Source organism: Ranitomeya imitator, chromosome 1 (assembly GCF_032444005.1).
Source record: "Ranitomeya imitator isolate aRanImi1 chromosome 1, aRanImi1.pri, whole genome shotgun sequence".
In the NCBI taxonomy this organism is placed as follows: Eukaryota; Metazoa; Chordata; class Amphibia; order Anura; family Dendrobatidae; genus Ranitomeya; species Ranitomeya imitator.
Window position 1 is genome coordinate 489,473,469 of NC_091282.1, and position 144,179 is coordinate 489,617,647.

The 144,179-nt window shown below is 46.0% G+C and overlaps 1 protein-coding gene across 1 annotated transcript; it reads right to left on the reverse strand.

Moving 5' to 3' along the window:
* Positions 1-52,349: 52,349 nt before the first annotated feature.
* On the reverse strand, positions 52,350-120,772 carry TMEM38B (transmembrane protein 38B). The gene is made up of 6 exons (XM_069765793.1): positions 120,563-120,772; positions 65,548-65,704; positions 60,000-60,184; positions 58,623-58,710; positions 57,553-57,670; positions 52,350-54,849 (listed from the first exon to the last, which is right to left on the reverse strand). The coding sequence occupies exons 1-6, from the start codon at positions 120,669-120,671 to the stop codon at positions 54,619-54,621; spliced, it is 888 nt and encodes a 295-aa protein (XP_069621894.1). The 5' UTR covers positions 120,672-120,772; the 3' UTR covers positions 52,350-54,618.
* Between the last annotated feature and the right edge of the window lie 23,407 nt (positions 120,773-144,179).

Consider the following 144,179-nt stretch of genomic DNA (forward strand, 5'->3'; position numbering starts at 1 on the left):
TGTTGCGGAGGTATGAGGTACCTGTTGTTCCTTCGCTTGAGCCTCCTGCTCCGGTGCTGGTGGAGGGAGAATTGGAGTATGTTGTGGAGAAGATCTTGGATTCTCGTGTTTCCAGACGGAAACTCCAATATTTGGTCAAGTGGAAGGGTTATGGTCAGGAGGATAATTCTTGGGTGGTTGCCTCTGATGTTCATGCTGATGATTTGGTCCGCGCTTTTCATAGGGCTCATCCTGGTCGCCCTGGTGGTTCTCGTGAGGGTTCGGTGACCCCTCCTCAAGGGGGGGTACTGTTGTGAGTTCTGTTTTTGGGCTCCCTCTGGTGGTTACTGATGGTACTGGGTGATTTGTGTTCTGCTGTCTCTGGTGTCCACCTGTTCTATTAGGATTTGGGAGTTTCCTATTTAACCGGGCTTTCTTGTCATTTCCCCGCCGGCTATCAAGGTTATCAGAGTGTTTTGTTACCTCAGCTTCTGGCTTCAGTAATCTTCAGGACAAGCTAAGTTTTGATTTTCTTGTTCCACGTTTTGCTTTATTTTTGTCTTGTCCAGCTTGCATATAATTGTCTCTTTGCTGCTGGTTGCTTTAGTGGGCTGTAATTGCTCCTCATGTTCCATGAGTTGGAACATGAGTTCAAGTAATTACAGGATGGTTTTTTGAAGGGTTTTTTGCTGACCGCGCAGTTTACTTTTGTATCCTCTGCTATCTAGTTTTAGCGGGCCTCATTTTGCTGAATCTGTTTTCATACTGTGTATGTGCCTTCCTCTCATTTCACCGTCATTATATGTGGGGGGCTGCTATTTCTGTGGGGTATTTCTCTGGAGGCAAGAGAGGTCTGTGTTTCTTCTAATAGGGGAAGTTAGATCTTCGGCTGGTGCGAGACGTCTAGGATCAACGTAGGCACGTTCCCCGGCTATTGTTATTTGTGTGTTCAGGTTTAGGGTCGCGGTCAGCTCAGGTTCCATCACCCTAGAGCTCGTTGGTGCTTGTCCTTTTGTGATTCCCTGCCATTGGAATCATGACAGTGGGCTGTGTGATATACTGCGTGGGCTGTGTTATATACTGCATGGCCTGTGTTATATACTACGTGGCCTGTGTTATATACTGCGTGGGCTGTGCTATATACTACGTGGGCTATGCTATATACTACGTGGGCTGTGTTATATACTGCCTGGCTGTTATGTACTATGTGGACAGTGATATATACTATGTGGGCAGTGTTATATACTGCATGGGCTGTGTTATATACTGCCTGGCTGCTATATACTACGTGGGCAGTGATATATACTATGTGGGCTGTGTTATATACTGCGTGGGCTGTGTTATATACGGCGTGGGCTGCGCTATATATTACGTGGCTGTGCTACAGTATATACTACGTGGCTGCTATATACTATGTGGCTGTGTTATATACTACATGGCTATATTATATACTATGTGGCTGTGTTATATACTATATAGTATGGCACTGAGGGGGTATAGAGCTGGAGTAACAGATCTACTCTCTCATTTGCATATATATGCAAACCGATTTCAGATGAATGGACTGAACATGTCAAAATATTGCTGGAATTGTCTTTGAAAGAGCTACATGGGCATATCCATAGATTTGGACCCCTTACTCATTCCCTATGGGACTTGCAAACATGTGCAGCACTTGTGGTTTTGCACTTGCGGTTTTGCACTTGCGGTGAGACAAAAAAACACTGCTAGCAGCATTTTTTTCCCGTTGCTGCAAGTACCGCTTTTACCGGATCACTGCAAAACCGCAAGTGCAGCACATGTCCGCAAGTCCCACAAATGAATGAGACCGAACCCAGTGTTACCGTAAGTGATGCGTTATGTGGCAAAAAAAATGCCGGATCTGCCTCGACTGGTAAAAATTGCTGATGTGAAAGTAGCCTAAGTCACTGCCGACAGTGTCTGCATTAGTCATACTCACCAATGGGGGAGGCAGCACGAAAAGCGCCTAGGGCAGCATAAACTCTAAATACGGCTCTGAATGTTAAATTGTTGTAATGCTGCTAGGTATAGTCTATAGGGTGAGTACAGTTATTAAATTGGCCACTAGATGGGGGCGTTCTAGCATATGTAATATAGTTAGTGAAACCAGTTAGTAAATAGTTAATGTAGGAGGGGTCAGCTGCAGCTAAGAAAGGGAGATCTTTCTCATTTCAGAGAGAAGGGCCCGGGTGGCCAGACAGTCCACATGGGCTTAAATGCCCAGGACAATAACAATGACCATGCAACGTTCACTAAGGCAGCAGCCCAGCCATCCACAGCATCAGGCCTGATCAGCAGTAGGCCAGTACAGCAGCAATATAAACCAAAAGCGGACTTAAATTGACTTAGCCGCAAGAAGAGGACCATAAAATAAGAAGTTATTATTTTATAAATCTTTATTAATGTATAAAATCACCAAAAACAAACAATATCAAAAGAACAGAGTGTTCTAAAGGGAACAATAGGGTCACAACTTCACCAAATATTCCACAATACGTCTGCAACCTTGTTAGACATAAAAATTTATTCAGCCTCCACTTGGGCACGTACTCTGCACCACTCGGTCTGCTGGGAGATTTATCTCCAGAGGTATATACTGCATTCTATATATAGCGATTATATATGATAGCTATTGGTGGCCAACCTCTGCATGTGAATGTATATGAATAGGAATAACTATATGGATTGCCATTGCCCTAGGTGTAAACCTGGGAGGATTAGGATAACATTATGGTTACACATGCAAGCTTTTTGAGGGCTGAATAAATTTATATGTGTTGCCATATCCTGTATATTTTCACAGAGGAGGATAATGATAATGGGTATAATTATTGAAACATTAATAGTTAATGACTCCATTGCTATGCTAGATTATACTGTCTAACAAGGTTGCAGACGTATTGTGGAATATTTGGTGGAGTTGTGACTCTATTGTTCCTTTTAGAACACTGTTCTTTTGATATCGTTTGTTTTTGGTGATTTTATACGTTAATAAAGATTTATAAAATAATAACTTATCTTATGGTCCTCTTCTTGCGACTAAGTCAATTTAAGTCCGCTTTTGGTTTATATCTGTTCTTGAAGAGCCATAGTAATTTACATTTGGACATGTTTTGGTATTTACAGTACAGCAGCAAGCAAGGAGACTAAACACAGAAACAGGGACAGGACGAGGGCGCAGGTAGCTCCACTATGTGGCAGCTTATAGCATGGGCAGATGCCCTCAGATCTTGGGTGAAACGGCTGAGGAAAATCTCACATGCAGGTAGCTTGGACCAGGAGTGCGCTGGGTCATCGCAAAGTACAGTACAGATGGGCAGGTCGCTCACCAAGTGGTCACTGACTTCGGAGGCTGATAATCTGTTGTTTGGGGTGAAACAGACTAAGGAAGGTCTATCCGTATCAGAGCTGAATTGGTAGGATGCTGAGGAACCGTGCGGTTTGGTTCGACCCGGGTATGTGCTGTGTGACAGAAAGGAAAGTGCAGGGAAAGAGGAAGAAATGTACAATGTGAATCCTGTTGTAAATGATATGAAGAATGTGGTAAAGTTGTTTATATGAAAGTTGAAAAGGACTGTGTCTCAATCTGTGCAACATCATCTAAAGGGAACCTACAGCAGAGCAGAGGGGACCCTGACGTGCAGAAAGTGGAGCTACAGGTATGCAAAGTAATGGACATTTTTTTCATGTGAAGGGAGGCCAGGTCACAGGTGCCCCAGTATCCTCAGCCACAACTACAGCCCTGGCCCTGCCTCACAGGGGTATGACAATAATTTTTGGAAATGTGAAGAGCTCAAGATGGGTCTCTATCTGGTGTGTTGCTTGTAGTGGAACAGGTGTCAGAAGCCAATTATACTATTTCTACAGTGGGGAAATTGATGCCACTTTACTGGTCTGTATCAATAATTTTTAGAAATCTAGAGACTCCAAGTTGGGTCTCCTTCTGGTGTGTTGCCTATAGTGTTAGGGGTGTCAGAGGCCTATTATGCTATTTCTACTTTGGGGAAATTGATGCCACTTTTGTGGTGAGTAGCAATAATTTTTGGAAATGTTGAGACTCCAAGTTGGGTCTCCATCTAGTGTGTTGCCTGAAGAGGAAGGGATATCAGAGGTCATTATAGTATTTCTACTCTGGGGCAATTGATGCCACTTTAGTCTTGTGCAACAATAATTTTTTGAAATGTATAGACTCCAAGTTGGGTCTCCAACTGGTGGGTTGCCTGTGGTGGAAGGGGTGTCAGAGGCCCATTATACTATTTCTACTCTGGGGAAATTGATGCCACTTTAGTGGTGTGTGAAAATAATTTTTGCAAATGTGGAGACTCCAAATTGGGCCTCCATCTGGTGGGTTACTTAGGGGAAACTAATGCCACTTTAGTGGTGTGTAGCAATATTTTTTTAAAATGTTTGCACTCTAAGTTTAGCCTCCTTCATGAGTGTTGCCTGTAGCAGTAAGGCTCCCAGATCATCAGGCTTGCAGATACTTTCAGTCAACTACCTGTGCTACTATCCTTAAATTTTTCTAACATTAGCAGTCTACTGAGCTGATATTTGTGCCACCTGAATGTGCCTGTGCAGAACAGCAGTTTGAGCTGTTGCATGAGGTATCAGGGCTTCCAGCACAGCAGGCTTAAACCGGTCCCACACCCACCTGGTCTTAATTGAAATTTCAATTCAAAGTTGTTAATGCTGGCCCAGACTCTGATACCTCATGCATGGCCCATGGCTGACTGCTGCTATGCCAAAAAAAAGTCTTATACCAGTCCCTCAACCACCTCATATTAATTTAAACTTAAAAGCTATAAATGCTGGACCAGACCCTGATACCTCATGCCTGGCATATGGCTAACAGCTGATGGGCCTTTCTGAAATTTCTACTGTGGGTGAATTGCTCAGTCAACTACCTGTGTTATTCTCATTAAAGAGAACCTGTCACCCCCAAAATCGAAGATGAGCTAAGTCCACCAGCATCAGGGGCTTATCTACAGTATTCTGGAATGCTGTAGATAAGCCCCCGATGTATCCTGAAAGATAAGAAAAAGAGGTAAGATTATACTCACCCAGGGACGTTCCCGCTGCGGTCCGGTCCGATGGGCATCACGGACCGGTTTGGGGCCTCCCATCTTCTTACGATGACGTCCTCTTCTTGTATTCACATTGCGGCTCCCACGCAAGTGTACTTTGTCTGCCTTGTTGAGGGCAGAGCAAAGTACTGCAGTGCGCAGCCGCCAGCAAAGGTCAGAGAGGCCCAGCACCTGCACACTGCATGAAGACAAGAAGAGGACGTCATCCTATGAAGATAGGAGGCCCGGATCGTGACGCCCATCGGACTGGACCGCCCACCCAGGTGAGTATAATCTAACCTCTTTTTCTCATATTTCAGGATACATCGGGGGCTTAACTACAGCATTCCAGAATGCTGTAGCTAAGCCCCTGATGCTGGTGGGCTTAGCTCATTTTCGATTTGGTGGTGACAGGTTCCCTTTAAATGTTTATAAGATTTTTGGTCTACCAAGCTGATATTTGTGCCACCTCAGTGAGACTAAGCAAAAAAACAGTTTGAGCTATTGCAAAGCAGGCTTTCACAGGTCCCTCACCCACCTCATCTCAATTAAAACTTCAATTCAAAACTCTAAATGCTGGCACACACCCTGATACCTCATGCATGGCCCATGGTTGACTGCTGCAGTGCCATTATAAAATTTCTACTGTGGGTGAATTGATCATCAGTCAACTACTTGAGTTATTGTCCTTAAATTATTATTGTCCAACCGGTGACATTAAGTTGCAGCTTTAACTCAGATATTTCATATGCGGCTTTAACTCAGACACTAAAGATGCTGGACCTCTCATTTCATCCAGTTACCATGGGTGACCATATGCTGAACAGTTCATCAATGTCCATGGAACACAACAAGCACCAACAGTCTGTTCCACTGGCAGATACTTTTCTGCCGTTATGATAGCCCCCTTCCTGGGTGTTACCTTTCTGGAGCTCATGCTCCACACGCTAACCTCCTGTCAGTTCTCTCTCTTTCAGGGAAGCTGCCAACCTGGGATCACCATCCCAGACAATGCCTTGCTCACTAGGCCACCTGACAGTCCAGATCCTCAGACGGACTGTAGCTCCCCCAGTGCAGTGCCGTTGCAGACTCTGCCTTCACTCCTTCCCATGTGCTCTTCAGGAATCCTACTCCCAGGACTTCCTACACACGTTGTGCTATTCAGGAAAGTCCTACTCCCAGGACTTCCAACACAGGCCAAAGCGTGTGCTGTTCAGGACGTCCGTCCCCACCTGGGACCATCCAAAACACAAGTCTCTCTGTGCGCTCTTCAGGGATCCGATCCTACTCCCAGGATCTCCCAACACACCAGTCTTCAGATCCGCGGCCTCACAGTGCGCTATTCAGGGATCCAGTCCACACACAGGACCTCCCAACACACAAGCTGTCCAGGATCTCTCATTCTCCATTACAGAGAACATTCAGATCCATACACAGGAACCATGTGACCCACACCCTGGTCAAATTATGTAGTTGTAAAAACTCCCATAGATGGAAGGTGTGTGTGGCTAGTTAGACCCACCCAGCTCTCATAACTAGCCCTGTAAGCCTCCCTTCACAACTATACAAACACTTGTAGGACTACAGGTCCCATAACAACAACATTACTTCAGGCTTACAGCGCAGACTCCCTCTGCAACACATATCAGCCATTTACAACACTGCCAGTCACTGTTTCACCATCATTATAACAACAGATACGCCTCCATGCATATCCCGAGGAACACACACAGTGCCCCCTAGCTGTAACAGGGGTCACTGCATCACAGCACTGGCAATTTTGCGCTCACAGGAACTGTGTGTGAGCAATCACCTTCGGAAAGGAAGGGGGCTATTTCTGCCCCCGATTGGTGCCCCGCAACATCATCGCAGGTGCCCGATTGTTGCCATGGTGATCCGACATCATCATGATCTTGGTCACCAGGCGCTATAATAATTTTTGTAATTATTACATAATTTCATCGATGTTGTACAGTGGGGAAAATAAGTATTTGATACACTGCCGATTTAGCAAGTTTTCCCACCTACAAAGAATGGAGAGGTCTGTAATTTTTATCATACACTTCAAATGTGAGAGACAGAATCTAAAAATAAAAGCTAGAAAATCCCATTGTGTGATTTTTAAACAATAAAATTTCATTTTAATGCATTAAATGCGTATTTGATCACCTATTAACCAGCAACAATTCTTGCTCTCACAGACTTGTTAAGGTACCTTCACACTGAACGATATCGCTAGCGATCCGTGACGTTGCAGCGTCCTGGCTAGCGATATCGTTCAGTTTGACACACAGCAGCGATCAGGATCCTGCTGTGATGTCGTTGGTTGCTGCAGAAAGTCCAGCACTTTATTTCATCGCTGGACTCCCTGCAGACATCGCTGAATCGGCGTGTGATGCCGATTCAGCGATGTCTTCACTGGTAACCAGGGTAAACATCGGGTTACTAAGCGCAGGGCCGCGCTTAGTAGCCCGATGTTTACACTGGTTACCAACGTAAAAGTAAAAAAAAAAAAACACTTCATACTTACCTTCCGCTGTCTGTCCCCCGCTGTGCTTCTCTGCACTGTGTAAGCACAGCGGCCGGAAAGCAGAGCACAGCGGTGACATCACCGCTCTGCTTTCCAGCCGCTGTGCTTACACAGTGCAGGAAAGCACAACGCCGGGGGACAAACAGCGGAAGGTAAGTATGTAGTGTTTGTTTTTTTTTACTTTTACGCTGGTAACCAGGGTAAACATTGGGTTACTAAGCGCGGCCCTGCGCTTAGTAACCCAATGTTTACCCTGGTTACCGGCATCGTTAGTCGCTGGAGAGCTGTCTGTGTGACAGCACTCCAGCGACCAAACAGCGATGCTGCAGCGATCCGGATCATTGTCTGTATTGCTGCAGCGTCTGTTGTGAATTCTGTTGTCGAACTCCCTCCTGTGGTCGTGAATGGTACTTCGGCGAGTTCTGTCCATGGACTCCCTCTGGTGGCTGTGAGTGAAGCTGCTGCTTCTGAGGTTCCTTACACAGGTGACGTGGTTTATCCTTTGGTTCGCTGCTCTATTTAACTCCACTCAGATCGTTACTCCAGGCCAGCTGTCAATGTTCCTGTGCTGGTTCAGTCGCTCTTGGATTTTTCTGGAGACCTGTCTCTTCCTGCAAGAAGCTAAGTCCCGTTTGTTATTTTCTGTTCATGGTTGAGTCGGTGCGGGGGTCTTTTTGCACACTCTGCGTGGTCTTTTGTAGTTTTGTGCTGACCGCAAAGATACCTTTCCTATCCTCTGTCTATTTAGTTAGTCTGGCCTCCCCTTTGCTAAAACCTGTTTCATTTCTGTGTTTGTGACTTTCATCTTTACTCACAGTTAATATTTGTGGGGGGCTGCCTTTTCCTTTGGGGAAATTTCTCTGAGGCAAGGTAGGCTTTATTTTCTATCTCTAGGGCTAGCTAGTTCTTAGGCTGTGTCCGAGGCGTCTAGGCCTGTTAGGTACGCCCCACGGCTATTTCTAGTGTGTGTGATAGGATTAGGGATTGCGGTCAGCAAAGTTCCCACTTCCCAGAGCTTGTCCTGTGAGTTTAACCATCAGGTCATTCCGGGTGCTCCTAACCACCAGGTCATAACAGTACAGATAGCCCAAAGTATTAATGCATCTCAATAGAGGGATAAGAGAAGCTCTGAGACCATTTTTTTTTCTTTGCACTGTGTTTTGTCTTTCTTATTCCCTAGACCTTTGGGTGGTTCAGGACACAGGTGTAGTGATGGACAATCAAGGTCTGTCCTCTTGTGTGGATCATCTCACTGCAAGGGTACAAAACATTCAAGATTTTGTGGTTCAGAATCCTATGTTAGAGCCTAGAATTCCTATTCCTGATTTATTTTCTGGAGATAGAGCTAAGTTTCTGAATTTCAATAATAATTGTAAACTGGTACTAGCTTTGAAACCCCGCTCCTCTGGTGACCCCGTTCAACAAGTAAAAATCATTATTTCCTTGTTGCGTGGTGACCCTCAAGACCATTTTCCCTTGCGCCAGGAGATCCTGCATTGCGTGATGTTGATGCGTTTTTTCTGGCGCTTGGATTGCTTTATGATGAACCAAATTCAGTGGATCAGGCAGAGAAAATCTTGCTGGCTTTGTGTCAGGGTCAGGATGAAGCGGAAGTGTACTGTCAGAAGTTTAGAAAGTGGTCTGTGCTTACTCAGTGGAATGAGTGTGCCCTGGCGGCAATTTTCAGAAAGGGTCTTTCTGAAGCCCTTAAGGATGTCATGGTGGGATTTTCCACGCCTGCTGGTCTGAATGAATCTATGTCCTTGGCCATTCAGATCGATCGGCGCTTGCGTGAGCGCAAAGCTGTGCACCATCTGGCGGTATTCTCTGAGCATAGGCCTGAGCCTATGCAGTGTGATAGGACTTTGACCAGAGCTGAGCGGCAAGAACACAGACGTCGGAATGGGCTGTGTTTTTACTGTGGTGAATCCACTCATGCTATCTCCGATTGTCCTAAGCGCACTAAGCGGTTTGCTAGGTCTGCCACCATTGGTACTGTACAGTTTAAATTTCTTTTGTCCGTTACTCTGATTTGCTCTCTGTCGTCCTATTCTGTTATGGTATTTGTGGATTCAGGCGCTGCCCTGAATTTGATGGACTTGGAGTTTGCCAGGCGCTGTGGTTTTTTTCTTGGAGCCCTTGCAGTATCCTATTCCATTGAGAGGAATTGATGCTATGCCTTTGGCCAAGAATAAGCCTCAGTACTGGACTCAATTGACCATGTGCATGGCTCCTGCACATCAGGAGGATATTCGCTTTTTGGTGTTGCATAATCTGCATGATGTGGTCGTTTTGGGGTTGCCATGGCTACAGGTCCATAATCCAGTGTTAGATTGGAAATCTATGTCTGTGTCCGGCTGGGGTTGTCAGGGGGTACATGGTGATGTTCCATTGTTGTCTATTTCGCCTTCCACTCCTTCTGAAGTCCCTGAGTTTTTATCAGATTACCGGGATGTATTTGAAGAGCCCAAATCCGGTGCCCTACCTCCTCATAGGGATTGCGATTGTGCTATTAATTTGATTCCTGGTAGTAGGTTTCCTAAGGGCCGTCTGTTTAATTTATCTGTGCCAGAGCACGCCGCTATGCGGAGTTATATAAAGGAATCCTTGGAGAAGGGTCATATTCGCCCGTCATCGTCACCATTAGGAGCAGGGTTCTTTTTTGTGGCCAAGAAGGATGGCTCTTTGAGACCTTGTATTGATTACCGCCTTCTTAATAAGATCACAGTCAAATTTCAGTATCCTTTGCCGCTGCTGATTTGTTTGCTCGGATTAAGGGGGCTAGTTGGTTCACCAAGATAGATCTTCGAGGGGCGTATAATCTTGTGCGTATTAAACAGGGCGATGAATGGAAAACAGCATTTAATACGCCCGAGGGCCATTTTGAGTACCTGGTTATGCCATTCGGGCTTTCTAATGCTCCATCTGTGTTTCAGTCCTTTATGCATGACATCTTTCGAGAGTACCTGGATAGATTCATGATTGTATATTTGGATGACATTTTGGTCTTTTCGGATGATTGGGAGTCTCATGTGAAGCAGGTCAGAATGGTGTTCCAGGTCCTTCGTGCGAATTCCTTGTTTGTGAAGGGGTCAAAGTGTCTCTTTGGAGTTCAGAAGGTTTCATTTTTGGGTTTCATTTTTTCCCCTTCTACTATCGAGATGGACCCTGTTAAAGTTCAGGCCATTTATGATTGGACTCAGCCGACATCTGTGAAGAGCCTGCAGAAGTTCCTGGGCTTTGCTAATTTTTACCGTCGCTTCATCGCTAATTTTTCTAGTATTGTTAAACCGTTGACTGATTTGACCAAGAAAGGTGCTGATGTGGTCAATTGGTCATCTGCGGCTGTAGAGGCTTTTCAGGAGTTGAAGCATCGTTTTTCTTCTGCCCCTGTGTTATGCCAGCCAGATGTTTCGCTCCCGTTTCAGGTCGAGGTTGATGCTTCTGAGATTGGAGCAGGGGCTGTTTTGTCGCAAAGAAGTTCTGATGGCTCGGTGATGAAACCATGTGCCTTCTTTTCTAGAAAATTCTCGCCTGCTGAGCGCAATTATGATGCTGGCAATCGAGAGTTGTTGGCCATGAAGTGGGCATTCGAGGAGTGGCGACATTGGCTTGAAGGAGCTAAACATCGCGTGGTGGTCTTGATGGATCACAAGAATTTGACTTATCTCGAGTCTGCCAAATGGTTGAATCCTAGACAGGCTCGATGGTCGCTCTTTTTCTCCCGTTTTGATTTTGTGGTTTCATACCTTTCGGGATCTAAGAATGTGAAGGCTGATGCCCTGTCAAGGAGTTTTGTGCCTGACTCTCCGGGTGTTCCGGAACCGACGGGTATTCTTAAAGAGGGGGTAATTTTGTCTGCCATCTCCCCTGATTTGTGGCGCGTGCTGCAGAAGTTTCAGGCTGATAGACCTGACCGTTGTCCAGCAGAGAAACTGTTTGTCCCTGATAGATGGACTAGTAGAGTTATCTCTGAGGTTCATTGTTCGGTGTTGGCTGGTCATCCTGGAATTTTTGGTACCAGAGACTTGGTGGCTAGATCCTTTTGGTGGCCTTCTTTGTCACGGGATGTGCGTTCTTTTGTGCAGTCCTGTGGGACTTGTGCTCGGGCTAAGCCCTGCTGTTCTCGTGCCAGTGGGTTGCTTTTGCCCTTGCCGGTCCCGAAGAGGACCTGGACGCATATTTCCATGGATTTTATTTAAGATTTTCCTGTTTCTCAAAGAATGTCAGTCATTTGGGTGGTTTGTGATCGCTTCTCTAAGATGGTCCATTTGGTACCCTTGTCTAAATTGCCTTCCTCCTCTGATTTGGTGCCATTGTTTTTCCAGCATGTGGTTCGTTTGCATGGCATTCCAGAGAACATCGTCTCGGACAGAGGTTCCCAGTTTGTTTCGAGGTTTTGGCGGTCCTTTTGTGCTAAGATGGGCATTGATTTGTCTTTTTCTTCGGCTTTCCATCCTCAGACTAATGGCCAAACCGAACGAACTAATCAGACTTTGGAAACATATCTGAGATGCTTTGTTTCTGCTGATCAGGATGATTGGGTGTCCTTCTTGCCTTTGGCTGAGCTCGCCCTTAATAATTGGGCCAGCTCGGCTACTTTAGTTTCTCCTTTTTTCTGTAATTCTGGTTTCCATCCTCGTTTCTCTTCAGGGCAGGTTGAGCCTTCGGACTGTCCTGGTGTGGATACGGTGGTGGACAGATTGCAGCAGATTTGGACTCATGTGGTGGACAATTTGACATTTTCCCAGGAGAAGGCTCAACGTTTCGCTAACCGCCGGCGCTGTGTTGGTCCCCGACTTCGTGTTGGGGATTTGGTTTGGTTGTCATCTCGTCATGTTCCTATGAAGGTTTCCTCTCCTAAGTTTAAGCCTCGTTTCATTGGGCCATATAAGATTTCTGAAGTTCTTAATCCTGTGTCATTTCGTTTGGACCTTCCAGCTTCTTTTGCCATCCATAATGTGTTCCACAGGTCGTTGTTGCGGAGATACGTGGCGCCTATGGTTCCCTCCGTTGATCCTCCTGCCCCGGTGTTGGTCGAGGGGGAGTTGGAGTATGTGGTGGAGAAGATTTTGGATTCTCGTGTTTCGAGACGGAAACTCCAGTACCTGGTCAAGTGGAAGGGTTATGGTCAGGAAGATAATTCCTGGGTTTTTGCCTCTGATGTTCATGCTGCTGATCTAGTTCAGGCCTTTCATTTGGCTCATCCTGATCAACCTGGGAGCTCTGGTGAGGGTTCGGTGACCCCTCCTCAAGGGGGGGTACTGTTGTGAATTCTGTTGTCGAACTCCCTCCTGTGGTCGTGAATGGTACTTCGGCGAGTTCTGTCCATGGACTCCCTCTGGTGGCTGTGAGTGAAGCTGCTGCTTCTGAGGTTCCTTACACAGGTGATGTGGTTTATCCTTTGGTTCGCTGCTCTATTTAACTCCACTCAGATCGTTACTCCAGGCCAGCTGTCAATGTTCCTGTGCTGGTTCAGTCGCTCTTGGATTTTTCTGGAGACCTGTCTCTTCCTGCAAGAAGCCAAGTCCCGTTTGTTATTTTCTGTTCATGGTTTTCTAGTCCAGCTTGCTTTCATGATTTTGTCTTGCTAGCTGGAAGCTCTGGGATGCAGGGTGGCGCCTCCGCACCGTGAGTCGGTGCGGGGGTCTTTTTGCACACTCTGCGTGGTCTTTTGTAGTTTTGTGCTGACCGCAAAGATACCTTTCCTATCCTCTGTCTATTTAGTTAGTCTGGCCTCCCCTTTGCTAAAACCTGTTTCATTTCTGTGTTTGTGACTTTCATCTTTACTCACAGCCTTTTCCTTTGGGGAAATTTCTCTGAGGCAAGGTAGGCTTTATTTTCTATCTCTAGGGCTAGCTAGTTCTTAGGCTGTGTCCGAGGTGTCTAGACCTGTTAGGTACGCCCCACGGCTATTTCTAGTGTGTGTGATAGGATTAGGGATTGCGGTCAGCAAAGTTCCCACTTCCCAGAGCTTGTCCTGTGAGTTTAACCATCAGGTCATTCCGAGTGCTCCTAACCACCAGGTCATAACAAGCGTTGCTAAATGTGAAGGTACCTTTAGTTTTTCTTTAAGAAGCCCTCGTGCGCTGCACTCATTACCTGTATTAATTGCACCTGTTTGAACTCATTACCTGTACAAAAGACACCTGTCCATACACTCAATCAATTATCAATTACACTCCAACCTCTCCACAATGGGCAAGACAAAACAGCTGTCTAAGGATGCCAGAGACAAAACTGTAGATTTGTACCAGGATAGGATGGGCTACAGGACAACAGGCAAGCAGTTTGATGAAAAGGCAACATCTTTTTGTGCAATTATTAGAAAATGGAAGAAGCACAGGGCCCTGTTGGTTTGGATTTATTTTTCCCTTAATAATAAAGACCTTCATTTAAAAACTGCATTTTGTGTTTACTTGTGTTACCTTTGTCTAATATTTAAATTTGGTTGGAGATCTGAAACATTTAAAGGTAACGTCACACATAACGATTTCGTTAACGATATCGTTGCAACGTCACGCTTTTTGTGACGTAGCAACGATCCTGCTAACGATATCTTTATGTGTGATGGTGCAGGTGACACAGGGTACTGTCACCCATGTCTACATTTTGGGGGCTCCGCCACTAATCGAAGCTGGGTCACTTACAGCCCAGGCACCTGGAAATCGGGTTGCAGGAAGCAGGTTGCAGTCATTCTCCCAAGGAAGGATAAAAAGAAGCGGACACCGGAAGAGGATTACTGTATTACCCTCTGTGAAGACACGGGGGGTCAGTGGATGTTCTCGTCCACTGACTTAAGACCACATGGACCAGGGATCATCTCACTGAACGCCTGCTTTCGTTTTACTTTATGCATAATACTACTCAGACAATACAGGATGAGGGCAAAACAGCGTGGCAATAATTTATTGAACTACCAACAAACAATAACATATAGAACAGTCCCATCAATTACCGAAGATGGTGCACATAACAGAGTCTCACCCTTCCACTTGCTCTCCGGGATTAGACCAGCTGCAAGTTTGAGGCTTCAAGGGCCAACTACCACAAGCATTGGCACCCCACTTTTGTCAGGCACCCACCCAAAGGAAGAAATGACAAGCTTAGGAAGCTGACAGTCCATTGATGTATGAGGCCAAGTGACCTCATTGTCCCAACCTGGATTCTGCAAATGTCTTTGAGGGTTCAGTGATGTCAATGAAGTAGCTCTGTATTTTTTCAGTTGGAGCAAGTAATGGTAAACTGACTGAACAGAGAACTAGTCTGAACTGGTGCAAAATCAACAACAACTTACATAGCAAATAGATAAATGGCTGCACTCAATTGTACTAAAGCAAGGGAATGTGTAATATATGAAATGTGAATAGCATAATGGCTTGTGAAATCTATGAAAAAACACATGAGATGCTTAGCACAAAATTTGGCCACAAAATGGCCCATCCACCAATGTCATGGTAATCTCATGGATTGGGTGGGTCCCTGACCTGACTGTTTAGTGTGAACACTTACCTCTGGCTAATATCATGGTAAAGCCTTCATTTATAGGAAGGTCAGAACCAAATATGTTCAGATGTAATTAAAATCACAGTATGGTGAAGGGCGGGGTGTTCAACTCAGAAAAAATAGTACACAGCAAGTAATGGTAAACTGACTGAACAGAGAACTAGTCTGAACTGGTGCATAATCAAAAACAACTTACATAGCAAATAGATAAATGGCTACACTCAATTGTACTAAAGCAAGGGAATGTGTAATACATGAAATGTGAATAGCATTATGGCTTGTAAAATCTATGAAAAAACACATGAGATGCTTAGCACAAAATCTGGCCAAAAAATGTGAGCCCGTCCGACCTTTCTATAAATGAAGGCTTTACCATGATATTAGCTAGAGGTAAGTGTTCACACTAAGCAGTCAGGTGAGGGGCCCATCCGATCCATGAGATTGTCTTGACGTTGATGGATGGGCTCACATTTTTTGGTCAAATTTTGTGCTAAGCATCTCATGTGTTTTTTCGTAGATTTCACAAGCCATTATGCTATTCACATTTCATGTATTACACCTTCCCTTGCTTTAGTACAATTGAGTGTAGCCACTTATCTATTTGCTTTCTTCAGTTGGAGCCATGAAGCCATGGCTATTGTAATGTAGAGTCTTCCAAAACACAGGCAGGTCCTCCTTTTTATTGTTCACAACTTCTCATTCATGCATTCCTCTACAGGTTTGGGGGAAGATGGCCAGAGGTCATCCCTCACTGCTTGAGTATTCAAACAACATGCATAGATTGTCCTTCATATTTGCACAGCACCAATGGGTCATCAACAGATTAACAAACATTGTTTAATCATCATGTGCCTTTCTTGCCCAAAGATAGTAGAACAATACTAGAACTGCAATGCCAGGACATACACAGTAGCTAATCAGCAGCCATTCAACAAATGGCAGCCATTGAAAATTAATTCATTTGATAAAAGGAGTCAACATTCATTCTCACATGAACTCTAGCTCATGTCCCTCTGCTTACTGAAATAATACGTCTGGATAATTAAATATAAATGCTGTGTCGTAACACCCTCCTTTATAATTTTTTCCTGGCTTTGCACTTTCTGTAAAGCATTTAGGAGTGTACATGAAGTACACTTTTAAAATATTTGTGTTTCAAACTTTTTCTGGATTCAATTACTCATTCATACAGTTTAAAGCAGTTATTGTTATAATACGGTAGTATCTAAAACTCCAAAAAAAAAGTTCAACAATTTGTTCTGGACTCAATTAGTCATACATAAAGTTTTTAACATGCTGTGTGTAAAATTACAGTGGGTTAAAATTTTTAAAAAAACTCCTGGCCTGTTACAGTTTACAAAATATTTTTGTTCCAAAAATTAATTATTGTGATATATACTGTGGAACCTGCTTTGTGTGAAATTTCATTGGTTTGCAAAAAAAAGCAAAAATTGGCCTTCTACAGGTGTAGAAATGTGTTTCTTCTAAAATTCACTATTGTTACATATACTGTAGAACTTGGTTTGTGTGAAATTTCGTTGGTTTCTAATAAAAACAAAAATTGTCCTGCTAGAAGTGTACAAATTTGGTTCCTCAGTACTCAGTCCCCAGCTGCCACTATTTCTCCCGATGTGGCATCCCGCCTTGTACCAGCACGTATCCAGGAATATTACTCTTGCTATTACCAACGTTGTTACTGGGATTGACCATTTAACGACCAACACACGTACAAGCATTTTTGGCCAGAGATGCTACATTTGCCTGATGGCACAGTGGGAGGACATTCGCAGGCACAGCACATGAGCTACCTATGCCAAGTATTGCTGGCCCTACTTCTATCAGAGATTCCTCCAACTCCTACAACAGTTCCTGCACCACTGCTGCTCATCCTCATTCTCCATTTCCGATATGCTATCTCAGAGCACATGGTCCACATCAACCGATAGTTGGAAGGTCTGCAGCACTGCCTTAGCAAAGCGGCAACAGGCTCTACTGAAGCTAATTTGTCTAGGAGACAAAACGAACACTGCGGCAGAGTTATTGAAAGGAATAACAGACCAGACAGATCGGTGGCTCTCGCCACTGAACCTCCAACAAGGCATGGTCATGTGTGATAATGGCCATAACCCGGTGGCTGCTGTGAAGCTTGGCAAGCTCACACACGTACCATGTTTTGCCCAACTTGGTAGTTCAGCAGTTTCTGAAAACCTACCCAGATTTCCCAAAGCTTCTGGTCAAGGTAAGCCAATTAAGCACCCATTTATGCATGTCAGCTACAGCTGTCAAAGCTCTGGCAGTGCTGCAGGAACATGTGCAATTGCCAGCTCACCGACTGATATGCAACATGGCCACTGTAAGGCTACTTTCACACTAGCGTTGTTTGGCGTACATTGCAATGTGTTGTTTCGGAGAAAAAATGCATCCTGCAAATGTGCCCGCAGGATGCGTTTTTTCTCCATAGACTTGCATTAGCGACACATTGCGACGTATGGCCACACGTCGCATCCATCGTGCGACGGATGCGTTGTGTTTTGGCGGACCCTCGGCACAAAAAAACTTACATGTAACTTTTTTGTGCGTCGAGTCCGCCATTTTCGACCGCGCATGCGCAGCCAAAACTCCGCCCCCTCCTCCCCGGACATTACAATGGGGCAGCGGATGCATTGAAAAACTGCATCCGCTGCCCCCGTTGTTCATTTCTTTCACAACGTGCGTCGGTACGTCGGGCCAACGCTAGTGTGAAAGTAGCCTAAGGCCGCAGTAGCATCGTACCCAAGCAAGTTTCAACACAAAAGTCTATTTTAATGTGTTTCTTCACAGCATTAAAGTCCAATTCATATAAATGCACATAACTTCAGTGTATGTTATCAGTATTCAGTTTACTCCAGTTCACAGCAATACAAATCATATGGCTTTAGATTGCGGTCCCTAAACAGGCTAGACTTGTCCACTTTCCCTGGGCGACCACACGCCATATTACAGTCTCCATATGTCTCCATACATACAGCCACATATGTTGCAGATACTACACATGCCAGCCCTCCTATGACTAGTTCTCGTGGGTGTCCTGCATCGCTGTATCACAGTCTCTTTACTCACACAGTCGTACACAGTCCAGGATATCCTCTGGATAGCAGCTGGGCACCATATCCACCTATTTGCAATCGTTACACATGCTAGTCCTCTTTCGGGCACAGGACATCCACCTCCAGGCACAGGACTCTCCACATCCGACTCCTTCGGGCACAGGACTTGTCCACATCCAAGACCAGCACCATGGACGACTTGCATCTCTGTGTACACTGTGGGTTCCAGGCTATTCAGCTACCCTGGGTGCTGGCTCTGCTAGCCTGTGCCTCCGTGCACTCAGCCAGCTCTCTGCAGGCCTCTACTCTACACACCAGTGCACACCAGACTGACACTGACGTGCACCTCACACACCGGACACATCCATACCACACACACAAACGTGTGGCCTTCAGCCACATGGAAAATCCAGATCGGAAATATGTGACTCCCATGCACACCTATGGCCTTCATCCGTCTGCATGCACATTCTGGGGAGCACAAACAGCACCCTCTAGCTGTAACAGAGTCCACAGCCTCACACCACATACTGGAACTCCACACTGCATATGCTGGCAAAGCTTTGTGAGCAGCAGAGGCATGTTGTGGAATACCAGCTCCAACACAACTATTGCTATTCTGGCCAGCATCCACACATAATAACTGAAGAGTGGGAAAGGATGTCTGACATTTGTGTTCTCCAAAACTTTGAGTACTCCACAAAGAAGGTGAGCAGCAATGACGCCATCATTAGTGCAATGATCTTGCTTCTGTGCCTGCTAAAACAGTCGCTGCTGACAATGAAACATGAAGCTTTGCATGTGGACCAGGTGGAGATGGAGGAAGATATGAGACAGGGATACTACCTAGCTCAGCCTCATGTGCTCAGCGTGGATTGGGTAACAATGAGGACATGGAAGCTGAGGAAGAGGAGGAGGAACAGGACCTGGCTGATAGCAAAAAAGAGGCTAGTACCCACACAAGCTTCATCCCGTCTTTTCTACATGGATAGGCTGAGAAGGGGAATGAGGAGGAGATGAAAAGTAGTCATCATTTTGGAGACAGGGAAGTGTTGGCTGTAGGGCACATATGGCCGACTTTATGTACTGCTGCCTTTCTCATGATCCTCACATTACATTCATCTTGAACAAAAAAGAGCACTGGTTGCTCACCCTGCTAGACCCAAGCTACAAGGAGAACTTTGCATCCCCTCTGACTGAGACGGAGATGTTTTCTAAAATGGTGCTGTACCAGAAGGCCTGTAAGAATCAGGCTGCACTCAGATGTCGTCCGAGTGCAGTCCTGTAACTAATAGTGCTGTGACTAGTGAGACAATGACGGAGACATAAAGGAACGAAGGGGTGGACCCACTGGACCGTGACAACGATCCTCCCACGGGCATGCTGACCAGATGGAACTGCCCCCTATACAGGGAGCGTTAGGGGCAGACCCGTGAGAGACTATCGCCACGGCAGCTGGAGACAGGGTGATGTAGTGGTACAAGAAAGAAGCACAAATCCGGAAGATAACTGAGGACAGGCTGGAGAGTGAAGCAGGGACGGTGCTGTGGAAGCGGACAAGCAAGCAGGACTACGTGGAGATAAACTGGAAGAGGAACTAGGACAGGACCTAGGGAAATAGAGAAAGCAGCACAAGGTCAGGCAAATGAGATGCAGGACAATAGTGCGGCCAAGGTCAGTTGCAAGCACAAATGATCACAAGGCAAGGTTTGGAGGAAGAGGTGGACTAATAAGGCCAGTGCAGTGAGCACTTCCGGGTTGGAGTCCTCCAGGGAAAAGAGAGGAAAAGATAGAGCGGCAGGGAGACTCTCAGAGATGTGCGCGCACAGCGTTGAACCCAGCGTGCGCGCGCTGCCGGCGAGAAGCAGAGTTCGGGCGCGCACGCAGATGAGAGGACGCCGGACGGGAACCCGCGGCAAAGGAGGCGCGCCGAGGCGCCGAAGACAGGTGAGTGCAAGAGGGAGCAGGGAACCGCGGTGGAAGCGAAGATGTAACAGTACCCCCTTCTTTACGCCCCTCTTGTTTTAAGCTAGAAAGAAACCTAGCCAAAATTCGAGGAGCCTGGATGTTCTCCCAAGGCTCCCAGGACCTCACCTCAGGGCCGAAACCCTTCCAATCCACCAAAAACATAGTTCTACCTCTAAGTTTTTTCATAGCGAGAATATCTTTTACCTCAAAGACATCATCAGCTGGGGCAAGCGAAGGAGAATAAGGGGCTGAAGCATGGTACCGATTAAATACCACTGGTTTTAGAAGAGACACATGAAATTAATTGGGAATTCGAAGAGATGAGGGTAACCTAAGCTTATAAGAAACTTCATTAATGCGAGTCAAAACCTCAAAAGGACCAATATAACGGGGACCCAGCTTATGAGAAGGAACTTTAAGGCCATGTGAACACGTACAGTATTTTTCGCATTTTTTTCATGTTTTTTCACTATAAAAACGTGATAAAAACGCTTACATATGCCTCCTATTATTTACGATGTATTCCGCATTTCTTGTGCAAATGGTGCCTTTTTTTCCACGAAAAAATCGCATCGCGGAAAAAAAAGCAACGTGTTCATTAAATTTGCGGAATTGCGGTACTCCGCACACCTAGGAATGCATTGATCTGCTTACTTTCCGCATGGGGCTGTGCACACCATGCGGGAAGTAAGCAGATTATGTGCGGTTGGTACCCAAGGTGGAGGAGAGGAGACTCTCCTCCACGGACTGGGCACCATATAATTGGTTAAAAAAAAGAATTAAAATAAAAAACAGTGATATACTCACCATCGATGTCTTCCTGCCTCTCAGCGGTGCACGCTGCCGCTTCCATTCCTATAGATGCTCTGTGTGAAGGACCTGCGATGTCGTCGCCGTCTTGTGATTGGTCGCGCGACCGCTCACGTGACCGCGACGTCATGGAAGGTCCTGCACACACACAATCTATAGGAACGGACGCCGCTGAGGAGATCGGCTGTCTGCAGGTGAGTATAACCATTTTTTTTATTTTATTTTTAAACATTCTATCTTTTACTATAAATGCTGCATAGGCAGCATCTATAGTAAAAAGTTGGTCACACTTGTCAAACACTATGTTTGACAAGTGTGACCAACCTGTCAGCCAGTTTTCCAAGCGATGCTACAGATCGCTTGGAAAACTTTAGCATTCTGCAAGCTAATTACGCTTGCAAAATGCTAAGAAAACCGGGAAAAAAATGCAAAAAAAATATGCGGATTTCTTGAAGAAAATTTCCGGTTTCCTTCAGGAAATTTCTGAAAGAAATCCTGACGTGTGCACAAACCCTAAGATGGATAAATTTAGAAGATAACCAGACCTTATCACCCGGTTGATATAGAGGAGGATCCAGACGCCTCTTATCTGCATGTCTCTTCATTCTATCCTGTGCTAATTCAAGAGCGGACTTGGTCTCTTGCCAGACCCTGGAGAACTCTGTAGACAGAAGATCAGCCGCCGGTACAGTACAGACAGGAGGAACCGGTAGAGGAAGACCTGGATGCTGACCATAGACGATAAAAAATGGTGATTTGGAAGAAGCTTCGCTGGTATGATTGTTATAAGCAAATTCTGCCCACAGTAGTAGATCTGACCAGTAGCTCTGATGAGCATTGGAGAAATAACGAAGATAAGTCACCAAAATCTGATTCGTGCGCTCCACTTGACCATTAGGGTTGAGCGAAATGGATCGGTCATTTTCATAAGTCGCCGACTTTTGGCAAAGTCGGGTTTCATGAAACCCGACCCGATCCCTGTGTGGGGTCGGCCACGCGGTTGGCGACCTTCGCGCCAAAGTCGCGTTTCATATGACGCGTTCAGCGCCATTTTTCAGCCAATGAACGTGGACGCAGAGTGTGGGCAGCATGATGACATAGGTCCTGGACCCCACCATCTTAGAGAAGGGTATGACAGTGATTGGCTTACTTTCTGCGACGTCACAGGGGCTATAAAGGGGCGTGCACGCCGACCGCCATCTTACTGCTGCTGATCTGAGCATAGAGAGAGGTTGCTGCAGCTTTGTCAGAAGCAGGGATACGTTAGGCAGGGTACATTCACCCCCAAACCGCTTGTGCTGTAGCGATTTCCACTGTCCAACACCACCTTTTCTTTGCAGGGAAAGTGGAGGCTAGATTTTTCTTCATCAGCTCTGTAGCTTATTGGGCTTCCCTAGAAGGCTCCCTGATAGCTGCATTGCTGTTTGTACGTCGCTGTGCAAATCAACTGCTTTTTTCAAAGCACAAATCCTGTTACTCCTTCCTTTCTGCACAACTATTTTGTTTGTTTGTCCACACTATTGTGTGCAGCAGTCCTTTTTATTGCTGCCTGCCATACTTTTCTGAGATTATTGTGGGAAGATAGTAATTGCAGTACAGTCCCTTTTTAAAAAAAAATATATCTTCAAGCCACTTTCTGACCCTGAAGCTGTGTAGTGTAAAACAGTGGGCCTGTATTTTTCTGCACTGTCCCACACCTAAGAAGGGAGATTTATATTGTCAATCAGTGCATCTTTGCCAGTCCAGTCTGCGTTATCTGTCAGTCATTTTCTGCCACAGAAACTATACTGTAATACAGTGGGCCAGATTTATTCACTAGTCTCCCATAAAAAAAAATAAGGGGAGATTAACATTGCCTAATCTGTGCATCTGTGCCAGTCCTGTCTGTGGCATCTGTCTGTCATTTTCTGCCACAGAAAATATACTGTTCAACAGTGGGCCAGATTTATTCACTAGTCTCCCAGAATAAATAAAAAAAGGAGAGATTAATATTGGCACATCTGCATCTGTGCCAGTCCTGTCTGTGGCATCTGTCTGTCTTTTTCTGCCACAGAAAATATACTGTTCAACAGTGGGCCAGATTTATTCACTAGTCTCCCATAAAAAAAATAAAGGGAGATTAATATTGACTAATCTGTGCATCTGTGCCAGTCCTGTCTGTGGCATCTGTCTATCATTTTCTGCCACAGAAAATATACTGTTCAACAGTGGCCCAGATTTATTCACTAGCCTCCCAGAATAAATAAAAAAGGGAGAGATTAATATTGGCACATCTACATCTGTGCCAGTCCTGTCTGTGGCATCTGTCTGTCTTTTTCTGCCACAGAAAATATACTGTTCAACAGAGGGCCAGATTTATTCACTAGTCTCCCATAAAAAAAAAATAAGGGGAGATTAATATTACCTAATCTGTGCATCTATGCCAGTCCTGTCTGTGGCATCTGTCTCTTTTTCTGCCACAGAAAATATACTGTTCAACAGTAGGCCAGATTTATTCACTAGTCTCCCATAAAAAAATAAGGGGAGATTAATATTGCCTAATCTGAGCATCTGTGCCAGTCCTGTCTGTGGCATCTGTCTGTCATTTTCTGCCACAGAAAATATACTGTTCAACAGTGGGCCAGATTTATTCACTAGTCTCTCATAAAAAATAAGGGGAGATTAAAATTGGCAAATCTGCATCTGTGCAAGTCCTGTCTGTGATATCTGTCTGTCATTTTGTGCCACAGAAAATACACAGTTCAACAGTGCGCCAGATTTATTCACTAGTCTCCCAGAATAAATAAAAAAGGGGGAGATTAATATTGGCACATCTGCATCTGTGCCAGTCCTGTCTGTGGCATCTGTCTTTTTCTGCCACAGAAAATATACTGCTCAACAGTGGGCCAGATTTATTCACTAGTCTCCCATAAAAAAAAATAAGGGGAGATTAATATTGCCTAATATGTGCATCTGTGCCAGTCCTGTCTGTGGCATCTGTCTGTCATTTTCTGCCACAGAAAATATACTGTTCAACAGTGGGCCAGATTTATTCACTAGTCTCCCATATAAAAAAAAGGGGGAGATTGTTATACCCAGTGTGTGCATCTGCGTCAGTCCTGTTAGTGGCATATCTGTCAGCCACTGTCTGCCACTGAAGCTGTGTACTGTTATACAGTGGGCCTGATTTTCCCTGCAGTCTCACAAACCTATAAAGGGAGATTTAAATTCACCACAAGTTTGCATACACCTTCTAACTGGTTTTACAGTACCAAATACCGTTTGTCTGGTGACATTTTTCAAAGAATGAGGAAGTCTGGTGGAAGAGTCGTGGCCGTAGGCGGTCATTGCCAGCTGGTAATGATGGTAGTGGTGGTGGAGCATCAGGTGGTCGTGGGAAAAGCAATATAGCACCTAAGTCTAGAGTTGTTGAGCCAGCGTCATCGTCTGGCTACACAAGGCCTCAAACGCTCCCTTTTCTGGGAGTAGGAAAACCGCTTTTAAAGCCAGAGCAGCTGGAACAAGTTTTGGCTTTCCTTGCTGACTCTGCCTCTAGCTCTTTCGCCTCCTCTTCGGAAAGTGCAAAATGTAAAAGCAGCGCATTGTCAGTGGATGTTCCCGGTCAGGGACAAGTCGCTTCTTTGTGTTTTTCATCCAGAACAACAGAGAAGGATGCGTCAGGAAATTGTTAACAGGCCATGCCCATTACAAGATGAATCGGACATGGAGTGCACAGATGCACAGCCACAGCCAGATTATTATGCTGTTCCTTTGACTCAGATCACAACATTGCCCTCGCAGTGTACTGAGCCAGAATCTGACCCTGATGAGACTATGGTGCCCCGTCCCGAACGCTATAGCACCGGCTTACACGGTGACACAGAGGAAGGTGCACAGGACATAGAAGAGGAAGTCATAGATGACCCAGTTGTTGACCCCGATTGGCAACCCTTGGGGGAACAGGGTGCAGCCGGTAGTAGCTCTGAAGTGGAGGAGGAGGAGCTGCAGCAGGCATCAACATCGCAACAGGTTCCATCTGGCAGGCCCGTATCTAGCCAAAAACGTGTGGCAAAACCAAAAACAGTTGTAGGACAGCGTGGCCATCCGGTTAAAGTAGCTCAGTGTGCAATGCCTGAAAAGCTATCTGATAGTAGGAAGAATGCAGTCTGGCATTTTTTTTTAACCAAGATCCAAATGATCAGTGCAAAGTCATCTGTAAGAAATGCTCAAGGACCTTCAGCAAAGGTCAGAATGTTAAAAATCTAAAAACAAGTTGCATGTGTAGACATTTTACCACCATGCACTTGCAAGCCTGGACTACCAAATGTCCCTTAACGTTGTTGCACCCTCTCACAATAAAGCTAGTCAGCAACGCTACATCCCTTCCCTCACTGTAATCCCACCGTTTACCACACCACTTGCAGTAAATGTGGAGGTTTCGTCGCAAGGCCAAAGCAGTCAGGGAATCACCAGGTTCGTGGTATGAAACACTGTATGTAGGGCAACAGCAAGAATACCATCACCAACTCTCTCTCAGTCTGCCATGTCCACCGGCACCCCCGCTATTTCCACCATATGCAGCTCTCCAGTCCAGCTCACCCTACAAGAGACTCTTGTTAGGAAAAGGAAGTACTCATCCTTGCATCCGCGTACACAGGGTTTGAACGCCCAAATTGCTAGACTAATCTCGTTAGAGATGATGCCCTACCGGTTAGTTGAAAGCAAAGCTTTCAAAGCCCTGATGGACTATGCTGTACCACGCTACGAGCTACCCAGTCGACTCTTCTTTTCGAGAAAAGCCATCCCAGCCCTCCACCAGCATGTAAAAGACCGCATTGTCCATGCACTCAGGCAATCTATGAGTAGAAAAGTGCAACTGACAACAGATGCATGGACCAGTAGGCATTGCTAGGGGCGTTACGTCTCCATCACGGCACACTGGGTTAATGTGGTGGATGCAGGGTCCACAAGGGACAGCAATATTGGGACAGTTCTGCCTAGCCCACGGTCTATGAAACAGTTGGCTGTAGGCGATCGCCCCCCCTCTCCCTCCTCATCCACCAGCAGAAGCGAGAGCTCGTCCACAGACCGCAGTCGCATGACCACTCCATCCGCAGCTGCCACTGTTGCACATGAGGTGTCCCATTATGGAACAGCTAGTGTCAAGCGTCAGCAGGCTCTATTGGCAATGAAGTGTTTGGGCGACAACAGACACACCGCGGGAGTTCTGTCCGAGTTCTTGCAGCAAGAAACTCAGTCATGGCTGGGCACTGTACATCTTGAGGCAGGCAAGGTAGTGAGTGATAACGGAAGGAATTTTATGGCTGCCATAGCCCTTTCACAACTGAAACACATTCCTTGCCTGGCTCACACCTTAAACCTGGTGGTGCAGTGCTTCCTGAAAAGTTATCCGGGGTTACCCGACCTGCTCCTCAATGTGCGCAGACTTTGCTTGCACATCCGCCGTTCGCCCGTACACTCCAGCCATATGCAGAACTATCAGCGATCTTTGAACCTTCCCCAGCATCGCCTAATCATCGACGTTGCAGCAAGGCGGAATTCCACACTGCACATGCTTCAGAGACTGTGCGAACAGAGGTGTGCTGTTATGTTTTTATGGGAGGATACACATACACGGGCAGGCAGTTGGATGGCAGACATGGAGTTGTCAGGTGCGCAGTGGTCAAAGCTACAAGACCTGTGTCAAGTCCTTTAGTGTTTTGAGGAATGCACACGCCTTATTAGTGCAGACAACGCCATAATAAGCATGAGCATCCCCCTAATGCATCTGCTGATGCAAAGTTTGACGCACATAAAGGAGCAGGCATCTGCAGCCGAGGACGAGGGAAGCCTTGATGAAAGTCAGCCATTGTCTGGTCAGGGAAGTCTACTGGACGAGGTGGCGGGCGAGGAGGAGGATGAGGAGGATGATGAGGATTAGTATTTTTTGGATGAGGAAGCTTCTCAGGGGGCAATAGAAACTGCTGGCGTTGCAAGGCCAGGTTCAGGGTTTTTGAGAGAGACAAGTGACGTTGATTTGCCCGAAAGTGCTCCTCAACCCAGCACAAGCAGTGAGTTGACAACTGGAACATTGGCCCACATGGCGGATTATGCCTTGCGTATCCTCAAAAGGGACGCACGCATTATAAAAATGATGACCGATGACGATTACTGGTTGGGCTGCCTCCTAGATCCACGCTATAAAGGGAAATTGTAAAATATCATGCCACATGAGAACCTTGAACAAATCTTGGCAACCAAACAAGCAACTCTTGTAGACCGTTTGATTCAGGCATTCCCAGCACACAGCGCCGGTGATGGTTCTCACACGAGCTGCAGGGGGCAACAGGGCAGAGGTGTTAGAGGTGCACAAATCAGAAGTGGCGTTGGACAGAGGGGTTTTCTGACCAGGCTGTGGAGTGATTTCACAATGACCGCAGACAGGACAGGTACTGCAGCATCAATTCAAAGTGACAGGAGACAACATTTGTCCAGTATGGTTACAAACTATTTTTCCTCCCTTATCGATGTTCTCCCTCAACTGTCATTCCCATTTGATTACTTGGCATCCAAAATAGACACCTGGCCTGAATTGGCCGAATATGCATTGCAGGAGCTTGCTTGCCCAGCAGCTAGTGTGCTATCAGAAAGAGTATTCAGTGCTGCTGGTTCAATACTGAACGAAAAAAAGGACTCGTCTGGCTACCCAAAATGTAGATGATCTAACCTTCATTAAAATGAAACACTCATGGATTTCTAATTATTTTACCCCACCTTGCCCGGCTGACACCTAGCTTTCCTGTAAAAAGGCCTTGCTTTTGGACAGGTCTTACTCACTGTTCCAATCTCATATTTTGCAGCTGCATACGACATGTTTACACCTCCCTAAATGGGCTGACTCCCCCCACGGGGCCATGGTCGCCACTTGGCGTAAGCACCTGTGAGAGTGCCGTTTGTCTGAAGAGGTAGGTGTGCCCACTTTTGGGCGACGGCACTGGCACTGGGTCCCTCATAGTACAATGAAGTGTCTCTGGCGGTGGTGGCGCGCACCCAACGTCAGACACACCGTTGTAACATGAGGGGCCCTGGGCCAGTACCGCCGAACACGAGAGAGTGTCCCCCCCAGCTCAAACAGTGCTTTACTGCTTTCAAAATTATCTCTCACTGCTCCACCACTGTTTAGTCTATGCAGTGAAATCCTTCAATGCCTGGCACGGACAATACCAAATTGTTGATATGTATGATGCTAGTTGAAATATTCAGGGGCCCTGTCCTACATTTACACCAGTAAATACTTTGCGCCAAATAACAATGTCTGAAAGTCAAAAGAGAAGCCCACCCCTCTACCTAAGTATGCCACCTGTTTTTTGTTTTTTTTTGCTTGAGAGGCATTAACATCTATTTATTATTTTGGAGTACTAACTGTGTCAGACACTACTTCCAATTGTCCTCCGCTGACTACACCAATGCTGCCTGTGTACCCCTGCAACATAATCGAACCTGCATTGAGCCTTGTTTTTTATTTTAGGCCTACTAAGTCTGTCTGCGGTCCATCCTTCAAATTGTCCTCCGCTGACCACACCAATGCTGCCTGTGCACCCCTGCAACATAATCGAACCTGCATTGAGCCTAATTTTTGTTTTTAGACCTACTAAGTCTGTCTGCGGTCCATCCTTCAAATTGTCCTCCGCTGACCACAACAATGCTGCCTGTTCACCCTTGCAGCATAATTGAACCTGCATTGAGCCTACTTTTTTATTTTAGGCCTACTAAGTCTGTCTGCGGTCTATCCTTCAACTTGTCCTCCGCTGACTACACCAATGCTGCCTGTGTACCCCTGCAACATAATCGAACCTGCATTGAGCCTATTTTTTATTTTAGGCATACTAAGTCTGTCTGCGGTCCATCCTTCAAATTGTCCTCCGCTGACAACAACAATGCTGCCCGTATACCCATGTAACCTTTTTTAAACCTGCAGCGAGCAAACTTGGTGGTGTAAGGTCTACTAGCAGTGTCTGTCTGCGCCACACAAGACAGCTGTCCTCCTCTTAAAAAAGTGAGCTGCAATTGTCAGATTTTCAGCCTGTCGGAATTTTAAAAGTGCATTGGGGCCACAAGTTTGGTTGGGGTCTACAAACTGTGTCTGCCGCTCCAAGGTGTTCTCCAGGTTGCCTTTCCTTAGCTTTAATTTTGAGGCTCTCGTTAAGTAGTTGGTAATATAACACTGCATTAGGCCTACAAGTTGGGTTTGGGTTCTAGAAACGGTGTCTGCCGCTCCAAGGTGCTCTCCAGGTTGCCTTTCCTTAGCTTCAATTTTGAGGCGCTCGTTAAGTAGTTGGTAATATAACACTGCATTAAGCCTACAAGTTGGGTTTGGGTTCTAGAAACGGTGTCTGCCGCTCCAAGGTGTTCTCCAGGTTGCCTTTCCTTAGCTTCAATTTTGAGGCTCTCGTTAAGTAGTTGGTAATATAACACTGCATTAGGCCTACAAGTTGGGTTTGGGTTCTAGAAACGGTGTCTGCCGCTCCAAGGTGTTCTCCAGGTTGCCTTTCCTTACTTTCCTTAGCTTCAATTTTGAGGCTCTCGTTAAGTAGTTGGTAATATAATGGATCGCCCCCAGACGCAGGGCCGTGGGGTACTCGGTACCGGGCCTCTCTGTCTTGGTCCTGGGGTTGTCACGGTGGCTAGACCCGGTCCGTGACTCTGCTAAGGGGCGTCCAATGAAAGGTGATGAAAGTTTGTCAAGTGTTCGTGGTGCCACCTGTGGTATTCGGTCAGGGTGACCGATGCTGCTTTGGGGGTCCACTGGGGTGATGTTATGGCAGCTAGATGGAATACCTTCCCACAGGTGAAGTGTTTCCCCATGGCTTCCCAGTAGTGTAGATGGTGATGATGTGAGGCGCAGTTAATAACAAGGACGCAAAGGGTGCAGTCTCTTTACCTTTACTGAAGACTTCGGGATCCGCAATCCAGAGCACTGCTAACAAGGCTGGCTGAGACCGGCCGGTCCGAAGGCACATCCAGAGTTCCCTTTGCAGGTGGAAATCAGTGCCTACCCACTAGCGCCTGTGTGTTGTAGTCCTACTCTGCTGAGCACCATGGGATAGTCCTCACAACTGTCGTATTTGTTCTTTTTCTCTCCGTCCCCCAGATGATATGGCTAGGATGCACCCGTATGACAGGTAGGCCTGGAGTTATTCTGGGACCCTAGAGACGCCCCTCTCCCACGATTGCCTCCTATGTCTGCTTAGGTGATTTAGGTGAGACAGCCAACCTATAATTAACTGTCCTGACGCTGTTTGAAGTAATGCTTGAAGTCTGTTACTTCCTCGGCGTTCTGGCCACCGGCTACGCGCCTCAGTAGGATGTTGCCGATCTCGGGGCACGACTCCTACTGGTTCTATCGCCTTTTTGCTGTGATCTCATTTCTCACTTCTCCACAATATACTTCGCTCTGTGTCCTTCCTTAAGATGCCGCCGCAAGGTAGTGCGGGCGCGGCTCCGTAACGATCTGTCCTTTTCGCTAGGTCCCTGCCAGGATCCCACCCCTGACAGGTCCTCCCTGGAACTCTCCCAGGCTGCTTTCTGACTAACTTCCTATCCAACCCCCAGTTTTACCCAAGTGTGAGGAGTGGCCTAATACATAGAACCCTTTGTGTTGTGAATTCTGTGGCTGAGTTCACTTCTGTGGTCACAAGTGGTATTGCAGTCTCTGGGCTTCCTCCCTCAGGTGTTTTGGTGAGCTCGTTGGCTGCCTTGCTATTTAGCTCCACCTGAGTCTGTCTTCCTTGCTCCTTGTCAATGTTCCAGTGTTGGATCTGAGCTACTGCATCTTTCCTTGGGCCTGCTGCTCTGCTAGATAAGTGCTTCTAGTTTGTTTTCTGTTTTTTTCTGTCCAGCTTGCTATTGTCTTTTGCTGGAAGCTCTGAGAAGCAGAGGGGTGCACCGCCGTGCTGTTAGTTCGGCACGGTGGGTCTTTTTGCCCCTTTGCGTGGTTTTCGTTTTAGGGTTTTTTGTAGACTGCATAGTTCTCTTTGCTATCCTCGCTCTGTCTAGAATATCGGGCCTCACTTTGCTGAATCTATTTCATTCCTACGTTTGTCTTTTCATCTTGCTAACAGTCATTATATGTGGGGGGCTGCCTATTCCTTTGGGGTATTTCTCTGAGGTAAGTCAGGCTTGTATTTCTATCTTCAGGCTAGTCAGCTCCTCAGGCAGTGCCGAGTTGCATAGGTAGTTGTTAGGCGCAATCCACTGCTGCTTATAGTTGTGTGAGGATAGATCAGGTACTGCAGTCTACAGAGATTCCACGTCTCAGAGCTCGTCCTATTGTTTTTGGTTATTGCCAGATCTCTGTATGTGCGCTGATTACTGCACGCTGTGTTGCCTGATTGCCAGCCATAACAGTACAAGGAGCCACACCAATGATTCCCAATAGAGGGAAAAAAGAAATCCTGACATCATTTTTTTTTCTTAGCTCTGTCTTCAGTCTTTTTTTTCCCCTAGACATTAGAGTGCTTCAGGACACAGCTGTGGACATGGATATTCAGGCTCTGTGCTCCTCAATGGATAATCTCGTTGTAAATGTACAAAAGATTCAAGATACTATTGATCAGAAATCGATGCTAGAACCAAGAATTCCGATTCCTGATTTGTTTTTTGGTGACAGAACTAAGTTCCTGAGCTTCAGAAATAATTGTAAGCTATTTTTGGCCTTGAAACCTCATTCTTCTGGTAATCCTATTCAACAGGTTTTGATTATTATTTCTTTTTTGCGCGGCGACCCACAGGACTGGGCGTTTTCTCTTGCACCAGGAGATTCTGCATTGAGTAATGTTGATGCATTTTTCCTGGCGCTCGGATTGCTTTACGATGAGCCTAATTCAGTGGATCAGGCTGAGAAAAATCTGCTGGCTTTATGCCAGGGTCAGGATGATGTAGAAGTATATTGTCAGAAATTTAGGAAATGGTCAGTACTCACTCTGTGGAATGAATCTGCACTAGCGGCTTTGTTCAGAAAGGGTCTCTCTGAAGCTCTTAAGGATGTAATGGTGGGATTTCCTATGCCTGCTGGTTTGAATGAGTCTATGTCCTTGGCCATTCAGATCGGTCGTCGCTTGCGCGAGCGTAAATCTGTGCACCATCTGGCGGTACTGCCTGAGAGTAAACCTGAGCCTATGCAGTGCGACAGGACTATGACTAAAGTAGAACGGCGAGAACACAGACGTCTGAACAGACTGTGTTTCTATTGTGGTGATTCTACTCATGCTATTTCTAATTGTCCTAAACGCACTAGGCGGTTCGATAGCTCTGCCGTTATTGGTACTGTACAGTCCAAATTCCTTTTGTCCATTACCTTAATGTGCTCTTTGTCATCGTATTCTGTCATGGCGTTTGTGGATTCAGGCGCTGCCCTGAATCTGATGGATTTGGATTATGCTAAACGTTGTGGATTTTTCTTGGAGCCTTTGCGGTGTCCTATTCCGTTGAGAGGAATTGATGCTACACCTTTGGCCAAGAATAAGCCTCAGTACTGGGCCCAGCTGACCATGTGCATGGCTCCTGCACATCAGGAAGTTATTCGCTTTCTGGTACTGCATAATTTGCATGATGTGGTCGTGTTGGGGTTGCCATGGCTACAAACCCATAATCCAGTATTGGATTGGAACTCTATGTCGGTAACCAGCTGGGGTTGTCAGGGAGTACATGGTGATGTTCCATTTTTGTCTATTTCGTCATCCATTCCTTCTGACATCCCAGAGTTCTTGTCGGACTTTCAGGATGTATTTGAAGAGTCCAAGTCTGATGCCCTACCTCCGCATAGGAATTGTGATTGTGCTATCGATTTGATTCCTGGTAGTAAATTCCCTAAGGGTCGTTTATTTAATTTGTCCGTACCTGAACACACCGCTATGCGCAGTTATGTGAAGGAGTCCCTGGAGAAGGGACATATTCGCCCATCGTCGTCACCATTGGGAGCAGGGTTCTTTTTTGTAGCCAAGAAGGATGGTTCGCTAAGACCGTGTATTGATTACCGCCTTCTTAATAAGATCACTGTTAAGTTTCAGTATCCCTTGCCATTGATTTCTGACTTGTTTGCTCGGATTAAGGGGGCTAGTTGGTTTACTAAGATTGATCTTCGTGGTGCGTATAATCTGGTGAGAATCAGGCAGGGAGATGAATGGAAAACGGCATTTAATACGCCCGAGGGTCATTTTGAGTATCTGGTGATGCCGTTCGGACTTGCCAATGCTCCATCTGTTTTTCAGTCTTTTATGCATGACATTTTCCGTGAGTATCTGGATAAATTCTTGATTGTTTACTTGGATGACATTTTGATCTTCTCAGATGATTGGGAGTCTCATGTGAAGCAAGTCAGAATGGTTTTCCAGGTACTGCGTGCTAATTCCTTGTTCGTGAAGGGATCAAAGTGTCTCTTCGGTGTGCAGAAAGTTTCATTTTTGGGGTTCATCTTTTCCCCTTCTACTATCGAGATGGATCCGGTTAAGGTTCAGGCCATCCAGGATTGGACTCAGCCGACATCTCTAAAAAGTCTGCAGAAATTCCTGGGCTTTGCTAATTTTTATCGTCGCTTCATCTGTAATTTTTCTAGCATTGCCAGACCATTGACCGATTTGACCAAGAAGGGTGCTGATTTGGTTAATTGGTCTTCTGCTGCCGTGGAAGCTTTTCAGGAGTTGAAGCGTCGTTTTTGCTGTGCCCCTGTGTTGTGTCAACCTGATGTTTCTCTTCCGTTCCAGGTCGAGGTTGATGCTTCTGAGATTGGTGCAGGGGCGGTTTTGTCACAGAGAGGTTCTGGTTGCTCAGTGTTCAAACCATGTGCTTTCTTTTCCAGGAAATTTTCTGCTGCTGAGCGTAATTATGATGTGGGCAACCGAGAGTTGCTGGCCATGAAGTGGGCATTCGAGGAGTGGCGTCATTGGCTTGAGGGTGCTAAGCATCGCGTGGTGGTATTGACTGATCATAAGAACTTGACTTATCTCGAGTCTGCCAAGCGCTTGAATCCTAGACAGGCCCGTTGGTCGTTATTTTTTGCTCGTTTTGATTTTGTGATTTCATACCTTCCGGGCTCTAAAAATGTGAAGGCGGATGCTCTGTCTAGGAGTTTTGTGCCCGACTCTCCGGGGTTATCTGAGCCGGCGAGTATCCTCAAGGAAGGAGTCATTGTGTCTGCCATCTCCCCTGATTTGCGGAGAGTGTTGCAGAAATTTCAGGCTAATAAACCTGATCGTTGTCCGGCCGAGAAACTGTTCGTCCCTGATAGGTGGACTAGTAAAGTTATCTCTGAACTTCATTGTTCGGTGCTGGCCGGTCATCCAGGAATCTTTGGTACCAGGGAGTTGGTTGCTAGATCCTTCTGGTGGCCATCTCTGTCACGGGATGTGCGTGCTTTTGTGCAGTCCTGTGGGATTTGTGCTAGGGCTAAGCCCTGCTGTTCACGTGCCAGTGGGTTGCTTTTGCCCTTGCCGGTCCCGAAGAGGCCTTGGACACATATTTCGATGGATTTCATTTCTGACCTTCCCGTTTCTCAAAAAATGTCGGTCATTTGGGTGGTCTGTGATCGCTTTTCTAAAATGGTCCATCTGGTGCCCTTGGTTAAATTGCCTTCCTCCTCTGATTTGGTGCCTTTGTTCTTCCAGCATGTGGTTCGTTTACATGGCATTCCTGAGAATATTGTTTCTGACAGAGGTTCCCAGTTTGTCTCGAGGTTCTGGCGAGCCTTTTGTGGTAGGATGGGCATTGACCTATCTTTCTCCTCGGCCTTCCATCCTCAGACTAATGGCCAGACCGAACGAACCAATCAGACCTTGGAAACATATCTGAGATGTTTTGTTTCCGCTGACCAGGATGATTGGGTGTCATTTTTGCCGTTGGCTGAGTTCGCCCTTAATAATCGGGCCAGCTCGGCTACCTTGGTCTCTCCATTTTTCTGCAATTCTGGGTTCCATCCTCGTTTCTCTTCAGGACAGGTTGAGTCTTCGGACTGTCCTGGTGTGGATTCTGTGGTGGACAGGTTGCAGCAGATCTGGACTCAGGTAGTGGACAATTTGACCTTGTCCCAGGAGAAGGCTCAGCTTTTCGCTAATCGCAGACGCCGTGTGGGACCCCGACTTCGTGTTGGGGATTTGGTTTGGTTATCTTCTCGTCATATTCCTATGAAGGTTTCCTCTCCTAAATTTAAACCTCGTTTTATTGGTCCGTATAGGATTTCTGAGATTCTCAATCCGGTGTCTTTTCGTCTGACCCTCCCAGACTCCTTTTCCATACATAATGTATTCCATAGGTCGTTGTTGAGGAGATACGTGGCACCTATGGTTCCATCTGTGGAGCCTCCTGCCCCTGTTTTGGTGGAGGGGGAATTGGAGTATATTGTGGAGAAGATTTTGGATTCTCGTGTCTCTAGACGGAAACTCCAGTATCTGGTCAAATGGAAGGGTTATGCTCAGGAAGATAATTCCTGGGTTTTTGCCTCTGATGTCCATGCCCCAGATCTTGTTCGTGCCTTTCATGTGGCTCATCCTGGTCGGCCTGGGGGTTCTGGTGAGGGTTCGGTGACCCCTCCTCAAGGGGGGGGTACTGTTGTGAATTCTGTGGCTGAGTTCACTTCTGTGGTCACAAGTGGTATTGCAGTCTCTGGGCTTCCTCCCTCAGGTGTTTTGGTGAGCTCGTTGGCTGCCTTGCTATTTAGCTCCACCTGAGTCTGTCTTCCTTGCTCCTTGTCAATGTTCCAGTGTTGGATCTGAGCTACTGCATCTTTCCTTGGGCCTGCTGCTCTGCTAGATAAGTGCTTCTAGTTTGTTTTCTGTTTTTTTCTGTCCAGCTTGCTATTGTCTTTTGCTGGAAGCTCTGAGAAGCAGAGGGGTGCACCGCCGTGCTGTTAGTTCGGCACGGTGGGTCTTTTTGCCCCTTTGCGTGGTTTTCGTTTTAGGGTTTTTTGTAGACTGCATAGTTCTCTTTGCTATCCTCGCTCTGTCTAGAATATCGGGCCTCACTTTGCTGAATCTATTTCATTCCTACGTTTGTCTTTTCATCTTGCTAACAGTCATTATATGTGGGGGGCTGCCTATTCCTTTGGGGTATTTCTCTGAGGTAAGTCAGGCTTGTATTTCTATCTTCAGGCTAGTCAGCTCCTCAGGCAGTGCCGAGTTGCATAGGTAGTTGTTAGGCGCAATCCACTGCTGCTTATAGTTGTGTGAGGATAGATCAGGTACTGCAGTCTACAGAGATTCCACGTCTCAGAGCTCGTCCTATTGTTTTTGGTTATTGCCAGATCTCTGTATGTGCGCTGATTACTGCACGCTGTGTTGCCTGATTGCCAGCCATAACACCTTTGCTCCCCCTGGTGGCCAGAGTGTGAAGTGTAGTGTGTGACTGTGATACCTGGTCAGGTGAACTCCTTTAGTGCAATCAGATGTAACATCACTCCCCTTAGCGGCAGAGCGACATTACTGCATCTGACCAGGACTCTGGGGCGCTGCACTCCCCCCCCGGTTAAATCCAGTACTCCCGGACTGGGAAAAGAAGAACAGCAATACATGTTAGTAAAAGACATACAAAATTTTGAAATGCTATGAACAAGTAAATATAACAATGCTTCCCTTTGTGGGAGGTGAGGACACTTGAACGTTACAACCAGAAACATGTTTAAATATTTTAAATAACATTCTAATTTACTGACTATAAACAACTTCCATTACCCAGCCGGGTATTCTAGTAAGTGCAAATTTTTGAACAGTAATTTAACTTTTCTTTTAAGGGCGTATCGGCTGAACCCACTAAAGGCTTACTATAAAACGCTATGGTACAAATTTAACTTTTTCTTTATTTCTTTGACTTCACATATGCAGGACCGCCTAGCTACTCGTCTGGGCCTTCTGCATCTCTTCCTCTAGGTTCACAGTATGAGATCTATCAACCATCTCTCTATGGTTTTCAGGAGGACTCACTAACCCCTACGGGTTCACTTGATTGAAATTCGGCTGTCAACTCTTTCCTGTCGTCAATCTCTAATAGCATCATTAAACAGTTTCTATCACTTTCCAAATAACTACACACTATTCTCATGTAGAACATTATCACTTTTTAACTTTCTTAAGGCAACATTATACTTAAGTGCAACACGTGAACATTCCCTTTAAGAGGGAAAATCAGTCTTTTCTGAGGTAGTACAAATGATCAACAAGTCTGTCATAAACTTTAAGACCATAGAAACTTTCACGTCGTTATCAGGCACAGTTTCTTCGCAAAGTCTTCTTTCTTTGTAAAACCAGTAGAGAGCACCTTTAGGAAGATGCAAACTATTTACAGGAACAGTTTGTGAATCATTCACCATCCATGATTTGGTAGTCTCTTGAAACAATGATGAAACGTAAAACAATAGGGATCCCGGGTAAACAAAGGGATCCCTTTAAGGGTTAACCCTGAACGGGTTTAAGCAGCAAAAAAAAACAGGAAACAAACAGTTAACTATTTACATTTTTCAGGTTTCCGAGGTTTATTGGAGTTCTGGGGGTAGCACAGGTGGAGGTAGCCCAGCTGGACACTGGCGGCTACCAGGTGCTACATAGGGGGCTCCCTCACTCCAGATGGGGGTCTGATGGCTTTGCATATATCTTTTTTCATCAATGCGCAGCGTGGCACAGTCGGTGGCCACGATAATGTCAGTCACTAGAATGGGGTCAGTAGCTGTGGCAGGAGCAGTCGCTGGAGTGGGGTCGGTCACCGGGGCAGGGTTGTTCCTCATACCTGCTTCAGATGTGGTCCCTCCGGTGCTGATCTGCTCCGTCTCCGCTGGGGTCTGGAACGCAGGTTGCAGGGCCTTGTGCTGCGGCGTTGTCATCTCTGTTTGCAGCATCTCGCTTTTCAGAGGGGCCTTGCTTTCTGGCTTCGGAGCGCTGGAACTTCTTTCTTGCTCCGGACCAGACGAGGCTGCCGAGACGTCTGGTGAGGCTCCCGATGGAGGTCTTCTCTCACCCGGCCTCAGTGCTCAGCCGTGTCCGCAGGAGTTGGTCGCGGAGCTCTTCCACGCCGGCCTGCAGGAAGTCAGGGCCAACAGGTGATGCCTGGCCGCGGTGTCTCTCCAGGTGGCTGGGGGAGTTCTCTGATCCGACCCCACGCTCTGGTCCTGGGCGGCTGGCCATGGCATCTTCCACGTGGCTGCTGTCCTCTTTGTCCTTTTCCCGCTCTCTTCTTCTAGGGCGGTTTCGTTTTCTTTGTCTCCGCCCACCATTGAGGATCAGGAGGCGGATTTTTGCTGCTGACGGACACGTCCTCAAGGTATAGAGATATTTACACTGGGCGGTCATTGTTCTTCGCACTTCTCGGTTCGTTCACATCCACAACTCCACGCCCTTCTTCTTCTCCTGCACTCGTGGCGCTGTAATGGGATTGCGGAATTTTCTCTTTTTATACATCCTAAAATCTTGTTTGCTTTTGCGGCTGCTGATTGACATTGAGTATTGCTGCTCAGCTTACTTGTAACCAGAAAACCCAAGTCCTTCTCTTGATCTGTAGTCCTGAGTATACTCCCATTTAATGTATATGCAGCAATAGGATTACTCCGTCCTAGGTGCATTACTTTACATTTTTCTACATTATATCTCATTTGATAAGTGTTTGCCCATTCAGTCATCTTATTCATATCCTTTTGCAATATTGTAATGTCAAGGTCAGATTTTAATATCCTACATAGTTTGCTGTCATCAGCAAAGACTGACACATTACTCTCAATCCCATCCACAAGGTCATTAATAAAAAGGTTAAAAATAATCGGTCCTACCACAGATCCCTGTGGTACCCCACTGCTGATTATATCCCATTTGTAGAACGTACCATTTATTAACTAGGTTGTGCCAGATCAGGACTGGGCTTCCTGGCACTTTTTCCACTACCCCTACTAGTAACATTTACCCAGCTGCTTAATTCTCTTTCATGATCTTCCCCACCTCCAACATCCTCCGTATCACTGGCGCCAGCCAGCACAAGCCCAGTAAGCTCTAAACTCCTCTCCATGTTTGCAATGCTCCTGAGTGTTGTCAGCTACACATTTAAATGCATTACCTGGGCTTCCAAACATGTAACTCGCTTGCATTGAGGACAGACATATTCACCCTCATATGGCTGTTCAAGGAATGCACGCATCTCACAAGACACACACACCTGGTGGCATTGTCCATGGAGCACATAATCAATGGGGATAACCATACAGATAAAAGCAGAACAATAAACAAATGGAACTAGTAAGGAAACACCAAACTATGTTCCTGTATTTAACTATGAAATTGTGTTTGACTATGGACTTACCTGCAGCCTCAGACTTAAGAGCCCTCATGCTGCTCAGCTACTATCTCTTAGAGTGTCTGGAACTTGTAGTACACTCAGCAACACATCACAGGTGTTGTACCTTTTACTGTAGAAGTGGATGCGTCGGAGGTGGGGGTTGGGGGTGTGGTGTCCCAGGGTCTATCCCCTGGCCGATGGCTTCCATATGCTGCGTTTTCCAAAAAATAATCCTCGGCTGAGAAAATATGACGTGGTTATTAGGGAGCTTTTGGCATATAAGTTGGCGTTTGAGGAATGGCGACACTATTTGGGGGGGACAATCCATCTATCACTGTTGGCATGGACCACAAGAACCTATCATATCTTTACAATGCTAAACATCTTAACTAGAGATGAGCAAATATTTCAATCTTTGGTTCGGATTACAATTGCCGAATTTGCAATATTCACCTATTTGTCGAATATTCGCCAAACATAACCAAACGCCATTCAGGTCAATGAGAGGCAAAAACAAACGCATGCACAACACTTTAAAACAGCACAAATGCTGCCAAAACACATTAAATGAGGGACAGACACCAGGAAAGTGGCCTCAATTCACCCACAGTACAAATTTTAGCATGGAACTGCAGCAATCACACCAGGCATGAGGTATCGAGGTCTGGGAGAGCATTTACAGCTTTTGTAAGACGAGGTGGGTGTGGGATCAGTGTAGGCCCCCTTTGCTGGGAGCCATGACAACACATGCAACACCTCTACCAGCTTTCATGCTGAGCCACACTCAGGTAGCACAAATATCAATTTTGTAGACTACCATTGTCAGAAAAATTTCAGGACAGTAACAAGAGTAGTTGAGTCCAAGGAAGTGGAGGCCCGACAGTGTCGGAGGCTTACTGCAACGGGCAACATGTATGAAGGAGACCCAACCAGGAGTGTTCACATTTCCAAAAATTAGTGGCACACACCACCAAAGTGGAATCAATTTCACCACAGTAGAAATAGTATAATAGGGACCAACAGTTCTTCCACTACACCCAATACAGCAGATGTGCATCCAACCAGGACTGTTCACGTTTAAACAAATTCAGGCCTTACACCATAGAGGTGAGTAGAAATTGTAGGACAAATTATGGTGCCATTTTAACCCACTTGTGTGAAAATGTAAAATCTGGGGCTTAAACTCAATTTTGTTGGTAAATATGTAATTATTTTTTCTTCACTGCCCAATGGTATAAAATTATGTGACACACCTGGTGTCAATATGATCACTGCACCACTAGATGAATTCATTGAGAGGTGTCGCTTGTAAAATGGGATCAATTATGAGGGTTTCTGCTGTTCTGGCAAATCAGAAACAGGGAGTGGAGTTTAACCCCTTTACCACCAAGGGTGGTTTGCACGTTAATGACAGGGCCAATTTTTACAATTCTGACCACTGTCCCTTTATGAGGTTATAACTCCGAAAATGCTTCAACGGATCTTGGTGATTCTGACACTGTTTTCTCGTGACATATTGTACTTCATGTTAGTGGTACAATTTCTTCGATATAACTTGCATTTGTGTAAAAAACGGAAATTTCGCGAAAATTTTGGAAATTTTGTAATTTTCAAACTTTGAATTTTTAAGCCCTTAAAACAGAGAAATATGTCACGCAAAATAGTTAGGAAATAACATTTCCCACATGTCTACTTTATATCCGCACAATTTTGGAAGCAAAGGCAATGTCCCAACCGGACTCAGCATACCCAGTGGCCAAAGGCGGGAACAGCTACCTTCAGCCAGGCTGCTGTACACTGCTACTAAGGCGAAGCTGACCCGGCATTGGGGGCTATGACTAACCAAGGGGTGGAAGAGATGGAGGAAGTGCTGCGTGAAGTAGACCCCGTGCAGGCAGCCTGGGCAGATAATCGACAACAGCATCGACAGGTCGTGTGGGTTAATGGGAAACGTATGCAGGGACTAAGAGATTCCGGGGCAACTTTGACCCGTGTGAAGCCTAATCTCGTCCGGGACCGAGAAGACTGATCGGACAGTGGCAGTCCGTGTAGCAGGGGGAGCTATACATCGATTGCCCACTGCCAGGACTCATCTGAACTGGGGAGTCGGGGATGGCCTTGTTGAGGTCGGCTTGATGGAGGATTTGCCTGCAGACGTCTTGCTGGGAAATGACTTTGGGCCCATGTTGTCTGCCTTCTCGGTTGCCCCTCTGGCTGAGACATATCCTGTGACCACCCAGAGACAAGCTCGAGCTGCGGAGGCGGAATGACACTCAGAGGAGGCACAGGTAAGACATCCCAGCCCTACAATAAGAATACAGATAATAAATGGGAAATGTTTAAGCACATCCTAAATAGGCAGTGTAAGCGGTTTATACCTTGTGGGAAAAAAAGGACTAGAAATAAGAAAAACCCAATGTGGCTAAACAAAGAAGTAAGACAGGCAATTAACAGTAAAAAGAAAGCATTTGCACTACTAAAGCAGGATGGCACCATTGAAGCTCTAAAAAACTATAGGGAAAAAAATACTTTATCTAAAAAACTAATTAAAGATGCCAAAAAGGAAACAGAGAAGCACATTGCTAAGGAGAGTAAAACTAATCCCAAACTGTTCTTCAACTATATCAATAGTAAAAGAATAAAAACTGAAAATGTAGGCCCCTTAAAAAATAGTGAGGAAAGAATGGTTGTAGATGACGAGGAAAAAGCTAACATATTAAACACCTTCTTCTCCACGGTATTCACGGTGGAAAATGAAATGCTAGGTGAAGTCCCAAGAAACAATGAAAACCCTATAGTAAGGGTCACCAATCTAACCCAAGAAGAGGTGCGAAACCGGCTAAATAAGATTAAAATAGATAAATCTCCGGGTCCGGATGGCATACACCCACGAGTACTAAGAGAACTAAGTAATGTAATAGATAAACCATTATTTCTTATTTTTAGGGACTCTATAGCGACAGGGTCTGTTCCGCAGGACTGGCGCATAGCAAATGTGGTGCCAATATTCAAAAAGGGCTCTAAAAGTGAACCTGGAAATTATAGGCCAGTAAGTCTAACCTCTATTGTTGGTAAAATATTTGAAGGGTTTCTGAGGGATGTTATTCTGGATTATCTCAATGAGAATAACTGTTTAACTCCATATCAGCATGGGTTTATGAGAAATCGCTCCTGTCAAACCAATCTAATCAGTTTTTATGAAGAGGTAAGCTATAGGCTGGACCACGGTGAGTCATTGGACGTGGTATATCTCGATTTTTCCAAAGCGTTTGATACCGTGCCGCACAAGAGGTTGGTACACAAAATGAGAATGCTTGGTCTGGGGGAAAATGTGTGTAAATGGGTTAGTAACTGGCTTAGTGATAGAAAGCAGAGGGTGGTTATAAATGGTATAGTCTCTAACTGGGTCGCTGTGACCAGTGGGGTACCGCAGGGGTCAGTATTGGGACCTGTTCTCTTCAACATATTCATTAATGATCTGGTAGAAGGTTTACACAGTAAAATATCGATATTTGCAGATGATACAAAACTATGTAAAGCAGTTAATACAAGAGAAGATAGTATTCTGCTACAGATGGATCTGGATAAGTTGGAAACTTGGGCTGAAAGGTCGCAGATGAGGTTTAACAATGATAAATGTAAGGTTATACACATGGGAAAAGGGAATCAATATCACCATTACACACTGAACGGGAAACCACTGGGTAAATCTGACAGGGAGAAGGACTTGGGGATCCTAGTTAATGATAAACTTACCTGGAGCAGCCAGTGCCAGGCAGCAGCTGCCAAGGCAAACAGGATCATGGGGTGCATTAAAAGAAGTCTGGATACACATGATGAGAGCATTATACTGCCTCTGTACAAATCCCTAGTTAGACCGCACATGGAGTACTGTGTCCAGTTTTGGGCACCGATGCTCAGGAAGGATATAATGGAACTAGAGAGAGTACAAAGGAGGGCAACAAAATTAATAAAGGGGATGGGAGAACTACAATACCCAGATAGATTAGCGAAATTAGGATTATTTAGTCTAGAAAAAAGACGACTGAGGGGCGATCTAATAACCATGTATAAGTATATAAGGGGACAATACAAATAGCTCGCTGAGGATCTGTTTATACCAAGGAAGGTGACGGGCACAAGGGGGCATTCTTTGCGTCTGGAGGAGAGAAGGTTTTTCCACCTCATAGAAGAGGATTCTTTACTGTTAGGGCAGTGAGAATCTGGAATTGCTTGCCTGAGGAGGTGGTGATGGCGAACTCAGTCGAGGGGTTCAAGAGAGGCCTGGATGTCTTCCTGGAGCAGAACAATATTGTATCATACAATTATTAGGTTCTGTAGAAGGACGTAGATCTGGGTATTTATTATGATGGAATATAGGCTGAACTGGATGGACAAATGTCTTTTTTCGGCCTTACTAACTATGTTACTATGTTACACGTATCCCCATAGCCAGACACATTTCTTGGGCCACCCGAGATGAATTTAAGATGGAGTTACTTGAGAATCCTTCATTGGAGGGATATCGTGGGAAGGCACGGGAGGGGAGAGGGGTACTGGAAGGGGAACAGTTTGTATGGAAGCAGGGACTCCTCTACCGGATCACAGAGCAGCACCACACAGGGACGAGCCCCACTATAAAACGAGAGCTGGTAGTTCCCAAGAAGTATAGGCAGGAGTTACTGCGAATCTCTCATGACATACCCTTGGCCGGGCACTTCGGCGTCAGTCGCACAAGGCATTGTCTGACACAAAACTTCTTTTGGCCGGGGGTAACCTATGATGTTCTTCAGTACTGCCAGACCTGTGACAGTTGCCAGCGCATTGGCAAGAGGGGAGATCGATGCAAGGCCAAATTACGCCCCCTCCCCATTGTGGAGGAACTATTTAGCCGAGTAGCGGTCGATCTGATAGGGCCGTTAGCCAAACCCAGGCCCTCAGGGAAAAGGTATAGACAATGGTAGATTATGCCACACGGTATCTAGAGGCGGTTGCATTACCTAACATACTGGCAGAGACGGTGGCGGCCGCCCTGCTCCAGGTTTTCTCACGGGTTGGATTTCCTCGGGAGATTAACTCGGACCAGGGTACCCAGTTTACAGCAGAGGTGACCAACCAACTGTGGAAGCTGTGCGGCGTAAAGTCCATTCGAAGCGCCCCGTACCACCCGCAAACCAATGGGTTGTGTGAATGCTTTAACGGGACGTTAAAACAACTCATTGGGACTTTTTCCAGGACCTACAGGGACTGGGAGAAATTCTTGTCACACCTCCTGTTTGCCTATCGGGAGGTGCCCCAAGAATCCACGGGGTTCTCCCCTTTCGAGCTGGTAAACGGGAGACGGGTAAGAGGACCCCTAGACTTAGTGCTAGAACACTGGGAAGGGGAGGGCCTCATAGAAGGGGTACCTATTGTACCCTATGTGCTGGAATTTCGGGACCGCCTACAGGAGCTGACCCAGGCTGTATGTGAGACCATGCAGGTGACCCAGGGGCGCCGCACGTATGGTACGATCGGAGGGCCAGAGAGCGCACCTTGGAAATACGACAGAAGGTCCTGGTGTTAGAGCCCACTAGGCAGAACAAGTTCCAAGCTGCATAGCAGGGGCCCTATCAGGTAGTGGAGAAAATAGCCGACACAACCTATAATGTTGCCGATTGTGACGACCCCAGGCTTATCCACATGTTCCATGTGAATATGCTGAAGCCCTACCGGGAGCGCCCTGAAGAGGTAGGATTTAGCCGTGCACCTGAAGCAGAGGATTTAGCCGGGCTTCCCTTGCCGGATGTCTTAGGGGAAAGGACTCAGTCTAAAACATGGGACCAGGTACACTTGGGTGAAGACCTAGGCCCCCGGGAGAGACAGCAGGCGGAGGAGTTGTTGAGGCAGAGACAGAGGATGTTTTCAGGGAGACCAGGGTACACTCGCCTGGCACAACACAAGGTTGAGACCCAGGATCAGACCCCCTGCGACATAACCCCTTCCGCGTACCTCAGTCTGTACGAGAGGGGATGCGACAAGTGTTACAAGAGATGTTGCGTTTAGGGGTCATTGAAGAGTCAGATAGTCCCTGGGCATCCCCCGTAGTGTTAGTGCTCAAAAAGGATGGGACTACACGGTTTTGTGTAGACCATCGTAAGCTCAATGAGAAAACAGTGACGGATGCATATCCCATGCCGCGTGTGGATGAGATGTTAGACTGGCTAGCGGGGGCAAAGTATTTGACCACCATCGATCTATGCAAAGGCTACTGGCAGATCCCCCTTAGTCCTGACGCTATTCCCAAGTCGGCATTTGTCACCCCGTTCGGCTTATTCCAGTTTCGAGTTATGCCATTCGGGATGAAGAATGCCCTGGCGACCTTCCGGAGGCTGGTTGGCCGGCTTCTGGATGGCCTCCAGGGCTATGCTTGTGCCTACCTGGATGACATCGCCATCTACAGTGCGACATGGGAAGAACATCTAAATCACCTAGAGACAGTATTGGACAGGATCCACAAGGCCGGAATCACCCTGAACCCAAACAAGTGTCACGTGGGCAAAGCAGAGGTTCAGTATTTAGGGCATTGGGTGGGAAGTGGGAAATTGCGACCAGAACCAGCCAAGATTGAGGCCATAGCCAAATGACCCACCCCACGCACTAAAACCCAGGTCATGGCTTTTGTAGGGACAGCGGGGAATTACAGGAAATTCATTCCCAATTACCGCGCATAGCCAAGCCCCTCACTGATCTGACCCGAAAGAACCAACTACACCAGGTAACCTGGACCCCAGAGTGTGAGGAAGCCTTCCGCCAACTAAAGGACACCCTCACCAATACCCCTGTATTGGCCGCACCTGATCCAACTAAACATTTCCTTGTTCACACAGATGCTTCTATGTTTGGATTGGGGGCAGTACTGAGCCAAGTCAGGCCAGACGGCCAAGAACACTCGGTAGCTTACCCGAGTCGGAAACTACTGCCCCGTGAAGTAAGCTATGCGGCCATCGAGAAGGAGTGCCTGATGGTAGTATGGGCACTCAAAAAGTTGCAACCATATTTGTATGGACGACAGTTTTCCCTCCTAATGGACCATAATCCCCTAGTCTGGCTTAATCGGGTCTCCGGAGACAACACCAGATTGCTGCGGTGGAGTTTAGCCCTACAACCTCTGGACTTCACCATCCACTAAAGACCCGGCATACAAAACGGTAACGCCGATGGACTAAGTCGACAAACAGAACTTGTACCAACCCCATAAACTTCGGTCATCCCCCAAACCGATCCGTTCAGCATCAGACTGTGTATGCCGATCGCGTCGCTGAAAAGGGGAGCCGTGTTACGGAACCACTCAGCACCCAGAATATGTTGTGCAGTTATATGTATGTATAATAGGTTCCATGTGAGATGCATGTCCCTAATGCATCAGCCCACAGGCTGCGCCCCTGGGCAGAGGGAACACGATATTCCCCTTTTGTCCGCCCCCCACCTTTGTAATTCCCACAGTAAATATCGTCAGGTTCCGGCCACCTGCGGCTATTGTAATGTATGTCTGGCCTGCCGCTTTTCTATTGGCCTGCCCTCTGTATCTGTGTGATATATTCTGTGTCCTGTGAGTAATGTGTTGTCAGACTGGAAATACGTGGAGAAGCAGTGATCTTTTATATGTGCCCATGTAACCAAGCAATTCCAGCCAGCGTCCTTCATTCAGACTCCAGCCAAAGCAGAGTGGACCTCCTGAAAAACGGGGTGGTACTGAAAGAGGTACTCCAGCTTGGTAGACCCTGTTACAGACTTTTCCAAGCTAAATTGGGCTGGAATTGAGATCGGACACCATGTCGCGTTTGGCGAGCCCCTTATGTGCCTAAACAGTGGAAACCCCCACAAGTGACCCCATTTTGGAAACTGGACCCCCTAAGGAACTTATCGAGGTGTGTGGTGAGAATTTTGAACCCCCAAGTGCTTCACTAAAGTTTATAATGCCCAGGCGTGAAAATAAAAAATCCTATTTTTTCCCACAAAAATGATATTTTAGTCTCCAATTTTTAATTTTCCCAAGGGTAGCAGCACAAATTGGACATCAAAAGTTGTTGCCAAAATTGTCCTGATTACGCTGGTACCGCATATGTGGGAAAAAACTGTTTAGGCACACGTTTGGGCTCGAAAGGGAAGTAGTGACGTTTTGGAATGCAGACTTTGATGGAATGGTCTGCAGTCGTCACGTTCTGTTTGCAGAGCCCCTGATGTGCCTACACAGTAAAAAAAAAAAAAACACAAGTGACATCATTTTGGAACCTAGACCCCAAAGGAACTTATCTAGATGTGCCCTCTTTTTGGAACTAATGTACTGTTTCCTGTAAAGTAAATTAGTAGTGCATGGAGGTAGGTACAATTTGAAGCATTCCTTCATACACAGACCAGGTTTGTCAGGGCAGGTGTTGCATTGATAAATGGGGTCCTTGCGTATTCCCTTTTGTAACACACTCGGTACCTTTTTTGCGGCTTACCTTACCAAGATTGCCTTGTGCAGGCATGTACTATGGAGGACAGAGAATGAACTTCAATCCAATATTGCAGCCAGCATGCAGCCAGCGGGTAAGGAAAGGGTGAATCAAAAACCCCAAAACCCCGCCTCCATGGCTGAAGATTGTTCCCTCCAAATCCAGGTGACAGTGTCCCTTTAACTACTACCTCCTGGAAATGAAGGTACGACATATCAGTGTGGCGTGCACATCGTGACAGCAGTAAAGCGTTGAGCATTGCCATTTGTACAATGTGCACAGCCAGCTTTTTCTACCACATCTTGGCCTTTCTCAAAGCACTGTACGGTTGGAGGAGTTGATCAGAGAGATTAACGCCCCCATGCTTTTGTTGTACCCCAGTACACAGTCCGGTTTGCTGACCTGTGTAGAGGTACCCCGTACAGTGCTGAGGGCACTGCCATCACCATGTATGGTGGTCAAGAGAAGGACATCCCTCGTCATTGTACTTGACCATCAGCAGGTGGTCGCTACATTGGGCTCTGCTCTCACCTTTTCTGAGCATCTGCCCAAGTAGCGTCTTCGGGAGGCCTGATTTTTGTGGACAGTACCGCAGGCTGCGGTGCGTCACGCAGAGAGGGATTTGTAGAGTGGGACGCTGGTATAAAAGTTATCGGTGTAGAGGTGATAACCTTTATCCAGCAGTGGATGCACCAAATCCCACACAATCTTCCCACTCACTCCCAGGACAGGACGACACTCAGGGGGTTCAATCTTGGTGTCCTTCCCTTCGTACACTCTAAACCTGTGGATGTACCCTGAGGTACTCTCACACAGCTTGTAGAGTTTGATTCCATACCTGGCCCTCTTGCTGGGCAGGTACTGGCAGAATCCGAGCCTTCCCTCAAAATGGACTAAGGACTCATCCACGCAGATTTCCCTTTTGGGCACGTACATTTCAGAAAACTTTTTGTTGAAGTGTTCAATGACCGGCCAAACTTTGTACAGACGGTCAAAGTTGGGGTCATCTCGTGCGGGACACTGTGCATTATCGGAATAATGCAGGAACTTGTGGATGGCCTCAAAACGCTTCCAAACCATTACCATTCGGAACACTGGAGTGTTATATAAAATATCTACACTCCAATATTGCCAAATTTCTGGCTTCTTCACGATCCCCATGTGGAGGACCAGGCCCCAAAACTGCATAATTTCAACTGCATCTACAGGAGACCAGTTGGAAAATGATGAACCAGGGTTTTGCTCCAAAAATTGTTGAGCATACAAATTAGTTTGCTCCATCATAAGGTTAATAAAATCCTCAGAGAAAAAGACTTTGAAAAAGTCTGTTTCTGTGAGGCCGGCGGTGTCAAACTTGATTCCCGATTCTGCCACAAAATCAAGAATCATTGGCTTGTATTTTTCAGGGGGCAAGGTCCATATGGGGTCTGCAGTGGGGAGCGCTGGTTCAGGAATGGAGGGCGCTGCCTCATCTTCTGTCCTGGGGCGTCTGAGTGCCGGTTCCGCAGGACTCGAGGAGGAATCAGAAAAGTAAAGTGGGATCCTCTCCCTTGCTATCAGTGTTGAAGGCAAGGAAAGAATGTCTCCTCCAATGAATAGCGCTGTTGAGACGAGCGGGACATTTGTGTGTGAATATGGTGCTTGGGTATACTTTATTGATAACTGTATGTCTATGTGTGGGGGGATAGTGATTGGTGCTAGCTATTATCTGACAAGAACACGCTAAAAAGAAAAAAAAGCAAATGGGGAGAAAAAAAAATACCTGTGAAAAGAAAAGTCTAAAACAGCAGGTCCTAGCTCTGATGTGAACTGCGCCACTTATCAAAATTCGGCAGCTGCTGGATGTGTGCACGGAGATGGCAAAAATAAGTGTCTAAAACAGCAGTCCCAGCTCTGATAAGTGAACTGTTTCACTTCAAAGTTTGGCGGCTTCTTGATGTGCGCTCAGGGGTCAGGCAAGGGGGGGGGGCTGAAAAAAAAAAAAAAAAAAAAAGGGAAAACAGCAGGCACAAGCTCTGATAAGTGAACTATCACTTATCAAAGTTTGGCAGCTGCGGGATATGTCAAAATGTACAGTCGTAGTCAGGTGGCGCAAAGGGGGGTGAAAAAAAGGAAAACGGCAGGCACAAACTGATAAGTGAACTACATCACTTAAATGTGCGCACAGAGGCGGCGCAAATGGGGGTGGATGTGGGGGTTGATGAAGTGGCATTGGGCAGGGATCAAGGATAAAACTTACGCTTTAGTTGTCTTCTTTCTTTAGCAGGGATTGTGGTGCTACAGGCTGCAGTGGCACCACCATACCCAGCACAGCAGGGAGATCCAGAAGTATGACCGCTCTGTAGGAATCCCCAGCTACAGTGAGGACCCCTGCAGAGCAGACATACACAGGTCAGGCAGGTGACAGACAGGTCACAGAGCGGTCATACTGCTGCTGTGACATGTCACATGTCATTGGTGTGATCGACCATAACATCAATCCCGCCAGAGCTTTCCTGGTCACCCTGGCAAATGCTGGTGACCTGCCTAGGATCGGAGCTGTTAGCTCCAATCCCAGGCAGGACACAGAGCGGTCACAGCGACGATGACATCGATCACGCCAATCAGCTCCTGCAGTCCCTGCTGGGCCTGTCCCAAGTTCTATCCTAGAATCGGTGCTATTAGAGCACTGATCCAGGCAGGTTCCATTGGCACGATCGATGCAATAGCGCCAATCCGGGGGGTTTTCGCCAATGCCTGGCACTGCCAGGCACCGGACCTAGGATCGAGTACATCGGTACTCGATCCTAGCCTGTGACCTCATTGTTTCAGCCACTCCAATTGGCTGAAACAATGAGAATGGCTGTGATTGGCTGTTCAGAATTGAACAGCCAATCACAGCGATTTGGAGGCCGGGTGGTCAGTGACAGTGCCCTGGATACTGACACCATCTTCCCTAAGGTAAGATGGCGTCGGAATTTTAATGCTTTCACCGCGACTTAAGTCGCGGTATCGCATTAAAGGGCATGATGTACTATCTCGTCCAGGGTCAGATAGGCCCAGGTCTCCTCGACGGGATAGTACGTCTAAGGTCAGAGAGGGGTTAAAAAAAAAAAAGTTCACATGTTGGGTTTCTGTTCTGGCACCTCAGGGGCTCTGCCAATGTGACATGGCACCCTCAATCCATTCCAGCAACATTTGAACTCCAGATATGGCGCATCGTCCCTTCTGAGCTTTGCCTCAAAAGCAGTATTCCCACACATGTGGTTGCATCTGCGTACTCAGAAGAAATTGCAAAACAAATTGTATGGTGCAATTTCTTCTGTTACCCTTTTTTTTTTTGTGGCGAAAATGTGATTTATTTTTTTTTTTAATTTCCACGGCTCAGTGTTACAAACTTCTGTTAAGCACCTGGGAGGTTCAAGGTGCTCACCACACATATAGATAAGTTCTTTGAGGGGCCTAAGTTTCCAAAATGAGGTCATTTGTGGGGGGTTTCCATTGTTTAGGCACATCAGGGTCTCTCTAAATGGGACATGTCCGCTAATGTTTCCAGGAAACTTTACATTCAAGAAGATGCCCCTTTCCTTTCGAGCTCTGCTGTGCGCCCAAGCAATGGTTCTCCCCCCACATATGGGGTATTGGCATGCTCAGGAGAAATTGTACAACAAGTTTTCTGGTCCATTTTTTCCCAAAATTCCATTAACTCCTGTGAAGCACATGAAGAGTTAATAAGTTTCTGGAATGTGGTTTTGAGCACCTTGAGGGGTGCAGTTTAGAACGGTGTTACTTTTGGGTATCTCCTAACATATAGATCCCTCAAAGTCACTTCAAATATGAGGTGGTCCTTAAAAAAAAAATGGATCTGCAAATTTTGTTGTAAAAATGAGAAATCGCTGGTCAACTTTTAACCCTTAACTTCTAAAAAAAAAAATTTTGTTGACATGTGGGAAATATTATTTATTAACTATTTTGTGTGCCATCTCTCTCTCTGATTTAAGGGTGTAAAAATATTTGAAAATTGCTAAAATTTTCCAAATTTTTGCCAAATTTCTATTTTTGTCACAAATAAACGCAAGTTATATCGAAGAAATTACACCAGGATGGTGAAGTACAATATGTCATGAAAAAAAAAAAAAAAAAAAAATCACCTGGATCTGTTGAAGTGTACCAGAATCATTACCTCATAAATTGACAGTGGTCAGAATTGTAAAAATTGGCCCGGTCATTAACGTGCAAACCACCTTGCAGGGTGGTTTAAGGCTAAAGGGGTTAAGTTCTGGTTTTCCTATACTATCAGGTACTTAATACGCATTTCTAGCAATTAAAATGCATATTAAGTATTTAGGAATAAACAATCCAGAAAATCACAATGTAATGTCTCTTTCAGTTAAAGAGTACCCATGATAAAAAAAAAAATATAGACCTTTCCATTCTTTGTAGGTAGGAAAACTTGCAAAACTTTTCCTGTTAACCTAGTTGACTCCTACCCCAGTATAAAAAACAGATCTCTAATATGACCTAAGAAAAATACATTATAGAAATGACAATGAACAAAGTGTGCAAAGACTTTAAGGTAAGAACATTTTTTTAAATCATACCAAGAAACAAAAACAGCATTACATACTTCACACAAATGGCTTCAGAATGCTTTTAGGAATCAAGTAGTGATGAAGTAGAATTTATTTTAACTTAGGTTATTTTTTTGACAAATACAGTGAAAACATTAGAAATGTCACAGTAGGAAAATTTAACAGTGCAAACAGCAAACCGCTTACAACATGGTGAGAACACCACAATATATTCACACAGTAGAAAACCAAATTCAGAATATTCAAAAGGTGTTATGAAAATCAATTGTTCAAATAACAGTACAGATAAATATCTATAAAATGTATTATAAATTATTTGAGAAAAATATTTAAATAATTTATATTTCTGAAAATTGTTATCCTTATTACAGCAAATAAATTATTGCTTGTGAAAGTGACTAATTACTATACCACCCCACACTACATCAAATAATTGAAGCTGTGAAACTGAGCGGTATTTATGCGTATACTTATACGTAGCAGATTTGTTGTGAACATTTCTGTAACGGTCACAATTATGCAAATGAAGTTTGCAGAAATGCATTTGCAGCAAAAAAAAAAAAAAAGGACTGATTTGGGGATAAATTTTGCAAATAAATTTGGTGCAGGTAAATAATCCCCCAGGATACACAAAGCAAAGACTGCCAACATAAGAATCACTTATGGAGGCTGTTTTATAGTGTTCCTAATGTAGCACTGGTCTTGGAGGTAGAGTACAAACAAGTGGTTATCCTGCATGTTCAGTGCGTGACCACCGAAGACCGTGAATGGCAGCAGCCATCACATTACCCATGTACAACTTGATGGAAGCAGGAAAAAAAAAAACCCAGATTGGTGGCCCAGAAACATTGGGGGATTAAAAAGATTTAAACTTATTTCCTGTTTTTTTGGCTAATTTCTTATAAATTACAAAACATATCTTCAATTCTAGTTAAACTCATATGTTCATGCTGCTACTGTTCTTCCAGACAGATACAGGAACGCAAACAGAATAGTGGAGCCTGCAGTATTATTCTTTAAAAACACTGCAACTCCTATAAGACTCAATGAAATTTGGTTATAAATGAGTCGATACTTTTTTTTTAAACAGAAGATGTGATTCTAGTGTGCACATAACGAAGCATGCAGGATAGTTTTGGGCTACAGTTCTTTATTGGTTAAGGTATTGGTAAATGCTTAATGTTCTCAGGAGAAATGCGACTATACCAAGAACGGTAAAGGCCCCCGTACACATTACATAGCTGTCCAAAGCTAGCCAAATGACAGTTTACCTGACAGTCATCGCTTTACTCTCTCAATGCAAAAGAATGCTAGCGTTCCCTATGAAAACCACTTTTGGACTCCAGTGGCAAAGGCTGATCTTCAAAAAGAGCAAAAGGATCACAATTGGAATCTGTTGAACAGACTTCTACCTCCCTTTCCATCTGTCGGGGAAGATTCGGAAGGTCTTAATAAAAATTAGACTGTTGGCCTTTCCCCGCCGTGATTAGCAGCTTCAGAAGATTTTGATCTGATGTGCATAGTGGCCTTTAAAAGGACCTCTCACCAGTCTGAGCACGTTAAACTGGCCACATCATGGCATAGTGGCTGCAGAGTGAAGGAATACATTTTTTTGTCTCCTTATTGATCTCATGTAGCTCTTGTGCAAAGATACAGCACAGACAAGTTATGTATCATGAGAAACATTTTCAGATTTCTTTCCATACTGCCGTGAGCCTTCAGCCTCCCTCCACATTGGCTGCTGTGACATGAGACCTGGAAGTATTTGTAATGATACATAACTCAGCTGTGCTGTATTTCCACACAGTAGCTGCAAAGATCAGTGAGGTGAATAGGGCATGTTCTTTTTTTTCCCGTGTTATTGCCTGTTTGCTGGGTCACCCAGATGAAAAAATCTCTGGTAATACAGTTGAACTATAGCAAAATAACCTAAATTTGACAAGCTAATATCTCCACAATACAGAGGAGAAATTAAAAAAAAAAAAAAAAAAAGTTTTACTCAACTCTGCAGCCACTATCGCAGTATGTGGTCAGTCTAACATGCTCAGAGTGCAGAGTGCTCTAACTAATTTAGTAGTCCATGGCTGCCGGACCAGAACACTGCAAACCTATTGCCACTCTTTACATGCCTGAAACCACTTTGGATTAGCAGGTCATGGTGACATCATGAATGAGTCACTCTGCAACATAATTATGTAGCGGCAACCTGCTAATGAGAAGAGTCAGGGAATGTTGCAAATCCACAAACCTCTGGTCCGGTGGCCACAGGCAATCAACGTGGCTGCTGGACCAGGTTCACAGTGAATCTTTTTGCTCAACGCTAGTTTATTCACTTTTTTTAGGATTTCTCTTCCTTGTAGAGTCACTGGATTCTGAGCTGCTTGCTCCAGTTTCTTCTTTGGAAATATTCTCTTTCACCCTGGGTTCATCTTTGTCACTTGTAACTTTTTCCTTTGATACTTTAGAGGCTTGTTGCAAACCAAACAACAAGCGTCCAATTAACTCTTCTGCTGGTTGGAATGGAGAGGCAGATGACCTGGTCAGCATCATTCTGACCTAGAAAACAAACAAAAAAAAACATGTCATCTAGACCACATAGGAGATTCTGAATTAAGACATTTAATGCATTTTAGTTAAAAAAAAAAAAAAAAAAAAAAAAATTAGCACACTTAAATTTTGACTTAAAAAGGAACTTTTCCACCAAAAATGCATTGCCTACCGTAGATAAAACACCTTTAGTTAGATGGATAATCTTACACTTCTCAAAACAAAACAAAGGGGACACTAAAATAACACATTCTAGATATCACTGAAATATTCTAGTTGCAAATCTTTATTCATTACATAGTGGAATGAGTTGAGTATAATAAACCAAAAAATGATCAATGCAAGTCAAAATGAATATCCTATGGAGGTCTGGATTTAGAATGAGAATTACAGGCTGATCCAACTTCAGTGGAAATGCCTCAAGATGGTGGATGGAACGAGACCTGATGCTTTAGATCAGGGGTCCCCAACTCCAGTCCTCAAGGCCCACCAACAAGTCATGTTTTCAGGATTTCCTTTGCATTGCACAGGTGATGCAATTCTTACCTGGGCAACACTAAGGAAATCCTGAAAACATGACATGTTGGTGGGCCTTGAGGACTGAGTTGGGGACCCCTGCTTTAGATGTCCACTACTGGATTTAGGTCTGGGGAATGGGCAGGTCAGTCCATAGCATCAATGCCTTCATCATGTAGGAACTGCTGACACTTCAGCCACATGAGGCCTAGCATTGCCATGCTTCAAAAGGAACCCAGGGCCCACTGCAACTGCATATGGTCTCACAATGGGTCTAAGGATCTCATCCTGGTACCTAATGGCAGTCAGGGTATCTCTGGCTAGCACATGGAGCTGTGTGGCCCTCCAAAGAAATGCCACCCCACACCATTTTTGACCCACTGCCAAACCAGTCATGCTGAAGACTGTTGCAGGCAGCAGATCGCTCTCCACGGCATCTCCAGACTCTGTCATTTCTGTCACATGTGCTCAATGTGAACCTGCTTTCTTCTGTGAAGAGCACAGGGCACCAGTGGCTAATTTGCCAATCCTGGTGTTCTGTGGCAAATGCCAAGCGTCCTCCACGGTGTTGGGCTGTGAGCACAACCCCCCATCTGTGGACGTCGGGCACTCAGACCATCCTCATGGAGTTGGTTTCTAACCGTTTGTGCAGACATGCACATTTGTGGCCTGCTGGAGGTCATTTTGCAGGGCTCTGGCAGTGCTCCTCCTTGCACAAAGACTGAGGTAGCGGTCCTGCTGCTGGGTTGTTGCCCTCCTTCGGCCCCCTCCACGTCTCCTGGTGTACTGGCCCGTCTCCTGGTAGCACCTCCAGCCTCCGGACACTACTCTGACAGACACAGCAAGCCTTCTTGCCACAGCCCGCATTGATGTGCCATCCTGGATGAGCTGCACTACCTGAGCCACTTGTGTGGGTTGTAGAGTCCGTCTCATGCTACCACGAGTGTGAAAGCACAAACAACATTCAAAAGTGACCAAATCATCAGCCAGAAAGCATTGGCACTGAGATGTGGTCCGTGGTCCCCACCTGCAGAACCACTCTTATTGAGTGTGTCTTGATAATTGCCAATAATTTCCAATTGTTGTCTATTCCATTTGCACAACATGTGATATTGATTGTCCATCAGTGATGCATCCAAAGTGCAGTTTGATTTCACAGAAGTTTGATTTACTTGGAGTTACATTCTGTTTAAGTGTTCCCTTTATTTTTTGAGCAGTGTATATATAGACTGTATATATCTTTTCAAGAATATTTGAGGCCAATCGATCCATTATATGTCCATTTTGCAAGCCGGCGAGAAAATCGACAAACAGATGTCACTCAGATACCTTGATGAGAAAAAAAAAATTTTTTTCGCATCCTCGCATTGCACAGGGATGACATACGGATCACTGTTTGGGAACATTTCTGCGAATCTCGGCAGTGAAAAATGGACATTTTTTTTTTTTTTTTTAATACGTTGTGAGACTACAGCCTAACTCTTACATACCCTCCAGTCCTGGCTTAGAAACTGGCGAATACTCGCAGCGGACAGTGCGTCCACTGGGGGAAGGGAGGGATACATAAGTCACTGACTGCAGACTTATCGATTTGGACCGGCCATAGACTAATGATGTCAGCAGAGCAAACATGCGCTCTGTCATGCATCATTTTCAGGCATACATGCCTAATGGAGGAGGACACTCAAACGTAGTAGACTGCATCTGAATATCCTGAAAAATATGCATGACACTGCACGAACGCTCTGCTGGCACCATTATAGTCTATGGCCCCGTCGACACATTGGTCCAAATCCCATTTTGCGGGTGGTTCGGAAGCAAGCCCCAACGGGACCCACAAATGTGGAGACAAGCGCAATGTGAAAGATCCCTAAACCTTTTAAAATCACCAAAGTGAGTGGTAACTAAAATGGCGATCATCCTTTTAACAGGTTTTCTGACTTCGGAGTACCCGATTGAAATCGCATATGGACAAGGATTTAGAAACAACTCCAGGTCTGTTTTCACAATCCGTTGTGGTTATAGCACATTAGGTGTTGCGCCAGCAACAGTCAGTGCCATAATGCCAAAAAGGAGACCATTTTTCATACTGATGTATGCCGATACATTATGAACACATGAATAATGGCAAAACCCTCATGATGGCATTTGTTTTCGGAGGAGAGGGTGTAAATGGAAACATAGGTTTAATCTTACCTTTATAGTAATAAGAAACATAGTATAGATGAACAGGAGGTGGTGTCTTTCGATGGGCAGCAGCTCAACATGCTGCAGTGTGAATAAAACCGATCCCAATAGACTGATTTTTACAGGGCTAAAATTAAAGAAAAACAAACGTGAATTAACTTCTAAACTTAGGAACATGGCACCAAAACTGTATCTACATTTTATATTTAGAGTTGCTGAAAAAATAAAGGAGTTCTGTCATTAAATTATTAATTACCTGCTGCACAATTAAGCAACAGGGGAGGAGGGGGGACAAAACGAGCAAAACTCCTTACTGTCAGAGCCTCAAAGTAACAACACTATAGTTTATACTGCAGTGAGCCTTCTGCCCAGGCCCCTTCATGACTAATACATTTTCATTTTTTTGTGCTAATTTTTTCCCTTTGTCCATCAGTAAATAAAGCTGTGAGACGAGTTCAAATTTTGAATTACACCACTTCAAAATTTAATTAATTAATTTGTTTAGAGACTACCTGTAGGGGGTCAGGTAAGGATCGCCTACGTAGAGCAGGGACACCATATCGTATCCCCACGGTGCCAACCCACGCTTTCAGGAAGGGATATTTAAAGTTAAGACAACTTCTATTACCTTAGATTTTTTTATTAATTGATATACGGGTATGCTTATATCAACCTGACAATGTACATTTTTGATGACACAGATTTTTTTCCCCATTTTTCTATTTATGAGTTTTTAATAAATACAAATAAAAGGGTTTTTTTTTAAGGTTTTTTTCTTTCGTTGGTTTTCACATTAAAAATAAAAACGGACTGTGTATATAAGACAATATTAATGCAAAGCGATGCAAGGCTTGCTAAAATAAACCTAACACTAAGGGAGAACCATCCCTTAATTCAGTGTACAGACCAAAACAACGCAAAAGATTTATGTGGCAAGGAAATGGGAGTGCTCGATTCCAATGATGTTAATGAGCAAAATTAAGTCTTGTGAATCAAAACATTTAGGCTAAGTTCCGACAATGAGGTGTGTGTGTGTGTGTGTTATATATATTTTCAGGAGAGTGGAACCAGTCACGTACTATGACATCTTTAGAAGCTCGTTGCTTTCGGGTTTCCAGACTCCTCTCACAAGTTGTTCAAAGTTGGAGATCAGGCCGCCTCCAGCCGCTGCAAACAAAACCGATCAATTAGCTGCCTCCGAATACACATCATGGGATAGAGCTACATTTTTTTTTTTTTTTTTAAAGTATGCAAACTGTCACAAAAAAAAAAAAAAAAAAAAAGGGGGAGGGGAGGGGAGGGAATCACAGATACATCACCAAACAAGTAATTATTATTATAGCGCCATTCATTCCATGGCACTTTACATTTAATCCAGTATACTGGTGTATGTGAAATGTAGGGTGGTACATTGACGCTGCGGCCCTTTAACAGATCTTAGGTCCTGTGCAGTGAATTACAAAAGTTAGGAGCCATCCCGATTGGGTACACCTAGTCATGGTGGGCTGGCTTCTACGCTTTTCTGATCAAAATGGTGATAACCAAGTACCCCATGTTATTTACAACATGTACAATTACTATTTACTTACAGGGTATTTGCTCATTTTGCTTTTATAATATGTTCTACACAGATACATCGTTGCTTTAAAGGGAACCTGGTAAAGGATTTTGAGTAACTAAACTGATGTGATGCTGTAGGATTTGTAAAGAGCATATCATATGTCCTCATCCATTTCTGACTGAGGTAAGAAAAAACAAAAAACATAAGTTCTACATCAGTGGCATTATATCTGAAGAGCTTGCCAAGAGTCAATATGGCAGTGTTGGAGCCATACAGAGTCATGGCGTCTTGGCATGTCCATCGGTACTTGACTCACCTCCCTCATTCTTAATAGCTGCTGATGTCAAACATGCGGGTGCCCTTACCACATTCTACCCCTGGTGCTGGAGATGTGGAAGATACATTGGTAAATTAATCCACATATTCCTCACACACTGTGCACTGCGAGGAGTTGTCAGTGTCTGCCCCAGGAATGGCAGTCAAGTATGTGATCTGCTCGCATGATGAAAGAACCTGTGTAGTGGGCATGGCCTCGCTGAATACAAGTAAATTGAGAGAAGTCACGTCCACTACATGGATTCTGCCCAGGAGTATGAATATCGCATACCTGACTGCCATTCCTGGGGCAGAAAACGGCAAATCCACGCAGCGCACGATGCGTGCGCTGGGCGGATTCACAAGTCGGCAGTGACACAGAGTGACTGAAGTTTTTTCATTTTAGAAAGGACAACCCCTTTAATGCAAGGACTTTACCGTGTAATAATGGTGCAAGTGGTTAGGTCATGTAGGACGTTTTATTGCAGTTGAATAGCCACAGGTTACAATTTTCTATTCTAATCTGTTAACATGTTCTTTGGTTTGACAAAGCACATCCAATACTTTGCTCACATAATACCTTTCGCCCAGCCATTGACAACCATGACTAGCAAAGCATCTTTAAAGCGACCGTGGGCTTGTGAGACTCCAGCCAAAATCTTCCAAGTTCTGGTCACTTCTTTCATTGCTGCAGCAATAACACGTAGAGGTAGAAAACAAAAGCATCTATAGAACAGATCTAACGGAAAGTAGTAGACCATGTACCTGAGCGGTAGAGAAAAGAAATATACATCATAAAATATCAAGAACCAAACATGTTCTGTAAGAAACTGATAGGAATTTTATTATTTTAAAGCAGTTGTACATTTTTGGGATTTTTTTCTGACTTATCAAGAACAAATGCAACCAAGATTAATTTTGTAATAAGGCTTAATTCAAAAATGTGCATCTGTGTTGCACAGACTATAGCCATCTGCAGAAAAAGCAAATTACGGTAACAAATTACGGTAACTGCGAACACCACCAAGCCCAATCTGATGGTCCATTGGGAGCGCTCCTAACTTGCAGTTTGTTTTTTATAAGCTCTTTTCAGCAGATTTGTGAATACAGACCACATCCAAGTATAAACTCTGCAAGATTTTTAATGAAAGTGAAGACTGACAACTCCTCAAACTCTGCAGATAGAAAGGCCCTGTCATGTCTAAGGTTCTGATCACATCTATGGCAGAAGGACCAGGTTGAAATCTGATATAGCTGTGCTATGTCATTTGTAACTGAAACTCGTGTCATGATTTCCAAAACTTGCAGACCAAGCTATTTGTCCCTACACAGAATGAGGCACATACCAAGTACATGGCCTTATTTAATAAATCACACACAAAAAAAAGTTTGAATTTTGAAGATTACTCAAATGTTTTTCATACTTCAGTAAGGAGCTGCAGTGCTCACACTACACCTTTAACACAGGCGCATTATCTGTACAGATGGATGAGCCTGCAGTCCATCACATTCACTTTAAAGCTGCAGTACCAAGCATAGACACTTACACATGAGCCACCATGTTTGTGGGAACAATGAAGGGGATTACTGCACTCTTCATTGCGCTCATCCTAAGGATAGGCCTTCAAAAAATGCATCTAAATGTATGTATTCCTTTTAAATGTTTGTAAAACTCAAGTAACAGATAATACAGTAGCACTATGCATGCACGCAACACTTACAGCAGCATGCTGTAAGTCAGGGGTGAGGAATCTTTTTCTTCCAAGGGCCATTTGCATATTTATACCATCCTTCGGGGGCCGTACAAACTCCGTCCACAAAGTACATCCTGACTCTGGTACTGGTGTCAGGACGTAATCTTTCATTGCATGCCCTTCAGTGTTCAGTAGTGAACACTGCATGTGTGTGCTAACAGAGCAAGAAGAAATTAAAGAGCTGGTAGCAATCAAAATACAGCTCCCTGCCCAAGACTGGGCAGGCTCGGGGGCTTATCTGCAGCATTCTGTAATGCTGTAGATAAGCCCCCAATGTTACCTGAAAAAGGAGAAAAAGACGTTATATTATACTCACCCAGGGGCGGTCCCGCTGCTGGTCAGGTCAGATTAGCGTCTCTGGTCCGCTGCGGCGCCTCCCATCTTCATTACAAGACGTCCTCTTCTGATCTTCAGCCACGGCTCCGGCGCAGGCGTATTTTGCTCTGCCCTCTTGAGGGCAGAGTATAGTACTGCAGTGCGCAGGCACCGGAAAGGTCAGAGGCCCGGCGCCTGCGCACTGCAGCACTTTGTCTGCCCTCAACAGGGCAGAGCAAAGTACGCCTGCGCCGGAGCCATGGCTGAAGATCAGAAGAGCACGTCTTGTAATGAAGATGGGAGGCGCCGCAGCGGACCAGAGACGCCCATCCGACCTGACCAGCAGCGGGACCGCCCCTGGGTGAGTATAACATAACGTCTTTTTCAGGTAACATTGAGGGCTTATCTACAGCATTACAGAATGCTGCAGATAAGCCCCTGATGCCGGTGGGCTTACCTCACCTGCGATTTTCGGGGTGACAGGTTCCCTTTAACACAAGTGTATGTGAGCGGTATTGATATCAATAGATGAAAGTAGCTACAGGTATTACCTTATCACAAGATTCAAAGAAGCTTTATTGGCAGGACCAAATACACATCAGTTTTGCCAAAGCAAGTGTATAGAGGCAATAGGGATAGGGACTGAGGGGATGTTGGGTAGGAGCTGTGGGGGTAGGTGGATGGGGCAGATCCAGGTTGGGGGCTATAGTCCATGGCATATCACCATTAAACCAAATGATAGCAAAGTGAGTTAGTTTCTAATGAGAAACTATTCTGAGTTTCAAATGAAAAAAATCCAAGCAGGCATAGGAAGAGGATATGGATGGAGCAGGTTTACAGCTCAGAAGAGGAACATGTGAATTTGAATTCTTCAGGTTAATGCATTCCCTTTGTAACCATGTGACTAAGTAAATGTCCTCCTTAGTCTTGTACAGAATTATACATATCTGAAAAGCAAGTTTTTATTCTGCTTACAAACAGTAGTTGTAGTTTCATACAGGATCCATATTCCCATCCTGGAAAAGATTACCTTGACTCAGACAACCCAGCATGGTGATCTCTACACAAAATACCGTATATACTCGAGTATAGGCCGAGATTTTCAGCCCATTTTTTGGGGTTGAAAGTCCCCCTCTCAGCTTGTACTCGAGTCATACCCAGGGGTCGGCAGGGGAGCAGGGGCTGTCTTAATTATACTCACCTGCTCCGGGCGCGATCCCTGGTTCCCCGACGCCGCAGCTTTTTTCTGTACTGAGCTGACACATGGTGCCGCTCATTACAGTAATGATTATGCGGCTCCACCTCCCATAGGGGTGGAGCCGCATATTCATTACTGTAATGAGCGGTAACGGTGACTGCTCAATACAGGAAGAAGCTGCGGCGCCGGGGAACCAGGGACTGCACGGCGCCAGGAGCAGGTGAGTATAACAGGGAGGGGAGCGGTGCGCAATATTCACCTGCTCCCTGTTCCGGCGCCGCTCTGTCTTCAGCATCTTCTGCAGTGACGCTCAGGTCAGAGGGCGCGATGATGTGGTTAGTGCGCGCCCTCTGCCTGAACGTCAGTGCAGAAAATGCTGAAGATGGAGCGGCGCTGGAACGAAGTCAGGTGAATATTGAAAGTGCCGGGGGCCTGAGCGACGAGTATGTGATTTTTTTATTTTTTTATCGCAGCAACAGCAAATGGGGCAAGTGTCTGTATGGAGCCATAATCAATGTTTGTGCAGCACAATATGGGGCAAATATGTTTATGGAGCATCTTATGGGGCCATAATCAACATTTGTGCAGCATTATATTGGGCAAATGTGTCTATGGAGCATCTTATGGGGCCATTATTAACCTCTATGCAGGATTATATGGGGCATATTTTAATATGGAGCATCTTATGGAGCCCATCAAACTTTATGCAGCATTATGTGCGGCTCCTGATTCAATATGGATATTCAAACACACTAAACCTACTGATGTCTCAATTAATTTAACTTTTATTGGTATCTATTTTTACTTTTGACATTTACCGGTAGCTGCTGCATTTCCCACCCTAGGCTTATACTCGAGTCATTACGTTTTCCCAGTTTTTTGTGGCAAAATTAGGGGGGGCGGGGCGGCTTATACTCGAGTATATACGGGAAGTGGAATTTGACACCTATTTTGATATCAGTCAATGACCATCCTCTTAAAGGCCACATTCATACGTTTAGGGTATGTTCACACGTTCCTGATTTCCATCCTTTTTTTTTCAGGACTGAAACCGCAGCTCTTGGCAGAAAACGCAGGTCCTTTTTTTGGTGCTTTTTTGATGCGTTTTTTGATGCGTTTTTTGATCCCTTTTTTTAATGCAGTTTTCTATGCAGAGTCTGTGTGTTTTCTAGGAAGTTTTTTAGGGTTAAAATGGCTGAAAAAACCCTACCCCTACCCTAACCTTAGTGGAAAAAAAAAAATTCTTAATTTTTTTATTGTCCCTACCTATGGGGGTGACAAATGGGGGGGGGCATCGGGGCAGCCACACTCCGCCCACGCACTTCCGCCCCCTCCCCGCACTTCCTGCTGCAGCGGTTCTGCACTACAAACCGCAATAAAACCCGCAGATATATTTTTGATCTGCGGGTTTTACTGCGGGTTTGACCTCACAATGGAGGTCTATGGGTGCAGAACCGCTGCGGCTCCGAAAAAAGAAGTGACATGGTACTTCTTTTTTACCGCGGCTATTCAGCGCGGCTTTTTTTCCCGATTCCCGCATCATGTGCACAGTGGTTCCTGTTTTCCATAGGGTACAGTGTACTGTACCCTGCATGGAAAACAGCTGCGGAACCGCAGCGGCAAAAACGCTGCGGTTCCGCAGTAAAAAACGCACTGTGTGAACATGGCCTTAGTATTTTACATCAGTATTTGTAAGCCAAAACCAGGAGTGGGTGATAAATACAGAAGTGGTGACGTGTTTTATTATACTTGTTCGATTGATTTTGGCTCAAAAATACTGACCAAATACTGAAAGTGTGAACGTGGCCAAAAAACCTTTCACCTCGGAAAACATCTTGTTCCTGCAGATAGAGAGTAGCAACATAATACTGTCCGGCCTCCTGTGTGGCTACAGGAGAGAAAATTAACTTACTTCCTCTTGGGAGCCTCTGGCTTTCATTCATTGGGTCGGTGCCTGGAGTGGTTATAGTCAGTTTGCCCCTGGATTTGGACAGCTCACTCTATACAGATACATTGCAGAGGCGGCTGTCACAGTGCCAGGGTGCACTTACAGCAACTCACACATGGCCCCACGAGTGAAAGCCAGTGGCTCCCGAGGAAAACTTAATTTTCTACTGGTAGCCACACCATCTCTTATATGGCCAGGAAGCATCGTAATGCTTCACGCTGTAGATTAACCCAGTATCTGCAGATAAATAGAAGTTTTGAAGATGACCAGTTCGCTTAAAACAAGAACCTTCTGTAACAATTCATCAAGATGGTAAAACACAAGTCTTTACTTTTGCAACATCTGTATAGTTAGATAAGATTTCACCAGACAAATCCGGTACCAACTCATTGGTTTTGAATAATTTCTAAGCTTTTTTCTGGGATAAGCTTTTGGCATTGAAAACCTTGTTCTGCTTTTCTAGTATAAAATTACTATCTTAATGACATGTTATTTTACAGGAAAAAAAATAAAGAAAAGTGGAAGTTAACATGAGCAGCATCTTGACTCTGCTGCTAATCATCTACCATATTTCCAACTTGTTTAAAATTTAAGCAACGTTACATTTCTGCAATCAAAAGTAGAACATTGGTGAAGGGGTTGGTTATTAAACTATTTCCTAATGTGATCCGAAGGGGGTGCCCTGTCCCAGTTATGCTGCCATTTTTGTACAATGTTGCACCACGAGAGTAATGTGTGAACGAAGTTTTACAAGTGGAAGTGTCATTGCTTGCTTTCTTATGCACTTTTCACATAAAATTTTTGTTTTTACATTTTCATTTTTGCTAACATAGCACTTAAATACATAAAACGATAAAAGACAAAAAGGGGGGGGGGGGTTATCCCACTTCATAATGAATGTAGCAGCACTTACCAAACAACAGAGGCATAAATAATGTTAGTGCTATTTGAAAAGATTGCAACAGGGGGCTCCGCTAGTAATATGGAAGACAATATGCCACCTCCAAAGCAGCACAGCATGGCGCTGAACCAGGAAGCAAAAGGACTCCGAGATGCCACATCAAGAGCTCCTACAACAAGAAAACACCAATCCTGTGTGTGTTAATATTAGTGGTGCACATTTATCATAAAATAATTATATTGAACAGTTAATGAGAAGTTCTCCAGTTGCGATTTTTTTTTTTTTTTTACATTTCAGGCCACAAACTATCCATAAATGCTCAACTTCATTTCATTTCTTGCAACATTAACCAGAACTCCGTAAACAAACAGATTGCGCAATAAAATATTTTAGATGCACAAACTGTGGGATTAAAGTACACACCAATTATTAAAAAAATAAATAAATAAAAATAAATCAAAACAAAGATATCATGGATGTAACCATGTAAGTTAACATACTCCCCTCCTGTCATTTTCTCCAGTGTGCAGCACCGTTCCACTCCCCTACTCAGTGATCTCACCCCTCTGCAGACTTTCCAGGTTAGGCTGTGTGCCCATGTTGCGTTTTTTATGCATTTCTGCCATGCTTTTTTTGCCGTAGCAGAAATGCTAAAAAACGCGTAAAAACCACATTCCCATGCAATCCTATGGGATTCTGCAGTTGCTGTGCCCATGCTGCGGATTTTCCCGCTGCGGAATCGCATAGCGGTAAAATCCGCAGCATGTTCATTATTTCTGCAGAATCTCGGCGATTCCGCAGCCATAGGATTGCATTGAAATGCTCACTTTACGCATGTGGCTATGCTCTCCTCCTGGCCCTTGGGTACCATATCCCTGTAATTAAAATAAAAATTAGGGATATACTTACCTTCTGATGGCCTCTGGAGTCCTCCCGACTCTCAGCGGTGCACGTGGCGGCTTCCGTTCCCAGGCATGCATTGCGCAAATCACCTGAGATGACATCGCGGTCACGTGACCGTGACGTCAAAAAGGTACTTCGCACACAGGATCCCTGGGAATGGAACGTACCGGGAGCCCCGCTGAGGAGATCGGGGGCTGTCGGAAGGTGAGAATAACCATATTTTTGTAGGCGCTTTTTCTTACTGTAATTCCCGGCTCTAAGCCACGAAGTCTATTTACACCACACCTTGCAATCCTTCCTTTACACTCCTGACCACTAGGTATCACTCAAAGACCATTGAGGCAAAAAAAAAAAAAAAGTGTATCACCGATACTACAATCCATATGGCTCACTATGTAGCAGTTATCAATTGTATTGCTATAAATTATGCTTGAAATATTATGCATGTACATTATTAAATTTCGAGTCATCTATGATTGTAATAGTGAGTGTTCAGTGATAATTGATTTGTTTATTTGCGGTGTATTGTGGAGTTCAAGAAATGTGATGTAACTGAATCTAATTGAACAATGAAATTTATTCATACGTCTCTAAAAGGTACCGTATATACACTCGAGTATAAGCCAATCCCCCCCCAATTTTGCAACAAAAAACTGGGAAAACTTATTGACTCGAGTATAAGCCTAGGGTGGGAAATGCAGCAGCTACCGGTAAATGTCAAAAGTAAAAATAGATACCAATAAAAGTAAAATTAATTGAGACATCAGTAGGTTAAGTGTTTTTGAATATCCATATTGAATCAGGAGCCCCATATAATGCTCCACATTGTTCATTATGGCCCCATAAGATGCTCCATACAAAATAGGCCCCATAAGATGCTCCATACAAAATAGGCCCCATATAATTCTCCATGCAGTTCTTTATGGCCCCATAAGATGCCCCATATAATTCTCCATGCAGTTCTTTATGGCCCCATAGATGCCCCATATAATGCCCCATGCAATTATGGCCCCATAGATACCCCATATAATGCCCCATGCAGTTATAGCCCCACAGATGCTCCATGCAGTTATGTCCCCATAGATGCTCCATATAATGCTCCATGCAGTTCTTTATGGCCCCATAGATGCCCCATATAATGCTCCATTCAGTTCTTTATGGCCCCATACACGCTTCATATAGCATTGTGCCACATGTAATGCTGCTGCTGCACTAAAAAAAAAAAAAAAAAAATGACACTCACCTCTCGTCGCTGCCCGCTGCTCCAGCAGAGGGCGGCGCGCACACTAATAAATATGTCATCGCGCCTCTATGACGTGAACAGTTACTGCAGAGGACGTGGAAGACGAGGCGGCGGTGGAGCGCGGAAAGGTGAATATGACATACTCATCTGCTCCCAGCGCTCCTGGTGCGGTTCCTGCATGTCCAACGTCTCCGGGAGAGGCAGCTTCTTCCTGTAGTGAGCAAACTCGGCTTTGGGGAAATGGCCGCCGCGATCTCTTCTGCGCACGCGCGGCATCCCGCGGCCATTTTCCTGAAGCCCCGTGCAGCAGAGCACTCCATCTGCGCACGCGCGGCCCCAGGAAGATGGCCGCCCCCACCGATGACAGGGGGTGATAGCGCAGATCGCGCGCTGCTTGTTCACGTGCCCACAGTGGATTAGTCACTTCAACATGCGCACACCACTACGCCACCAACGTAAAGCTGAGGAAGAAACAGCGCTGTGACCACGCCCACCCGACCTGACCAGCCTGATTGACAGGCGAAAACGGCGACTTTGGTAATGTATTTTGCAGCATAGGTGGGGAATCAGGGTACACTACATACACTATTGTAACGCACAGCGCAGGCCCTATTTAACAGTATTTATATCTCAATCTGAAAAAACGGTGTGACAAGTTCCCTTTAATGGAACCAACAAATGTAATGCTCCAGATTCTCAACTAGCTCAAAAGGAAGGTCAGGCGTATAGGTTCTCTAATTCAACACAAGAAAAAAAAAGAAAAAAAAAAAAAAGAGCAAAAAAGTCCCAAATAAAATCAAGATCATAATTTATTCAAATATACATGTAGACAACACAAAGTAGCCACAGGAAAAAAATTCATAAACAAAGTAGAATAGATGATATCACAAGTGCAACACCCAGAAACCGCATGTATCAAAGTGCATGGGAGGGCAGAAAAAACACCACATCAGAAAGTGCTGGTACAGTAAGATCACACTAGATAAATTTATCCCTGGTAGGAAATATTAGGGTATGTGTCCACGTTCAGGATGCATCAGGATTTGGTCAGGATTTTATGCAGATAAAATCTGCACCTGAAGTCACAGGCAGGTCACCTGCGTTGTCCTTGCGTTGTTTATGCACTGCAAGAACATGCTGCATTCTTAAAAGATGCGCCGCAAGTCCGTTTCCGCAGGTATGCTGCATGCGTCTTAATGCATAGTGGAGACGGGATTTCATGAAATCCCCTCCATTGTGCTGTAACATCTGGACGCTGCGTTTTTGACGCTGTGGCTCAACGCAGCATCCAAAACGCATCGTTTCCTGAACGTGGAAACGTGGACTGCTCAAAAAAGTAGATAAATGCAGCTTCTAAAACAGTACATGCAAAAAACAATATAAAAATGTAAATGCTGCAAATAAAGTTGGAAGGCAGAATAACAACCCGACCAGTAATGGTATGTGTCCACGTTCAGGATTGCATCAGGATTTGGTCAGGATTTTACGCAGGTAAAATCTGCACCTGAGGTCACTGGCAGGTCACCTGCGTTTTTCATGCGGATGTGTGTGTTTTTGTAAGCTCAATAAAGATATAACAAAAAAAAAAAGAAAAAAAAAAAAGGGTGATGTCATTTCTTGTCCAACCTCTTCATTTACATACTCCATTGAAGAATAATGTTTACATACACAGACAGATAGATCGATAAATAGATGATAGATATGGGATAGAAATAGGGATTTTTGTGTTACTCACCGTAAAATCCTTTTCTCCGAGACGCTCATTGGAGGACTGTGGGGTGTATGCTTCTGCCGCCAGGAGGCTGACACTAAGTAGACATAAAAAAAGTTAGCTCCTCCTCCGTCGTATACACCCTGACACTGGCTACCAGAGAATCCAGTTTGGTGCAAAAGCAGTAGGAGAAGCAAAAATAATATTATCAGCATAAATACAGAAAACTTAAGTCTAGAAAAAAACCTCACTCTGATAATATCAGATACAAAAAGACAGTAGCCACCAGGGAGGGAGCTGTGTCCCCCAATGAGCGTTTCGGAGAAAAGGATTTTACGGTGAGTAACACAAAAATCCCTATTTCTCCTTCGCCTCATTGGGGGACACAGGACTGTGGGATGTCCTAAAGCAGTCCCTGGGTGGGAAATTAACTCACCAATAATAATTATCCAGACCACTGTTGTCTATAAGAGCGTTACCGCCGCTTGAAGAATCCTTCTACTCAGACTTGCATCTGCAGAGATCTGGGAGAGGACGTTATAATGTTTGGCAAAGGTATGCAAACTAGACCAGGTTGCAGCTTTGCAAACCTGTTCTGCTGAGGCCTGATGCCGAATCGCCCAGGAAGCCCCCACTGCTCTAGTGGAGTGAGCTTTGATTCCAGCCGGAACCATCATGCCCTTGGTGCAATAGGCCTCCAGAATGGCCGCACGTATCCACCTGGCCAGGGTAGATTTTGAGGCCGCGCATCCCTTCCTGCGACCCCCTGGGAGGACAAACAGAGCATCCGTCTGACGGAAAGGAGCCGTACGGGAAACGTATCTCCTCAGCGCTCTCACCAGGTCCAACTTATGGAGAGCTTTTTTTTTTTCCTCCTTTTTCTTTTACACGGTGCGTAGGCGCCAGGCAAAAAGAAGGAAGAACTATATCCTCATTAAAATGGAACGAGGAAACAACCTTCGGCAAAAAGGAAGGTACTGGTCCGAGTACTACCTTGTCCTGAAGAAAACGTAGAAAGGGAGTACGACTGGACAGGGCTGGCAGTTCTGATACCCGCCTTATGGAAGTTAAGGCCACTAAAAATACGACTTTCCAAGAAAGGAAAGTCAAGGAAATATCCTCAAGAGGCTCTAAGGGAGCCTCCTGCAAGGCCCTTAAGACTAAATTAAGGTCCCAAGCTTCCAAAGGAGTCTTATAAGTAGGGACCTAATGAGCGACTCCCTGAAAAAAAAAAAGGGTCAGACCTGACAGGTAGTAGCAATCCTACGCTAAAAAAAAAAAAAAAAAAAAAAAAAAAAAAAGACATAAGGCTGAAATTTGCCTTTTAAGAGTACTTGGAGCAAGCCCTGAATCCAGTCCTGCTTGGAGAAAGGCTAGAATATTAGGGACGGAAAAACGCACAGGAGGCAGCCCGCGCCCTCTACACCAAGAAAGAAAGACTTTCCAAGTGTAAAGATAAATTCTGGCCGAAACGGTTTTACATGCATTAATCATGATATCTGATACCTCTTGGGAGAACCCTGCTTGAGTTAAAAACCCAAGATTCAACGGCCAGGCCGTCAAACGTAGGACCCCTGAGTTCTGGTGGTAAAAACGGCCCTTGAGATAGAAGATCTGGACAATTGGGGAGCCGCCACGGAACTCTGGCGAAAAGCTGTACTAGGTCCGCATACCAGGTTCGCCGTGGCCAACCCGGAACGATCAGAATAGCCGGCGCTCCTTCTGACTTGATCTTCTTGGATTACCCTCGGGAGCAGCACCAGAGGAGGGACAGATAAGAGAGATTAAACTGGTTCCAAGTCAGTACTGGCGCATCCACGGCGATCGCCTGTGGATCTCGGTACCGGGAGACAAGTCTGGGTACCTTGGCATTCCACTTGGACGCCATTTGATCCACATCCAGAGTCCCCCATAGATGGCATATTTGCTGAAATACTTCGGGATGGAGAGACCATTCCCCTGACGCCAGACCCGGACGGCTGAGGAAATCTGCTGCCCAGTTCTCTTCACCTGGGATGTGGACTGCAGGAATCACCGACTGATTCCTCTCAGCCCAGAACAGAATTTCTTTTACCTCCTGTATGGCTGCCTTGCTGCGGGTGCCCCTCTGAAGATTTATGTAGGCCACGGCTGTGGCGTTGTCCGATTGAATTCGGACAGGGCGCCCGCCAGAAGATAGCAAAAATAATGTAAAGCTAGTCGAACCGCCCGAATCTCTAAGAGATAGATGGGGAGATCTGATTCCTGAGGAGACCAACGCCCCTGAGCTGTGTGGAGAAAACAACACTGCTCCCCAACAGAGGAGACTGGCGTCTGTTGTGACTTACCAGCCAATAGGTTGGGGGAAAGAGCTTTCCCCCCCCCCCCAGTAGGGACGAGCTGTTTAATCACCATGAAAGAGCCTGCCTAACCTGGGGAGACAACAGAAATCTGCGGTTTGAGAGATAGTTGATTCTACTGGTAAGATTGCATGCTGGAGAGGTCGAAGGTGAAGCTGTGCAAGTGGTACTGGTTCTATAGCTGCAACCATCCTTCCTAACACCCTCATGCAGGATCGGATCGTATGAGGGTACGGTTGCTGGAGATTCCTCGCCTCCCACTGAAGGGCTAGGACCTTGTCCTGGGAAAGGATCGACAGGACTTGAGAGGAGTCGAAAATCATGCCTAGAAATGAAAACCTCCGAGATGGTTCTAGGGATGACTTCCTTAAATTTACTAGCCAACCCAGACGAGAAAGGGAGTCAAGAACAAGCTGGCCTTTTACTTGCAAGCCTGAAAGGACGGTCCTTTAAATCAGAGGATCGTCTAGATAAGGCAAGACTACTATCCCTCGAGAGTGCAGAATGGACACCACAGTGAACATGACCTTCGTGAACACCCTGGGAGCGGAGGCCAGTCCGAAGGGTAAAGCCGTGAACTGGAAGTGTAGGATGTTTAGGGCGAACCGGAGAAATCTTTGATGAGAAGGAAAAAAAAAAAAAAAAAAAATGAGAATATGTAGGCAGACATCCTGAATGTCTATTGAGGCCAAGAACTCTCCCTTTTCCATTGAGGCAATAACTGACCAGAGAGATTTCATCCGAAAGTGACGAACGCGGACAAACCCGATTAAGCGTTTCAGATCCAGAATGGGTCCTACTATTCCGTCCTTTTTGGGTACTACGAAAAGATTGGAATAAAATCCTTGAAACCTTTCTTCACTTGGAACAGGAGAAATAACCCCGCAGAGACGAAGGGACCCTATGGAATTATACAGGTCTTGTCAGTAGGACTCGGACCTGGGAAGAACCGGGGAGAAGGCTGACAGACTAGCTCTATCTTGTAACCTGAAGATACGAGCTCTCTCACCCACTGGCCGTGGATAACTTAAAACCAGACCTGGTGAAACAAAAGTAGACGTCCGCCTTCTCTGTTGGAGGCACTCCGAGGAGGTCTCCAGTCACTTGGCCGAAAACCCTTGAGTCCTAGATCCTCTGGATATAGTAGACTGGGAAAGCATCTTTCCCCCCTGATGGGCCGTATAGGAGACTCGATTGTCTCGATCCTGATTGGGTCGACCCTGCTCCGCAGAGCCCGATGCTGGAGCCCATCTAGTATTACGAAAGGATCTGAAGCGGGCCTGGAATTGGCGACGAAAAAGCTGTCTAATCCTCTGCTGAGGAGAAAGCTAGCTCTTCCCTCCTGTGGAGTCAGAGATAAGCTGATCCAGCTTTTTTCCGAATAAGCCACCCCCCTGGTAGGGTAGGGTTGAAAGACTTTTTAGAAGTAGAATCGGCCCATGTTCTTAACCAGAGCGCCCTTCTAATGGCAATTGCGTTAGCCGCAGCAGATGAAGGTACAGTCTGCAGCATCAAAGGATGCATTGATCAGATAGCTACCCGCAAGAGCTATCTGAGAAGACATTTCTGACAACTCTGCTGGCAAATCTCTTTCTTGAAGAGCCTTTGTTAAAGACTCTGACCAAGACATATAGCCTTAGTAACCCAAGTTGCTGCAAAAGAGGGAAAAAATGCTGAACTTGAAGCCTCAAAAAAATGGAACTAGTAAAGCTCTCTATAAGACGATCCTTAATGCACGAGCCATTAGGGAGAGATAGCAAAGTGCTAGAGGCTAAACGAGACACCGGGGGATCTACTGAGGGATTTTCTGCCCATTTACTACATAACTCAGTAGCAAAGGGATACCTATCCTTCAAGGTGTTTTTTTTTTGCCCCGAAAAAAGCTTGTCCGGGAGCTCCCGATTCCGAATCATGTCCTCAAACTCGGGGAGAGAGGAAAAAACTCTATGGGACCGTTTGGCCCGCTTAAATGAGACCTTGTGATCAGAGGGTAAGGTGAGTTCGTCTTCTAACCCCAGAGACTGAATTGACAGTCTCAATCAGGCTATCAACAGACTCCTGAAACCCAGGAGCCTCAAAGTTAAAGGGAAACTTCTGACTCCGTCTGTCTCAACTTCTCTGCCTCTACTGAGGAAGGCGAGCGAGATACGGACCTCCAGGATGCCGAAGCCCCTGACGGCCCGGGCGATGCTGTGCGAACTCGCTTTCCACGCGTCTGTCTAGTATGAGCGCGGCCCAGCAGGCCGAAGGCTTTTGAGACCCTGAGGCCTTCTCAGAGATAGATGGGCTGCAGGCCCTGACCGCCGGGGTCTGAACGGACTTGATTGCTTCAGTTAGGGCGAAAAGGACGTGACCCATTCCGGTGGAACTGCCCCAGCCTTTGCATGACAGGCAGGAGCTGGAGAGATTGTTGGGGAATTCGCAGAGGGGGGGGGGGGGAGCTCCTGAGTGCGTTCAGAGTCGCAGACCTCACAGAGACGATTGCTCTGGGCATACGGGAGGGCAGCACGGCAAGCTACACAAACGGTATATAGGACCGTGTGAGACTTGACCTATCTAGACATAGTGATTCTGTAAAAGCTATACCCAGGGCTTTAGACCGGGAAAACAACAGTGCTTCTGCTGTAGGCTGGAGGGGGAAGCACTTACCCCAGCCCTGTGTTGCAGTGTGGAACCGAACACAAAATGTGCCGCCTTTATCCCCAGCTGTCTTCAGGGGGCGGAAACGCCATGATTGCAGCATTGGAGCGGCCTGTAGTAGGCCGAAGCCGGGACCTCGATTTTCCCCAGCATGGAGAGGAGAGGGCGGACCGGAAGTAAACGCGCCGGAGGGGGCGGAGCCTCACAGCACGATCTGTTCTGGGTGGAAGCCGGGCCAGAATGACCCGGAAGAGCACCCGGGATGTCAGGCCGGAGCCTGGAGCCCCTGAAAGGCCGCGGCGCCGGCCGCACTGTACCGCTGCGGCGCCGACTAGCGCCGGACAAGCCGCAGAGCTGAAGGGAGACTGCAGAGCCGCTCATTACCTGGCACCGATCGGCGCAGGGACGCCCGGAGCTGCCTAGGAGGTAAAAAAAAGCTTGCATCAGGAGCCCCTTTCCTATCCGTCCCCTATTTTTGCAAGCTGAACCCTCTGAGAAAAGAGGGCTAGCGGGGGAGGGCAGAGAATATGACTGTGTGTTAACCCTAGCTCCATTTTCCACCTTTGGGAAAAGGAGAGGGACCGTCCACCACCCCTCTAACACCGCAGCAGAACCTAGGTGTAGAAATCAGGGGGGAATCACACAGACATCAGAGGGCACCTGTACAGCCTATGGTCTTAAATACCTTAGGGTGGTCAGGGTCAAGTCCGGTGTGCAATCCCACGTCGCGGGAAAGGATACGTGGAGGTACTCGCACGTGCTTGCCCGTTGCTGGTTTGGGGAGATCGGACCCTCAAAAGGATCCGTCGCCCCTCTCAATCCATATGAAGTTGAAAGAAATAAGGGTCCGAGGATCCGGGACCCAGAGGTGTGCCTCCTTCAGACACTAAGCAAGAACTGGATTCTCTGGTAGCCAGTGTCAGGGTGTATACGACGGAGGAGGAGCTAACTTTTTTCATGTCTACTTAGTGCAGAAGCATACACCCCACAGTCCTGTGTCCCCCAATGAGGCGAAGGAGAAAGATAATAGATCTATCGTATCTATTATCTATCATTAACCCCTTAATGACCGCCAATACGTCTTTTAACTGACCTGAGATATAAGAGAATAGCCTCCCCATACAGGTGACAATCCAGCAGCTGTCAGCTGTACACAATAGCTGACAACTTGCTGTATCAGCCACGATCAGTATTTGCACCTTCTAAATCTGTTTAACCCCTTAGATGCTGCTGTCAATAGTGACTACATCATTATAAATGTTTAACAGAGTGTGAGGGCTTCTTCTTTATCCCAATTGGTGCCCTCAGATCATGATTTTGTTGTCCTGATGTTTGCGATGGCAATTCATGACCAAATAGCGGCCTTAGGGTCTTACGGCTGTAGTAATCTGTTTAGAAGTTAGCAACATTTAGGTGGTAAAAATACACATTTTCATTTCTGTCATGCCACTTTGCATTAATTCCTGCAAAGCACCTGAAGGGTTAATAAACTACCTGACAGCAGTTTTCAATATGTTTAGGGGTGCTGTTTTTAAAATGGTATCACGTTTGGGGGTTTCCCAATATATGGGACCCCTAAAGTCACTTCAAGCATGGATAAGTCCCTAAAAAAATAAATGTGGTAAATTTCTTTGAAAAAATGAAAAATTGCTGCTACAATTTTAAACCTCCTAAAATGCTAACAAGATAAAATAACATTTTACAAATGGTGCTGATGTAAAGCAGACATGTGGGAAATGTTATTTATTAATGGTTTGCTGTTGTATGACTATCTGGATTAATGGAATAATCATTCAAATTTAGAAAATTGCTAATTTTTTAACATTTTTCTCAAATTTTTTATATTTTTTATAAATAAATACAAAAAATGTTGAACTAAATTTACCATTATCATAAAGTATAATGTGTCACGAAAAAACAATCTCAAAATCACTGGGATTTGTTGAAGCGTTGCAGAGTTATTACCACATAAAGTGACACTGGTCAGATTTCAAAAATTTGGCTCGGTCACTAAGGGGTTAAATGTATATATATATATATATATATATATATATATATATATATATATATATATATATATATATATCTATATCTATATCTATATCTATATCTATATATATATCTATATCTATATATCTATATATATATATCTATATATATATATCTATATATATATATCTATATCTATCTATCTATCTATCTATCTATCTATCTATCTATCTATCTATCTATCTATCTATCTATCTATAATTGCCTAAGGGTTTTTCCGTCTGTCTGTCTTTCTGTCTGTCTGTCTTGGAAATCCCGCCTCTCTGATTGGTCGAGGCCACCAGGCCTCGACCAATCAGCGACGAGCACAGCGACGATGATGTCATAATGGTTGCCATGGCGACGACGATGTCATGAAGGTTGCCTCGACCAATTAGCGACGGGCACAGTCTGCCGAGAATTCTGGAATCATCATTGTCCATATACTACGGGGATATGCATATTCTAGAATACCCGATGCGTTAGAATCGGGCCACAATCTAGTCTATATATATAATTGCCTAAGGGTTTTTCCGTCTGTCTGTCTGTCTGTCTGTCTGTCCTGGAAATCCCGGCTCTCTGATTGGTCGAGGCCACCAGGCCTCGACCAATCAGAGACCGGCACAGCATCGACGTAGAAATCCCGCGTCTCTGATTGGTCGAGGCCGCCAGGCCTCGACCAATCAGCAACGGTCACAGCGACGATGATGTCATAAAGGATGTAGACATAACGCGTCTCTGATTGGTCGAGGCCTGGCGGCCTCGACCAATCAGCAACGGGCACAGCGACGATGATGTCATAAAGGACGTAGACATCTCACGTTACTGATTCAGCGATGGGCACAGTATCGACGTAGATGTCATATTGGTTGCCATGGCGACGATGTCATAAAGGTTGCCTCGACCAATCAGCGATGGGCACAGTCTGCCGCGAATTCTGGAATCATCATTGTCCATATACTACGGGGACATGCATATTCTAGAATACCCGATGCGTTAGAATCGGGCCACAATCTAGTATATATCTATATCTATATGTCTAAGGGTTTTTCTGTCTGTCTGTCTGTCTTGGAAATCCCGGCTCTCTGATTGGTCGAGGCCGCCAGGCCTCGACCAATCAGCAACGGGCACAGCGACGATGATGTCATAAAGGACGTAGACATCTCACGTTTCTGATTCAGCGACGGGCACAGTATAGACGTAGATGTCTCAATGGTTGCCATGGCGACGATGATGTCGTAAAGGTTGCCTCGACCAATCAGCGACGGGCACAGTGTGCTGCGAATTCTGGAATCATCATTGTCCATATACTACGGGGACATGCATATTCTAGAATACCCGATGCGTTAGAATCGGGCCACAATCTAGTATATATCTATATCTATATGTCTAAGGGTCTGTCTGTCTGTCTGTCTTGGAAATCCCGGCTCTCTGATTGGTCGAGGCCGCCAGGCCTCGACCAATCAGAGACCGGCACAGCATCGACGTAGAAATCCCGCGTCTCTGATTGGTCGAGGCCGCCAGGCCTCGACCAATCAGCAACGGGCACAGCGACGATGATGTCATAAAGGACGTAGACATCCCGCGTCTCTGATTGGTCGAGGCCGCCAGGCCTCGACCAATCAGCAACGGGCACAGCGACTTTGATGTCATAATGGTAATTTATTAGATAAATACCAAGCCCGATGTTATATTTATAGATTACTATATCTATGTATCTATAGATATATCTATCTATAGATAGATTATCCATCTAGATCATCACCTAAGGGGTACTTCCGTCTGTTTGTCTGTCTGTCACGGAAATCCTGAGTCGCTGATTGGTCGCAGCCAGCAGTCTGGCCACGAATTGGCCCCTCCCTCCTCCCAGACCAACTTTTTTACTATTGATGCTGGCTACACAGCATCAATAGTAAAGAGATAGAATGGTAAAAGTAATAAAAAAAAAAAAAAATCATACTATTCTGACCTTCCGTCGCCTCCACAGCTGTCCCGCTCCTCCAGATGCTCTCGGCTTCTTCCGTTCCCAGAGATGCATTGCGAAATTGCACAGATGACTTAGCGGTCTCTGGCAAAGACCGCTAAGTCATCTGGGTAATTTCGCAATGCATCTCTGGGAACAAAAGCTGCCGGCCGCATCGCGAGGAGCGGGACAGCTTCAGTGAACGATGGAAGGGGAGTATATAACTATTTTTTATTTTAATTCTTTTTGTGGGCTGTGCTATACACTACGTGGGCTGTGCTATATAATACGCAGCTGGCTGCGACCTATCAACGATATTGGCGTGGAATTTAACCCCCTCTCACAGTGCGAAATACATACATATTCTAGAATACACAATGCGTTAAAATCGGGCCACCATCTAGTAGATATGTAATAGCAAGGCCGATGTTTATGAATGAACATTTAATTTAAAAAAAAAAAAAAAAAACACACGGCGTGGGCTCCCGCGTAATTTTCTGCGCCAGAGGGGGAAAGCCAATAGCCAATATTTGTAGCCTGGGAAGGGGGTAATACCCATGGCCCCTCTCTAGGCTATGAATATCAGCCCGCAGCTGTCTGCGTAGCCTTTACTGGCTATAAAGTTAAGGGCACTAAGCCCCTCTCTTCCCACTCCCGTGTTGCGGTGGGATATGGGGTAATAAGAGGTTAATGTCACCTTGCTATTGTAAGGTGACATTAGGCCGGGTTAATAATGGAGAGGCATCAATAAGACGCCTATCCATTATTAATCCTAGAGTAGTGAAAGAGTTTTAAAAAAAAATACAGAGCCAGAAAAAAGTATTTTATTATTCTTAATTTAACCATACTAACCATACTCGATCACCTGCAAAAAATGAAAAATAATAAACCGTATACTACCTGTCCGCCGTAGTCCAATTAATAACGAGTTTCCCACGACGATCTGCTCTACAGAACAGCGACATCGGGTGATGTCACTGTTCTATAGGACCCTCAGTTACACACTGACAGGAGACAATGGCTCCTGCAGTGCATCACTGAGGTTACCTCAGTTCAGGGTCTCACTTTATGGAATTGCTGTGTGGGAACTTTCTCACACAGCAGTGCCACAAGTGAGACTAGGGACTTTTTTTACAGTGGCGGAGGAATACAGTGCGGAAAGATACCTTCCATCATTATATTCCTGGAGCCCCTGGAGAGCGGTCGCATCAGCTGATGCTCCTGCTCTCCACGGGAGATCGTTGTGGGACACTCGTTTTAATTGGATTTCTGCGGATCAGGGAGTAGTGAGTATGTACTCTATGTTTAATGTACTGTATGTATGTGTTGCATGTCACATGTTGCTGCATGTCGCATGTTGTATGGTGTATGTGCTGTTATGATCTGGTGGCCTTGGAGCAGCATGAGACGTACTCTGGAGAAGGTGGTCCCTGTACTGACCGCAAACCCTGAACCTAGCAGCGCAACTAAAAGCAGCAGGTACCTAACACTCCCTAGACCCCTCGGCATAGCCTAAGATCTAACTACCCCTAAAGACAGAAACAGGAAACCTATCTTGCCTCAGAGAAAATCCCCAAAGGATAGATAGCCTCCCACAAATATTGACTGTGAGAGGAGAGGGAAATAACATACGCAGATATGAAATCAGATTTTAGCATAGGAGGCCATACTAGCTAAAAAGAAAGGATAGAACAGAGTACTATGCGGTCAGTATAAAAACACTAGAAAATATCCACCGCAGAAAATACGGATCACCACATCTGACTAAAGACATGGGGGGTATATCTGCATCTCCAGAGAAACAGCTAGGCTGCAAAAAATCCTTCACAGACCAAGCTGGACAAGACAAAAACATGAAAATGCACAGAACTATAAGGTCCATTGCAGGTGGACAGCAAAAACAAAGCCAGGACTTATCTTTGTAGAAAAGCACAGCAAACTGGAAAGACCAGCAGGGAAGTGAATCCTTCAAGAACAATGGACAACTGGCAATGACTAAAGGATCTTGCAAAGCTATATACCCCAGTCAGTCCTGCAATTAGTAGATACACATGTCCACTCCTACAATCCAGGCACAACTGCATTACCCTCTACAACCACCGGAGGGAGCCCAAAAGCTGAATTCACAACAATGTGCACTCAGTGTAGACGAGTCCAGCTCTGCTACATCTGGATGCCTGACATCTAGATGTAGCAGAGTCGGTAGATGATCGCCAGAGATAACTCTCCAGCGATCACCTACACTACAGCGTTCTCGCAAACAGCTGATCAGCTGTTTGTGAGAACCAGACTAGTGACCGGAGATAAGTCCCGGTCACGTGCACGGCAGTTCTTGCGATAACATTAGTTATCGCGAGAACTGCAGTGGACGAGGGACTTCCGGCGGTGGGACAGGTGAGCCGGCATGTAAATTAGGAGACATGTGTAGTAAGCTGCATTTACGCAGTTTCTACGCATGTAACTAATCATTAGATGCGATTTTATCGCATCTAATGATAGTCTAGTCTATGGTAAATTTACGGCACGGTGACGGAGCGTCGCCTCTTTGTAAACAGACATGCTGCGTTCTGAAAAGACGTGCCGCATGTCTGTTTCCGCAGGTCTGCCCCATGCGTCTTTTAATGCATAGTGGAAACGGGATTTCATGAAATCCCCTCCACTACGTTGTAACATCTGGGCGCTGCGTGTTTGACGCTGCGGCTCTACGTAACATACCCTTACTGTGAAAAACAGCAAAGAATTAAGTATGTATCACTTTAAAAGCTATTCACATATCTGAGGGTGTCAAATAGTGCCCTTAAAAGTTTAGCAGCAATTTCTCATTTTTTCAACACATACACAAAATCTGTTTCATAAACATACCATTTTAAAAATCCACTCAAATACGTCAAAAATTTGGGTCAGATTTTTTTTTCCCAGATGCAACACAGGAATCAATGCAAAGTGTAATGAAAAAAAAAATTAAATTTTACCTCTTAAATCTTGCTTTATCCCCAATGTTTTCACTTTTTCAAGAGACAACGCCAAAAAAGTGGACCTCACAATGTGTAATCCACTTTCTAACGACAGTGACGATGCCCCACATCTAGTCAAAAAGTTGTTTGGACAAACGGCAGAGCTCAGTACTGAATTAGCATAATATGAATTTTTGTACACAAATTTGTCTCTATTTGGAATAGATTGTCATTTTCAGAGCCTGTGCGGCTGAACAGCAACAGAAAACCCCCATTAATGTATTTTTTGTAATACTATACCCTGTAACGTATTTAATCAAGGGAGGTTGTGAGTAGTTTAATACCACCATTTTGAATAAAGTTGATTCAACACAAGTTTGAAAATTTACATTTTTTTTTTTTCCCAATGCCTCTATTTTTTTTTTTGCACGGTCTAATACAAGACCACTCAAATTTTATTTTTCAGTTTTCAAAACAAAAGGACACCAAATCTGGTACCAATGTGAGTACTGCACACACGGCCTATAATAGATGGCACACAATATGGTGTTTAGGGTAAAATTTAAGGAATTCTAGGATCAATTCAAAGCTTCTAGAGACATTGAGCTACCATACAAGAAAATCCTTCCAGGAATCATTACTCACAGAGGGAGACATGCCCCTAAAAGCACATTTGCCGATAATAAAACTTGGTCTTGCGTACAGAACAGTTGTCGCGCAATTGCGTATATTGTAGCAGGAAGAATAAACTGTTCTGGAATGAAGAGCAAAATGTGGAGGAAAATGCAGCCAACTATGTGCAAACCAGGGATTCAAGCTTCAGGAGGCTAATTTGCATATTCCAGGTGCCTTCTGGGAGAAGCGAAGTCTCCCTAAGCTAGAAGATCGTTGGGTACAGCCGGGACCAGCTGCTTCGAAAGCATCACCAAACCAGGGATTCAAGCTTCAGGAGGCTAATTTGCATATTCCAGGTGCCTTCTGGGAGAAGCGAAGTCTCCCTAAGCTAGAAGATCGTTGGGTACAGCCGGGACCAGCTGCTTCGAAAGCATCACCAAACCAGGGATTCAAGCTTCAGGAGGCTAATTTGCATATTCCAGGTGCCTTCTGGGAGAAGCGAAGTCTCCCTAAGCTAGAAGATCGTTGGGTACAGCCGGGACCAGCTGCTTCGAAAGCATCACCAAACCAGGGATTCAAGCTTCAGGAGGCTAATTTGCATATTCCAGGTGCCTTCTGGGAGAAGCGAAGTCTCCCTAAGCTAGAAGATCGTTGGGTACAGCCGGGACCAGCTGCTTCGAAAGCATTTTTTGCCTGTAGGACATTATTGCAAGAGAGCTTGGCTGAGTAGATTACACAAGAAGGAAAACACACAGCAAGTCAGCAGGATCTAGGAGCAACATGGCAGATGTGACAACCTACATGGTGAGCTGCAGCATGTGCTACATGTTCACAGATCGACCAGAAGAAGAATCCAATTTCACCTGTCAGAAGTGTAGACTAGTGGCCCTTTTAGAAGAAAAGGTGCGGGGTCTGGAAGAAAGAATAGCAACTTTGAAACTCATCAAAGAGAATGAAGACTTTCTAGACAGAACAGAAGCATCTCTACTGGTCACAGAAGGTGCAAAAAGTGTCAGAGAACCTCCAAAAGCAGATGAGTGGAAGCATGTGACCAAAAGAAGCAAGAAGACCATGGAGAAATCACCAACCACACAACTGAAGAACCGATATCAAATCTTTGTAGAGGATGAAGATGGCACACCTAAGAATGAAGCAATACCAGCAAGCAAAAAAGAAAAGGGCACACAGCAACAAGTGACAGCAAAAAGTACAGCCAAGAAGCAACGAAGAGTGGTGGTGGTGGGAGACTCACTACTGAGAGGCACAGAAGCAGCCATCTGCAGACCGGACATAACTGCAAGAGAAGTATGCTGCCTTCCAGGTGCGATGATCAAGGATGTGACCGATAGGATACCAAAGCTCTTCAGCTCCAAGGACGTCCACCCATTTCTTCTGATACATGTTGGCACCAATGACACGGCAAGGAAGGACCTACCGACAATCTGCAAGGACTTTGAAGAGTTGGGGAAGAAAGTAAAGGAACTGGATGCACAGGTAGTTTTTTCTTCTATCCTTCCAGTAGATGGGCATGGCACCAGGAGATGGAACAGGATCCTTGATGCAAACAACTGGCTAAGACGATGGTGCAGACAACAAGGATTTGGATTCCTGGACCACGGTGTGAATTACTGGTATGATGGACTCCTCGCCAGAGACGGACTACACCTCAACAAACCTGGGAAACACACATTCGCCAGAAGACTCGCTACACTCATCAGGAGGGCGTTAAACTAGAAGAAGAGGGGACGGGAAGAAAAACATTAGACTCGAACAAAGACGACCCAGGAAAACATACTCAGAAGGGAGGTAAGAACATTTCTAAAACAATCCACAGTGAGGAGATTGGAACAAAACAAAATCCTCTAAACTGCATGCTCGCAAACGCCAGAAGCCTGACAAACAAGATGGAAGAACTAGAAGCAGAAATATCTACAGGTAACTTTGACATAGTGGGAATAACCGAGACATGGTTAGATGAAAGCTATGACTGGGCAGTTAACTTACAGGGTTACAGTCTGTTTAGAAAGGATCGTAAAAATCGGAGAGGAGGAGGGGTTTGTCTCTATGTAAAGTCTTGTCTAAAGTCCACTTTAAGGGAGGATATTAGCGAAGGGAATGAGGATGTCGAGTCCATATGGGTTGAAATTCATGGAGGGAAAAATGGTAACAAAATTCTCATTGGGGTCTGTTACAAACCCCCAAATATAACAGAAAGCATGGAAAGTCTACTTCTAAAGCAGATAGATGAAGCTGCAACCCATAATGAGGTCCTGGTTATGGGGGACTTTAACTACCCGGATATTAACTGGGAAACAGAAACCTGTGAAACCCATAAAGGCAACAGGTTTCTGCTAATAACCAAGAAAAATTATCTTTCACAATTGGTGCAGAATCCAACCAGAGGAGCAGCACTTTTAGATCTAATACTATCTAATAGACCTGACAGAATAACAAATCTGCAGGTGGTTGGGCATTTAGGAAATAGCGACCACAATATTGTGCAGTTTCACCTGTCTTTCACTAGGGGGACTTGTCAGGGAGTCACAAAAACATTAAACTTTAGGAAGGCAAAGTTTGAACAGCTTAGAGATGCCCTTAATCTGGTAGACTGGGACAATATCCTCAGAAATGAGAATACAGATAATAAATGGGAAATGTTTAAGAACATCCTAAATAGGCAGTGTAAGCGGTTTATACCTTGTGGGAATAAAAGGACTAGAAATAGGAAAAACCCAATGTGGCTAAACAAAGAAGTAAGACAGGCAATTAACAGTAAAAAGAAAGCATTTGCACTACTAAAGCAGGATGGCACCATTGAAGCTCTAAAAAACTATAGGGAGAAAAATAGTTTTTTAGATAAAGTAATTAAAGCTGCCAAAAAGGAAACAGAGAAGCACATTGCTAAGGAGAGTAAAACTAATCCCAAACTGTTCTTCAACTATATCAATAGTAAAAGAATAAAAACTGAAAATGTAGGCCCCTTAAAAAATAGTGAGGAAAGAATGGTTGTAGATAACGAGGAAAAAGCTAACATATTAAACACCTTCTTCTCCACGGTATTCACGGTGGAAAATGAAATGCTAGGTGAAATCCCAAGAAACAATGAAAACCCTATATTAAGAGTCACCAATCTAACCCAAGAAGAGGTGCGAAACCGGCTAAATAAGATTAAAATAGATAAATCTCCGGGTCCGGATGGCATACACCCACGAGTACTAAGAGAACTAAGTAATGTAATAGATAAACCATTATTTCTTATTTTTAGTGACTCTATAGCGACAGGGTCTGTTCCGCAGGACTGGCGCATAGCAAATGTGGTGCCAATATTCAAAAAGGGCTCAAAAAGTGAACCTGGAAATTATAGGCCAGTAAGTCTAACCTCTATTGTTGGTAAAATATTTGAAGGGTTTCTGAGGGATGTTATTCTGGATTATCTCAATGAGAATAACTGTTTAACTCCATATCAGCATGGGTTTATGAGAAATCGCTCCTGTCAAACCAATCTAATCAGTTTTTATGAAGAGGTAAGCTATAGACTGGACCACGGTGAGTCATTGGACGTGGTATATCTCGATTTTTCCAAAGCGTTTGATACCGTGCCGCACAAGAGGTTGGTACACAAAATGAGAATGCTTGGTCTGGGGGAAAATGTGTGTAAATGGGTTAGTAACTGGCTTAGTGATAGAAAGCAGAGGGTGGTTATAAATGGTATAGTCTCTAACTGGGTCGCTGTGACCAGTGGGGTACCGCAGGGGTCAGTATTGGGACCTGTTCTCTTCAACATATTCATTAATGATCTGGTAGAAGGTTTACACAGTAAAATATCGATATTTGCAGATGATACAAAACTATGTAAAGCAGTTAATACAAGAGAAGATAGTACTCTGCTACAGATGGATCTGGATAAGTTGGAAACTTGGGCTGAAAGGTGGCAGATGAGGTTTAACAATGATAAATGTAAGGTTATACACATGGGAAGAGGGAATCAATATCACCATTACACACTGAACGGGAAACCACTGGGTAAATCTGACAGGGAGAAGGACTTGGGGATCCTAGTTAATGATAAACTTACCTGGAGCAGCCAGTGCCAGGCAGCAGCTGCCAAGGCAAACAGGATCATGGGGTGCATTAAAAGAGGTCTGGATACACATGATGAGAGCATTATACTGCCTCTGTACAAATCCCTAGTTAGACCGCACATGGAGTACTGTGTCCAGTTTTGGGCACCGGTGCTCAGGAAGGATATAATGGAACTAGAGAGAGTACAAAGGAGGGCAACAAAATTAATAAAGGGGATGGGAGAACTACAATACCCAGATAGATTAGCGAAATTAGGATTATTTAGTCTAGAAAAAAGACGACTGAGGGGCGATCTAATAACCATGTATAAGTATATAAGGGGACAATACAAATATCTCGCTGAGGATCTGTTTATACCAAGGAAGGTGACGGGCACAAGGGGGCATTCTTTGCGTCTGGAGGAGAGAAGGTTTTTCCACCAACATAGAAGAGGATTCTTTACTGTTAGGGCAGTGAGAATCTGGAATTGCTTGCCTGAGGAGGTGGTGATGGCGAACTCAGTCGAGGGGTTCAAGAGAGGCCTGGATGTCTTCCTGGAGCAGAACAATATTGTATCATACAATTATTAGGTTCTGTAGAAGGACGTAGATCTGGGGATTTATTATGATGGAATATAGGCTGAACTGGATGGACAAATGTCTTTTTTCGGCCTTACTAACTATGTTACTATGTTACTATGTGGCAAAGCTGAGTTTGTTCCAAAGATGAAAGAACGCCAGCAGAGCTAGAATGACAGACTGGTAGTACAACGGCTGATTAGCTCCATCAATCTCGTTAGGTACCGTCACACTAAGCGACGCTGCAGCGATACCGACAACGATCCGGATCGCTGCAGCGTCGCTGTTTGATCGCTGGAGAGCTGTCAGACAGACAGAGCTCTCCAGCGACCCCGAGGTCCCCAGTAACCAGGGTAAACATCAGGTTACTAAGTGCAGGGCCGCGCTTAGTAACCCGATGTTTACCCTGGTTACCATCGTTAAAGTAAAAAAAAACAACCACTACATACTTACCTAACGCTGTCTGTCCCCGGCGCTGGGCTTCTCTGCTCTGGCTGTGAGCGCCGGGCAGCCGGAAAGCAGAGCGGTGACGTCACCGCTCTGCTTTCCGGCCGCTGTGCTCACAGCCAGAGCAGAGAAGCACAGCGCCGGGGACAGACAGCGTTAGGTAAGTATGTAGCGTTTGTTTTTTTTTTTACTTTAACGATGGTAACCAGGGTAAACATCGGGTTTCTAAGCGCGGCCCTGCGCTTAGTAACCCGATGTTTACCCTGGTTACCAGCGAAGACATCGCTGAATCGGTGTCACACACGCCGATTCAGCGATGTCTGCGGGGAGTCCAGCGACGAAACAAAGTTCTGGACTTTCTTCCCCGACCAGCGATGGCACAGCAGGGGCCTGATCGCTGCTGCCTGTCACACTGGACGATATCGCTAGCCAGGCCGCTGCAACGTCACGGATCGCTAGCGATATCGTCTAGTGTGACGGTACCTTTAAGGTACCTTCACACATAACGATTTCGTTAACGATATCGTTGCTTTTTGTGACGTAGCAACGATATCGTTAACTAAATCGTTATGCATGACAGCGACCAACGATCAGGCCCCTGCTGGGAGATCGTTGGCCGCTGGGAATGATCAGGACCTTTTTTTGGTCGCTGATCACCATCTGTCATCGCTGAATCGGCGTGTGTGTGACGCCGATCCAGCGATGTGTTCACTGGTAACCAGGGTAAACATCGGGTTACTAAGCGCAGAGCCGCACTTAGTAACCCGATGTTTACCCTGGTTACCATTGTAAAAGTTAAAAAAACCAAACAGTACATACTTACATTCCGGTGTCTGTCCCTCGGCGTCAGCGCAGGCCGGCCGTAAAGCAGAGCACAGCAGTGATGTCACCGCTGTGCTCTGCTTTACGGCCGGCCGGCGCTGACAGTGCAGGGAAGCTGACGCCAGGGGACAGACACCGGAATGTAAGTATGTACTGTTTTTTTTTTTTAACTTTTACAATGGTAACCAGGGTAAACATCGGGTTACTAAGTGCGGCCCTGCGCTTAGTAACCCAATGTTTACCCTGGTTACCCGGGGACTTCGGCATCGTTTGTCACTGGAGAGCCATCTGTGTGACAGCTCTCCAGCGACCACACAACGACCTAACAGCGACGCTGCAGCGATCGGCATCGTTGTGTATATCACTGCAGCGTCGCTAAATGTGACGGTACCTTAACCCCTTAGCGACTGCCGATACGCCTTTTAACGGCGGCCGCTAAGGGTACTTAAACCACAGTGCCGTTAATTAACGGAGCTGTGGAAAAAGTGAGTAGCGCCCCCCAGAGGCGGATTTTCTCCGGGGTCTCGGCTGCCGGGGGTAGCCGAGACCCCAGAGAACATGATTCGGGGAGTTTTTTTACCGACCCCGCATTTGCGATCGCCGGTAATTAACCGTTTACCGGCGATCGCAAAAAAAAAAAAAAAAAAACGTGATCTCTTTAATTTCTCTGTCCTCCGATGTGATCGCACATCAGAGGACAGAGAAAGGGGGTCCCAGATAGCTCCCCGATACTCACCTATCTCCCCTGGTGCTCCTCGTGGCTCCCGGTGGGCGCCGCCATCTCAAAATGGCGGGCGCATGTGCAGTGCGCCCGCCGGCCGGCCCCCGGGAGAACCTTTGGAGGTCTCGGCTGCCGGGGGTAGCCGAGACCCCAAAGAGCATGATCGGGGTCGGTTTCACCGACCCCTGTTTTGCGATCGCCGGTAATTAACTGTTTACCGGCGACCGCAAAAAAAAAAAAAAAAAGTCAAAGTGTAATTCTCTGTCCTCTGATGTGATCGCACATCAGAGGACAGAGAAATAGGGGGATTCGGGGACCCTGCCATACTCACCTGTGTCCCTGGGTCCTCCTGCTGCTCCTCCTGGCCGTCGGCAAAAGAAAATGGCGGGCGCATGCGCAGTGCGCCCGCCATCTGTCTCCATCTGCCGGCCGGCAGGAGAACAGCAGTTGGGGCTAAAATTAGGGCTAGGGTTGGGGCTAAATTCAGGGTTAGGGTTCTTTCACACTTACGTCGGTACGGGGCCGTCGCAATGCGTCGGCCCGACATACCGACGCACGTTGTGAAAATTGTGCACAACGTGGGCAGCGGATGTAGTTTTTCAACGCATCCGCTGCCCAATCTATGTCCTGGGGAGGAGGGGGCGGAGTTACGGCCACGCATGTGCGACATACAAAGAAACGTTACATTGAACGTTTTTTGTGCCGACGGTCCGCCAAAACAACTGATCCAGTGCACGACGGACGCGACGTGTGGCCATCCGTCACGATCCGTCGGCAATACAAGTCTATGGGCAAAAAACGCATCCTGCGGGCACATTTGGAGGATCCGTTTTTTGTCCAAAACGACGGCTTGCGACGGATGCCAAACGACGCAAGTGTGAAAGTAGCTTTAGGGTTAGGGTTGGGGCTAAAGTTAGGGTTAGGGTTTGGATTAGAGTTATTAGGGTTAGGGTTGGCATTAGGGTTACGCTTGGGATTAGGGTTAGGTTTGAGGTTAGGGTTGAGATTAGGATTAGGGTTGTGTTGGATTTAGGGTTTTTATTAGGGTTATGGTTAGGGTTGACATTAGGGTTGTTTTGGGGTAAGGGTTGTGATTATCGTTAGGGTTAGTGATTAGGATTATGGATTGGGTTGGGATTAGGGTTAGGGGTGTGTTGGGGTTAGGGTTGGAGCTAGAATTAGGGGGTTTCCACTGTTTAGTTACATCAGGGGGTCTCCAAAACACGACAGCTAATTTTGCGCTCAAAAAGTCAAATGGTGCTCCCTCCCTTCTGAGCTCTGCCGTGCGCCCAAACAGTGGGTTACCCCCACATATGGGGCATCAGCATACTCGGGATAAATTGGACAACAACTTTTGGGGTCCAATTTCTCCTGTTACCCTTGCGAAAATAAAAACTTGGGGGCTAAAAAAAATCTTTTTTGTGGAAAAAAAAAATATTTTTTATTTTCACGACTCTGCATTCTAAACTTTTGTGAAGCACTTGGGCATTCAAAGTTCTCAACACACATCTAGATAAGTTCCATGGGGGGTCTAGTTTCCAAAATGGGGTCACTTGTGGGGGGTTTCCACTGTTTGGGCACATCAGGGGCTATCCTAACGCGACATGGCGTCTGATCTCAATTCCAGACAATTCTACATTGAAAAAGTAAAACGGCACTCTTTCTCTTCCAAGCTCTGCGGTGGGCCCAAACAGTGGTTTACCCCCACATATTGGGTATCGACGTACTCAGGAGAAATTGCACTACAACTTTTGTGGTCTAATTTCTCCTGTTACCCTTGTAAAAATAAAAATTGGGGGGCAAAAAATCATTTTTGTAGAAAAAAAATGTGATTTTTTATTTTCACGGCTCTACGTTATAAAGTTCCTTAAGGGGTCTAGTTTACAAAATGGTGTCACTTGTGGGGGGTTTCCACTGTTTAGGCACATCAGGGGCTCTCTAAACGTGACATGGTGTCCGATCTCAATTCCAGCCAATTTTGCATTGAAAAAGTCAAACGGCGCTCCTTCACTTCCAAGTTCTGCGGTGCGCCCAAACAGTGGTTTACCCCCACATATGGGGTATTGGCGTATTCAGGAGAAATTGCATAACAAAATTTATGGTTACATTTCTGTTTTTATACTTGTGAAAATAAAAAAAAATGGTTCTGAATTAAGATGTTTGCAAAAAAAAGTTAAATGTTCATTTTTTCCTTCCACATTGTTTCAGTTCCTGTGAAGCACGTAAAGGGTTAATAAACTTCTTGAATGTGGTTTTGAGAACCTTGAGGGGTGTAGTTTTTAGAATGGTGTCACACTTGGTTATTTTCTATCATATAGACCCCTCAAAATGACTTCAAATGTGATGTGGTCCCTATAAAAAAAAAAAAAAAAAAAAAAAAAAGTGTTGTATAAATGAAATTGCTGGTCAACTTTTAACCCTTATAACTCCCTAACAAAAAAAAAAATTTGTTTCCAAAATTGTGCTGATGTAAAGTAGACATGTGGGAAATGTTATTTATTAACTATTTTTTGTGACATATCTCTTTTATTTAAGGGCATAAAAATACAAAGTTTGAAAATTGCAAAATTTTAAAAATTTGCCATATTTCCATTTTTTTCATAAGTAATCGCAAGTAATATCGAAGAAATGTTACCACTAACATGAAGTACAATATGTCACGAAAAAACAATCTCAGAATCAGTGGGATCCGTTGAAACGTTCCAGAGTTATAACCTCAAAGTGACAGTGGTCAGAATTGCAAAAATTGGCTTTGGTCATTAAGTACCAAATTGGCTCTGTCACTAAGGGGTTAAATGAGGGACGAAGGCGCCGATAGACGTGGCACGCCATAGCAGGCTCCCGCCCACCAAGGTAGGAACTGATATATGCACAAAACAACCAATCCCCCTGCAGAATACTGAAAGTATTGTCCGGTAAAGTATGGTTTGACAAAATACAAGATTTCTTCTGAAACCAAAAATGGTGTAGAGTTTCCAAAGCCTTGCAGCATTCTGACAACTCCATCACATCCAGCCCACAGATCTACTTCTGTCAGGCTACAGTGTAAGAGGAATTCTTTTCACAAGGAAGCTATTTAAGCAGACCATATGGAAATATTTCATTTTGCAAAGTTACATGTTAAACCCTAGTATTGAAACGAAACATGACACGCTCTCCTACATATTGCTCAAGAGATGACTAAGCACCGGCCCAAAAATATCTGTAGTATGATGGGTTATTTCAAGCCTTAGAATGTCATCTCATTTACATTGGGACTCAAAGTGCATTTCAGAAATATATCATGTTAGAAGAACTAAGCACACTGTAGAAGGAAAGTGGAGCATGCACATCCTATCTGGTAGTTTACCCTCTTGGCCAACTGGACTTGTTCAGAAATCCACTAACACGAGTAGCTTGGTTACTTCAACTGAACAATAGGAAAGTTTTTGCTTTGATGAATTTTAAATTCTATAATTTAAGGGTTTTCCCACAATCAAATCTAGCTTACCGTCACCTATATGTCCAATAAATATTAGCAAATACAAACAATTAGAAAAACTCTATGGCTATTCAATTATTCCCAAAAAGTGTGGTCTCTTTGTTCCTATGCAGATTAATAGTGAAACAGCTCTCACTCATTCCGACAGGCAAACAAGTGCAAAGTAAAATATATATTGCATTTGCTCAGTAACTCATTGGCTTATGAGAATTGTAGCTTCAAAGGGCGACACCCCAGCAAGCGTAAAGGCCCCTTCACATTAAGCGACGCTGCAGCGATACCGATAACGATTCGGATCGCTGCAGCGTCGCTGTTTGGTCGCTGGAGAGCTGTCACACAGACCGCTCTCCAGCGACCAACGATGCTGGTAACCAGGGTAAACATCGGGTAACTAAGCGCAGGGCCGCGCTTAGTAACCCGATGTTTACCCTGGATACCATGCTAAAAGTAAAAAAAAAAAAACACTAGATACTTACCTACCACTGTCTGTCCTCCAGCGCTGCGCTCTGCTTCTCTGCTCTCCTCCTGTATTGTCTGTGAGCCGGAAAGCAGAGCGGTGACGTCACCGCTCTGCTTTCCGGCTCACAGCCAGTGCAGGAGGAGAGCAGAGCACAGCGCTGGAGGACAGACGGCTGTAGGTAAGTATCTAGTGTTTGTTTTTTTTACTTTTAGCATGGTAACCAGGGTAAACATCGGGTTACTAAGCGCGGCCCTGCGCTTAGTTACCCGATGTTTACCCTGGTTACCAGTGAAGACATCGCTGGATCGGTGTCACACACGCCGATCCAGCGATGTCTCCAGGGAGTCCAGCGACGAAATAAAGTTCTGGACTTTGTTCAGCGACCAACGATCTCCCAGCAGGGGCCTGATCGTTGGTCGCTGTCACACAGAACGATTTCATTAACGATATCGTTGCTACGTCACAAATAGCAACGATATCGTTAACAATATCGTTATGTGTGAAGGTACCTTAACAATGAGCATTCTCTGTCATATCAGTGTGCCCAGGGAAGCAGTTATGGCACTCCTGGAATAGTCCAAGCACTCTAACCATGATTGACTGAAGTCTACTAACCACAGGCAGGAAGCTGACAGAAAAAGACATCATGTATGTACACATACTCTGTAGTGTCAAAATTTAGGTGGACAGTCTAATCTACAGTTTTATAAAGGTTATCACGGTTCTGCTCTCAAGCGCTTACAATCTATAAGGACATTGAAGGTGCTCTGGTACTTAATGTCCTTTATAAATATCCATCTCTACAGCCGGTGTAATTAACTTTATTATACAATGCCTTAAGGCCCCTTCACATTAAGCGACGCTGCAGCGATACCGACAACGATCCGGATCGCTGCAGCGTCGCTGTTTGGTCGCTGGAGAGCTGTCACACAGACCGCTCTCCAGCGACCAACGATGCCGGTAACCAGGGTAAACATCGGGTAACTAAGCGCAGGGCCGCGCTTAGTAACCCGATGTTTACCCTGGATACCATGCTAAAAGTTAAAAAAACAAACACTAGATACTTACCTACCGCTGTCTGTCCTCCAGCGCTGCGCTCTGCTTCTCTGCTGTCCTCCTGTACTGGCTGTGAGCCGGAAAGCAGAGCGGTGACGTCACCGCTCTGCTTTCCGGCTCACAGACAGTACAGGAGGAGTGCAGAGCACAGCGCTGGAGGACAGACAGCGGTAGGTAAGTATGTACTGTTTTTTTTTTTAACTTTTAGCATGGTATCCAGGGTAAACATCGGGTTACTAAGCGCGGCCCTGCGCTTAGTTACCCGATGTTTACCCTGGTTACCAGTGAAGACATCGCTGGATCGGTGTCACACACGCCGATCCAGCGAGGTCAGCGGGAGATCCAGCGACGAAATAAAGTTCTGGACTTTATTCAGCGACCAACGATCTCCCAGCAGGGGCCTGATCGTTGGTCGCTGTCATACAGAACGATTTCATTAACGATATCGTTGCTACGTCACAAATAGCAACGATATCGTTAACAATATCGTTATGTGTGAAGGTACCTTTACACTTCTCCCTAACTAATCTCTAAATGTGGTTTGTTTGTTAGTTTGTTTTTTATTTCACTTGCTGTGATATTTCATTTGGAGTCTCAGACAGGAAGTCGGAGGCTGGGCCTATGCTGACTCCACTGCAGCATCTATCACCCCTCCTAGACAGTGAGTCATCAGGAGGTGGCCCTAATGTACTTATATCGCCGCACTTTGAAGATGTCCCGGATCAATAGTGATAGATGATGTGGGAGAGTAAAGTACAACGCCTGCACTCTGCTTCTATATCTGCAGCATCTTCTGTGTACAAGATGTTGTCAGGGGGAAGGAGATAGAAGCAATGTCAGTTAAACAGTGCCACCCCACAGCTTCTATCACCACCCTTAAGGGAGTCATCAGGGGGAATCACTGGTGACACTCACTGCCTCTACCACCGCCCCTAAATGACGACTTGTTTCAGTTTGAAGCAGTGGAGTTCGAAGCAGAGTGCTGGCACTGCATTCACCGCTCTCCCTCAGCTTCTATCACCATGACCATCTTCCAAGGGCGGCGATGCAATGACCTGTAGCAACTGCAGCACTGAGCCCTGGACGACCTCTTTTGCCACCCTGGTGGACACTCCTCTCAAACAAAATTTCACAGAAAAAAAAAAAAATAATAATAATAATGGGGGACAGGAAGCACAAGAGGTGAAAAACCCCTCCCACCTCCCATTAACCAGTGACTTACAACTGACACCATAGCAACGGTTACCTTTAGGTTCTCAGAAATGTATCCAAGAATGTTGGGAGGGAATTAGTGCCGTCGTGGAAGGCTCCTAGAAACAGAATTACCGGCAGGTCTAATTCTATTTTTTCTAGTTGCCTTCCAGAACAGCCCAGGAGGAATGCCAACCAATTCTGCAGTACAGGGAGGGGGTTGGGAGAGACAACGGTTTGGAGCACTTTCCGGCTGAAGACTAGATCCCGATTGGTAAAAGATGTGTAGAGAAGACCATGTTGCGGCCCTGCAAATCTGCTCAGTAGATACGCCAGCCCAGGAGACAGAAGTAGATCTGGTGGAATGAGCTTTTAGGCCTGCAGGTACCATCACATCCTGAGCTAAGTATGCTTCAGTTATGGCCTTTATCCAGTTGGCGACTGTATTCTTCGCTACTTTTTTGCCCTTGTTTTGGCCAGAAAAATGAACGAAGAGATTTTGGTCAATTCTGAAAAGATTTGGATTGCTCTAAATAGTGTAGGACTATGCGTCGGACATCCAAAGTATGGAATTTTTCTTCCTCCGGATTTGCTGGGTTCTGGCAAAAAGACGGGAGGACTATGTCCTGTTATGGGTGAAAATCTGATACCACCTTTGGAAGAAAAAAAAAAAATATATGGATCAGGGCGAAACAATGGAATCATTAGGGTGACACCACGAGGAGAACCTTTTCATGGTTTTTCCACCATAAATATATAGAAATAATGGCCCCTTCCCTGTTCGTTTACTGGAACCATAGAGATTGCTCGAGGCAACCAGCTCCCGTAAACATGACATCAAAATTTTAAGTCTCCCGGGACGACGGGGAGGTGACTCTTAAGATCCGGGGGGGGGGGGGGAGGGGAGAGAGCACTTTGATTTCTATTAAACGACCTTCCTGAATAACATTCATGATCCAGGAGCTGTGGGAAACACTACCAACTGAGAACAAATTTCGAAGGACCCCCATCAGATCGGAGTCATTGTTTTTCTTGCTGTGGCTGCTGGGGGATAAGAATATTCTTAGGTTTCCCCTTGGTATAGTTCCATCTACCACTTTTCCCCTTACCTTTGGACTGGGAGGGCTGAAAAAAAAGCTTCCTGGGGAGGTCTCTGTTCAGGAAGTGCCTTTTTCCTATACGTGGCTTTTTCCAGGATATCATCTAAAGATGGCCCGAACACAGTCTCCTTTAAAAGCGGATGGAGCACAATTTTATTTTAGAAGTTACATCTCCACTCCACATTTTGAGCCAGAGCGCTCTTCTGGCTGAATTAGTCTGGACCAGGGACCTAGCGGCGACACGGATTGACTCCATGGAGGAGTCAGCAAGGAAACCAGTCGCCCTTTGGAGAATAGGCAAAGAGTCCAACACATCTCTCGGAGCTCCATGGGAGATGTGATTCTCTAACTCTTCCATCCAGCGAAAGAGATCTGGCTACACAGGTAGATGCTATATTAAACCTGAGAGCCGAAGTGGAGGTTTCCCAGGATTTTTTAAGCAGACTTTCAATTTTCCTATCCAGGGGATCTTTTAATTGGGAGGAGTCTTCAAAAGGTAGGGCGCATTTTTCCCCCACTCTCGCCACCTGAACATCTACTTTTGGAATACCCCATTTTATTAAATCCTCGTCCAGGGGGAACCTGTGTTTAAAATCTGAGGGGGTGGTCAACCGTTTCTCTGGAAGTCCCCATTCCCGATTAATCATATCAATGATCCTTTTATGCACGGGAAACCCAATTTTTTTTTCTGTATGCATACCAAATAACTCATCCTGTATGGTCTGAGGGACAGGTTCCTCTTTTAACCCCATTGTATTCCGCACTGCGGATACCAACTCTTCTATATGTTCAGAAGAAAAAAGATATTTCCTGATTTCAGGAGTCTTATGGGGTAGAGAATCTTCCCATTTAGCAGAGGACGACCCATAAGAGACATCCGATTCTGAGTCCAAATATTCCTGGAATTTCCTTTTCTTGGGAAGCGATGGACCCGGTGAAGGTGGTGGAGGGGGAAGGGGTGAGTGAAGCGTATGAGGTTTGGACCTCCTGCTTAACCAACGAACGTATCTTCTCAATTAGTGAGGAATGTTCAGCTCTGACCACCTTGTCCATACAGGATTGGCATAATTTTTTCTCCCACTTTAAGGGTAGCTTCTCGTTACATATGGCACATTTGCATCTATTGGCGGTTTTATGGGTAGACTTGTCTACCTGCAAATAAAGGGGGGAGAAGTTTGAGAAGGTATTCTAAAGACCCAAACCGTAGATGGGACCCATCCCTGCCACCCTTACTGGGGCTTGGGGAGCGCCGGGCTCTGCAGCTGCAGGGCAAGACGTAATCTCCATGCTGGAACAGCTTTACCTGAGAGACGTCTTCAGGCAGGTTTATATAGATAATAAATGCTGCCCCAGCCCTAGGCAATTAGCCTTCCCCTCCCCAGTCCCAGGCAGGCGTGCCTCGCCCACCGTTCGGAGGTCTCGGAATCCTGGAAGTGAGCGCGCTCCAATGCAGGAGCGCTAGACCCGGAAGTGAAGCGCCGCAGCACCACGTGACTTCCGGTCATCGAACAGCGTGCCAGGAAGGGGGAGACGCCAGCGAACTCAGGGAGGCCTCCAGGAGGGAATCGCTGGTCCGCTTTACCCCTGTAAAGGGGACGCAGGTGGACCAGGAGAGCGGTCCCAGAGTCCGAAGGAGACGGGAGCAGAACGGAGAAGGAAGCCCAGGGCCCGACAACAAAATTTTACAGGTACTACTGCCAAAGCCAGCCATGCAGTGTACCAGGAACCTCTCCATGCCCCAGGGGGGACAGGAAAGACACTGGTTAATGGGAGGTGGGAGGTGTTTTTAACCTCTTGTGCTTCCTGTCCCCCGTTAGGGTATGGAGACAACCTCCTGGGCTTTCGTGGAAGGCAACTAGAGAAAGTTATACCTTGATATCTGTGAACTGATGTTTTAGTCCAGAAAAATCCACGTTTTTGTTATATGTAAATGACCTCTATTGAGAGGATGTTGCCTGTAAGATAACTGCCTCCAAAGCTCTTTACATGAAGGGGGAGTTACCAGTGTGAAACCTGTAACCAACAGAATAGTAGAAATGAAATTTGTATTCTTGGAAACACTTTAGCAGCTCCTGAGCTCTGCTGTATTTCAACAATATTGCAACCCCGTCTGCCTGTGGGCTTGAAGCTGAAACACAGAGGAACCTGCAGATGTGTCAGGTATAGTCACACACAGCTCTGAAGTGATATTAGGAGAGCAGCCATTACACATCACACTGATAACTCCCCCTTCATGCAACATAAGCTCTGGAGGCAGAGTTATCTCCCAGGCAGCATCCTCCCCAGAGCCTGGAAGAGGTAATTTACAGTTAGGTCCATATATATTTGGACAGAGACAACATTTTTCTAATTTTGGTCATAGTCATTACCACAATGAATTTTAAACAAAACAATTCAGATGCAGTTTAAGTTCAGACTTTCAGCTTTCATTTGAAGGTATCCACATTAAAATTGGATGAAGGGTTAAGGAGTTTCAGCTCCCTAACTTGTGCCACCCTGTTTTTGAAGGGACCAAAAGTAATTGGACAGATTCAATAATTTTAAAATAAAATGTTCATTTTTAGTACTTGGTTGAAAACCCTTTGTTGGCAATGACTACCTGAAGTCTTGAACTCATGGACATCACCAGACGCTGTGTTTCCTCCTTTTTGATGCTCTGCCAGGCCTTCACTGTGGTGGTTTTCAGTTGCTGTTTGTTTATGTGCCTTTCTGTCTGAAGTTTAGTCTTTAACAAGTGAAATGCACGCTCAATTGGGTTGAGATCAGGTGACTGACTTGGCCATTCAAGAATATTCCACTTCTTTGCTTTAATAAACTCCTGGGTTGCTTTGGCTTTATGTTTTGGGTTATTGTCCATCTGTAGTATGAAACGACGACCAATCAGTTTGGCTGTATTTGGCTGGATCTGGGCACACAGTATGGCTCTGAATACCTCAGAATTCATTCGGCTGCTTCTGTCCTGTGTCACATCATCAATAAACACTAGTGACCCAGTGCCACTGGCAGCCATGCATGCCCAAGCCATCACACTGCCTCCGCCGTGTTTTACAGATGATGTGATATGCTTTGGATCATGAGCTGTACCACATCTTCGCCATACTTTTCTCTTTCCATCATTCTGGTAGAGCTTGATCTTGGTTTCATCTGTCCAAAGAATGTTCTTCCAGAACGGTGCTGGCTTTTTTAGATGTTTTTAGCAAAGTCCAGTTTAGCCTTTTTTATTCTTGATGCTTATTAGGGGCTTACACCGTGCAGTGAACCCTCTGTATTTACTTTCATGCAGTCTTCTCTCTATGGTAGATTTGGATATTGATACGCCGACCTCCTGGAGAGTGTTGTTCACTTGGTTGGCTGTTGTGAAGGGGTTTCTCTTCACCATGGAGATTATTCTGCGATCATCCACCACTGTTGTCTTCCGTGGGCGCCCAGGTCTTTTTGCATTAATGAGTTCACCAGTGCTTTCTTTCTCAGGATGTACCAAACTGTAGATTTTGCCACTCCTAATATTGTAGCAATTTCTCGGATGAGTTTTTTCTGTTCTCGCAGCTTAAGGATGGCTTGTTTCACCTGCATGGAGAGCTCCTTTGACCGCATGTTTACTTCACAGCAAAACCTTCCAAATGCAAGCACCACAACTCAAATCAACTCCAGGCCTTTTATCTGCTTAATTGAGAATGACATAACGAAGGGATTGCCCACACCTGTCCATGAAATAGGCTTGGAGTCAATTGTCCAATTACTTTAGGTCCCTTTAAAAACAGGGTGGCACATGTTAAGGAGCTGAAAATCCTAAACCCTTCATCCAATTTTAATGTGGATACCCTCAAATGAAAGCTGAAAGTCTGAACTTCAACTGCATCTGAATTGTTTTGTTTAAAATTAATTGTGGTAATGTCTACAACCAAAATTAGAAAAATGTTGTCTCTGTCCAAATATATATGGACCTAACTGTATATAAAGTGATTAAAGACTATTTAACAACATGGCATGATATGAGGAATACAGGTAGGTTTTTTTTTTTTTTTTCCCCCAGCAGTCTATAACCTATATACCACAATAATAGTTTAGATGGGTCACATGTGATGACAATTTCCTTTTACCCCTTGACCAGAGGTATTTTTGGTTTTGCATTTTCATTTTTTGTTACCCATCTTCCCACAGCCATAACTTTTTTTATTTTTCCGCAATATGGCCATGTTTTTTGTGGGACGAGCTGTACTTTTGAACAACACCATTGGTTTTAAACATTGAGTACTAGAAAACAGGAAAAAAAGTGTGGTGAAATTGCAAAAAAAAAATTGCTAGGTTCACCAAATGCTAAAACTGACCTGGCATTATGAGTCTCCAGGTCATTACGAGTTCATAGACACCAAACATGTCTAGGTTCTTTTTTAAGTAGTTAAAAAAAAAAAAGTAGTGCTATTTTCCGATACCTGTAGCATCTCCATTTTTCGTGATCTGGGGCCAGTGAGGGCTTATTTTTTGCGTGCCGGGCTGACTTTAATGATACCATTTTGGTGCAGATACAATCTTTTGATCGCAAGTTATTGCATTTTTAATGAAATTTCACGGTGACCATAAAAAATAAAAAAAGTAATTTTGGCATTTTGACTTTTTTCGTGCTACGCTGTTTAGCGATCAGGTTAATCCTTGATAGACCGGGTGATTCTGAACGCGGTGATTCCAAATGTGTGTATACTTGATTTTCTTTTTTTATTGTTTTAGTTTGAATGAGCCAAAGGGGGTTGATCTGAATTTGAAAGGGGGTTAAAGAAAGCGTTTTTTTTGTCCAGAACCACAACTGTTCTAGAAATACCAGAAGGGTACCCTCTTTTTTTCTAATCTTGAATAACCGGTTTAGGCTTATCATGAGAATGAGGTTATTGTAATTCACTGACAAGTTCACGTCTAACTTTATAAATGTTACTGTCTGAAACACAAACAATAATGCTGTTGTGTATACATAGAAAGCATACTAGTGTGTGCTGGGTAAATATATGATACATCAGGTCTGATCCTAGTGACATGCACCTAAATATCTATTTATTATTATTCATCTGAAGTATATTACATAGCTTCAATATTCTGCAAAGGCTGATTAATAAAAACAAATTACAGATTAAGGCCGGCGTCACACTACCGTGTTTTACGGACGTAAGAGAGGTGCTGAAAATACGGTTTGCATACGGTACCATGCTTCTCTATTCCCCAGCTCCTATCAGCCGTATTTTACTGATCCGTATTATACGGTGTTCTACAGCCGTAGAAAATCACAGCATGCTGCATTTGTCACCGTATTGCGCAAAAAAATACGCCAATGAAAGTCTATGGGGGGCCAGAAAAATACGGATTACACACCGACCAGCGGTGTTCTATAGAAAAGCCGGCAATTCAGTGCGGTGTACGATAGAGATAGAGATATATAGACAGTATATATGTTTTTACGATTTTTTGAGAGCATGGATCCATTGTATGTCCGTATGTCGGTTTTGCAAGCCTGCGAGAAAATCTCGCAGTACGGATGCCATACGGATTACATACGGAGGATGCCATGCGCAAAATACGCTGACACACCCTGCCTACGGATGACATACGGATCACTATTTTGGGGACTTTTCTGCGTATTACGGCCCTAAATAACAGACCGTATTTTCATACGCTGAGTGTGACGCAGGCCTTAGGGTATGTTCACACGTTCCTGATTTCCATCCTTTTTTTTTCAGGACTGTTTTTTAAAAAACTGCAGCTCTTGGCAGAAAACGCAGGTCCTTTTTTTGGTCCTTTTTTTGTACTTTTTTGATGCGTTTTTTGATCCTTTTTTTTATGCAGTTTTCTATGCAGAGTCTGTGTGTTTTCTAGGAAGTTTTTTTAGGGTTAAAATGGCTGAAAATACCCTAACCCTATTCTAACCTTAGTGGAAAAAAAAAAAAAATTCTTAATTTTTTTTTATTGTCCCTACCTATGGGGGTGACAAAGGGGGGGGGGGGGTGTCATTTACTATTTTTTTTTATTTTGATCACTGAGATATAACCTATCTCAGTGATCAAAATGCACTTTGGAACGAATCTGCCGGCCGGCAGATTCGGCGGGCGCACTGCGCATGCGCCCGCTATTTTGCAAGATGGCGGCGCCCAGGGAGAAGACGGCCGGACGGACACCGGGACGCCGGGTAAGTATAAGGGGAAGAGATTAGGGCACGGGGGGGGCATCGGAGCACTGGGGGGGGCATCGGAGCACGGGGCGGTGGGATTGGAGCACGGGGGGGGGCGGGATCGGAGCACGGGGGGGGGGGCAGCCACACTCCGCCCACGCACTTCCGCCCGCTTCCCCGCACTTCCTGCTGCAGCGGTTCTGCACCACAAACCGCAGTAAAACCCGCAGATATTTTTTTCATCTGCGGGTTTTACTGCGGGTTTGACCTCACAATGGAGGTCAATGGGTGCAGAACCGCTGCGGCTCCGAAAAAAGAAGTGACATGGTACTTCTTTTTTCCCGCAGCTATTCAGCGCGGCTTTTTTTTTTTATTTTCCGCATTGTGGGCACAGCAGTTCCTGTTTTCCATAGGGTACAATGTAATGTACCCTGCATGGAAAACAGCTGCGGACCCGCAGCGGGAAAATCGCGGCAATTCCGCATGAAAAAAAGGATCGTGTGAACATGGCCTTAGAGACAGCATTTTGCCGTCAGCAAAAATACCCATTGTCAAAAAGGCACCAAAAGCTCATCGTGGAACCGTAGCCCAACTCTCATAGAAGATAGGAGTTCTATAAAATTGAGAGTAAATACGATGAAACAAGAAAAGAAAACAGTGCGGCACTCACCCTTATTTTTGAAGCTGTGAAATTGTGCTCTTTATTGGAGAAAAATGTATAAAACGTCCATTAGGACATCAGGTCAGCGGGAGGGTGCGGAGGTGGAGTGTTGACACACTTTAAAAGGCTAGCCCAGAATGGCAACTCAGGCCCTTTCACGTTAATGGAGCGGTCCTGTAGTACCATACAGGGCCGCCATCAGGGCATTACAGCCGTGACTGGCATATGGGGCCCGGTGGGCAGAGGAGGCCCGCATCGGGCCCCGGCCCCAGCGGCAGGCTTCAGACAGTACAATGAACCTGCGTCTGAGACGCAGGTTCAGTGTCCTCTGTTGCTTGCGGGCCCGCAAGGCAACAGTTAAAGCTGCCAACAAATCGCAGGCTGGCAGCGACGTCAGCGCGCACGGACGTCATTCGCCGGCGACTCCACGCTGAAATGCCTGCGATGGATGTCGGCGCTGGAGCCCGGCCAGGTAAGAACGTTTTTTTTTTTTTTTTTACTGAATGCGGCAAGCCCGGGGCATGATAAAGATGAGAGGGCAGGATGGAGAGACAAATGGGGTCAGGATGGAGGGAAAGATGGGTCGTCAGGATGGAGGGAAAGATGGGTCGTCAGGATGGAGGGAAAGATGGGTCGTCAGGATGGAGGGAAAGATGGGTCAGGATCATATGGGGGCAGAATGTGAGAACATATTGCTGGAGCCAGGAATGAGATACATGGGCCAGGATGGGGGATATTATTACCATAGGGGCTAATTAAGGGATGTTATTACTAAAGTGATGTATTTATTTTATTTTTTGAGAATACTGTTTTAAATGGGGGGCCGTCCTGTTACTGTGTAGAATGATACTATGTCGCCTTTTTTTCTTCATCTGGTGTAGTGTAGAAGTTGTGGAAAAAATTAAGCAATGTGTTCTGCAAGAGGAGCTCTAGATAACTGTTATTTCCTGCAGAGACAAGTCCTGGCTGGAAGACGTGATGGCGGTCTGTGCTGGATGAAGATGGAAAGCGAGGCTGAAGGACTTCATCTAGAGACGTCACTGGTGAGTCAGTATGTTACCTGTACACGGACACTGCATACTAAGTACAGATCTCCTGTGTATAAAGGCTCATAAGGTGATATTAGTATTGTGGGGTTTTTTTTTGTTTGTTTTTTTTATTAATGATCAGTATTGCAGTATTCAGTCACTATGTGGTGGTAATATGTGGTCTGGTCATGGTGTGGTGGTATTTGTCCCTTGTAGATGCTATTATTCGGTCACTGTGGTGGTAATATGGTGTCTGGTTATGGTGTGGTGGTATTTGTCCCTTGTATGTGATATTATTGGTCATTTTAAAAATTGAAAAATAAATAAAAATATACCTAAATTGTATTTCAAATTTATCAAATTTTTAATAGGGTACAGTAGCGTAGGGCCCGGCCAAAAGAGTCTACCGTGTCGTGGTGGCAGATTAGAAAAATCTTTTGGCCAAAACAAAAGCTGCTGGTATATGTGTGATCTGGTGATGGGAACTGTTAATGTGTGATAGGTGAGAAGTGGAGTTTTTCCAAGAGAGAGCGGTGGGGCTGTGGACAGTTCGAGGGGTGGAGGCGGGGCTGGGGTGGAGCCTGGGCGGAGTCTCAAGGGGGCCCCAAAAATTTCGCCAGTATGGGGCCCTGAAATTCCTAGTGGCAGCCCTGATACCATATACAGGTGTGGTGAAGTATAAAATATAAGAAATCTGCAATACTTTAGGGGAGTGCTTTGATGCACACGGAATCTATTGACATGTCTGTTTCTGTAAATACTTCAATAAATGAACCCCCCTGACGAAGGCAAAAGAGCCGAAACGCGCGTTGGGGAGGACATCATCCAGGAGCTTGGGACCCATACACTGATCGTGAGTGAACATTTATATTGGTATCCAATCCTTCCTCCTTCACTATTGTCCTCACCACAGCATTATTATTTTTTGTCACTTTGTGATCAGGTATCACACCTAAATGTTTTTTACATATTTATTAATGGTGGTTCTGTGAGACACTGGTTATTTCACATCGCTTATATATGTTTTTGCTGGGTGATTATATTTTTGGGGGGATTTTATATTCCCTTTATTTATGCTGTTTTATAATTGATTGTTTACCTAGTGTGACATGATGGTCTGATATCTTACTGTGCACTCACATTACTGAGTATCAGGGGCTGACTGGCAAATTTTGGCCTGGGGGGCAAGCACACAGCAGTGGCCCATGAGGAGCGGCTCATCCTTAAAGGGGTTGTCGGATATAATGCTACATGTCTACAGTCACTATGTGTGAATCCTCATATCGTGCGCACTGTGCGTTATGAGGATTCTCTGGTGCCGGCAACAGGTGGTCTTGTAACCACAATCATGCAATATATATATTCCCAGCCACATTTCGACTAGACGGTTTTGGGCCTTGTTCAATACAGTTGCATTCGCCATGCAAGTCTTGTCGGCATGTGACCGCATGTATGCCAATCACAAACTTGCAGCCAGACACATGCCAAATAACCACAGCTCTGCGAGCAATGTGAGATGCACAAGTCTACAGTCACATAGAATGACACAGAGTAAATGCACCAATGACACATATACACACAGCCCCACTGTATAATGACACATACGCACAGCCATAATGTATGACACGCACGGCACCACTGTAAAATGACACACACAGACACACACACAGCCCCACTATATAATGACATACACGCACGCAGCTCACACACACGCATGCAGCTCACACACACGCAGCTCTGACACAAATGCATCACACACGCAGCCATCACACACACACGCAACTCTGACACAAATGCATCACACACATGCAGCCATCACACACACAGGCAGCCAGGGGTGGATTAAGGGTAGCCAGGGCCCCGGGCTGTTCAGACACTGTGGGCCCCCTCGGTCATGTGACGGGGGTCATGTGACGGGGGTCACGATATACCTGAACCAGATTATTCCAGAAAAAGGGCCGGGCCCTACTCTACTGTAACCTATTAAATTTTTGTTAAAATATGCAATACAATTTAGGAATATTTTGACCAATATCACATACAAGGAACAAATACCACTGCACCATGACCAGACCACAAATTACAACCACAGTGATCGAATAATATCACATACAAGGAACAAATACCACCGCACCATGTCAAGACCACATATTACCACCACTTGGTGACCAAATAGCACACACAAGGGACAAATACCACAACACCATTTCCAGACCACATATTACCACCACATAGTGACTGAATAGTACAATACTGATCAGTAATAAAAAAAACAAAAAAACATAATACTATCACCATAAGTGCCAGTATTCACAGGAGATCTGTACTTAGTATGCAGTGTCTGTGTAGAGGTAATACAGAGATCATTGGTGACATTGTACACAGGACCTCTGTATATAATTTATAGGTAATACAGTGATCACTGGTGGTATTATACACAGGAGCTCTGTATATAATGTATAGGTAATACAGTGATCACTGGTGACATTATACACAGGAGCTCTGTATATAATGTATAGGTAATACAGTGATCACTGGTGACATTATACACAGGAGCTCTGTATATAATGTGTAGGTTATACAGTGATCACTGGTGACATTGTACACAGGACCTCTGTATATAGTATACAGTGTATAGTGTCAGTGTATAGGTAACACTGACTCACCAGTGATGTCTCTAGGTGAACTCCTTCATCTTTCATCCAGCACAGACTGCCATCATTTCTTCCAGCCAGGACTCGTTTCTGCAAGAAATAACAGTTATCTCGAGCTCCGCTTGCAGAACACATTACTTAATTTTTCACAACTTCTACACAACACCACATGAAGAAAAAAAGGCGACATAGTGTCACTCTGCACAGTAACAGGCCTGCCTCCCCCCCCATTTAAAACAGTATACTAAAAAAAATAAAATAAATACATCACTGCAGTAATAATATCCCTTAATTAGCCCCTATGGTAATAATCCCCATCCTGGCCCCGTATATCTAATTCCTGGCTCCAGCCATATGTTCTCGCATCCTGCCCTCATGAGTATCCATTCTACTCCATATGATCTCCCCATCCTGCCCCATAATCCAATCCTGCCCCATGTCTTTCATTCTGCCCCGTGTCTCCAATCATGCCCCGTATCTACATTCTGCCCATGCCTCCAGTCCTGCCCCCAGTGTGTCCAGCAATCTGCCCCAGTGTGTCCAGCATATTACCCCCAGTGTGTCCAGCATATTACCCCCAGTGTGTCCAGCATATTAACCCCAGTGTGTCCAGCATATTGCCCCAGTGTCCAGCATATTACCCCCAGTGTGTCCAGCATTGCCCCCACTGTGTCCAGCAATCTGCCCCAGTGTGTCCAGCAATCTGCCCCAGTATGTCCAGCAATCTGCCCCAGTGTGTCCAGCAATCTGCCACAGTGTGTCCAGCAATCAGCCCCAGTGTGTCCAGCATATTACCCCCAGTGTGTCCAGCAATCAGCCCCAGTGTGTCCAGCAATCAGCCCCAGTGTGTCCAGCAATCTGCCCCAGTGTGTCCAGCATATTGCCCAAGTGTGTCCAGCAATCTGCCCCAGTGTGTCCAGCAATCTGCCCCAGCGTGTCCAGCATACTACCCCCAGTGTGTCCAGCAATCTGCCCCAGCGTGTCCAGCATATTACCCCCAGTGTGTCCAGCAATCTGCCCCAGCGTGTCCAGCATATTACCCCCAGTGTGTCCAGCAATCTGCCCCAGTATGTCCATAATATTGCCCCAGTGTCCAGCAATCTGCCCCAGTGTCCAGCAATCTGCCCCAGTGTGTCCAGCAATCTGCCCCAGTATGTCCAGCAATCTGCCCCAGTGTGTCCAGCATATTACCCCCAGTGTGTCCACCAATCTGCCCCAGTATGTCCAGCAATCTGCCCCAGTGTCCAGAAATCTGCCCCAGTGTCCAGCAATCTGCCCCAGTGTCCAGCATTGCCCCCAGTGTGTCCAGCATATTACCCCCAGTGTGTCCAGCAATCTGCTCCAGTGTGTCCAGCATATTGCCCCAGTGTGTCCAGCAATCTGCCCCAGTGTGTCCAGCAATCTGCTCCAGTGTGTCCAGCATATTACCCCCAGTGTGTCCAGCAATCTGCCCCAGTATGTCCATCATATTGCCCCAGTGTCCAGCAATCTGCCCCAGTGTCCAGCAATCTGCCCCAGTGTCCAGCATTGCCCCCAGTGTGTCCAGCAATCTGCCCCAGTATGTCTAGCAATCTGCCCCAGTGTGTCCAGCATATTACCCCCGTGTGTCCAGCAATCTGCTCCAGTGTGTCCAGCATTGCCCCAGTGTGTCCAGCAATCAACAAACTGAGTTCTCACCTTACCAGCGCTCCAGGCGGCGAGCTCCCTCCAGCAGCGCGCATTCGCCGGCGACTCACAATGACGTCAGACGCCAGCGACGTGTGCGCTGCGCGTGCGCCTGCGGCCGACTTCAGCTGCCAGCCTCCAATTGGCTGGCGGCTGTTGTTGTTAACTATTGACGTGCGGGCACGCGCCCGCACGTCAATAGGAAACCGCCACAGCGCCGGTAGGGGCCCGGTGAGCAGATGAGACGGGGCCCGATGCGGGCCCCCTCTCTCTGCCAACCGGGCCCATATATGATACGCCAGTCAGGGCACAGGCAGTAATGCCCTGATGGTGGCGGGCAATCTGTGCGGTAGCCCAGGCCCCCCCCCCCCCCCCCCCACACCACTTGGCCCTGGGCTACCGCCTATATTGACCCTCTTATAATCCGCCCCTGTTCACGCAGACATCACACACATGCATGCAGCCATCACACACATGCATGCAGCCATCACACACACATGCATGCATGCAACCATCACACACACATGCATGCAGCCATCACACACATGCAGCCATCACACACATGCAGCCATCACACACATGCATGCAGCCATCACACACATGCATGCAGCCATCACACACATGCATGCAGCCATCACATACACAACACACCAGATACCAGGCTCATACACACATCACACACTCTCCTCTGTGGTGCAGGGGCGGCTGATGTCCATGTGCAGCTCTTCAGTTTCTCCTGCTCACAGCTCTGCACTGTCCGGCACCTCCCCCGTCTCTCCTTCTCTGCCGGGATAACAGATAAGAGCAGGAGAAGCTGGAGCTCCGTGCACACACAGGCCGGTATGCTGAGTCTGACCTTTCATCTTGATTGCTGCTGGCTCTCTCCCTCAGAGTGGCAGCGCCGCACAGGAGCCTGCTCCTCACATACCCCTGCAGCCTACATGTCGGCTGCTGGCGGGATGACGCCACCGCGCACTACAGGTGGCGCTATGTCTCACTGCTACTGCTAGTCCTCCAGCGGCCCTGTGCAGCTGCTTAGGCACCGGCCCGGGGGGCATATGCATTCCTGCCACCTGGGCCAGTCCGCGCCTGCTGAGTATTATCCCTCAATATTTTTCCACAATTTTTATTTAATTATACTTACCTCCTGGATATACGTCCCTGTTTTCTTATGAATACAATATTTTCATACCATGTAGACTAAGGCACTGTGACCCACAAACTATATCTTCACTGACTTTCTTTTCCCTAAAAATTGTTGTTTATTAGAAATTTTATATTAAATACAAATTATTTTATACTGGACTTATGTCGGTTTTGTGGTTCCTCTTCGTTTTTAGTTCTGTAAATACTTGTAGATATGAAAAAATTGATTTGGAGAATATTGTATAGCTATGTACTGTGCCTCAATCCTTCTGGACAGTTAGGATATTCAAATTAGCAATGTGGCGTTACCAGCTGGTGGTGTGTACACACTGACCAATTGGTGCTGCTAGTGTCACACGGTACAGAGACAAACGACAACACAAGGCCAATTCTCTAGCGACGGTCAGACAAATAACAGAGAAAAATCAAGAATAATATATATATGTATTTCTCTACATATTAGTCATCTGTTTGTCAGATTTTTTTTTTTTTATCCGTGTGTTATTTACTTTTCATACATTAGGGGTGATGAACCTCCGGCCAGTGATGAACATTTTTCCGGCCCCCGACCAGATTCCAGGGGACTCGGGCCGGCAGTACGCACGCAGCGCTCACTACAGTACATTGCGTGAAATGGAACGTTACATCGGTCACGACATACTCGGTGGGCGGAGTGAGCACACAACAAGGTCCCGTCCCACAGAAGCAGCAGTGCCTCCAGGGATGTACATGACCTGTCCAATGAAAAGCATTTACGAGTAGCAACATCATCCATCGCAACTAAGGCTTCTTTCACACTAGCGTTTTCTGCAATCCGTCACAATGCGTCGTTTTGCAGAAAAAAAGGCATCCTGCAAAAGTGCTTGCAGGATGCGTTTTTTCCCCATAGACTTGCATTGACGACGCATTTGCGACGGATTGCCACACGTCGCATCCGTCGAGCGACGGATGCGTCGTGCTTTTGTGGACCGTCGGGAGAAAAAAACGCTACATGTAACGTTTTTTTCTCCTGACGGACCGCTTTTTCCGACCGCGCATGCGCGGCCGGAACTCCGCCCCCACCTCCCCGCACCTTACAATGGGGCAGCGGATGCGCCGGAAAAATGCATCCGCTGCCTCCATTGTGCAATGCAGCAAACGCTAGCTTTGGAATCTCTCCCCGACGCATTGCGACGGGGAGATTCCGACGCTAGTGTGAAAGTAGCCTTACCTCACACGTTGCACCAAAGAGAAGCAGCTTCCGCCATCATAAGATGCCCCATCCCTGATATACATAATCAAATACAGTCATCTAGGTTAATAATTGCAATGTATCCATAAAGATCAGTGTGTTGTCCAATTTTCACTCAGACAGCACACGTCCGTCTTATTACACTCGTCTGACAGAGCTCTAAGAGAAATAACAGGAACAATGCGATTCAGCACTCTAAGAAAATATCATAGGTGCAATAAGGACTTAATAAAACAGCCATGTCAGGAATGGAGCCAAACGCACTTCAAATTAATGTTTGTCAGGAATCTAGGCTGGCAGAACACATTCTAAAAATCACTCGGTGTGACTGCAGACTTATGAAACCCCCCAGCACACACTGTACACTGCGGGGACTCGCTGGTTTCAGAGCCGGGACCAATGGCATGTATGCTTTATGCAGACTCCAGCGCAGAACGCAAGTAGTGGGCCCGAATCAGCAGCGGATATTGTACATTGTCCCAAACTTTGCACCGCTCATCGTTTTATTTGGTTCAAGTAGCAGGTGCTGTCCTAGTTTACCCTTTGGTCTCTGGATACCAGATACTTTCTCAGTCACGTAGAGCACTGGCCGGATCCTCCTCTCCAGAAGCCGCATCTTCCTTAAGGCCAGTCTCACACGTCCAGATAATTCCGGTACCGGAGAAAACGGTGCTCCCACGAACACTGACATATCTCTGTGTTTTGCACACGGACACACGGTCCGTGAAAACACGCTGACATCTGCAGAGACACATTCATTTTAATGTGTCTACGTGAGGAAACTGTCACCACACGTACCTGAGCCACTGACGTGTGAAACCAGCCTAATGGAGAGTTTGCTGAAATTCTACATAGCCAATCTCATCCCCGCTCAGTATCGGATGCTATAACAGCCCTTGTTCCTCTTCTTCCTTTGGAGCTTGATCAAAGCTTTTACGATGCGTCTGTCTGTAGCATACTTATAGATGATCTGAGCCGGCTCGTCGGCACACTTGTTCCCGCTAGTGAGGAGTGTGGCACCCCTAGGGGTATTTGCCACAAAAATAGTTACTGACAGTAAGTACAAATACTAAAATAGCAAGACTGCACTACCACCTCCGGCCAGAAGGGGGAGCTCCAGAGACTCCCCTTGATCCATTCTGGTCTGAGAGAAGAAATGGCAGTTGGGCCAAGGAGCTGATAGTGAGAGGTCATACAGTTGAATCTCTAACAGCCCTGTGACTGTTACCAGGCCTAAATCACCGGCCTGAGGAGAAGAGGGATAGAGAAAAAGGACATTGTGAGAACCGGGTAGCATTAATCACTACCCAGAACAGGCGCAAAGACGGATACCGGATCCATGGCTGTATTCATTATATATAATACAGCAACCGGAAAAACGTGAGGTGATATCAGCTTCACTAGGGTCGGATGCAGCAACAGACACAGAGTTCAGCGGTACTCCCAGAGGGGGTAAACCGATAAAAGGACTCGGGTTGCCCGTCGAACCAGGACCCGGAGGGGACAGATTGGGCCGGCAGCCAGTTCACATACAGCAGCAGGGCCACACAGAAATTGCGCACAATAAGAGGCGAAGACCCCGGCAGGGTTAAAGTAACTCAGAGTTCCCATACAGACTCCGGTGACAGGACTGGTTGTAAATCCTTTTATGTTAAAGTAAACTGGTTAAACGTTTCAGTGCCTCAGTCTTTCATTTGGACAATAGCCATCTATCCAGGATCAGGATCGTCACCGCTGGGAGAACCTGCTGCTGATCAAGTAAGTGCCTGTCCCCTCATGATACCCCTTACACTGTGCATTGCCTGAGGCCACAGCACCGGGTCAAGCCACCCGTGACATCCCCCTCAAGAGACAGACTCCATTGGTCCGGTGCTGGGTATCCCGGTCTCCTGGGCGTCACAATTGGCGTCACGAACAGGATCTAGCCAGCCCGTATACCGGGTATTGTGTGCCGTGATTGGAGCCCAAAACTGAAAACTGGGATGAAAAATCTTGAAAATTGACTTTATTAAAGAAAAATCCATTCCCCATTGAAAACTATTGAAAGTGACTTTTCCCCATTGGTTATAATGGAGTAAAGATGGCCGCCATCCCCTGAGGTAATCACTTCATAACCGTTAGGCACGAGACTGTTAATTGAGCTACGCCATCACCTGAGCCCCAGTCTAACTGAAAAACTTCAGAATCCGCCATTACAGAGCGCGGTGGGTGGGAGCAGCAGGGGGCGTGTCATTGTGGGCGGCACCAAGCTGAGCGCTCTGACATCAGAGCAAGGGGAAAATCGATCCTGCTGCACAGCGGAACGAATCTACACTATCCCGACGGAAGCGGAGGACCGGAAGGGTCCGGATTAACTAAGGGGGCACAGTATGTCGCAGCACGGAGACGCCGCAGCACTCGGCAACGCTAATGCAGCTGAAAGACAGAGTGTCAATAGAGAGTCCGGCAGCGCAGCGGTGCAAGGAGTGGCGCCCATCATGCCGGTGCTGATGCCATATACCCCGGGTGGCCCATGGCTTCCAATGTATGACGGTGAGCCTAATACCCTTGACGATTTCAGAGAAAAGATGCTGGCCCATTTTGACATGTTCCCTGTGGGTGAAGTTCAGCGTGTTAGTCTCCTGATGATGCAGTTAAGTGGCCATGCTAAGCGAGAAGTCACAGCATGGGCAGCTGATCTAAAAGGCACTGTTGAACGCATATTTGCTGGATTAAAAGCTACATTTGAAACCACTGCCAGCAGCAAAGCTAAAGTACGATTCTTTAATTGCAAACAAAAAGGTAATGAGGGCGTGAGAGACTTTGCCTTAAACCTGCAGGAAGCCCTTAAATCACTTACACTGGCTGAACCCATTTTTAACACCGGAGCGGATAAACTGCTAAGAGATCAATTTATTGAGGGACTCTACACCCCTTCTCACCGGGGGCATGTGAGCATGCTTGTTTTTAAGAACCCTGAATTGACATTTGCCCAATTAAAGGAGAGCGCTATACGTCTCCAGCTGGCAGAGGCACCTCGGGATCAGGATCCTGCGCAACCCATAGCAGAGGCACCTCAACAACAGGGAGTGCCAGTGACATCAGCTATGTCTGGGGCCATTGCTAAGCCCCTGGGGCCCAGTACTAATGAGGCTCTTCAACAAAAGCTTGACTCTTTAACTGATGTTGTTGCTTCAATGGCTAAAACCATGCAGGAGATGAGAGGACACAAGATGGAGTTGGCAAACTGTAGAGAGGATGTTCCATGGATGAGACCCCGGAGATACCCGACATAGAGAGGACGACCCCGCGACCGCTACCAACCGGATGGACAGCCCATTTGCCGCCGTTGCCAGCAGCCGGGCCACTTTGCACGAGATTGTGATTTAAACGGGAATCCCCTGGGAATGCGGGCCGCTTCGCAGGAATGAACTTTCAAGGCCCAACACCCTGGCACGACAGGTACATCGGAGGACGACCCATTATCCCTATCGTGCTGGACGGAATTCCCCTCAACGCTTTGCTGGACACAGGTTCCCAGATTTCATCTATACCGTATATCCTTTATAAGAGGTACTGGGCTGATGCAGATATTGATAAAGGGCCCTCTGATGTTGAACTAGATATATGGGCCAGTAATGGTAAGTTGGTACCGAAACTAGGATTCAGGGAGATGACCATAAAGATTGGTAAAGTAGAACTGAAGAAACAGGGTGTAATTGTTGTTGATGTTGACCGGCGGAACTGTGAACCAACTGTATTGATAGGAGTGAATGTGTTAGAGAACTGCTTTTCCGAAGTCATTTCTGTCTTACAGCAAATTGCTGAAACTGCCCAATCCTGCCAGCAGAGAGTTCTCCGGAGGGAAATAAAAGTATTGATGTTAAGGCAACAGGTAGAAGTTGCAGGTGGAGAAATCGGCAGTGTGAGGGTAAGTGATCCAACGTCTATTGTAATCCCACCAAAAACAGAAATGCTGGTATGGTGTAGAGCAGCCATTGGTACTAAGGGACGAGATTATCAAGCCTTAATAGAACCAGTGTACACCGACAGCAGGCCCACTATACTCACAGCACGAGGGATAGTCGAGGTACACCGGGGACGAGTGCCGGTACGACTTTTGAACTGTGGAGAGGAAGAGGTCACTTTGCCAAGGTATGCTACAATGGCAAAGCTATATACTGTTGACAACAATGCCATCACAACCATTGAGCCCTTAGAACCAACCTGTCAGGTGGAAGGCAATGGCTCAGATGGAGAAATGGAGGATTGGTGCCAACAGCTACACGTGGGCATAAATTCAACACCTACCCATCAAAAACAAGGGGTGTATAGGCTAGTGACGGAATATGAACAAGTCTTCAGTAAACACCCATTGGACTTCGGACGGATAGAAGGGGTAGAACACACAATCCCCACAGGTGACCATCCCCCAATAAAAGAAAGATATAGACCCATACCGCCCGCTCACTATCAATGTGCAAAAGATATGCTGAGGGAAATGAAACAGGCCGGGGTAATAAGAGACAGCTGTAGCCCCTGGGCGGCCCCTCTAGTGATTGTCAAAAAAAAGGACGGAACCATGAGAATGTGCGTAGACTACCGGAAGATTAATAACATCACCCATAAAGACGCCTACCCCTTGCCTAGGATAGAAGAGTCCTTAACTGCTTTGAAATCTGCTAATTATTTTTCCACCTTAGACTTAACAAGCGGGTATTGGCAAGTCCCTGTGGCTGAGAGAGATAAGGAAAAGACGGCATTCACCACACCAATGGGTCTATGTGAATTTAATCGCATGCCGTTCGGACTCTGCAACGCATCCGGTACCTTCCAGCGGCTGATGGAATGCTGCCTCGGACACAAGAACTTCGAGACCGTCCTCCTGTACCTAGATGATGTGATCGTCTACTCAAAGACTTACGAACAACACTTAATAGACCTGGCAGAAGTGTTCGAAGCCTTATCCAGGTATGGCATGAAAGTCAAGCCATCCAAATGTCACCTTCTCAAGCCAAAGGTACAGTACCTGGGACACATCGTGAGTTCGGAGGGAGTAGCACCAGATCCCGAGAAAATAAGCGCCATAAGGGATTGGCCAAGACCTACCAGCGCAAAAGAAGTGAGACAATTCCTGGGATTGGTGGGTTACTATCGCAGATTTATAAAAGGATTTACCAAGTTGGCAGCACCCTTGCAAGACACCTTGGTAGGGCAGACGAAGAAACCTTCAAACCGAAACCCTCCTTTTCAGTGGAACGACGAAAGGGAAGACTCCTTTGAACAACTAAAGAAGGCACTAACCGGAGAAGAGGTTCTGGCATACCCAGATTACCATAAACCTTTCATCCTCTACACCGATGCCAGTAATGTGGGACTAGGAGCGGTGCTGTCACAAAAGCAAGAAGGTCGGGAGAAAGTCATCGCCTTTGCAAGTAGAAAGCTCCGGCCTACTGAAAGAAATTCAGAAAATTACAGCTCCTTCAAATTGGAACTACTGGCAGTAGTTTGGGCTGTGACGGAGCGTTTCAAACACTATCTGGCCGCTGCAGAATTTATTGTCTATACTGACAACAATCCGTTGACCCACCTGGACACAGCCAAATTAGGTGCGTTAGAACAGCGATGGATAGCCCGGTTATCTAATTACAACTTCATAATCAAGTATCGAGCAGGTCGCAAGAATGGAAATGCCGATGCCCTATCCCGGATGCCACACTTGAGAGATGTAGAAGAGGAAACGGGGGAGCTTGAAGAAATTGAACTACCAGCCTTCCATCGTCCCAAGGCAAAACATCATCAGTCAAGTACCTATCAGAAACAACAAGAGGTGAATTTTAATCCGTTAGCACACCATAGATGGGCTGACACCCAAGACAGCAATCCGGCTGTGAAGTTGGTGAAGGAACTGTTGACTGAGCAAAGTGCATATCCCTATGAGGATGCCCCAGAAGAGACGCATCAACTCTGGAAAGAGAGAGGCAAAATGTTCCTGTATCAAGGGAAGCTCTGTAGAAGATACACCAATCCGAAAACACATGAATTGGTTTGGCAGATTATTGTGCCTAAACAAGATGTGAAGATGGTCCTCGAAGCTTACCATAATGGTGCTGGTCACTTCGGTTGGAAAAAGTTAGAAGTACTTCTAAGAGAAAGATTTTATTGGGTCGGGATGAGAAAATCAATCGAACAGTGGTGCAGAAATTGTGGCCCGTGTAACCTCAGAAGAAACGATCAAAAGAACCAAAGAGCACCACTGCAGCCCATAATCACCAAACAACCACTTGAACTTGTAGCCATGGACCACGTGAAGTTGACACCAAGCCGATCCGGCTATGTCTATGCCTTGACCATCGTGGACCATTATTCACGTTTCTTGGTAGTAGTACCCGTAAAAGATCTGACAGCAAAAACAGCAGCCAAAGCATTCCAAACGTACTTTTGTAGACCCCATGGATATCCGGAACAGGTTCTCACCGACCAAGGTACAGCCTTTGAATCAGAGATCTTCAGAGAATTCTGTAATATGTATGGTTGCAAAAAGATCCGGACGACGGCCTATCATCCACAAACAAACGGCTTATGCGAGAAGATGAACCATATTGTAATAGACCTACTAAAGACTTTACCTGAGACAGAAAGGAATCAATGGCCAGAGAAATTGCCTGACTTGGTGGATCTGTATAATCATGTCCCGGTGAGCTCCACCAACTGCACCCCAGCTTACCTTATGCGTGCAAGACCCGGCCAATTACCAATCGATCTAGAAATGGGAATTCTGAAACCAGACGCAGAAGTTCAAGACTCCAATTGGGATATCATACGGCAAAAGCAGTATCGCCAAGTGCAAGAGAGTGTGGAAAGAAGCCTTCAGCAAACTAGAGAAAGACAAGAGCGAACTTTCAACCAGAATGCTCTAGCGACCCCATTAAGAACGGGTGACCAAGTGCTCAAGAGAAATCGTCGAACCAATAAACTGGACAATCAGTGGGAAGCCGTACCCTACACAGTTTTACCAACAAGAGTGGATAATCCTAAAATGTGTCTCATTAGCAAAAACGGAGGCTTAACATCCGTACTAGTGTCACGAGACAATCTTAAATTATGTCCGGAAGCATTGAAAGAGCCAGACGTTGTCCAGCCAGAACCAGAAGTTATTCAACCCATACAGGTTCAACCAGTAAAGGAAAAAGAAGAGGAAGTGTATCACACCTGTATAGGAGACTTTCCCAAAACCCTACTAACATACCATGGTGCAGTAATGGTTCCCATGGTGGCCTTTTACCCAACACCGAACCCAATACCAGAAGTCCCAAGACAGGAAGAGGCTGACCCCGTACTACAGGAGGTTCCAGGCCAGGAAGAACAGATTCCTGGTCAGAGTAATCCCATTCACGGTGGACTTGCCAACTCCATAGTCGTGGAATTATCTTTAGCAGAGCGGGCAGATACTACATCCGCAGTAGACAGTAGTACACCACATGAAGAGACACCGCTATTACGTAGATCACAGCGTAGTACCCAGGGTCAATTACCGGCCAGGTATGCAGATTACCAACTATAAAGCTCATAATGTGAATTGTATATATGTTATGCCGTATATAGTTAAACAGAAAATGATGTATAGTCATTGCTATCAGTCTGCAACGTTTAAGCCCAGTGCCTACAGAGACTTGTCTGTATGAACTTATTGCATATTCTTGAACTTTTTATCAGCCCGGAGGCACTAAATCAAAGCTCCGGAAAGACTGCTTTTTGAACTTTGCTTTTTGCTCTTTTTGAACTTTCTTTAGACTTTATATTGATAACTCCGTTGGAAAAATGGAACTAAATTCCTGGACACTAAGTACAGTGCCGTTCCTAATACCTTCAAGGATAGAACTGTATTAACCCTGCTGTTCTGTTCGGTCTGGGGAGACCTATTTTGAACTTTGGTATTTTTTGGGGTGTTCAAGATGCGGTTCTGAAACTTGTGGTTGATTGACTTAAATGAGGATGGGTCGGTCGGCCACGGGTTTCAGAACCGCATCTTGAATATTTTAAAGAATATTGAAGTTCAAAGTCGGTCATTTTTGACCAACAGAACAGCAGGGTTAATGGACGCTATTTGAAGTGACTTTTTACAGAACTCTATTTTTGTTTCCTTGAGTGGTTTTTGTAACTTTTCATTTTTAAGACTCTGTACATATTAATTGTTATTTCAAAATGTTATTGTCCCACAGTCCCGGAGTACTGTTCTTAACTAAGGGGGAATGTGGCACCCCTAGGGGTATTTGCCACAAAAATAGTTACTGACAGTAAGTACAAATACTAAAATAGCAAGACTGCACTACCACCTCCGGCCAGAAGGGGGAGCTCCAGAGACTCCCCTTAATCCATTCTGGTCTGAGGGAAGAAATGGCAGTTGGGCTAAGGAGCTGAAAGTGAGAGGTCATACAGTTGAATCTCTAACAGCCCTGTGACTGTTACCAGGCCTAAATCACCGGCCTGAGGAGAAGAGGGATAGAGAAAAAGGACATTGTGAGAACCGGGTAGCATTAATCACTACCCAGAACAGGCGCAAAGACGGATACCGGATCCATGGCTGTATTCATTATATATAATACAGCAACCGGAAAAACGTGAGGTGATATCAGCTTCACTAGGGTCGGACGCAGCAACAGACACAGAGTTCAGCGGTACTCCCAGAGGGGGTAAACCGATAAAAGGACTCGGGTTGCCCGTCGAACCAGGACCCGGAGGGGACAGATTGGGCCGGCAGCCAGTTCACATACAGCAGCAGGGCCACACAGAAATTGCGCACAATAAGAGGCGAAGACCCCGGCAGGGTTAAAGTAACTCAGAGTTCCCATACAGACTCCGGTGACAGGACTGGTTGTAAATCCTTTTATGTTAAAGTAAACTGGTTAAACGTTTCAGTGCCTCAGTCTTTCATTTGGACAATAGCCATCTATCCAGGATCAGGATCATCACCGCTGGGAGAACCTGCTGCTGATCAAGTAAGTGCCTGTCCCCTCACGATACCCTTTACACTGTGCATTGCCTGAGGCCACAGCACCGGGTCAAGCCACCCGTGACATCCCCCTCGAGAGACAGACTCCATTGGTCCGGTGCTGGGTACCCCGGTCTTTTGGGCGTCACAGGAGCAACGTCTGAATATGCAGGAGGCCTTTAACCCCAAGGGTGGTGTGAACTAGAGATGAGTGAATTTCTTTGGGTTCCCTCTTATTCGGGAAGTTATAGCACTTACTGAATAAGCTGCAGAGGGAACCCGGCTTCCTGGATCGCTCCAGCTCTGCAGCTGCATGTGTCGTGACTGTGTGACAGTCACCACACATGCAAGGAGCGCCCAACAAACAGGCTATCCCTGCGTGTGGTGCCACTGTCACACAGCTGGGAGACAAGCAGCCTTTGGGACGGGAACATTTTTGGAGCATAACACCTTATAGGACTTCCGCTCGTCCGGTTTCCTTCGGCATCGTCTGTCAGCCTTGGTCATGCTTGTAGTTGCAATTTGTTGGCCTTAAAGGGACACTGTCACCTGAATTTGGAGGGAACAATCTTCAGCCACAGAGGCGGGGTTTTCGGGTGTTTGATCCACCTTGCGCAGGCGTGTACTATGGAGGACAGAGAATGAACTTCATTCCATTATTGCAGCCAGCGGGTAAGGAAAGGGTGGATCAAACACCCAAAAACCCCACCTCTATTGCTGAAGATTGTTCCCTCCAAATTCAGGTGACAGTGTCCCTTTAAGTGGCTGTATACGGGATATAGTTTGGCCTTTCATACAGGACTACTTTCTTCCTGAGTGACAGCCACACTGACACTAATATGGCACCTATTCCATGAGTGTAGGCCGGACACAATATATATCTCCACCGTAATGAAATGTCTAGTTGTTCATGGCCATTCTCTGGCTGCAGGACCATGGGACTAGTACTTGTTTTGATGCCCAAACGCTATGTAGCCTTGTGTCTCCCTCAGGTGATTACTATAGAGCAGTTTCCTTACATGGCTACACAGCGCGGCCTGTGCTCACTACACTTATTCTTAGCGAACCTATTGCAGATGTACGGACGCACTTGTTCTTTGGTAGGACTGTAAAATGTGCACAAGAACCAGAATCACCAGCAGAGCGGTCACAGCCAGCCCCCCAGACACTGCCTGCTCACCTGTACAGGTCCCAGCCCCCACTCACCTGCCTGCTCCCGGGCTGACAACACGGACACCAGGTAATGGGCGCCATCAAAGTATGGAAACATAGACAGACGGGAGAAGTGCACGGCAGCCTCAGAGACGAGCTCCATGCTGCCAGCCCGCTGCTCCTCTCACTGACAGGTTAACAGCTGTGGCTTCATGGTGAATGCTGGAACAGAAGGACCTTCCGTGACGTCATGAGATTAGTCACGTGTGTGGGAGGAGTCAGGCTCCAGGTTGTGCTGCTGGAGGAGGAGCGTTTGCAGGGTTCATAACTTCACGCAGTTCTGCCATGTGCTGTGCTGTGCTGGTCACACAGACACTGAGCTCTACACAGCAGGTGCCCACCACAAGGTGCCCAGCCCTGTCCGGGCAGTGGCTGCTTCTACTGAAGAGCTGTTTAACGCCTTCCTGGGACAATTTTCATTTTTGCTGTTTAGTTTTTCTCTCCTCACCTAATGGTTCACACTGCGCTAGCTGCAGCCCGTTCAGCACATACGCTAACGGGCTGCTGCTAGCGCAAGTGCCGACGTTTGCATCGCGCTAGTGCAGATAGAGCACCTGCTAGCTACAGCTGCGCTAGCAGTGACGGACCCGGAAACGCTGCAGCCCGCGACCCAGGGTCTGTCACTCAATGACGGCACATCCCTAGCGCACGCCCATTGTGGACGTGCACTAGCGATGCGTCCAACATTGCTGTCAATGGCGGCCGTAACGGACTACGTTACACCGCGTTTATGTCACGGTGTAACGTAGTCCGTCTAACGGACTGCCTAGACACTGTGAACTTAGGGTTAGGGCTAGGGTTAAGGCTACAGTTAGGGTTAGGGTTGGGGCTAAAGTTAGGGTTAGGCTACGTGCACACGTAGGAAGGGAGCTGCGGGTTCTCCCGCGGGTTTTCCCGCAGCGGATTTGATAAATCTGCAGGGCAAACCCACTGCGGTTATCCCTGCAGATTTATCGCGGTTTGTGTTGCGGGTTCCACTGCGGGTTTAACCCCTTAGTGACAGAGCCAATTTGGTACTTAATGACCGAGCCAATTTTTGCAATTCTGACCACTGTCACTTTATGAGGTTATAACTCTGGAACGCTTCAACGGATCCCACTGATTCTGAGACTGTTTTTTCGTGACATATTATACTTCATGTTAGTGGTAACATTTCTTCGATAATACTTGCGATTATTTATGGAAAAAAACGGAAATATGGCGAAAATTTTTAAAATTTTGCAATTTTCAAAGTTTGTATTTTTATGCCCTTGAATCAGAGAGATATGTCACAAAAAATAGTTAATAAATAACATTTCCCACATGTCTACTTTACATCAGCACAATTTTGGAAACAAAATTTTTTTTGGTTAGGGAGTTATAAGGGTTAAAAGTTGACCAGCAATTTCTCATTTTTACAACACCATTTTTTTTAGGGACCACATCTCATTTGAAGTCATTTTGAGGGGTCTATATGATAGAAAATAATGAAGTGTGACACCATTCTAAAAACTGCACCCCTCAAGGTGCTCAAACCCACATTCAAGAAGTTTATTAACCCTTTACGTGCTTCACAGGAACTGAAACAATGTGGAAGGAAAAAATGAACATTTAGCTTTTTTTTGCAACCATCTTAATTCAGAACCATTTTTTTTATTTTCACAAGTGTAAAAACAGAAATGTAACCATAAATTTTGTTATGCAATTTCTCCTGAATACGCCAATACCCCATATGTGGGGGTAAACCACTTTTTGGGCGCACCGCAGAACTTAGAAGTGAAGGAGCGCCGTTTGACTTTTTCAATGCAGAATTGGCTAGAATTGAGATCGGACGCCACGTCACGTTTAGAGAGCCCCTGATATGCCTAAACAGTGGAAACCCCCCACAAGTGACACCATTTTGGAACCTAGACCCCTTAAGGAACTTATCTAGATGTGTGGTGAGCACTTTGATCCCCCAAGTGCTTCACGGAAGTTTATAACGTAGAGCCGTGAAAATAAAAAATCGCTTTTGTTTACACAAAAATGATCTTTTCGCCCACAAATTCTTATTTTCACAAGGGTAACAGGAAAAATTAGACCACAAAAGTTGTTGTGCGATTTCTCCTGAATACGTCGATACCCCATATGTGAGGTTAAACCACTGTTTGGGCGCACCGCAGAGCTTGGAAGTGAAGGAGCACCGTTTTACTTTTTCAATGTAGAATTGGCTGGAATTGAGATTGGACGCCATGTCGCGTTTGGAGAGCCCCTGATGTGCCTAAATAGTGGAAACCCCCCACAAGTGACCCCATTTTGGAAACTAGACCCCTTAAGGAACTTATCTAGATGTGTGGTGAGCACTTTGAACCCCCATGTGCTTCACAGAAGTTTATAATGTAGAGCCGTGAAAAAAAAGTGCCGTTTTACTGCCGCCAGGCAGGTATTACCAGGTAGGGTTTTTGGAGGGTGCAATAGCCATTAAGTAGGATAGCCTTATATCAACATATCTGTAGGGCGTTGTACGGTCAGATCGTGCTTTCCTAACTTAATTTATTATTGGTGATTCACCGTCTGGTGTTTTTGGTGGTATATGTGTTTTGGTGTGTCTGGGTGCTAGTTAGTAGGTATCTAGAGGTATTTAGCATCCCCACATTACTATAGGGATTTGTAGGGCCTTTAGGGTTAGCCGTCGAGGAGCGGGGGCGCCATATTGCGTCCAAGAGGGTGCCAACCTCCACTGACAGGCAGGGAGTAATCAGGGACATATAGGGTTTCTTATCCTGCTCCCACCCGTCTGCCCTTTAACTATCAGGCCAGATTTTTTATCTACCCAATCCCTAACGATAGGGATTTTGGGCATTGTGCTAAGTTTTTAATCCCATTTTTTGGTTTTGAAATAAAGTTATTGTATATATTAGTTTTGGCATTATTTTTTTGATTGATACTAATTTGGTCATCTGGTATTATACTTTTCTGGAATTGAGATTGGACGCCATGTCGCGTTTGGAGAGCCCCTGATGTGCCTAAACAGTGGAAACCCCCCACAAGTGACACCATTTTGGAAACTAGACCCCTTAAGGAACTTATCTAGATGTGTGGTGAGCACTTTTAACCCACCATTTGCTTCACAGAAGTTTATAACGTAGAGCCATGAAAAAAAAAATATCGCATTTTTTCTACAAAAATGATCTTTTTGCCAACATATTTTTATTTTCACAAGGGTAACAGGAGAAATTAGACCACTATAGTTGATGTGCAATTTCTCCTGAGTACGTCGATACCCAATATGTGGGGTAAACCACTGTTTGGGCGCACCGCAGAGCTTGGAAGAGAAGGAGTGCCGTTTTACTTTTTCAATGTAGAATTGGCTGGAATTGAGATCGGACGCCATGTCGCGTTTGGAGAGCCCCTGATGTGCCTAAACAGTAGAAATCCCCCACAAGTGACCCCATTTTGGAAACTAGACCCCCCATGGAACTTATCTAGATGTGTGGTGAGAACTGTGAATGCCCAAGTGCTTCACAGAAGTTTATAATGCAGAGTCGTGAAAATAAAAAAATATTTTTTTTTCCACAAAAAAGATTTTTTAGCCCCCAAGTTTTTATTTTCACAAGGGTAACAAGAGAAATTGGACCCCAAAAGTTGTTGTCCAATTTGTCCTGAGTATGCTGGTACCCCATATGTGGGGGTAAACCACTGTTTGGGTGCACAGCAGAGCTCGGAAGGAAGGAGCGCCGTTTTGGAATGTAGACTTTGATAGAATGGTCTGCGGGCATTATGTTGCGTTTGCAGAGCCCCTGATGTACCTAACCAGTAGAAACCCTCCACAAGTGACCCCATTTTGGAAACTAGACCCCCCAAGGAACTTATCTAGATGTGTGATGAGAACTTTAAATGCCCAAGTGCTTCACAGAAGTTTAGAATGCAGAGTCGTGAAAATAAAAAATATTTTTTTTTCCACAAAAAAGATATTGTAGCCCCCAAGTTTTTATTTTCACAAGGGTAACAGGAGAAATTGGACTGCAATAGTTGTTGTCCAATTTATCCCGAGTACGCTGATGCACCATATGTGGGGGTAAACCACTGTTTGGGCGCACGGCAGAGATCGGAAGGGAAGAAGCGCCTTTTTGGAATGCAGACTTTGATAGAATGGTCTGTGGGCATTATGTTGCGATTGCAGAGCCCCTGATGTACCTAAACTGTAGTAACCCCCCACAAGTGACCCCGTTTTGGAAACTAGACCCCCCAAGGAACTTATCTAGATGTGTGGTGAGAACTTTGAATGCCCAAGTGCTTCACAGAAGTTTAGAATGCAGAGTCATAAAAAATATATATATATATATTTTTCCACAAAAAAGATTTTGTAGCCCCCAAGTTTTTATTTTCACAAGGGTAACAAGAGAAATTGGACCCCAGAAGTTGTTGTCCAATTTATCCCGAGTACGCTGATGCCCCATATGTGGGGGTAAACCACTGTTTGGGCGCACGGCAGAGCTCAGAAGGGAGGGAGCACCATTTGACTTTTTGAGCGCAAAGTTGGCTGTCGTGTTTGGAGACCCGCTGATGTACCTAAACAGTGGAAACCCCCCAATTCTAGCTCCAACCCTAACCCCAACACACCCCTAACCCTAATCTCAACCTGATCCATAATCCTAATCACTAACCCTAACCATAATCACAACCCTTACCCCAAAACAACCCTAATGTCAACCCTAACCATAACCCTAATCAAAACCCTAAATCCAACACACCCCTGATCCTAATCTCAACCCTAACCTCAAACCTAACCCTAATCCCAATACACCCCTAATCACAACCCTAACCTTAACCCTAATCCCAAACCTAACCCTAATCCCAAGCGTAACCCTAATTCCAACCCTAACCCTAATACCAACCCTAATCCAAACCCTAACCCTAATCCCAACTCTAACCCTAACTTTAGCCTCAACCCTAGCCCTAACTTTAGCCCCAACCCTAACCCTAGCCCTAAGGCTACTTTCACACTTGCATCGTTTGGCATCCGTCGCAATCCGTCGTTTTGGACAAGAAACGGATCCTGCAAATGTGCCCGCAGGATGCGTTTTTTGCCCATAGACTTGTATTGCCGACGGATCGTGACGGATGGCCACACGTCTCGTCCGTCGTGCACTGGATCAGTTGTGTTTTGGCGGACCGTCGGCACAAAAAAACGTTCAATGAAACGTTTTTTTGTGCGTCGCATCCGCCATTTCTGACCGCGCATGCGTGGCCGTAACTCCGCCCCCTCCTCCCCAGGACATAGATTGGACAGCGGATGCGTTGAAAAACTACAGCCGCTGCCCACGTTGTGCACAATTTTCACAACGTGCGTCGGTATGTCGGGCCGACGCATTGCGACGGCCCCGTACCGACGTAAGTGTGAAAGAAGCCTAACCCTAAATTTAGCCCCAACCCTAACCCTAAATTTAGCCCCAACCTTAGCCCTAACCCTAACCCTAGCCCTAGCCCTAACCCTAGCCCTAACCCTAGCCCTAACCCTATCCCTAACCCTAGCCCTAACCCTAGCCCTAACCCTAGCCCTAAGCCTAGCCCTAACCCTAATTTTAGCCCCAACTGCTGTTCTCCTGCCGGCCAGCAGATGGAGACAGATGGCGGGCGCACTGCGCATTCGCCCGCCATTTTCTTTTGCCGGCGGCCAGGAGGAGCAGCAGGAGGATCCAGGGACACCGGTGAGTATGACAGGGTCCCCGAATCCCCCTATTTTTCTGTCCTCTGATGTGCGATCACATCAGAGGACAGAGAATTACACTTTACTTTTTTTTTTTTTTTTTTTTTGCGGTCGCCGGTAAACAGTTAATTACCGGCGATCGCAAAACAGGGGTCGGTAAAACCGACCCCAATCATGCTCTTTGGGGTCTAGGCTACCCCCGGCAGCCGAGACCCCAAAGATTCTCGCGGGGCCGGCGGGCACACTGCGCAGGCGCCCGCCATTTTAAAGATGCACCGGGGGAGATAGGTGAGTATTGGGGGGCTACCTGGGACCCCTTTTCTCTGTCCTCCGATGTGCGATCACATCGGAGGACAGAGAAATTAAAAAGAGATCGCGTTTTTTTTTTTTTTGCGATCGCCGGTAAACGGTTAATTACCGGCGATCGCAAATGCGAGGTGGGTAAAAAAAACCCCGAATCATGTTCTCTGAGCAGAGACCCCGGAGAAAATCCGACTCTGGGGGGGCGCTATTCAATTTTTCCACAGTGCCGTTAATTAATGGCGCTGTGGTTTAAGTACCCTTAGCGGCCGCCGTTGAAAGGCGTATCGGCGGTCGCTAAGGGGTTAATCCTGCACTTGTTTTACTATTGATGCTGCATATGCAGCATCAATAGTAATGTTAAAAATAATGATATACTCACCCTCTGACGTCCCGATCTCCTCGGCGCTGCACGCCGTGGTCCGGTTCCAAAGATGCTATGCGAGAAGGACCTTCGTGACGTCACGGTCATGTGACCGAGACGTCACCGCGGGTCCTGCTCGCATAGCAACCCTGCGACCGGACAGCCGCGTGCAGCGCTGAGACTTCAGAGAGTGAGTATATCATTATTTTTTATTTGAATTATTTTTTTTACACAAATATGGTACCCAGGGCCTGGCACACAGAACACTCTCTGGACACAAACGTACAGGGACCTTTCCGTGTTTGGGCTGTATGAGCTGCTCTAATGTTATTAACCCCTTCATGACCTTGGGATTTTTAGTTTTTCCGTGTTCTTTTTTCACTCCCCTCCTTCCCAGAGCCATAACTTTTTTATTTTTCCGTCAATTTGGCCATGTGAGGGCTTATTTTTTGCAAGACGAGTTGTACTTTTGAACATCATTGGTTTTAGCATGTCGTGTACTAGAAAACGGGAAAAAAATTCCAAGTGCGGTGAAATTGCAAAAAAAGTGCAATCCCACACTTGTTTTTTGTTCGGCTTTTTTGCTAGGTTCACTAAATGCTAAAACTAACCTGCCATTATGATTCTCCAGGTCAGTACGAGTTCATAGACACCTAACATGACTAGGTTATTTTTTATCTAAGTGGTGAAAAAAAATTCCAAACTTTGCTAAAAAAAAAGAAAAAAAATTGTGCCATTTTCCGATACCCGTAGCGTCTCCATTTTTCGTGATCTGGGGTCGGTTGAGGGCTTATTTTTTGTGTGCCGGGATGACGTTTTTAATGATAGCATTTCGGTGCAGATACGTTCTTTTGATCGCCCGTTATTGCATTTTAATGCAATGTCGCGGCGACCAAAAAAACGTAATTCTGGCGTTTTTAATTTTTTCCCCACTACGCTGTTTAGCGATCAGGTTAATGCTTTTTTTTATTTGCTAGATCGGGCGATTCTGAGCGCGGCAATACCAAATATGCGTAGATTTTATATTTTTTTTATTGATTTATTTTGATTGGGGCGAAAGGGGGGTGATTTAAACTTTTATATTTTTTTTATTTTTTTCACATTTTTTTCAACTTTTTTTTTTCACTTTTGCCATGCTTCAATAGCCTCCATGGGAGGCTAGAAGCAGGCACAACGCGATCGCCTCTGCTACATAGCAGCGATCTGCTGATCGCTGCTATGTAGCAGAAATGGAGGTGTGCTGTGAGCGCCGACCACAGGGTGGCGCTCACAGCCACCGCTCATCAGTAACCATAGAGGTCTCAAGGACCTCTATGGTTACAATGGAGACGCATCGCCAACCCCCGATCATGTGACGGGGGTCGGCGATGACGTCATTTCCGGCCGCCCGGCCGGAAGCGGTAGTTAAATGCCGCTGTCTGCGTTTGACAGCGGCATTTAACTAGTTAATAGGTGCGGGCAGATCGCGATTCTGCCCGCGCCTATTACGAGCACATGTCAGCTGTTCAAAACAGCTGACATGTCCCGGCTTTGATGCGGGCTCACCGCGGAGCCCTGCATCAAAGCAGGGGATCTGACCTCGGACGTACTATCCCGTCCGAGGTCAGATAGGGGTTAAGGGTAGTGAAATAGTACACCCACGGACAGGCAAATCATACAAAATCAAGGACTATTACACTTGTGAAACGAATTTTGTGGTTTATATCATAAAATGCCCTTGCGGGCTACTGTATGTATGGGAGACCACCCAAGTGGTTAGAGATCGGATATCTAACCACAAATCGACTATTAATTGTGGCAAGCTGTGGCTCCCCCTCCCCCTTCACTTTAAAGAAGCCAACCACAACGTAGCACAACTAAGGATCCAAGTCATAGAGAAGGTCTCCCGTCCCAGGTGAGAAGGGAATCATGTGAAATTGTTAAAACAGCATGAGACTTTCTGGATATACACGCTCGATACCCTACATCCGCGTGGCTTAAACCGCGAGATAGACTGGCTAACCTAATTTTATCTCCTATATAGATCTGGAGCGCCCGCAAACGCAGGGCCACAAGTCACTCGGTGCTGGTCCTTTCTGCTCAGTTATGCGGTTTTCACGGTGGCTGGACCCGGTCGTGACCCTGCTAAGGGGCGTCCAATGAAGGTGGTAGTACAGTCTGTCAGGGGTTCGTGACGCCACCTGTAGTGTTCGGTCAGGGTGACCGACGCTGCTGTGGGGTCCGCTGGGGTGATGGAATGGCAGCTGGATGATGTACCTTCCCACAGGTGAAGTATATTCCCAGGGCTTCCCAGTAAGGTGGATGGTGATGGTGTGAGGTGCAGGCAATAACGAGGACACAAGGTTGCAGTCTCTTTAACTTTTTACTGAAGGCTTCAATATACTCAGTCCAGAGCACGTTCAACCGGGCTATCAGAAACCGGCCGGTCCGATGGGCACATCCAGAGTTTCCCTCGCAGATGGAAATCGTTGCCTACCAATAGCGCCTGTGTGTTGTAGTCCTACCCTGCTGAGCATTCGGAATAGTCCTCACAACTGCTGTTCTCCTTCGTTCGTTCTCTATAGCTTTCTCTCTCTCTCGTTCTTTGGTTCCAGATGTTGCTAGTTTCTAACGTCCCCCAGATATGTTATGGCTAGGACGCCACCCGTTTGACGGGAAGGCTTGGAGGTCTTCCGGGACCCTAGAGACACCCCTCTCCCAATGTTTCCCCCTATGTCTTCGTAGGTGTAGAAGGTAGACAGCCAACCTATGATTAACTGTCCAGCGGAATTTGAAGTAAGGCCTGAAGCCAGTTACTCCTACGGTGATCCAGCCACCGACTACGCGCCTCAGTAAGATGTTGCCTTCCTCTCTCGGCACGACTCTTACTGGCTCTCCTTTGTGCTGATCTCTTTTACACGTTTCCACAATATCCTTCCCTTCGTGTCTCTTTCTTAGGATACCGCCGCAAGGTGTGCAGGCGCGGTTCCGTTACGTTCTGTTCTGTTCGCTAGGCACCTGCCAGGTTCCCACGCCTGACAGGGACCCCCCTGTGCCTTCTCCCTGCAACACCCCCTGCCACGGGATGTTGCCTGGTTCCAACCCAGTCAGCTTCTGACTAACTTCCTCCCCAGCCCCTAGTTTTACCAGTGTGAGGAGTGGCCCAATAAATAAAGCCTTTTTCTCCCCCTAGTGGCCGGAGTATGAAGTGTTCTAGTGATACCTGGTCAGGAGAACTCCTTAGTGCCATCAGACGTACCGCTGCTCCCCTTAGTGGCAGAGCGCTATACTGCAACGACCAGGTCTCTGGGGCGCTGCACTCCCCCCCAGTTAAATCCAGTACTCCTGGACTGGGAAAGAAGAACAACAATATAATACAGTGCAAGACATATAAAAAGTTTTGAATTCTAAGAACAAGTAATTAGAAAAGGTGCTTCCCTTTATGGGAGGTAAGGATGCTTAAACGTTGCAAACAATAACAAGATTAAATAGTTTTAAATAACATTTATATTATAAACAACCTTTAGTACCCATCCGGGTATTCTACTTAAGTGCAAATTTTGGAACAAATAACTAACTCTTCCTTTAAGGGCGTGTTCGCTGAACCCACTAAAAGCCTACTATAAAATGCTACATAACTCGTTTCTTTCCATTCTAACTTCCCCAATGCAGGACCGCCTAGCTCCTTGGCTGGACCTACTGTCATTGTACCAACCATCTTTCTACGTTTCTCAAGAGGACCCTCTCTCTAACCCCTACGGGTTGAAGGTAGCAGCAGGAAACACAGTGAACTATGTACATATCGGGGTTTTCGAGGTTTATTTCAATAATAGGTTGCAAGGCATCCATCGGTAGGGGACTCTTCCCGGCCGCGGGAGTCCCGGTTCCGTGTTCCCGCCTGTTGCAGTGTCATTGTCGTGGTTTCATCGCTCGGGTGCGGCCAGGTCACCCGGTGTATGAATCCGAATTTCGGCTTGGGTTGCAAGTTCTGCAGCGGTGATGATGCATACTGTGGTGACGGGTGGAATTCGTCAAATCCGGGTTAGTCGTAGTCAGCACAGCAGGTGGCGCCACTACCGGTTCGCATCGGTAAACATTCCGGGCGCACCACCCTTGCGCACTCCGATGGCGGGTGTAGGTCACCTGATCCCCTTGATACAGCACTTGATTATCCCATCTATCACGGCGTGGGGTCTTCACGTTGTAGCTAGTAAAGAAAATTTCCGTCGGTAGCCCCGGTTCCTGTATATAGCCCCAACCCCGCTTTGGGTAAAAGGCTACCACAGTTCCCCGCTTTACCGGACTTCCTTTATTGCGTCCTGTCTTTTGTTCTGGTACTTTCGGTGGGTCACGTTGCCCTGTCTCTTGTCGGTCTTTCCAGTGTAAAATCAGGCATTGTTTATATTGTTCCCAGGTGAGCGCAGCGATGCTGAGGCCCTCCTGTCTGGTCCCGTCTGGCCCTATCCTCGGGTTATCCCATTGGAAGATCACCCCCTCGGAGCTCACGCACAGTGGTGTCCCCATAGTTGTTGGGAGCAGAGGCACCAGCTTCTCCATAGTGCCGGGGGTTATAGCCACCAGTTCAGGGGCAGGGAGTCGGTCGCTGTCAAGACGGGGAGTTGTCGCGGGAACCGGATCGGTCATGAGGGCAGGGGCGTTTTCCGTACCTCCGTCTGATATGGTTCCACCGATGCCGATCGGTTCCGTTGATAAGGCCGCTGGAATCGGCTGCGGCTCGCACTGCGGTTCTCCCGACGCGGCCCTCGGTGGCGGCTCCGATCTCCATAGCTTCGCATCGGCTGGCTCCACGCTCGGGATAGGCTGACTCGGCTCCTCCGCCCGCGACCCCGGAAAGTCTGGGTCCTCCTCCGGTTGGCGGGGACAAGCCAGGATCACTTCTTCGCCGCTCAGGTACCCTTTGGTCATCATCCCCTCTCCGGGATCTGCAATGGCACTCCCAGGCGGCTCCTCCATTTCCTGGGGGTCGAATTCCTCCTTCTCCAGATCTTCTTCTCGGGCTCTCTTTCGGGGGCGGCTCCGTCCCCACTGTCCCCACCCTCCGTAGAGGATGAGAAGGCGGACCTCGGCGGCTAACGGGCCCGCCCTCAAGATACAGCAATGCTTAGACTGGGCGGCCATTATCGTTCGCGCTCTTCGGTTCTTCTACACCCACTTCCACGCCCTTCTTCTTCTCTGGCGCTCCTTGTGGCACAGCAATGGCGGCAGTTTTGGCGGGAATCTTGCGTCAATAGCAATGCACAGTCCTTGCAACAAATAACAATTCCACACGTCTCAATCACAGTTCCAAGGCCCACATGACCTGCTTCTCAGGCTTAAGTACGATCCTGTTCATGACGCCAAGTTGGAGCACCCCCAAATGCAGGGCCACAAGTCACTCGGTGCCGGTCCTTTCTGCTCAGTTATGCGGTTGTCACGGTGGCTGGACCCGGTCGGGACCCTGCTAAGGGGCGTCCAATGAAGGTGGTAGTACAGTCTGTCAGGGGTTCGTGACGCCACCTGTGGTGTTCGGTCAGGGTGACCGACGCTGCTGTGGGGTCCGCTGGGGTGATGGAATGGCAGCTGGATGGTGTACCTTCCCGATGGTGAAGTATATCCCCAGGGCTTCCCAGTAAGATGGATGGTGATGGTGTGAGGTGCAGGCAATAACGAGGACACAAGGTTGCAGTCTCTTTACCTTTTCACTGAAGGCTTCAATATACTCAGTCCAGAGCACGTTCAACCGGGCTATCAGAGACCGGCCGGTCCGATGGGCACATCCAGAGTTTCCCTCGCAGATGGAAATCGTTGCCTACCAATAGCGCCTGTGTGTTGTAGTCCTACCCTGCTGAGCATTCGGAATAGTCCTCACAACTGCTGTTCTCCTTCGTTCGTTCTCTACAGCTTTCTCTCTCTCTTTCATTCTTTGGTTCCAGATGTTGCTAGTTTCTAACGTCCCCCAGATATGTTATGGCTAGGACGCCAGCCGTTTGACGGGAAGGCTTGGAGGTCTTCCGGGACCCTAGAGACACCCCTCTCCCAATGCTGCCCCCTATGTCTTCGTAGGTGTAGAAGGTAGACAGCCAACCTATGATTAACTGTCCAGCGGAATTTGAAGTAAGGCCTGAAGTCAGTTACTCCTACGGTGATCCGGCCACCGACTATGCGCCTCAGTAAGATGTTGCCTTCCTCTCTCGGCACGACTCTTACTGGCTCTCCTTTGTGCTGATCTCGTTTACACGTTTCCACAATATCCTTCCTTTCGTGTCTCTTTCTTAGTATACCGCCGCAAGTTGTGCAGGCGCGGTTCCGTTACGTTCTGTTCGCTAGGCACCTGCCAGGTTCCCACGCCTTACAGGGACCCCCCTGTGCCTTCTCCCTGCAACACCCCCTGCCACGGGATGTTGCCTGGTTCCAACCGAGTCAGCTTCTGTCTGACTTCCTCCCCAGCCCCTAGTTTTACCAGTGTGAGGAGTGGCCCAATAAATAAAGCCTTTTTCTCCCCCTAGTGGCCGGAGTGTGAAGTGTAATGTGTTCTAGTGATACCTGGTCAGGAGAACTCCTTAGTGCCATCAGACGTACCGCTGCTCCCTTTAGTGGCAGAGCGCTATACTGCAACGACCAGGTCTCTGGGGCGCTGCAGATGCATTGACTTCTTGCACAAACAACTTCTGTGATACACGCACTCGGGCTGGTAAGACGCATACCCCACTAGTCCTTATATAAGTTTCCTTATATAAGTTTCGTTTTTACTTTTTTCATTTTTCAAATTTTTCATTTTTTTCATTACATGCGGCGTTTTACATGCACAAAATACGCTGACACACCCTGCCTACGGATGACATACGGCTCACTATTTCGGGAATATTTCTGCGTATTACGCATGTAAAATACGGACCGTATTTTCATACGCCTAGTGTGACGCCGCCTTAGGCTATGTGCACACGCTGCGGATTAGGCTTAGGAATTTCTGGTGCGGATTCTGCCTCTCCTGGCAGAAAGCGCACCTGCGGATTTGTCGCATTTTTTGTGTGGTTCCGCAGCATTTTTTGTGCATTTTTGCTGCGGTTTTCTTGCGGATTTGCTGCGTTTTTTACCCCTGCAGTTTTCTATAATGGAATGGGTACAAAAAAGCTGCAGATTCACAAAAATAATTGACATGCTATTTCTTTTAAACCGCAGTGTTTCCGCAGCGGATTTTCCGCAAAGTGTGCACAGCATTTTTTTTTCTCATTGATTTACATTGTACGGTAAATCAATTGCTGATCTGCAGCGTTTCTGCACTGCAAAAAATGCTGCGGATCCGCAGAGGATCCGCAACGTGTGCACATACCCTTAGGCCGGCGTCACACTTGCGAGTTTTACGGACGTAAGAGCGCAGAAACTACGTCCGTAAAACTCGCAAAAAATACGGCACAATTATTCTCTATGCCCCTGCTCCTATCTGCCGTATTTTACTGATCAGTATTATACGGCTTTCTACGGCCGTACAAAATCGCAGCATGCTGCGTTTGTCACCGTACTGCGCAAGAAATACGCCAATGAAAGTCTATGGAAGCGTGAAAAATACGGATTACACACGGACAAGCAGTGTGACTTGCGAGAAATACGCAGCGCTGTTAGAGAGAAAAGCCGGCAATTCAGTGCGGTGTACAGTAAAATCACACTGACAGCTTACAGTCCAATAGGTAGAATAAATGTGTACACATAGAATAGGTATATATATATATACAGTGGGGCAAAAAAGTATTTAGTCAGTCAGCAATAGTGCAAGTTCCACCACTTAAAAAGATGAGAGGCGTCTGTAATTTACATCATAGGTAGACCAAATACTTATTTTCCATCATAATATGCAAATAAAATGTTAAAAAAACAGACAATGTGATTTTCTGGATTTTTTTTTCTCAGTTTGTCTCCCATAGTTGAGGTCTACCTATGATGTAAATTACAGACGCCTCTCATCTTTTTAAGTGGTGGAACTTGCACTATTGCTGACTGACTAAATACTTTTTTTCCCCACTGTATATATGTCAGTGAGACACATATATGTATATATATTAATACCGTATATACTCGAGTATAAGCCGACCCGAGTATAAGCCGACCCCCCTAATTTTGCCACAAAAAACTGGGAAAACTTATTGACTCGAGTATAAGCCTAGGGTGGAAATGCAGCATTTACCGGTGAATTTCAAAAATAAAAATAGATCATTATTTCCCCATAGCTGTGCCATATAGTGCTCTGCACCGTTCATATTTCCCCATAGGTGTGAACCATATAGTGCTCTGCACCGTTCATTGTGCCCCCTAGCTGTGCCATATACGGTGCTCTGCACCGTTCATTGTGCCCCATAGATGTGCCATATACGGTGCTCTGCACCGTTCACTGTGCCCCATAGCTGTGCCATATACGGTGCTCTGCACCGTTCACTGTGCCCCATAGCTGTGCCATATACGGTGCTCTGCACCGTTCACTGTGCCCCATAGCTGTGCTGTGCCATATACGGTGCTCTGCACCGTTCACTGTGCCCCATAGCTGTGCCATATACGGTGCTCTGCACCGTTCACTGTGCCCCATAGCTGTGCTGTGCCATATACGGTGCTCTGCACCGTTCACTGTGCCCCATAGCTGTGCCATATACGGTGCTCTGCACCGTTCACTGTGCCCCATAGCTGTGCCATATACGGTGCTCTGCACCATTCACTGTGCCCCATACATAGCTGTGCTGTGCCATATACGGTGCTCTGCACCGTTCACTGTGCCCCATAGCTGTGCTGTGCCATATACGGTGCTCTGCACCGTTCACTGTGCCCCATAGCTGTGCTGTGCCATATACGGTGCTCTGCACCGTTCACTGTGCCCCATAGCTGTGCTGTGCCATATACGGTGCTCTGCACCGTTCACTGTGCCCCATAGCTGTGCTGTGCCATATACGGTGCTCTGCACCGTTCACTGTGCCCCATAGCTGTGCTGTGCCATATACGGTGCTCTGCACCGTTCACTGTGCCCCATAGCTGTGCTGTGCCATATACGGTGCTCTGCACCGTTCACTGTGCCCCATAGCTGTGCTGTGCCATATACGGTGCTCTGCACCGTTCACTGTGCCCCATAGCTGTGCTGTGCCATATACGGTGCTCTGCACCGTTCACTGTGCCCCATAGATGTTCCACATAAATTTGTGCCGCCGCTGCCGCAATAAAGAAAAAAAAACACATACTCACCTCCCTTGATTGCAGCTCCCGGCGTCTCGTTCCGGCGCCTCCATCTTCCCGGCGTCTCTGCTCTGACTGATCAGGCAGAGGGCGCCGCGCACACTATATGCGTCATCGCGCCCTCTGCCTGAACAATCAGAGCGCAGACGCCGGGAAGATGGATCGGCGCCCGGCGGCTGGAACGAGGACAGGTGAATATGCTATACTCACCTAGTCCTGGCGATCCTCGCGCTGTCCCCTCCTGTCTTCGGTGCCGCAGCTTCTTTCTCTATCAGCGGTCACCGGCACCGCTGATTAGAGAAATGAATAAGCGGCTCCGCCCCTATGGGAGGTGGAGCCGCTTATTCATTTCTGTAATGAGCGGTCCCACGTGACCGCTGAAGAGAGGAAGAAACTGCAGCACAGAAGACCGTGGGACGGCAGGGACAGCGCGAGGATCGCTGGGACTAGGTAAGTATGCCTCAGCGCCCTCACCCCCTCACCCGCCGACCCCACCGCTACCGTGACTCGAGTATAAGCCGAGGGGGGCACTTTCAGCCCAAAAATTTGGGCTGAAAATCTCGGCTTATACTCGAGTATATACGATATTTATTCCAGCGCTATACAGCTTGAAAGCCGGTAATTCAATTACCGTCTTTTTCTTTCTCCTTCCTAAAACCCGACATGATTTGAGACATGGTTTACTTTATGCAGAAATGCTGCAGATCCGCAAGTGATTTACAGTACAATGTAAATCAAAGTAAAAAAAAAATTTGCTGTGCTAATGGTGTGGAAAATTCCGCACAAAAAACGCTGCAGATCAAAGGAAGGAGCATGTCACTTCTTTTGTGCGGATCTGCAGCGTTTTTGAACTCATTCCATTATAGAAATCCGCAGGGGTAAAAACACATGAAATCTGCACAATATATTAATATTTTTTCCAGCGCTATACAGCTTGAAAGCCGGTAATTCAATTACCGGCTTTTTCTTTCTCCTTCCTAAAACCCGACATGATTTGAGACATGGCTTACATACAGTAAACCATGTCTTCTCTCCATTTTTTTTGCAGATTCCACACTACTAATGTCAATAGTATTCCAATAAACAACATTGGTGGTGCAACAAATAGATATATCTGTAGATGAAAAATAAAACGTCACTTAATAAGCATCCACCATGCAGGGACAATGTGGATAACTGCCAATATACTAGAACAGCTCGAAGAAATCACAGTCACTGAATCCAATAAAAATTATCTTTATTAATACAAAATCTAAAATCCAAGAGTACATGTAACAAACCAGACGATCAGTACAGGTTAAACCAGCAGATGACAATAGCCATGCCACAAACAGCATAAAGAGCAGTCACCCAAGGTACGGTGACCCCTGCACAGGAACGGAACACATCAAATAGTACAACGTAGCACCCATCGCCTCATAATAACCTACACCACCAATACAGTTATCAGTAGTGCCACATAGAAGAGGGAGTTATATTACCTATAAACCATAATAATACAAAAGGTAGTAGAACGAGGCATATGAATAAAATGGGCACCATGTATGTTACCTACCGTGATAATTCCGGACTTTCTAGGAAAGTTCCCACGATCTATGAACATCCAGCAGAGGGCGCCTCACCGCAAATGAAGCTAAATATAGCTCATTGATCTATATTTAGACTCATTCCCCGGGGTTTTGCAGCGAGGAGCAGCCTGCATTAGCAAAGCTCCTTGCTGCAAAATGTTTTATCCCCTTCAGAAGGATTTACATCGTTGGACGTTACAGATCTGCGGAGGGTAAGTATATTGTTGGTTTATTATGTTTTTTCTTTCACAGAACGAGGGTCTTCAGTGACTGGATTGGGCGTAGAATAAAATACTCCAACAACCATTGTTTTTATTTCATTAAAATAATTTTAAATAATGTGTTTGTGTTTTATTTAACCCTTTACTACAATTGGATTAATAATGGATAGGTGTCATAATTGACGCCTCTCCATTATTAATTAGGCTTAATGTCACCTTACAATAGCAAGGTGGCATTAACCCTTCATTACCCCATATCCCACCGCTACACGGGAATGGGAAGAGAGTGGCCAAGTGCCAGAATAGGCGCATCTTCCAGATGTGCCTTTTCTGGGGTGGCTGGGGGCAGGTGTTTTTAGCCAGGGGGGGGGGCAATAACCATGGACCCTCTCCAGGCTATTAATATCTGCCCTCAGTCACTGGCTTTACTACTCTGGCGGAGAAAATTGCGCGGGAGCCCACGCCAATTTTTTCCGCCATTTAACCCTTTATTTTAAGAGCTAGAACGGCCAAATTTTGCAGATACACTCTACTGACATTAGTAGTGTGGGATCTGCAAAAAAAATGGAGAGAAGACATGGTTTACTGTATGTAAGCCATGTCTCAAATCATGTCGGGTTTTAGGAAGGAGAAAGAAAAAGCCGGTAATTGAATTACCGGCTTTCAAGCTGTATAGCGCTGGAAAAAATATTAATATATTGTGCAGATTTCATGTGTTTTTACCCCTGCGGATTTCTATAATGGAATGAGTTCAAAAACGCTGCAGATCCGCACAAAAGAAGTGACATGCTCCTTCCTTTGATCTGCAGCGTTTTTTGTGCGGAATTTTCCACACCATTAGCACAGCAAATTTTTTTTTTACTTTGATTTACATTGTACTGTAAATCACTTGCGGATCTGCAGCATTTCTGCATGGAAAAAACCGCTGCGAATCCGCAGTAAATCCGCAACGTGTGCACATAGCCTTAAAAGAGGGAAAATCATTAAGCAATTTAGCAAAAGATGTTGGTTGTTCAGTCAGCTGTGTCTAAAATCTGGATCAACTACCTCTAAAACTAGACTGTACTAACTAATATTTAAAAAAAAAAATTAAAAAAAAATCGACTTCGCTTAGACTGCGACGTCCGCTACGCTAACTAGCTATAAAAACTTAAAAGTCCCGTGGCGCAGTCTCTGATCAGAGCGCTGCGCACACGAAAAAAAAGTACGCTAAAAATTCGATGGGGAGGGGGTACTGGAACAGAGGTCCTGCTGCTCTGATCACTGATGACACAGCAGCTAGCACATAGCAGAGCACAGATCAATGCAGGATCTCAATGGAGTAGAAGGCAGCAGATCGCTGGCAGGGGCGCACTGACCACCAATGGATTATTTTTCTCAGGTGACACAGAGGGGCTGGAGAACTGCTCTGCATGCCAAGTCTGAGGTGAAAATGGCGTGCAGGGCGGTGATTGCTATGTTAGATTAACCCCTTTGACGCTGATTGGCTAGAAACTATTGTTCAGCCAATCAGCGCCAAAGGGGTTAATCAGGTGAGGTGACGTCGCAATCACCCCACCCAATGTGACCGCTGTGATCGGTGATGTATCACACAGCACAGATCACAGCATGTCACTTCTTTTTTTTTTCCTTTATTGTCATATTGCTGTGATTGGCAGGTCAGAATTGACCAGCCAATCACAGCGATCGGCGATGTGTGGGGGGGGGGGGGTTGTGCTGTGCATACCCCCAGGGCGACGTGCAGGGAGTATGTGCTGTCAAGGACAGCAGCCATCATAACCCGATGACCACGCGATGCCTGGAAAATGGCTGTGCCGTTCTAGTACTGCAGCTGGCACAAACGCAGTTCCCGCAGAGCAGTACTAGTACGGCGCATGTCGCGAAAGGGTTTATATACATTGTTCCCATTTTTGTGAGGTTTGAACATTTTTTACATTTCTGTAGTGAAGCTGTGTGAGGACTTATGAGTGGAGCATTGTCATTTTCATTGGCATTGTTTTGAGCTACCAATGAGGTTTTGATTGCTTTTTGTTGCATTTTTTGGGTCATGTACAGCAAAAAAGAACACCATTCTGGAGTTTCCTGTTTTCCCTAACTTTGTTTACTTTAAGGTGTGATAGGGTCACTGACCCAGTGTATGAAGGGAGATATGTGTCACTGCGCATACTTATATCAGTGATGTAAAATCAGAATATTTTTCCTCTTTCCTCCAGGATGATACGTGCTGAGAGGGTTAATTTAAAGTGGTATACATGGGCTGCTTTTATGTGGGCACCCATAGAGTGGGAGGGAGAGTGCTCACCATATCTCCACTTGCAGAGCCGACACCGGCATGTGTACAGACAGGACGGGCGGTGATGTCATGGTTAGGTGATGATCACATGGTTTTGGTTAAATACCTGGACATGAGAGTCAGTCTGGGTTGTGATTTGGGAGGGGAAGGGCTCCCATGTGGTTCTAGGAGGAGCTGAGGACCTTGTGAGGTGTCTGTGGATGTTTTGTTTTCCGTTAAGCCAGGAAGGCTCTGCTTATTTTTCTCCTGAACCGTGCTTTGTTCTATGCTGACTATAATAACCCAGCAGGTAATACACTATCAAAGTGTTCCTGTGTCTACCTTAAGAATCATCTAAGCGTGGCAACCCCTCACAAAGGTTAAATGAGTTGGCAGGTCTTCTGATATGTCTCCAGTCACTCAACGTGATTTCACCACATGATGTCCGTATTCTCCAGAGTATTCACCTATTCTCTAGAGCTGGTACCTTCCCCCTTGAAGAACAAGTGCAGGGCCGGACTGGCCATCGGGCAGTTCTGGCAAATGCCAGAAGGGCCGATGGCAGTAGTGGGCCGCTCGAGTGTGCCGCTGTCACACTCTGTACATTCTATGGGGGCTGTGCTGCATTACATTCTATGGGGCCTGTGCTGCATTACATTCTATGGGGACTGGCTGCATTACATTCTATGGGGACTGAGCTGTAATGCTGGATACAGCTGTAATTATGTTCTATAGTCTTGTTACGCTCCCCTCACTTCTTGTAACCTACAAGTGTACAAAGATATTATACAGTCACCTTGTGACAAGTGGGCCTGTGTGACTTCAAATGCCAGGGCTGAATTTTAGTCCCAGTCCGGCCCTGAACAAGTGTATTGTATAACATGAACATGTATTAATGTTGTTGGTATTGTGTGTTGCCCAACAGTAGGGAGATTTAGTGTTAAGGTACCGTCACACTGAACGATATCGCTAGCGATCTGTGACGTTGCAGCGTCCTGGCTAGCGATATCGTTCAGTTTGACACGCAGCAGCGATCAGGATCCTGCTGTGATGTCGTTGGTCGCTGCAGAAAGTCCAGCACTTTATTTGGTCGCTGGACTCCCTGCAGACATCGCTGAATCGGCGTGTGTGACGCCGATTCAGCGATGTCTTCACTGGTAACCAGGGTAAACATCGGGTTACTAAGCGCAAGGCCACGCTTAGTAACCCGATGTTTACCCTGGTTACCATCGTAAAAGTAAAAAAAACTAAACACTACATACTTACATTCCGCTGTCTGTCCTCGGCGCTGTGCTTTCCTGCACTGGCTGTGAGCGCCGGCCAGCCGGAAAGCAGAGCGGTGACGTCACCGCTCTGCTCTCCGGCCGTGGTGCTCACAGCCAGTGCAGGAAAGCACAGCGCCGAGGACAGACAGCGGAAGGTAAGTATGTAGTGTTTGGTTTTTTTACGTTTACGCTGGTAACCAGGGTAAACATTGGGTTACTAAGCGCGGCCCTGCGCTTAGTAACCCGATGTTTACCCTGGTTACCGGCATCGTTGGTCGCTGGAGAGCGGTCTGTGTGACAGCTCTCCAGCGACCAAACAACGACGCTGCAGCGATCGACATCGTTGTCGGTATCGCTGCAGCGTCGCTGAGTGTGAAGGTACCTTAAGTGTTAAAGATTTGGACTAGCTCAGAGTTGGAGGGGCTAAGATAAAGGGACAGAAACGGTTATCTGTTAGGACACCAGATAGGGCCCAATGTGTGAGAAAAGCAGACCTAGGTCTGGTGAGTTAGCAGAACCACGTTATTTCGGTGTCCCTAACATAAGAAAAGACCTTGACAGAGAATAGTGAGATCCAAGTGTTAAGAGGGAGAGAAGTGGCTGAAAAGTAGAGTGATCAATTAGAGACGGGTCCTTAGAGGTTTCGGATGGCCGAATACGGCCATTGTTAACCCCTTAAGCCCCAAGGGTGGTTTGCACGTAAATAACGGGCCAATTTTTACAATTCTGACCACTGTCCCTTTATGAGGTTATAACTCTGGAACGCTTCAACGGATCCTAATGATTCTGACACTGTCTTCTTGTGACATATTGTACTTCATGCTAGTAGTAACATTTCTTTGATATTACCTGCGTTTATTTATTTCGCAGTTGAAGCGCCCCCAGACACAGGGCCACGCGTTTCGGTACCGGGCCTCTCTGGTTCGGTTCTGAGGCTGTCACGGTGGCTAGACCCGGTCCGCGACCCTGCTAAGGGGTGTCCAATGAAAGTAGTAAAGCAGTCTGTCAGGGGTTCGTGACGCCACCTGTGGTGTTCGGTCAGGGTGACCGACGCTGCTATGGGCTTCACTGGGGTGATGGAATGGCAGCTGGATGGTATACCTTCCCACAGGTGAAGTATGTCCCCAGGGCTTCCCAGTAAGGTGGATGGTGATGGTGTGAGGTACAGTCAATAATGAGGACACAAGGTTGCAGTCTCTTTACCTCTTTACTGAAGGCTTCAGGATCCTCAATCCAGAGTACGTTTAACAGGGCTCTCAGAGACCGGCCGGTCCGATGGGCATATCCAGAGTTTCCTTCGCAGATGGAAATCGTTGCCTACCACTAGCGCCTGTGTGTTGTAGTCCTACCCTGCTGAGCATTCGGAATAGTCCTCACAACTGCTGTTCTCGTTCGTTCGTTCTCTACAGCTCTCTCTCGTTCTTTGGTTCCAGATGTTACTAGTTTCTAACGTCCCCCAGGTATGTTATGGCTAGGACGCCATCCGTGTGACGGGAAGGCTTGGAGGTCTTCCGGGACCCTAGAGACGCCCCTCTCCCAATGTTGCCCCCTATGTCTTCGTAGGTGTAGTAAGGTAGACAGCCAACCTATGATTAACTGTCCAGCGGAGTTTGAAGTAAGGCCTGAAGTCAGTTACTCCTACGGTGTTCCGGCCACCGACTACGCGCCTCAGTAAGATGTTGCCTCTCTCTCTCTCGGCACGACTCTTACTGACTCTCCTTTGTGGTTGATCTCGTTTACACGGTTCCACAATATCCTTCCCTTCGTGTCTCTTTCTTAGGATACCGCCGCAGGGTGTGCAGGTGCGGTTCCGTTACATTCTGTTCTGTTTATCTAGGCACCTGCCAGGTTCCCACGCCTGACAGGGACCCCCCTGTGCCTTCTCCCTGCAACACCCCCTGCCACGGGATGTTGCCTGAATCCAACCCAGTCAGCTTCTGACTAACTTCCTCCCCAGCCCCTAGTTTTACCAGTGTGAGGAGTGGCCCAATAAATAAAGCCTTTTTCTCCACCTAGTGGCCGGAGTGTAAAGTGTAATGTGTTTTGGTGATACCTGGTCAGGAGAACTCCTTAGTGCCATCAGACGTACCGCTACTCCCCTTAGTGGCAGAGTGCCATACTGCAACGACCAGGTCTCTGGGGCGCTGCACAATTTTCCAACTTTGCATTTTTATGCCCTTAAAACACAGAGATATGTCACACAAAATACATAATAAGTAACATTTCCCACATGTTTACTTTACGTCAGCACAATTTTGGAACAAAAATTTTTTGTTAGGGAGTTATAAGGGTTAAAAGTTGACCAGCAATTTCTCATTTTTACAACACCATTTGTTTTTAGGCGCCACATCACATTTGAAGTTATTTAAGGGGTCTATATGATAGAAAATAACCAAGTGTGACAACATTCTAAAAACTGCACCCTTCAAGGTGCTCAAAATCACATTCAAGAAGTTTATTAACCCTTCAGGTGTTTCACAGGAATTTTTGGAATGTTTAAAAAAAAAAAGAACATTTAACATTTTTTTCACAAAAATTTTAATTCAGCCCCAATTTGTTTTATTTTACCAAGTGTAACAGGAGAAAATGGACCCCAAAAGTTGTTGTACAATTTGTCCTGAGTACGCTGATACCCCATATGTGGGGGTAAACCACTGTTTGGGCGCATGGCAGAGCTCGGAGAGGAAGGAGCGCCGTTTGACTTTTCAATGCAAAATTGACTGGAATTGAGATTGGACGCCATGTTGTGTTTGGAGAGCCCCTG

What these genes read in the sequence shown, in the direction of transcription:
- TMEM38B (XM_069765793.1), bottom strand. Translation starts at nt 120,671, where the DNA reads ATGGAGCTCGTCTCTGAGGCTGCCGTGCACTTCTCCCGTCTGTCTATG. An exon ending in TGTCAATGGCTGGGCGAAAG is followed by an intron (nt 58,711 to 59,999) that starts GTATTATGTGAG and finishes TTTTGTTTGCAG; the next exon opens with CGGCTGGAGGCGGCCTGATC. An exon ending in TGTTTCTTATTACTATAAAG is followed by an intron (nt 54,850 to 57,552) that starts GTAAGATTAAAC and finishes TTTGTTTTCTAG; the next exon opens with GTCAGAATGATGCTGACCAG.